This window comes from Gymnoscopelus braueri (genome assembly GCF_963280865.1).
Source record: "Gymnoscopelus braueri genome assembly, chromosome: 15".
NCBI lineage: Eukaryota > Metazoa > Chordata > Actinopteri > Myctophiformes > Myctophidae > Gymnoscopelus > Gymnoscopelus braueri.
This window is the reverse complement of record NC_137620.1, coordinates 47,472,536-47,597,535: the sequence shown is the minus strand read 5'-3', so window position 1 is coordinate 47,597,535 and position 125,000 is coordinate 47,472,536. Positions and strand designations below refer to the sequence as shown.

The following is a 125,000-nucleotide window of genomic DNA, read 5'->3' as shown; positions in this document are numbered from 1 at the left end:
AGTTTCTTACGCTCTACTTCCTCTTCATAAACAAATAATAATATAAATATATAAAACAGTTTTAAATGGTATTTCCTCAGGGTTTTAATCCAGTTCCACGTTAAAATAAAAGTATAAATTTACCTGGCTGAGAAGTTCACAGTATCCTCAGGAAAAAAGGGTTTTATTCGCGTTATTTAATGATTCCTCTTCTCCGTGTTGACGTGTTGCTGTCAAACTGTAGTTCTGACGTTACATCCGGTCTGCTCCATTTATTACTGACTCTGACACGTTTAACTCCGCCCACTACCACGACCAATGAGATGTCTGAGTCTCTCTCTCTCTCTCTCTCTCTCTCTCTCTCTCTCTCTCTCTCTCTCTCTCTCTCTCTCTCTCTCTCTCTCTCTCTCTCTCTCTCTGTGTCTATCTCTCTTTCTTTCTTTCTTTCTTTCTTTCTTTCTTTCTTTCTTTCTTTCTTTCTTTCTTTCTTTCTCTATGTGTGTGTGTGTGTGTGTGTGTGTGTGTGTGTGTGTGTGTGTGTGTGTGTGTGTGTGTGTCTCTCTCTCTCTCTCTCTCTGTGTCTATCTCTCTTTCTTTCTTTCTTTCTTTCTTTCTTTCTTTCTTTCTTTCTTTCTTTCTCTATGTGTGTGTGTGTGTGTGTGTGTGTGTGTGTGTGTGTGTGTGTGTGTGTGTGTGTGTGTGTGTGTCTCTCTCTCTCTCTCTCTCTCTGTGTCTATCTCTCTTTCTTTCTTTCTTTCTTTCTTTCTTTCTTTCTTTCTTTCTTTCTTTCTTTCTTTCTTTCTCTATGTGTGTGTGTGTGTGTGTGTGTGTGTGTGTGTGTGTGTGTGTGTGTGTGTGTGTGTGTGTGTGTGTGTGTGTGTGTGTGTGTGTCTCTCTCTCTCTCTCTCTCTGTGTCTATCTCTCTTTCTTTCTTTCTTTCTTTCTTTCTTTCTTTCTTTCTTTCTTTCTTTCTTTCTTTCTTTCTCTATGTGTGTGTGTGTGTGTGTGTGTGTGTGTGTGTGTGTGTGTGTGTGTGTGTGTGTGTGTGTGTGTGTGTGTGTGTGTGTGTGTGTGTGTCTGTCTCTCTCTCTCTCTCTCTCTCTCTCTCTCTCTCTCTCTCTCTCTCTCTCTCTCTCTCTCTCTCTCTCCTCTCTCTCTCTCTCTCTCACACACACACACATTAAAGTGTAACACCTACTGTATCTCCTTAATAAGAAAACCTCCTATTTATGTCACAGAGCAAAATAAATAATACAAATAAAATACAAAAGGATGTTTGCATTTTGAATACAGTAAAGTTTAAGAAGTTTTAATAAATAAGACAGTAAATGACAGAATACAGAAGAATACGTTGTTGAAAGGAATGCAGTGTTATCACTATTTTATGTAAGAGTACAATATGCTGACACACCGACCACCAACAACACATGGTCAAAGTTCAGAAGAACATCATCATTCTATATCAGTTTGATAAAGACTTTATCTCATATCACCTTCATGCTTTTTAAGGTAGAATGGACCCAACACAATGCTGTTATAGACTATAGTGTCTGTCTGTGTACATTATCCAACAGTCTGGGGGTCCTTGAGGGGGTTCCCTTACAGCAGTGCTTCTCAAACCTTTTCATGTCAAGGACCCCCAAAATGTATACGTATTTGGCCGCGGACCCCCATCTCAAAATATGTTGTTCCAGGGACCCCCAGAAGCAAAGATTTGAGTTACAAATGTTCGCTCTAGAAATATATTCAAAGAACATGAAAAAAACATGATTTTTCAAAAATAGCAGATCTACAAGCTCATAGCTTTGTAGATCTGCTATTTTTGAATAGCCAAAGTATGAAATATGGTTAAAGTGGTTAAAACTATTATTAAGCTATATTACTTGTGCTGGGGACCCCCTGGTATCCCCCCAAGGACCCCTGGGGGTCCCCGGACCCCACTTTGAGAACCAATGCCTTACAGGTCTGAAAATGAGTGAAGTGGCCCTTTAGGGCAGGCTGGCTGGGGCCAATGGAGCGGGGTCTAATGAGACGAAGGCCCCGTGGCCTCATTTTGGGGGGTCTCTTGGTGTGTGTGGGCGGACATTGTGCGAACCCACGTGATCACAGGACGGCCAATGGCAGGATATCTGTCACCTTCACACTAGTTAAACAATTTACACTACCAGATGATTTTAAACAGCAGCATGTCATAAAAAAGGCTTGTTGTGATTAACCCATTTATATGTATGTTGTATTTATATAGCAACGTTAATAGTTTTTCATTTGTTTAACCCATTAAGACCTGGATCTGTGTCACTTTTTCATTTTCATTTGAGCTAAAAAGCATTATTTTACACTTTGGCTATTCAAAAATAGCAGATCTACAAGCTTGTAGCGCGGCACCGAGTGCCGTGCTACAAGCTTGTAGATCTGCTATTTTTCAAAACTTGTGAAAATGTGTGCAAATCTTTGAATATATATATTCTTTTAAAGCTAACATTTTTAACTGAAATCGTTGCTTCTGGGGGGTCCCTGGAACAACATACAACAACAGTCAAATTGAATGGACATCAGAATATGTAGCAGTAACCCTGGTCAACAAATCACAGGGTTAAAAATAGTCTCCTAAATAGAATCACAAACTGATCTTCCATCTTGTTGTTGATGTCAGTGGAGCAGTGAGTTCAGTGTAAAATTAGATTTAACCCCCCCCCCCCCCCCACCCCTGCTTTCCGTTGCCCAGAGCAGATGATAACTAAATATTGTAATCTGTGACGAGACAATAACTACATTGATCCTAGCTTCCCTATTCTGGATGGTGCGAGCATTCTGCTGAATGTACAAACTCACATTGCATAATTCAATTCATCAACAAGTGTTTTTTTAAAGCCAGCCTAAACCAGTTCATCCACAGCGTGGTGAGAACAGCTTAGACTGCATGTAGCAAAGATTGTACCTAACCTACAAACGTTGTTATTCAGTGTTGCGCAATGGACTCCTAGATCTACTATTTGCCCCCCCTGTGTCTACGTAGGTGGGGGGGGTAGCTCCTTGGTGGGGTACCAGCGGGGGTCCCCAGCTAAATGCGTTTATACAGAGTCGCAATCATTTCAACCACTTTAACCATATTTTATACTTTTGGCTATTCAAAAATAGCAGATCTACAAGCTCATAGCGCTGCACTCGGTGCCGTGCTACGAGCTTGTAGATCTGCTATTTTTGAAAAAAACGTGAAAACGTGTGCACATCTTTGAATATGTATATTCTTGTTCAACTCAAATGTTTGCTTCTGGGGGGTCCCTGGAACAACATATTTTGAGATGGGGGTCCGTGGCCAAATACATATCATTCTGGGGGTCCTTGAAGTTTGAGAACCAATGGTGTAGAGAAAAGGCTAGACTGCATGTATAGGAGTAGCAAAGATTGTACCTAACCTACAAACTTTCTTATTCAGTTGCGCAATGGACTTGTAGATCTGCTATTTGCCCCTCCCCCCCTGTGTCTACGTAGGTGGTGCACCTCTTTTCCTCTCCTGGCTGTACCCTGGGTTGGCTCCCATATAATGTCCGTTTGCTTGGCACTGCCTTCTCTCTCTGACTTTATCCGTGGGAGGTCCCTGTAGTTCTCAAACCTTTTCATGTCAAGGACCCCCAAAATGATATGTATTTGGCCGTGGACCCCCATCTCAAAATATTTTGGGGACCCCCAGAAGCAAAGATTTGAGTTTTTAAAAAATCGCTTTTGCTTAAAACAAAATCTCTATATATAAAGATTTGCACAAATGTTCAAGATTTGTTTTTAAATAGCAGATCTACAAGTTCATAGCGCGGCAAGAAGTGAGGCACTATGAGCTTGTAGATCTGCTGTAGACTCCATCCAGGGCCCTTATTTCCCTGTTGTGTTTGTGATCTGGTGGCTCTTATGTAATCTGTGATAAATCACCTTTTGTAAAGCCATCTACCCAACTGGACTGTGGTCAAATGTCACATGACCAGCGTCGCCACGGTTACACTGAGGCTTCTGGGAAATGAAACACATGAGATGTTTTTTAAACAGTGTGTCCACAATTAAAGGGTGTGTGTGTTATATAATGTGTTAAAATAAAGTGTAAAATCGCTCTATATTCCCATAGTAATCATTGCTTCTAGAGTGTGTGTTCAGTAACAGGTCAGTGTCCCTGTCAGTGTCTCTCCAGCTCTTTAATAAACAGAAGATACATGTTCTGGTCGGGATATTGTGTAAATATATTGAGAATTCTGTCAACAAATAAAAAGCCAGACTAAAATGTTAGTGAGGGATCTAGCGGAGAAGAGATCCAGTAGAACTAGAAGACAAGTCATTAAATGTTTGGCTGCGCTCGGGTGTTGCGCTCTGAAAATAGCAGATCTACAAGCTCACAACGTGTTGTGCTGCGACGCGTAGTGAGCTTGTAGATCTGCTATTTTCAGCATGCAGCCAAGTGTAAAATGAAAATCAGCCATTACGACACCATCAAGGCACCGCCAACATACATTTTAGTCGACTAAATCAACTGTAGATTTAGTCGACTATAACCTTATGATTTTTAGTCGCCTAAATCTAGACAAAAACTAAAACATTTCAGGTGACTAAAATATGACTTAAACTAAATGTAATTTGATTCAAAAGACTATGACTAAACCTAAATAAAAATGTGCTGTCAAAATCAACTCTACTATTAGCTTATCATGTTCTTTCATGATTAAAGGAACCATTTGGAGACCGTGTTGATTTGACCTGCTGGATAAACAGAAGCATTTTGATTGGACCAGGGAGAACAGCTGATTGACAGCTGATTGATTGACAGAGGAAGCATGCTGTTTGTCACAAAAGGAAATGATGACCTTTGACACCTTGCTGCCCCGGCAAAGATCACAGCTCAACAGTAGGAAGGAGGAGGAGTCACTCACTGCCATCGCTTTACCTTTTTCTCCTTTGTGCTTTGTATTTGTTGATGACATGTTTTATTGTGTTATTTCTTCAAGCTACATTGATGAATTGAATACATATACAGGACCACAATGGAAACAAGTTAGGGTTAGGGTTATCCTTTTAGCCGTAATGTCTGACTGTACCTCGTAATGTATACATTTATGACTAATTAAGTATTCAATCAATCAATAAAAAACAACAAAAGAAAACAGATAAAGTTTCCAATTCTGATCAAATGAGTGAATCATTCAACTTAATCTAATCTTAAAGGGATAGTTCACCCACATTTTTTTATTTTTTCTATCGACTAGTCACCCCATGGAGACTGACTGTGAATGTACTTTACACAACGCTGATATTATGTTTTACAAATCTAATCCGGTCTCTATACTTCCACATTCATGCTTCCAGCTGCAGGCCTGATGGATCATTCTGTGGTGCCTGAGATGTGAGGAACATTATGAGCAGATATGAGATTGTGATCCGTACGGAAATGAAAAGACTGGTGTGTGTGTGTGTGTGTGTGTGTGTGTGTGTGTGTGTGTGTGTGTGTGTGTGTGTGTGTGTGTGTGTGTGTGTGTGCGTGCGTGCGTGCACGTGTCCCTATTCTGAGTCTATAAACATTCTGTGAAAATAGCAGATCTACAAGCTCACAATGCGTCGCGTTGCGACGCATTGTGAGCTTGTGAGATTTTCTACAAGCTTGTGAGATTTTCCACAAGCGATGACATTGTAGATCTGCTATTTTCTACAAGCAATAGCCTTGTATATCTGCTATATGAGGACAGGACACGTGTTCCACACGTGAGCCTGTAGCAGACGGTAAACATAACTCTGTGTAACCTGATACTCCTCACGTCTGGTTGGTCTGAGCGTGTGTGTGTGTGTGAGTACAGTATATGAGACACTTACTGTACACGTGTATGCATAGACAGACAGACAGACAGACAGACAGACAGACAGACAGACAGACAGACAGACAGACAGACAGACAGTGGTGGAAAAGTACTAATAATCAAAATCTACAAAGTAACTAGTAACTAAAGTTTTCAAATAATTGTAGTGGAGTAAAAGTACAATATTTGCCTCTGAGATGTAGTGGAGTACTGAAAACCAGAAATAAAGTAAAAATACCTCAACATTTTACTGAAGTACAGTACTTGAGTAAATGTACTTAGTTGCTTTACACCACTGCAAGCAAGGATTGTGTTGTCTGAATGAACGGTATACAGACAGGCCAAACATAGAGGCTACACTGCTTTGGAAACCAGCCAAAACACATGCTTCAACACACATTCCTGTTTTTAGCAGTGCATGCGTGTGCGTGCGTGCACGTGTGTGTGTGTGTGTGTGTGTGTGTGTGTGTGTGTGTGTGTGTGTGTGTGTGTGTGTGTGTGTGTGTGTGTGTGTGTGTGTGTGTGTGCGTGTGCGTGTGCGTGTGTGCGTGTGATGTAGGACATTGCATACCATCATAGTCCCAGGAGAGTACATGTACTTGTTCACTACAGTATGATATTATTGTGCGTTGTCTTGCAGTAAAGATAATCTCCCCCCCAAAAGAAGCTAAAAGTCATCTGTCCTTGCCCCTGCGTTTTTTTATGGCTTTTTAATGAAATAATACTGACTTATTTATAGTTCTTCATACGACGGATGTCACAGGCCAAAAATAGCTGATCTACACGTACGTGGTGCGATGTGTCGTGACCAGGGCAGGAATTTCAGGGAGGCAACGAAGGCCATGGCCGTCGGTGCCCCTCAGTTTGGCCTTGTGGCCTCAAAAACAATTGCATGACCACTAGTGATGCACGGGCCGACCCGTAACCCGCAGGTCCCACCTCCACGGGTCCCACGGGGCGGGCGGACATGGGTTATAGATTAAGACGCAATTATCGCGGGGCGGGCTAAGCGGGTCAATCCATGGAAGAAAAAAACCCACCAAAACACACTTTCTCTCTCTCTCTCTTGCGCTCGTGCGCGCTCTCTCTCTCTCTCTCTCCCTCCCTCTGTCCTCTCTCTCTCTCTCTGGAAAGCAATTGAATGGACTTGCTTTGTGTGTGTGTTTTTTTTTGTTGGCGGGTTGAAGGACGGGCTGGGTCGTTGATTTATATTCATTTTTGTGGGACGGGTTGGGGCGGGTTGGGCTCCCGGGCGGGGCGGCTTATGAAAAAACCTGACCCGCGCATCACTAATGACCACATTGGCCTTAAAGGACGACTTCACCCATTTTCAACCTATCTTCATATAATAGGTCCTCACTAATACTCATGATATAATGTTAATTTTTTTTTTTATCAGTCTCAGAGGAGGGCTGTAGACAGTTCAGAAACCCGTCTACCAGTGACATCATCGGTGGGGAATCCAAGCTAATAGAAACGTCAGGCTTTGTATTCCTGGAAAGTTGCAATATAATAATAGATCCCATTGTTCTCGCCTTAATAAAAATCTGAATCAATTTTTTAAAGTCTTTTTGGAAAAAGAAATCCTGCCTAACGATGATGTCATTGGTAGACAGGTTTCTGGACTGTCCACAGCCTTCCTATGAGACACAGACAGAGTAGGAAAACATTGTATAATTTTATCATGAGCATTAGTGAGGACTTATTATATGAAGATAGGTTGAAAATGGGTGAAGTCGTCCTTTAAAGGTGAATTACGTTATTCTTATGTTTATTATGACGTTATGATATCCTAGGACGAGTGGTACAGTACAGAAATACCATAACGGGTCCACCACAGTTAAAAACACACGCCTCTATGGTTCTTGCTTTAAATCGCGTATTTTAATAGCTTTTTTTTTTTAAACGTTTTCTTTTCGCGAGAGATCTGATGTTTACAGTGACACAACACTATACAACGTGTTGCTCTTGAATGTCCCTCACCGTAAGCCGAGCTTTCACTACACTTCCGGTCAGGCGCCGGAAGCGTCGTGAAAGCTGGGCTTAGCGCGAGACATTTAGACTAAAAGAATAATAATATACTCAGGCAAAAAATATATACCCTGCCTGCCCTTTATGCCTTCTCTGTATTTCTACACAAGATGTTGACGTCTCAAAGCCATGACACATGGGTTCCACGTCATCTCGTGTACAGAATGTCCTCCATGACAGTGATGTGACACCCTGTATGTTTTGACCTCAGCGTTTCAGAGAAATAAACAGAAGACATGGGCAGTGGTGCAAAGTAACTAAGTACATTTAATTAAGTACTGTACTTAAGTACAATTTTGAGGTATTTGTACTTTACTTGAGTATTTCTAATTTCCAATACTTTTACTTCTACTCCACTACATCTCAGAGGCAAATATTGTACTTTTACTCCACTACAATTATTTGAAAACTTTAGTTACTATTACTTTGCAGATTTTGCAGAAATTATGATTATTATGAAATATATACATTAACCACTTCAGCCCTATGTTATTCCTAGGCTATCTGAAAATCTCACAACGTGTCGCGCTGCGACACGTTGTGAGCTTGTAGATCTGCTATTTTCAGATAGTTTAGTACATTTACTTTTGGTACTTTAAGTACATTTTGATACCAATACCTTTGTACTTTCACTCAAGAAAATGTTGAAGTCCGGACTTTTACTTGTAACAGAGTATTTCTATATTGCAGTATTGATACTTTTACTTAAGTAAAAAAATGTGAGTACTCCACCACTGCGCGTGGTTTCCACGTCATCTCGTGTACAGAATGTTCTCCATGACAGTGATGTGACTGTATGTATTGTATCCTGTATGTTTTGACCTCAGCGTTTCAGAGAAATAAACAGAAGACATGAGGCTATTTCTGTTCCACACTGTACAATATCTCTGATTTAATCAGAACGATGTGGATTCATTTAGAGATTGAAGATTACAGGCCATGTGTTTCCCTTCAGGCAGCATGAGGCTACAGTATACAGCTGACATGCAAATGAGACACGTTTTGCCACACATGCTGATATCAGATATGAACGTGTGTGTGTGAGTGTGAGTGTGAGTGTGAGTGTGAGTGTGAGTGTGAGTGTGTGTGTGTGTGTGTGTGTGTGTGTGTGTGTGTGTGTGTGTGTGTGTGTGTGTGTGTGTGTGTGTGCCCCTTGGGAATTGGGTCAACTGTAGGGTGTGAGTGTCTGATCCCCATAGGTTGGTCTACGTGTGTAAACTGGGAACACATCTCTGTGTCATTTTAAGATGTCATTTTAAGAGACACTTATTGTACACGTGCACATAGACACAGACAGGCAGGCAGACAGGCAGGCAGGCAGACAGACAGACAGACAGACAGACAGACAGACAGACAGACAGACAGACAGACAGACAGACAGACAGACAGACAGACAGACAGACAGACAGACAGACAGGCAGGCAGGCAGGCAGGCAGGCAGGCAGGCAGGCAGGCCAAATCTGATTTGCAGATTATCTACATTTGAGTTTTGAGTTTGAACCAGTGGTGTAAAGTTACTTTTAAAGTAAATGTACTCAAGTACCGTACTTAAGTGCACTTTTGAGGATTTTTTACTTCACTGGAGTATTTCCCATTTTCAGTACTTTTACTTCTACTCAACTACATCTTAGAGGCAAATATTTATACTTTTACTCCACTACAATTATTCGACAGCTTTAGTTACTAGTTACTTTGTAGATTTTGATTATTATTACAAAACACACCTTAACCACTTCAGCCCTATATATCACAATATATGTTACATACAGCTCACAATGCGTCGCGATGTAGATCTGCTATTTTCAAAATATTTCTATACATTTTGAACTTGTGAAGTGGGACATTCTGCACAATGAGTACTTGTACTTGTGGTACTTTAAGTATATTTTGGTGCCAATACTTTTGCACTTTTACTCAAGTAAAGTTTGATTGCCAGACTTTTTACTTGTAACAGAGAATTTCTACACTGCAGTATTGACACTTTTACTTAAGTAGAATGTCCCGTTTCACACAGGATTCTGTGTCATAATCTCTTCTCCAGAGTGACGTACACACAGTGTAGATGACAGGAACTCTAGACAGCTGATGACAGGGTCAAAGGTCACTTAAAGTAGGGCGCAGCGAGAACAATGAAGTTCCTCAAAGAAACTCTAGTAGCAGGTACACATCAAACCTAGCATCTATGAGAGAGAGAGAGAGAGAGAGAGAGAGAGAGAGAGAGAGAGAGAGAGAGAGAGAGAGAGAGAGAGAGAGAGAGAGAGACACACAGAGAGACAGAGAGACAGAAAGTTAGTGAGAGACAGAGAGAGAGCAATGGTAGAGAGGGATAGAGAGAGGGGGGAGGGTTCATTGCACAGTCGGTTCACAGAGGAAGCAGGAAGCAGGGTAAAGGTGACCTTTTTGTTTTTTACCACAACTCTACACCCAGACAGACCAAAAGGACCCCTTAGCTTAGATCATACATGGGCAACTGGCGGCCCGGGGGCCACATGCGGCCCCCACCTTCACTTAAAGCGGCCCCACAGGTTAATATCAGAATACTGATATATTATTGATTTCAGCTGTTATGATTCCAAACATGCAAACATGACCTGCTTTAATGACTTCAGTCTATATTAGTAGCTTAATGACTAGTATTAACATTCTATTGTCTTTTTTTATGTCCAATGTATTTGTATTTAAGTTTAAGTTAAAATAACTATAACTAAATGCATTTGAAATTAAATAAAAATGTTACTTTTCAGAATTCCAATTAAAAAATAGCAAAAATAGCCGATCTACAAGCTCAAAACGCGTCGCGATGCGACGCGTTTTGAGCTTGTAGATCGGCTATTTTTGCTACTTTTGTGTGGCATACTAGAATGACGATATACAGCATTAATTTATGAAAAAAGTTAAAATACAGAGGTGTCTGCATGCCCTCTGACAGTATAGGCAATGTGTTCCTCTGGAGTGAGTGTGTAAATATAGAGGCCCTCTACATCATCAAAGTTGCATCACCCCTGTCCTAGATGAGAGAGAGAGAGAGAGAGAGAGAGAGAGACAAAGCAGGGACCCCCCACGATACTGTATCAATATAGTGTTGCCTATTGCAGTGGTTCTCAAACTTTTCCATGTCAAGGACCCCCAACATGACATGTATTTGGCTGCAGTGCAGACCCCCCCATCTCAAAGATATTTTGGTGCCAGGGAATTTAAAAAAAATAGCAGATCTACAAGCTCAAAGCACGCGGCACTCGGTGCATGGATTCAAGTCTCCATGGGGTCACTAATCGATAGGAAAACATTTTTTTGGGGGGTGCACTATCCCTTTAAATGCATGATATGTCACTATGTGTTGAGAGTTTGGAGTTATTTCAGTTTTTTTCTTTTAAGTGACTATGGGCGTGGCCTCCGAGTGATGATGCAACTTTGATGGCTTCATAGGTTAGTTTGACAGCACTATCTATCATCAGTAGGCCTATTGTGTAAATTACATGTTTACATGTTAGGGAAAATATTATATTATATTTTCATCACAAAATATGATATTATTATCACAAAACATACATTACCCACTTCAGCCCTATTTATTTTTTGGCCATTTTAAAATAGCCGATCTACAAGCTCACAATGCGTCGCGATGCGACGCATTGTGAGCTTGTAGATCTGCTATTTTCAAAATATTTGTATACAGTACATTTTGAACTTGTGAAGTGGGACATTCTGCACAAGGAGTACTTGTACTTTTGGTACTTTAAGTTGTTGGTGCCAATACTTTTGTACTTTTACTCAAGTAAAGTTTGAAAATGAATCCGATTGGGATGTGTATGAACGCTTGTGAAATATTAATGCTCGACACGTAGACAAACTATGTCTCTATTGTGTGTTTATAATAAATACACAATGCTTCAGGGTCTGTGGGGACTTAGAAAAACCAACAACCATGAACACACACACACGCACTCACACACACACACACACACACACACACACACACACACACACACACACACACACACACACACACACACACACACACACACACACACACACACACACACACACACACACACACACACAGACTGTATAAACCCTTCTAGTGAAAGAACAAACACAGACCGCCTCAGACCGGTTTGGACCGGTACAGCTAGGGTACGAGTCTGCTTTCATCTCATTGTCTCCCATGGTTTATTTCATCTGCTCAGTTTCCTGCTAAAACGCTCTATAGTAGCAGCCTACTAGCCTACGCCTATAGGGCCCTTTCCCTATTAGAAATACTATAATAATAATAATAATAATAATAATAATAATAATAATAATAATAATAATAATAATAATAATAATAATAATAATAATAATAATAATAATAATAGAAGTAGTAGCCTACGCCCCAGGGCCCTTTCCTCATTAGAAATACTAGAAATCTACCATCAAATACATACACCTTTCATGTCACAAAATTATATGTGTTTGGCTGCGAACGCCCCAATCTGAAAATGTTTAGTGCCAGGGACCCCCTCCCTCCCAGAAGAGACGATTTGTGTACAAAAAAAGAAGAATTCTAAATTATTCAACACTTTCAAGATTTTTCAAAAATGTTCAAAAAATTGCAGATGTACAAGCTCACAGTGAGCTGTGAGCTTGTACAAGTTGAAGTCCCTCAAGTTTGTCCTTCTGTCCTTCTGGCTCATGGTCGCTCCACCGTGAGAAATGTTTGCTCTCAATCCAAACCTGACCCTCCCTCTCTCTCTCTCTTTCTCTGTCGCTCGCACACACTCGCGCACGCACGCACACACTCACACTCACACACACACACACACACACACACACACACACACAATAGGTTTCTCGGTATTGTGTGAATGCCAGGAGGAACTGAATGAATGAATGAATGAATGAATGAATGAATGAATGAATGGATGCTGCTCTGCTACCCTGACCTGTGCACAGAATGTTAAACACTGTAGCTCAATTCACACACACACACACACACACACACACACACACACACACACACACACACACACACACACACACACACACACACACACACACACACACACACACACACACACACACACACACACACACACACACACAGGTTTATGAGACACTTTTGTGAAAAAGGAAATTAAGCTCTCTTTCTCTTTTTTCTCTTTCTCTCTCTGTCTCTACTCTCTATCTCCCTCCCTCTCTCTCTCCACCCACTCTCCATGATGAATACTTCTACTTTTTGTACTTTAAGTATATTTTGATGCCAATACTTTGGTATTCTAAGCAAAAACGAAATAAGTACAGAGTACCTCTTCCCCTGCACTTCATGAAGACATTGGTAACTTACAATGAACTGTAGCGCCCTCTGGTGTATTCCCATGTTCATTGCAAGGCTAAAGCAGGCTTTTTTTCTCCTTCATGTATACAACCAGGCAAATAACATACAGTTAAAGCTGAAATGTCATTAAAACACTGAACATTTCAGTATGAACCAGTAGCTAATATCATGTTTTACCCATAGATGGTACGTTATATTCAAATAATCAATTTACCCAAAAATATAAGCCTGTGTAATAAAGTATGATTTTACAAATTTTTCCTCAAATGCTGGAAGAAATACTCTGATTTCTTTATCGTAGTACTTTTTATCAGAGTATTCCAAGTACTGCAGCTAAGAAGCTGCATTCCATAACAGTTAGAGTGTAGATGAAATGACAGCGTGGTTATAGACCAATCCACAGACGCGCTGCCTGTAGGCAGTGGTGGAAAAAGTACTCAAATGTTTTACTTAAGTAAAAGTATCAATACAGCGATACAGAAATAGGCTACTCTGTTACAAGTAAAAATTCCAGAATTCTAAATTGACTTGAGTAAAGGTACAGTAGCCTATTAGCATCAAAATGTAGGCTACTTAAAGTAGGCCTACCAAAAGTAAAAGTACTCATTATGCAGAATGTCCCATTTCAATTATTTCAAATGTATTAAAATATTTTGAAAATAGCAGATCTTCAAGTTCACATTGTGAGCTTGTAGATCGGCTATTTTCAAATAGCCAAAGTCCTATATTTAGGGACGAAGTGGTTAATGTATGTTTTGTAATAATAATAAAAATCTACAAAGTAACTAGTAACTAAAGTTCAAGCTCAGCTTGAGCTTGCATGCATTTGATGTAATACCTTGTGTTAACTTGTCCTTGTTTAGTCTACTGTAAATCGCTCTGGTTAAGAACGTCTGCTAAAAGCAGACGCTATTTTTGCTACATTTGTGTGACAGTATAACACATCATGGCATTAATTTACAGATTTTTTTTTTTATATTTAAAGTAGAAATATGGAGATCTGTAGTGTGCTACTTACAGTATAAGCAATAATAAAAGTAACACAATAGTTTTCTCACTCAACAGTAAACAAACCAACTTACAATATAAATGTATGCAAGGTATTTGCACATTTCTAAAGTTACAATTTATCATCGACATATCCTGATCGGCTGACCTAAACCATCGGCTTCACGGATTGGCCAAGCTTCACGATGGCGTTTGTTCAGCACTACCATAAAAACGTTAGATCGTGCCGTAAGTCTCGAAGTTCCTTTTACAGAGGAGCAGTAGCAGTTCTCCGTACGGTGCTTTCACGTGAAATGTTGCGGTGGGTCGAGCATCTAGAAGGAGGATCAAATATAGCTGTAAATGTGGTCGTTGCGGTCGGTCAGAAGGTGTACTCATTTGGATGGCTCGATAGAGAGGATCAGATTGAGGTGAAGGTCTTCAACACAGTGTCTCTGAGCTGGGTGACGTTGTCCCCAGTGACAACTGGAAGAGAAAGTACCCTTGAGCTTCCTTCCAAGCGTGATGGCCACACAGCTGTGCTGATAGAAGGTATAACCTACCTCTGGGGGGGACGCGGGTGCTGCAATGTGCTTTATGCATTTGATGTCGACACCCACAGGTGGTTCAGGCCCACGTTTTCTGGGACTGTTCCAGAGGGGAGGGCCGGCCACTCGGCCTGTGTCTTGGAGAAGGTCATGTATATCCATGGAGGATTCAGTTATCTGACTGGATTCTTTAATGACATGTACAAGTTGGACACCGCCACAATGGTCTGGTCTTTCATTAACGCCACAGGCACTCCGGGACTTGATTCATCGGGTCACTCTGCCACCGTCATCGGGACACAGATGTTTGTATTTGGTGGCCAAAGGGACCAGGGGATCTTCTACAACCACATCAGAGTGTTTGACACGGAGACCGACTGCTGGCTGAACACGCCTTCTACACAGCCTCTTCCAGAGAAACGCTGCGTTCATTCAGCCTTTGCCTACAGTGGAGAGCTGTACATATTTGGTGGCTTTGATCGGATCTGGAACTTACATATTGATCTGTGGAAACTTAATCCAGACACCTTCTCCTGGACGAAGGTTCGGCCCAAGGGGAAAGGCCTGAGTTCAAAATCTTATAGCACGTGCTGTTGCATGGTGGGAGATCGTATCATCTTTGTACGCTACTCATGCATATATACTGTAAATAATGCACTTTTCTATAATCTCTGTGCACCTGATGACTTGTACATCTTAGACTTAAGTCCTAGTCTGAAGACGTTATGTAAGCTAGCTGTTATTCAGTACGGTGTGGAGCGGTCTGAACTCCCACACCACATCAGGTGGGAATTAGGGCTTGGACAATAACCGCCAAACTGCGTTATGTTCTTTTGTTTTTCGATGCGGTAATAAAAGCTCACACTGTCACAGTCCAAGGGAACTTTCAGCTCACTTCGCACAATTCGGTTTTTTTAAGAGTGAGCTAACTATTAATGGCTGGCATAGAACAACACTCAGTGACACCAATCATGAAGTAAACGTCATCATAATAGAGTTTAGTTCAGAGGATGAGGACCACAGAAGAAGATGTGATTTTAAACATCAGTTTTCTCGGACAACATTAAAACAAATGTGTATTTCTGTTATAAAGTTATGGAATTCTCAAAGCAAGGAATTGAAGAGTCCTTGTACAACGATGTTTCAGTTTAAGAACGTGTTTGAACGGGAACATTTTATAAATTATGAATTGGATAGTATTTTTTTTCTTTTTTTTCTATCATTTTTTTAAATTTTGGCCCCCACTTTTTTTTTAATGAATCATGGTGATGTACTGTTTGGTAGACATTGGACGGATCATCTATTATTTGATGACTTTTAATTGTAGATAGGGGCGGGATGATTATAAAGTTTATAAAAAGTAAGTGAATGTAATCATATAAAACCATTTTGTAACCGTTGCACCTTGTGGACCAGCAGACAGCGTAGTGTTTCTGTCCAAAACTGTTACTTTTCAGGAAAATTAAAGCAGAAGCTTTTTTTCCCAATGAATCCAATGCAGGTATTATTCAGTCACAAGCTCCTGTTCATACTTTTCATTGGTTCAAAATATTCACAAAAAAACCCACAGACTTGAGCTCGTAGAGCTTGCATTTGATGTATTACCTTGTGTTGTCCTTGCTTAGCCTACTGTAAATCACTCTGGTTAAGAGCGTCTTCTAAATGCCTACATTGTAAATTGTAATTGTAAATTGTAATTGTAAATTGTAATTGTAAATTGTAATTGTAAATTGTAGCTCGGCTATTTTTGCTACATTTGTGTGACGTATAACAAATTACGGCATTACTTTACAGTGTAAATATGGAGATCTGTAGTGTGCTACTTATAAGCAATAATATAAGTAACGGAATAGTTTTCTCCCTCAACAGTAAACAAACCAACATACATTATGAGTGTAGACACAGTATTTGCACATTTCTAAAGTTACAATTTATTTACTTTTAAAACGTTTTCAATAACGAATTGGCCAAATTGTAAGAAATAGGCAAACATTGTGAAAATAGCTGATCTACAAGCTCACAACGCCTCGCTGGCGTTGTGGGGGGGGGGGGGTATTTGGACAGTATTTGGACAGGTGGGGGGGAGGGGGGCGTGGCCTGATAATAGTAGATGATCTGTCCAATGGCTGCCAACCAGTACGTCACATCACCATGATTCATCAAATAAAAAGGAAGGGGGAAAAAAAAATCTTTCCTCTCTCTCTCTCTCTCTCTCTCTCTCTCTCTCTCTCTCTCTCTCTCTCTCTCTCATTGCCCGGAACTTGTTCTATGCCAGTCATAAATTGTTGGCTTACTCATAAAAAATATATAATATGAATAATTGTCCCACTAGGACTGTGACAGTGTGAGCTTTTATTACCGCACCGGAACAAAAGGACATAACGCAGTTTGGCGGTTATTGTCCCAGCCCTAGTTCCCACCTGATGTGGTGTGGGAGTTCAGACCGCTCCACACCGTACTGAATAACTGCTAGCTTGCATAACGTCTTCAGACTAGGACTTAAGTCTAAGATGTACAAGTCATCAGGTGCCAGTGAACCGTAGAAAATGTGATTTGGAATTGTGTCACTGAGATATATGCATGAGTAGCGTACAAAGATGATACGATCTCCCACCATGCAACAGCACATGCTATAAGACTCAGAACTCAGGCCTTTCCCCTTGGGCCGAACCTTCGTCCAGGCGAAGGTGTCTAGATTGAATTTCCACAGATCAATATGTAAGTTGAAGATCTCATCATAGCCACCAAATACGTACAGCTCTCCATTGTAGGCAAAGGCTGAATGAACGCAGCGTTTCTCTGGAAGAGGCTGTGTAGAAGGCGTGTTCAGCCAGCAGTCGGTCTCCGTGTCAAACACTCTGATGTGGTTGTAGAAGATCCCCTGGTCCCTGTGGCCACCAAATACAAACATCTGTGTCCCCATGACGGTGGCAGAGTGACCCGATGAAACAAGTCCCGGAGTGCCTGTGGCGTTAATGAAAGACCAAACCATTGTGGCGGTGTCCAACTCGTACACGTCATTAATGAATCCAGTCAGATGACTGAATCCTCCATGGATATACATGACCTTCTCCAAGACACAGGCCGAGTGACCGGCCCTCACCTCTGGGACAGTCCCAGAGACCGTGGGCCTGAACCACCTGTGGGTGTCGACATCAAATGCATAAAGCATATTGCAGCGCCCACATAAAAGATAAAAAAAAAAGAGGTAGGTTATACCTTCTATCAGCACAGCTGTGTGGCCATTACGCTTGGATGGAGGCTCAAGGGTACTTTCTCTACCAGTTGTCACTGGGACAACGTCACCCAGCTCAGAGACACTGTGTTGAAGACCTTCACCTCAATCTGATCCTCTCTATCGAGCCATCCAAATGAGTACACCTTCTGACCGACCGCAACGACCACATTTACAGCTATATTTGATCCTCCTTCTAGATGCTCAACCCACCGCGACATTTCACTTAAAGCACCCTAAAAACAACTACTACTGCTCCTCTGTAAATAGAACGGAGACTTATGGCACGATCTAACGTTCATATGGTAGTGCTGAACAAACGCCATCGTGAAGCTTGGCCAATCCGTGAAGCCGATGGTTTAGGTCAGCCAATCAGGATATGTCGATGCCTGTTGATCTTCCTAAAATGGTCATTTTTAGTCCTTAGCAACCCAGTCCCAGTGTTGCCAGATTCTGTGAGAGAAACAAGCAACCAGGTCTAGGAAAACCAGCCCAAAAGAAGCGACTACGGGCCACATGAGCACTTTAACATATACATCAGCTATTTGAAAATAGCAGATCTACAAGCGATGCGACGTGTTGTACTTTTTGTACTTTAAATATATTTTGATGGCAGTACTTTTGTACTTTTGTACTTTTACTAAGTAACATTTTGAACCCAGGCCTTTTACTTGGGAACTTGGGTGCCTTTTACTTACAGAGTAAGTGAGAGTACAGAGTATTCTTATATTGTGGTATTGCTACTTTTACTTAAGTAATATCTCTCTCTCTCTCTCTCTCTCTCTCTCTCTCTCTCTCTCTCTCTCTCTCTCTCTCTCTCTCTCTCTCTCTCTCTATATATATATATATATATATATATATATATATATATATATAATCTCTCTCTCTCTCTCTCTCTCTCTCTCTCTCTCTCTCTCTCTCTCTCTCTCTCTATATATATATATATATATATATATATATATATATATATATATATATATATCTCTCTCTCTCTCTCTCTCTCTCTCTCTCTCTCTCTCTCTCTCTCTCTCTCTCTCTCTCTCTCTCTCTCTCTCTCTCTCTCTCTCTCTCTCTCTCTCTCTCTCTATATATATATATATATATACCACACATACATACATACATACATATACATTATACTTTATACATTATACACATATACATTCAGATCAACTAAAAGGTCTAATTCAGATCAAAATGGTTCTTGAAATTGAAATGATAAAGGTTGAGAATCACTGAACTAAACTATACTGGAACCCCATCTACACTGTACAATCCTCAGTGTTTATTTAACTCTGAGAGTCACAGACCTGGCTGTCCATTTGGCTTCAAAATGTAAGAAGGTGAATGAACTTATATAAATGATTGTCCTGGAAGAATATATGAGAATGTTTTCTTTCTTTGATCTTGTATGAAAATAATTACATAGATATTTTTTTTGATTATCTATCTATCAATCATTTATGTATTCATAAAAAAGTACATGCAATTGCATATGTTATTATTTATACACGAGACAATATGAGTTATTTCAAAACAAGTGAATTGTCATTGAGATACTGATATCAGCCACAAGGTGGCAGTAACGCACTGTCCCCACACTGCACCATGCCACAAGCATTGTTGCCAGGTCTACTTATTATAAGCGACTTTGGGCTTTTTTTTAATTTTTTTGCAAAGTTGCTTGTAAATATTGGTAGTCGATTATTTGGTCTTTATAATTCGTGCCAGGGAACCCCAGAGGACCCCCAGGGACCCCCATACCAGATTTGTGTTGTTTAAAAAAAAGAATGTCTTTAAATGTCTTGATGAATTGAATACACAGGACCACAATGGGAACAAGCCCTCAGATCTTTGTGTGTTATCCTTTTAACAATCATTGTATAATCCTACCTCTGTACTATTTGTAAACTGTTAATAAAGTATTCAATCAATCAATCAAAAATGTTTCAACAAATATTTACTTTTTTCCCCTCAAGATTGTGTTGCTGTTGAAAGCAGATCTACAAGCTGAGCTTGTAGATATGCTATTTTCAAATAGCCTATACGTATAACGGTTTAAATCAAAGTTATCATGATTGAGGCCTGAAATAATAATATAATAGTCATCTATTCTGGGCTTGTTTTCATAGACCTGGTTGCTTGGTTCTCTTGCAACATCTGGCACCACTCACTGGGCTCCTCCCTCGTACTTCCGGCAGCAGCGTCATGAAGTGAAGAAAAATTTTCTTTGTTTATTTTCTAAAAGAAAAGAAAAGGTTTAGATTCCTACTAATTCTGTAACAGTTTACAGGTTAGAACACAGCACACACACACACACACACACACACACACACACACACACACACACACACACACACACACACACACACACACACACACACACACACACACACACACACACACAGTGTGTGTTAACTAGTGTAACACATTTTAACTAGCGGTCCGGAGTCTTAGTTTAGCGTATTAGTCCGTATTATTCAATAGAAATTTGTTTTAGTCCCGTCTGTGTCTGATTCTGTCGGGAGTTCCCTGTATTCCTCAATGGGTGGCAGTGTGGGGCGCGTCTGGTGAAAGCCGGTACTACACTCAATATAAACAGGAAGTAAACGAGCGGGAAAAAATGGCGTTCGGCCGCAGACGGGATTCAAACCCATATCTATTGAATAATACGGACTAATACATTAAACTAAGACTCCGGACCGCTAGGTAACATGTGGGGCAACCGGGAGAGCACCCTTTTATATTTGTTTTGTACATGTACGGAGAAGTACGGGCTTTACTGGTGAAAGACCAGGACGCACTGGGGGGTGGGGCTAAGACCGTCGTAGATATAAACATGTCAAACTCCATACAATGCATCAACGATAGTCTCGATCTAAGGCTAGTGTGATTGATTGATTGATTGATTGATGTAGTTTATTTAGTAAGACATGAGAATAGTCTAATACTAAACTGGAACTCTCATTAAGCACTAAGCTTGTTTAAGATGAGAACCCCATGCACACAAATCATGATGAAATATAAGAGGCAGATAGATACACACACTACTATACAGAATGTCATACAATCAGCTTTCAGGTTACTGGTATGAAGAGAGAAATATATATATATATTATATATATATATATATACAAAAGAGGAAAATGAAGGAGGGGGGGGGGGTAGATTAAGACTTAGACAGGGGCCATTTTCGAATTGCAGCCTCCTGAAGGTGTATCTTTAGGGCAGTTTTGAAAGTGAGTAGGGTTTTACACTCCTTTACTCCTTTTGGTAGGGCATTCCACATTTTTGATGAATAGCATGAGAACGAGTTCATTCCCTTAGTTGAGCCAAATCTGGGTTGAACATGATTTGTAGAGCTGCCTCTGGTGTTATGATCATGGACTGCATTAACATTTTGGAAGTATTTTGACAAATACAGGGGGATCCCAATGTTGTGGTGTATCTTGAAGACCAGGCCCATAGCAAGTTGCTGTACTCTGTCCTCAGCCTGATCTCCAGAGATTACCGTAACATTGCACGGAACGAGTGCACTTCATTCCGTGGATAGCCGCCTCGGAACTCCCGAATTGCGTGCATATGTACGGCGAGTCCCACGGTGGGCGTAACCAGTCGCAACCCGGAAAAACCCGGAAGCAGAGCAGTCCCCACAAAAAAAATTACGATTCTGTGCCTATCGGTACATAACTCAAACGGCGCTGAGTAGGCACAGGCGAACGTCCCACCGTTCAGGACGGCAACTCGGTCGCCTTAGCTCCCTCGGTGGTCCTTCACGGGGTGACAGTTCACCTGTGACTGCGCGCCTCCGAAATGGTTTTGTCACAAAGGGAGCGCCGTACCATATGCACGCAATTCGGGAGTTCCGAGGCGGCTATCCACGGAATGAAGTGCACTCATTCCGTGCAATGTTACGGTAATCTCTGGAGATCGGGTTGCTGTCCTCAACCCTAAGCCATCCAATCCTAGCAAAATGAGCAGGGGTTAGATGGGTTATGTGATTGAGGCCAAGAAGTAGCCTTACAAGTTTGTTTTGGGATGTTTGGAGCCTTGTTTTTAAGGCCTTGGAGGTGTGATACCATGAAGTGCATGCATAATCATAATGACCTTGAATGAGGGCCCCTGCAAGAATTTTCAGAGTATTCTTACTGACTAGACGATCAATCCTCCACAAAAAGCGTGTTGTTTGGTTGACATTTTTGATCACTTTTTCTGCGTTTTTGTTACCAGAGAGGTTTGCCTCCAAGATGGAGCCCAGGTAGGTAATTTCATCCTTTCTTTTGATGACATCATCACCCACTTTGATTGTGAAACTCTCTACCTTGCTAAGGTTAGGACTGGACCCAAAGAGGATGGATTCAGTTTTACCCAGGTGTAATGAAAGTTTGTTGTCAGAGAGCCAGATGCAGATCTTGTTGAGTTCGGAGCTGAGAGTTTTCTCAACCTGCAGCCTGTCCCTGTCCGAGACTAGCAGGGCAGAGTCATCTGCGAACAGGAACAGTTTGCAGTCGCAGGCTGATGACATGTCATTCACATATATCAGGAACAGTAAAGGTCCTAGTATGCTTCCTTGTGGGACACCACAAGTCACAGGGAGGGGGGGGGACTGGGTGCCGTTTACTTCCATCACTTGCTCCCTCCCTTCCAGGTAGGATCTCATCCAGTTCACTGACGTATCATCAAAACCTATTGCTTTGAGCTTATTGATCATAATTGGGTGATTAACGGTGTCAAAGGCCTTCCGGAGGTCCAGCATGACCATGCCGCAATATTTGCCCTTGTCGACATCTTGTTTGATAGAGTCGTTCAAATAGAGAAGGCATGTGTCAGTGGAGTGGTTTGTTCTGAAGCCAGATTGGAATTTGTAGATTAGATTTTTTTCGGCAAGATACTTATCGACCTGTTCATAGACTATTTTTTCCCATGACTTTCGAGATGGAGCTAAGAATAGAAATAGGGCGGTAGTTGCCAGGGTCTAATTTGTTTCCTTTTTTGTACAGAGGGGTCACCCTTGCTTTTTTGAAATCGTTAAGGACCCGTCCCTGTATGATGGAGAGGTTTATTATGTGGGTAATGATTGGAGCAATGGAGGCGGCTGAGTCTTTTAGAAATTTGGCGGGGATATTGTCGAGGCCTGTGGCTTTGTGTTGATGAAGAGCATTCAATTTTTTAAACACCCCCTCTGTTTTCACAGGGGAGAGTTTAAAATCATCTTTGCGTACACTCTGTTTTTCGTAAAATGAGTCAACATACTCCTCACCATAGCACCCAGAGTGAGGGGGTAGGTCTCTGCTCGGACGCTGGCCGTGGAAGGAACCGTAGGTTGAAAACGGTGCTTCAGGGCCTCTGCTCCGGTAGAAACAGCTAGGCCTTGGTTCCGTGTCCTCAGCTACGCTGCGTCTCCCGGTTGATCGCCGTGTTACATCGGTGCAAGCGTCCTCGTCGACGGCTGCGGTGGAATCAACGTGGGTGTTTCGGGTGATCATCGGGGTTGATTCGCCTAGTTGAGTTCGTGGGGAGCCATCGGTGTTGTCGACATAGCTAGCGCTGGTAGCAACGTTAGCTCCAGTGATCTGGAAGTTCTTTGTTGCAGTTTGGCTTTGTTGTTCCCCGTTGCTGATGGCAACATTAGCCTCAGCTGCTAGCCTGTTAGCTTCAGCCGTAATCCGAGCGGATTGCCTTGTGGTTACTGGGCCAGGGTTTGTGGCAACGTCTCCGGAAAGTAGTAGTATTATGCAGAAACAAGTCTTGCGATTAAATCTACCATTCAGGGGTTTGTTTCTTCGCTTCGGGTTGGCTGTGAGGATCGAGTGGATCGCTGCAGTGCCGTAGCCAGGATGTTTCTTCTCGGATCCAGTGACTAGGTAGAAGTCACTGTGTGATTCCACCTTTTCTTTCTCGTACAATTCCTTATCCTTCTGGTGTACACTGCCCTGCCAAGGTAAAGTGCAGTAACTACGAAAAGAAAAATCACTGAAAAATGGGTTTAAAAGTGATTCAACTGGTCAGCCAAATGAGATATCGGCATATAAGTGATATTACACTAATTTTACATCTGTTCTTGAGGTAATTGTTTATCCCCCCAAATCACAAAGGCTAATTTGACCTTTGGGATACACAAATAAGTCGGTGTGTCCAAAAACGTAGTTACTGCTCTTTACCTTGGCAGGGCAGTACAGTCCATGCGGAGTTGAGGTAGGAATCCATAATCCACAGGATGAGAATAAGGAAAATGACGGGGGGACGCAGTTGGGTTCTCCTCAGAAAGACTAGCCTTTTTGTTTTGGTTTTCCTGGAGAGCTCGCGGGAGCTCGCGAGAGAGCGTTTTTCTATGCGACTGTTCATCTCGGCTGCCGGAAGCGGAAAACGTGTGTAGTTATTGTTACAGTTTAACACTAACAGTAACATTAAAACAATACAGTGTGTAGTTATTGTTACAGTTTAACACTAACAGTAACATTAAAACAATACAGTGTGTAGAGTTATTGTTACAGTTTGACACAAACTAAAGGGAACCTCCACTTATTTTCAATGTAAATCTCTATGTTCTGACTTCAGGACATCAATGCAGTGTGGCCAAAAAATACCCTGTGTTTCAACATGGTGTCAACATTGACATAAGGTGCTTTTTGCCTTGCTTCTTATTGAGCTGTTCAGTAACAGTGTTAAATAGCTCTATATTGTGATAGTAATCATTAGTATAGAGTGTTTGTTCAGTAACAGTGTTAAATAGCTCTATATTGTGATAGTAATCATTAGTATAGAGTGTTTGTTCAGTAACAGTGTTAAATAGGACAATGATAGTAATCATTGTCCTTCAGGGTCCATTTGGTTCCATTTGTACACTCAGAGTTACAGACCCTTAATAAGGAATACCATAATTGAACCCAATGTGTCAGATGATCACAACATGTTGACAGCTTGTAGATCTGTTGTTATTTCGTCACATTTGTCAACTCTATGGAGTGAGTTTGAGTTTATTTAGGATCCCCCTGTTACACCTGGCAACAGCTATTCTTCCTGGGGTCCACACCAGTGGGGGTATAAGGGGGTGTGTCCACATGTGTCAACCTCCCACTATAGAGCGTCGCAGTTCCCGCCCACTTCCTGTTTTTTTTGGTGCCGGAAGAAAAAACTCAATGCATTTTTCCATTGACATTTCCAAAAATATTTATATCTATTAATTTAAGCCTCGAATCAAGCCATCACGAGATGACATGAATCATGACCATAAAACGTTTTTTTCTGTGATTTTTTTTTATTTTATATTTAATTATATGATATACTATATTTAATAAATACCCTTTGTTTTGCCGTTTTCAACACAAAAAAAAATCACAGAATCAAACGTTTATGGTCATGATTCATGTCATGTCATGATGGCTTGATTCGAGGCTTAAATTAATAGATATAAATATTTTTGGAAATGTCAATGGAAAAATGCATTGAGTTTTTTCTTCCGGCACCAAAAAAAACAGGAAGTGGGCGGGAACTGCGACGCTCTATTGAGTATAAGGAGGCGTGTCCACATGTGTCAACCTCCCACTATGGAGTATAAGGGGGTGTGTCCACTGGGGCTTTGTTCACGGCCAAGGCGCTCGCCTAAAATCGCTTCCAAGCGTCCGAGTTGAAAATATTTTAACTCTAATTAAACTGAGAAAAGCGCCATAGGCTACTTGCAGTGCGAGGTAAATGCCCAGCGCCACACCACTCTGCTGGAGTTTTCTGGAATGCGGCGCTCCCATTATAAACAATTAAAAACAAAACCTAAATGTTAGGTTTAACACAGTTTAATGCAGTATATCTGTGTCAAAAACAAATCACCTTCATTGTAACTTAATAACTCAAAGTTACTTGTATTTAATAGCTGTGATAGGCTCTATGCACAGCAACCATATTGGCCTCTTACTTACTTCCTTCACAGGTGTTACCAATGATACTAATGAAGGCTCTGTTCCATTCTGGTTGTTACAGTGATGCAAATGAAGGCTCTGTTCCATTCTGGTGGTTACAATGATGCTAATAAAGGCTCTGTTCCATTCTGGTTGTTACAATGATGCTAATGAAGGCTCTGTTCCATTCTGGTGGTTACAATGCTGCTAATGAAGGCTCTGTTCCATTCTGGTGGTTACAATGTTGCTAATGAAGGCTCTGTTCCATTCTGGTCAAACAGTTGTGTTGACTCACTGGAAACACTCTGCTACACCAGTGGGACTCGAAGGTTAAAATGTAACTTAGCTATCATGTTATGTAGACAGATTATATTATATATTATATTATATACTTCATATTATATATTATATTATATACTATTTATTATATACTATGATATATATAGATATCATGTTATATAGACAGATGCCAGGTTAATTTGTAGATCTGGCATCCTAAAGTGTATAGTTTCAATGTTCAGATTATTGTTTTTTCTATATTATACTGTTTAGACCAGTGATTCTCAAAGTGGGGTCCAGGGACCCCTAGGGGTCCTTGAGGGAGTCCCAGGGGGTCCCCTGCTAAATGGTTGGTAACTCTGAGAGTGTACAAATGTAACAGGTCCATTTGGTTTCATTTGCACTCTCTGAAGAGTTATGGGGGTCCATGTCCTAATGCATAGTAAACTGGCGGTCCTTTAAATGATAAACTTTGAGAACCCCTGGTTTAGACTGATGATAGGTTCTTGGTTTACCTATGATCCTAGATTACTATTTCTATGCATTTGATGTATTACCTTGTGTTTTCCTTTATAGTGTTAATCACTCTGAAAGAGCGTTAGATAAATGGCTACATTGTAAATTGTAAATTGTTTACACTAAATGGAACAGATCCTTAATTAGTATTGGTAACACCTGCGAAGGAAGTAAGGAAGAGGGCCAATTTCTTTACAATACGGCTGCATTTGGTTCCATGTGTACACTCTCAGAGGTACAGACCCGTAAGGGTCCATTTGGTTCCATGTGTACACACTCAGAGTTACAGACCTGTAAGGGTCCATTTGGTTCCATGTGTACACACTCAGAGTTACAGACCTGTAAGGGTCCATTTGGTTCCATTTGTACACTCTCAGAGTTACAGACCTGTAAGGGTCCATTTGGTTCCATGTGTACACTCTCAGAGTTACAGACCTGTAAGGGTCCATTTGGTTCTATGTGTACACTCTCAGAGTTACAGACCCATAGGGGTCCATTTGGTTCTATTTGTACACTCAGAGTTACAGACCTGTAAGGGTCCATTTGGTTTCAAAATGGAATAAGAAGGTGAATGAAGTTTATAAATGATTGTCCTGGAAGAATATGTGAGAATGTTTTCTTTCTCTGATCTCCTCACTTTTAAATTTGACTTTATTTTCAAAACAATTTAATAAAAATAAATACATAGAAAAAGAAAGAAAAGTGAATTACAATTTACAATGTATTCATTTATCAGACGCTCTTTATCCAGAGTGACTTACAATAAACAAGGTAAACACCAGTGTTGGAAAAAGTACTGAAATGTTTTATTTAAGAAAAAGTATCAATACTGCAATGTAGAAATACTCTATTACAAGTAAAAGTCCGGAATTCAAAATTGACATGAGTAAACGTACAAAAGTATTCAAAATGTAGTTAAAGTACCTAAAGTAGAAAGTAGTCATTATGCACAATGTCCCATTTCATGTTTTCAAATGTATAGAAATCTTTTATCTTTTGAAAATAGCAGATCTACAATCTCACAATGTGTCGCATCACGACACATCGTGAGCTTGTAGACCCCCCCCCCCCGAACGGTTTACTGTATCTCTTTGTTTTTTCTTGTTTTTCTTACCTTTAAAATGTTCATATGATGTTCTGCATAGTAGTGTACATCTGTCTGTCTTTTAATGTCTCCATGAATTGCGTACGTGAGGATCCCATTTGAAACAAGCCATTGCGGCTTTCATGGGGCGATCGATCCATTTTGGTTGACCTTGTATTGTAAACTCTACTTCCATGTGCTTTTTCTCTGCAACCTTCTAAATCAAGTATTCAATAAATCAATCAATCAATCAATCATTCAAAAGCTGTTAGATCTCACTGTCAATTTCCCTATTTGACCAAAACAAGTACATTTAGATTTCCTATTGATAGTGTAGACTTCTAATGTCTGCAGGACTGTTCTTTCTTCAGCCATTTTTAACTGAGGATTTAAAGTACTGCACTCTTTGACATCAGTCAGCAGGTTCCACTGAACCATCAGTCTAACTGAACTTTGTAGATCTATATGTGATACAACAGTGCCCTCTAGTGGAGGATCTTGGTGACTTTGTGCCAGTATTGCAGTTTGTTATAAATTGTTTAAGACTGGAAGATTGTATACAGTAAACACAACATTACATATGAACGCATTTAACATTGTCAACAGTATAAAAAACATATACTTCTTAATAACATTACGGAATTAAGTTTTGGTAACACTTTATATGATGTAGGCTATTATAAGCATACTTATAATGCATTATATTTTACTCATAGCAAGTTTGATTGATTTATTTATTTGATAATGTTTTATATAGCAATAATCATAAAACATAAAGCATTTAATGACATAAGGTTAGATATTAATGCATTATAATCTGTCTGTATATTTATGGCCTGGTAAACCATCCCGGTCGCGTGAATTCGCATTATCATGTGTCTTCTGCAGACTGGTCTGGTCCTTAGCACTGGCGCTTAAGCGCCGGAGGGGAGGGGGGGGTCATACGGTCCTGAATGTCCCCCCACTATTTATCTATAGACTTGTCGATCTCGCCGACCGCTGATCTATTATTTTTTTTCCCCCGACCAGTGCTGGTCTAGCACCCCACCGTTCCCCATTGTGTTGTACAATCGTCGTCGTGTATTGGCTGCATGCTTGCCTCTCGCCACGATGACGATGATGATGATTAAACAATAACCAGCGGTTATGTGAAGCAGGATGTCGGCAGTGGTGGAAAAAGTACTCAAATTCTTTACTTAAGTAAAAGTACCAATACTGCAATATAAAAATACTCGTAAATACTAGTAAAAGTCCAGAATTAAAAATGTACTTGAGTAAAAGTACAAAAGTATTGGCATCAAAATGTACTTAAAGTACCAAAAGTAAAAGTACTAAACATTTGAAAGTAGCAGATCTACAAGCTCACATGCGACGCGTTGTGAGCTTGTAGATCGGCTATTTTCAAATAGGTATAAAATAGGGCTAAAGTGGTTAATGTACGTTTCATTATATCATAGTTTATATCTGAAAAGTAACTAGTTACTAAAGTTATCAAGTAAATGTAGTGGAGTAAGAGTACAATATTTGCCTCTGAGATGTAGTGGAGTAAAAGTAAAAGTATTGGAAATTGGAAATACTCAAGTAAAGTACAAATACCTCAAAATTGTACTTAAGTATAGTACTTAAGGAAATGTACTTCGTTACTTTCCACCACTGGATGTAGGTCATTCTGAATGGGAGTTAGGTGACATAATAATAGGCCATAAGTTAATGATGGTCATCATTTCTGGGGAGGGAACATCCAGGTGGCTGTAGCCTACTGTACCATATCACCAGACTATCAGAATATGAATAACCCAATAATAGTTTATCTAACATTACTGAAACATCGAGATATGGCATAAATATGAAATGTTTGCATGTGCACAAACCATTTAAATCAGTATCTCCTACATAAAGGAGATACTGTCGTGGCTGTCTGTATTGAAGTTTTAAAAAAGGCTCTGTCGGCAGCCAAGGAATCTTACAATGTTACTTCCCCAGACCCTTCCTCCAGCACCATATCCTTCAGGACTGAATACAAGATCTTCCTTCTCACACATCAGTGCAACTACTGCAAATCCCCCCCCCCCCCCCCCCTCAAATAACTCCTCGCTTCAAAACCCTCCATTCGAAGCCTCTGCTCTTCCAACACCAACCTTCTCCTTTTCCCCAACACCAAGCTCCGTATCATGGGCGACCGGGCCTTCTGCTATACAGCCCCATGTTTGTGGAATGGGAGCACCACAGTCCACTGATGCTTTTAAAAATGTACTAAAAAACAACTTTTTAACAAAGCGTTTTAAAAAAAAATCCTGAGCCTTTGTTTTTTTACCTAGTTTGAATTTGACCCTTTAGTCTACCCTAGCCTAGTTGGGTCCCATGTTGTTTGGTCGCCTATGCTGATTCTATGCCTAGCTTTTAACCCTGTAGCACTTTGAGATTCGCAAGAATGTAAAGTGTTATAAATAAAATGCAACATTATTATTATTTTTATTATTATGAATATTACCACCCCTCCCTCTTGTGCTCAGCCTTAACCAAGTACAGAGCCAAAGGTCAGGTTCACTATTTATCAGGGGTTTAAGTGGTTAAATGTCTGAAAATACACATAAACATGAATCCAACATATAAAATGTGTAAATAAACAAACACTGTCAAACAAGTCTATGAAGCTATCTATGAAAAAGTTTAATCTGCAATGCAATTTTGTACAATATGTAGTGGTGGTCCCAGCTTCATCACTCTCTCAGCTAAGGGGTTCTTGGGTTAGAACAAACTAAAATATTAACTTGATTGAAGGTAGGCCACACAACTTAAAAGCTCAGTGGATGATTTATTTAGAAGTAAAATACAGCAGAATAATGTACTTTAATGTAAGACCCAAACAACCAGTAGGACATGAATTATAGGATACAATCAATACCCACTATTAGGCCAAGGTCAATTAAAAGGATATTTGACTTGAAAAACACTTCTGGGGGTCATTTAAAAAAATAAAAAAATAAGTCTCCTTAGGGGGAGACATTTCTGGTGATAGGCTTGATTTTTTTTTTACAGGGGCCAGTTCAGAATTGCAGCCCAATTGTAAGTGCTCTTTTAGAGTCGCAGTCACTTTCAGTCACAAGCTGATGTCATGTCGTTTACATATTAGGAACAGTAAAGGCCCTAGTATGCTTCCTTGCTGAACACCACATCTCACTGGGAGGGGGGGGGGGGGTGGGGTTCCGTTCACCTCCACCACCTGTTCTCTATTTTAAAAATATCCCATAATGTCAATGTGAAACATATCCCACAATGTCAATGTAAAAATATTAGGGCTGGGACTCGATAAAAAAAATTAATCTAATTAATTAGAGGCTTTGTAATTAATTAATCACAATTAATCGCATTTTAATCGCATATCAATATTTGACCTGAGAACAGTGAAAAGCAATTTTTTCAAATGGATTTTGACGTCTTTAAGTACATGTACTCAAGAACTGTACTTAAGTACAATTTTGAGGTATTTGCACTTGACTCTCGAGTATTTCCAATTTCTAATACTTCTACTCCAGTAACTCCACTATATCTCAGAGGCAAATATTTTACTTTTACTTGATTATTATTATTATAAAACATACAGTAACCATGTGAAAATAGCAGATCTACAAGCGCAAGGCATTGTGAGCTTGTAGATCTGCTATTTTCCACCACTGCAGCCATCATTCAGTGGCTGCAGAACCACGTCGCAGCAGTGAGAACCACGTCGTTCTCACTTCTCAGACGGACCGATAATACCAGTGCACCGGTGCGCTGGTATTAGCGGTCCGTCTGAAACTCGTCCAGTGAGAAACGTTGCGCCGTGAAAAAATAGGTGCTATTAAAATGCGTTATTTTTTTTTACTCGATAATTTTTCTGTAATTAATTAATCAAAATTGATCGAAGTCCCGGCCCTAAAAAATATCCCACAGTATGAACATAAAAATATCACACAGTATCAATGTACAAATATCCCATAATATAAATGTAAAAATATCACACAATATCAATGTAATATCACACAGTATCAATGTAAAAATATCACACACTATAAATGTAAAAATATCCCACAGTATCAATGTAAAAATATCCCACAGTATCAATGTAAAAATATCCCACAGTATCAATGTAAAAATATCCCACAGTATAAATGTAAAAATATCCCACAGTATCAATGTAAAAATATCCCACAGTATAAATGTAAAAATATCACACAGTATCAATGTAAAAATATCACACAGTATCAATGTAAAAATATCACACAGTATCAATGTAAAAATATCCCACAGTATAAATGTAAAAATATCCCACACTATAAATGTAAAAATATCACACAGTATAAATGTAAAAATATCACACAGTATCAATGTAAAGATATCCCACAGTATCAATGTAAAAATATCCCACAGTATCAATGTAAAAATATCCTACAGTATCAATGTAAAAATATCACACAGTATCAATGTAAAAATAATCCCATAACATAAATGTAAAAATATCACACAATATCAATATTAAAAATCAATAGTATTACCCCCCGTGGCATTTGGGTGATTAGACCCTGACGCGAAAGCGAGGGGGTCTTTATCACCAAAACCCTGATAAAACTAAATTCCATTTAGACCATGATAGACTCATTAAAACCCATATCTCTGGTTCTGGTGACTGATTTTACTTTTTTCATTTATTTTATATTTATTTTGAGAATGAAAAAACGCTGCCCTCTCACACATTAGAATGACAATATCAGTCACCAATCAAGGACTGTGTTTTCAATGAATCTATCATGGTTAAAATGGAGTTTGAAGTTACAATGGGTTTCTATAGGAAGGGGGCGTGACTGATAAAATGAATATGAAATATCTAAATACTGAATCAAGCAACTTAAACTGTGTAGGGTGAAACACAAAGGCCAGAGTAGACCTTAAAATCACCCCAAATATGTTTGAAAGTGAAACTTCCCTTTGAGCTGTCTATACACTGTTAAAAAGTGTCTTAGACATGTAAAATTATCTAACATGTTTACAATGCTATTATTAAAACTTATATAGCCTTATTAACACATGATAAGGTTAATAAACAGCCAGATATTTGAGTGTGTGCTGGTATTCAGATGGTACTACTCTATTTGATGTGTGTGCTAGTATTCAGACGGTACTACTCTATTTGATGTGTGTGCTGGTATTCATATGGTACTACTCTATTTGATGTGTGTGCTGGTATTCAGGCGGTACTATTCTATTTGATGTGTGTGCTGGTATTCAGACGGTACAACTCTCTATTTGATGTGTGCGCTGGTATTCAGGCGGTACTACTCTATTTGTTGTGCGTGCTGGTATTCAGGCGGTACTATTCTATTAAATGTGTGTGCTGGTATTCAAATGGTACTACTCTATTTGATGTGTGTGCTGGTATTCAGGCGGTAGGCCTACTACTCTTTTTGATATGTGTGCTGGTATTCAGGCGGTACTACTATTTGATGTGTGTGCTGGTATTCAGGCGGTACTACTCTATTTAATGTGTGTGCTGGTAATCAGACGGTACTACTCTATTTAAGTAGTTTGAATCAGCTGTGTGGAGGGAGATCTTGTATAGGCATACTAATAATATGACTATTTTTGATTTCTGTCAGGATGTGTTCCCACATTATTATTGACTAACTGACAACAGGACGTGATGCCCATAATTCACGCACTCTCGTTCCCCCAGTAATCTCCCTAGGAAACGTGTGGATAGAAGAGGCCTGCACAGCTTTTTTTTTTAAAGTACAGTACTCGAGTAAATGTACTTAGTTACTGTCCAGCACTGCCCCCGCCCACATACGGCATCTGGGCTAACGGCGGGGCTTCAGTTTGATCTGGTCCTGATTCCTGGACTGGTAGACTGAGACTGGTCTTTCTCTCAGGGTTTGGGGACTTTACAACATCTGCTGTTGTAAACATGTCCTTCAGAGAGGTCCTCGAGTTCCAGTCTTGTTCTTTGGCAAACTTGTAAACTCCTCCAAACAGATCAGGAAACATCTCCAACAGGTCAATGTGAGCTTCATCCTCATCACTGTGAACACAAAGCAGTGATCACTGAAGAGACACACATATGGGTTTTAAAATGTGCTAAAGCCACAGTAGCATTTCGGTGATATCAGGCTACATTTCACTTAATTGTTAGAGCTTGACTCGGCATGTAAATATGACATAAATGCATTATTGTGTAAGTGAAATCGATGTCCCGGTCCGCCGAGAGTTTGCCAGGAGTTAGCCAAATATGTCTACTAGTTAATAGCAGCATTTTTTTCATTTCCTTTTTTAATATGAATAAGAACTTTAGTGTCAACTTTCTAATAACTGTTCCAGCCTGAGGGCTGGATGGATGGCGCAATGGCATATATGTAGGTACTAGCCTATACTAGCTTGTAGATTTGCCAAGTTTTGCCATTTTCTTAAAACTGTGAAGTCTTTACTCAAAGACACCCCTGAATGCACTAAAGAAAGTACCCAAGAACTTCAAGTTTCAAACTCTTCTCTTGGAGCCATGACCTAAACCTAACAGTAAGTCAGCCTTTTTTAATTTATTGTGCCGTTTTTGCAATTTACACAGACATACTTTGACTAGGAGGATGGTCAGATCCACCTGCAACTCATACAAGACCTTAACGGTGAAATGTTATCACAGGCGTGAATTTACATTGACTGTGGTCGCCATGGCGACTCATCACATTCCCGGACATATTCAAGACCTAAATGCAGCATGTTGCACTGGTAGGAAACATGTCAACAATGATGGTAAAACTAGAAAAATCACTTTACAACAGGCTGGGTTATTTTCTTTGATTGATGAATGTTCTACTATACATGCACACTAATGTATCATTGTCTTATTTGACTATGTTTTATATTCATTCATATTTGACGTATTTATAAATGTATGGGTGTGTTTGTTCTTTGTGTTGTTTTTAAGTGTAATTCAGCTTACTAGTGCTGATGGAGATTACGTATGAAGCGCAGCAATCCAAATGAGTTCTCAGAGTACTGCTTCTTTTTATCCAACTTCTGAAGCAACTCCTGTGGGAACTGGAAAAACAAACAACTTAAAGATCTAATGCACTTGGGAACATAAAGATGGATATGAGCATGACATTATTCTATAGTTAGCACATTTCATATACACAGTTACTTAAAGGCATTAAATAGGGTCTTAAAGATGTATAAAGGACATAAGGAATAAAATAGAGAAAAGAACAAAAGCTCATAAAGCAATAGTAGTTTTATTGTTCCTCATACTATTAGTAATAAACTGACCTTGTGTTTCCATGTGTTGATCTGTCCCTGCTCATCAGTGTTGGGATTGTTACTAAAACAAAAAGTAATGTATTACTCAATATATAACACTTTTCAAAGTAATATTACTACTGTAATTATTACTCCCTGCCAAACGTTTGCGTTACATAGGTTAAATGTGTACCCTCATCTGAGTTCAATGAATACTATCTTTTAGCCTGTCATTTCGCTTTGCAGATTGCTGGTTCTAGAGAAGATGTGTGTGTGTGTGTGTGTGTGTGTGTGTGTGTGTGTGTGTGTGTGTGTGTGTGTGTGTGTGTGTGTGTGTGTGTGTGTGTGTGTGTGTGTGTGTGTGTGCGCGCTCAAATTACAGGATACAGAAGGCAGGTCCTAGAACGAATCACACTGATTAATTCTGAATAGAAACAAGCTTTCCACAGGTAGCCTACTGCAGAGCAACAATATCAAAAAAATTGGCCTATACTGGAAGTTGAGCAGAAGAAAGCATTTAAGTAGATGAACTATGTCTCTTCATGTAGATACTGTATCTGGACAGCTAAACATGATGAAATGTCTAATTAAAAACGATCTGCAAACGAGTTGAGTTTGCGGTGTCAGAATGCTGCTGTCAATGATGTGGAATGGAGCTCGAAAAGATTATTTTGTTTTTATGGACTTCAAATAAGATGAGACCCTGCAACTATGTATTCACAGCAGGGAAAGTCCTGAACTTCTCAGCCCCTGACGTTGTTGTTTTCAATGGCATGTGTTTACGATGTGCTGGAAACACTTCCACCATGGTGTGTCAAAGTAACAAGTATCTTTAAGAGTAACTGTAATATTATTACTCAAAACTTAATAGTAATTAATTATATTATTTGTTACTGGATAAAGTGATAATAAATATAGTAATACATTACTTTTACCTCGTTACCGCCGAAACTGTCTCAACATAATGGTCTAATGTTCTGATGAGGTCCCCGTCAGCATTTCGATAGTTCTCAACTTCCTTTAGATTTCCAATCCTTCTCAAGTAGTCTACTTTCCTGGGGAAAATAAATACATAAACAAACAAAAAAACGAATAAATAAAATGATAATTCTGAATTAGGCCAAAATATATTAAGCTATACAAAATATATTAAACCTTACCATTGGGATAAACATTGATTTAGATGAGCTGAAATAGAGAGAATAATGAAAAAATATGTGCAATGTTTTATTTTACCTCTCGTTTGACCAAAAGAATGGATGAACCAGGCATTCCTCCACTGTAGGTCTTTTGTTTGGGTCTTCATTGATCATCCACTCAATGAGATCCTTGGCAACCACATCCTGAACATGGTCCAGGTTGTACTCTCCTTTCAAAATGTTGTTTTCACACTTCTTTTGGCCTTTGCCAAATGGATGCTCGCCCCCAGACAGGATGTAATATATCAACATCCCAGCCACCTTAAATGTGCATGAGAATGAGTAAGAACATTGTTATGCTGTTGTCATTAATTAAATTGTTCTCATGCAGAATAATAAAACAAAAAAAACAACAACAACAACCTGGATATCAGTGCTTTTTTTATGTGGGATAACGGGGTCACCACCATCATCCTCCTCCAAAATCTTCAAAATCTCGTTGGCCTTCCAGCAGGAGGTTCCTGCAACTCTTGTATGTAGCGTTGTTCTTCCTTGGGGAAGTCGTCGGCTTATTCCAAAATCTGCCAATCTTGCTTTGTTTTGAATATCTGTAAGGCAAATTGTGTGTGTGTGTGTGTGTGTGTGTGTGTGTGTGTGTGTGTGTGTGTGTGTGTGTGTGTGTGTGTGTGTGTGTGTGTATATATATATATATATATATATATATATATATATATATATATATATATATAGTGGATGAAATTAATAAATGGTTTTAAATTACAAAACAATTTATCAGCTGCTAGTTTTAGTTATCTTCAGTAGCTTACCAATCAAGACATTCTGTGGCTTGATATCACGGTGGAGAATTGGAGGATCCTGCTGATGGAGTATCTTTAAGCCGGTGAGAACCTGTTTTGCAATCTCCTGTTTAGAAAGACGGCCTACAAGATATCCTTTGTTGATGTATTCTTCCAGGGTGTATTCACATAACTGAAGAGCAAGGTAACCAAAGTTCTCATCCTCTGTAAAGTCCACATATCGAACAATGGAATGATCATCAAGCTGTGGAAGACGTAAAAAGTCTTTCTCGTTCTTCAGTGCTTTATAGTTGAATTTAGTCATTCTCTTCACTGCAACTTCAGTGTCATCATCTCTTAACCCCAAGAAGACCTGAGTTCCATCCATTCCATTTGCTATGAGGAATTCCTCAACTTTACCACACACAAGACTCCTAACTTGGGTAACGCTACAGTCATCAGCGTTTGCAAGCTTCTCTAACTGTTGCCTCCATCTTTTACTGACTGGAAGCCATTGTCGTGGTTTTTGTGATCCTGGTGGCTCTGTAATGGTAGTCATGGAGTCATCATCAAAAGGCAATCATCACACACACACACACACACACACACACACACACACACACACACACACACACACAGACACACACAGACAGACACAGACACAGACACAGACACACACAGACACAGACACACACACACACACACACACACACACACACACACACACACACACACACACACACACACACACACACACACACACACACACACACACACACACACACTCACTAGCAATTGAACTGTGCTCCAGCATCTAATAATAAGCCCTATTCGGACTGGATTAGTATTATCTAGGGGCCTCAGGTGATTTGTAATAATTACGGGGGGACGTCTGTTTTTTAATCCCGTGCGAATCGACCATGTCGGTGATTTGTGAAGTAATTATTACAGGCCAAATAACCTACCATATTTCAGCAAACACAGTGGTTCTATGATCATTTTAGTCCAGTGCGAATCGACATCTCGATAATTTGGGGTGTAATTGACCTCTTTTTACCTTTTAACCTTTTTTTTAAACAAACAAGTAAGTTGTTTTGAGCTGCTGGTGTGTCTGTGTCCTGCAGACAGCTGCAGATCTGTGGAGCGGCGCATTTAGCGGCAGAGTAGGCTACAAGGTTGTCAGTCATATGCACAAAAAGAACAGATTTACAAGCTATCAATGCTCTGCGATGGTACAGCCGAACAGGATGTTAGCTTGTAGATCTGTTATTTTTAAGCATGCGCCACCGCAAAGTTATGACGTACATGCAGGTCTCAGCCTCTCAAACGAAGCAAAACTGAGCACATTTCAATCTGTAAGGCCAAAGCTCATTTGAAACAAATATAAATAGTATATATATATGTAATCTTTTTTATTCCAGGCTTTATATGAAAGCCATTTATGTTTACTATTGGAATCTTACAGGTGCTCCCAAATAATTAATTATGCTGCGTAAAAATTCAGACAACATTAAATAGCACATAGGCCTGCCCTACCTCACTCATCATCAGGACTTTGTTGTGTTATCCTTTTAGCTCAAATGTCTGACTGTACCTCGTGCTGTTTACATTTCTGTCTAAGTAGGCCTAGTCTATTCAATCAATCTACATGGACATTAGCCCGTTTGGAACCATAGCTCCGATAGCGGAGGGAGAGGTTACGATCTGAGCTATATTATATTATATTAAAACCGTCTTTGTTTTGGTCAGTAGCGAAAGTGTATTTTACATTTTTATTAAAGACTAGAGGCTGTGCAGCCTGCGCTACCGCGGGTGTGAGGGGAAAGGATCAAAAGTAGCCTACCATAGCCTTAAGGAGAACTCCTTCTAACTCTATGGACCAGAGTTATGGTCATCCTTAAACCCACAGTAGACCCAAACAGTCTCACAGCCACACTGACGGTGGTGATTGTGTTGCGCTTCATGATTTAAGTTCATGTTAGCCTTTTTTCAAAATAATTCTGAATTTGGCATTGTGTGTGTGTGTGTGTGTGTGTGTGTGTGTGTGTGTGTGTGTGTGTGTGTGTGTGTGTGTGTGTGTGTGTGTGTGTGTGTGTGTGTGTGTGTGTGTGTGTGTGTGTGTGTGTGTGTGTTGCTGCCGGTGCTGCGTGCCTCTGCGACATTGATCATTTGTTTAATTGGCTTGTTGGACTCTCAATCAGAGTGAATAAATACTTTAATATTAAATAAATACTGTAAACGTTAACTCAGAGAGTGTACAAATGAATGGTCTCTTCTGTTATAAGGATCATGGATAATGTCCGTAATTTCAAGTATAACACAGACTTTGCTTATCCAGTGCGAATGCACCAAAATAAAACACAGACGTCGGTATTTCTGATTTCTGAATTACCAGAGGTCCCTAGATAATACTAATCCAGTGCGTACACGCAGTGGACTAGCCTCAGTAATCAACAGATTGCCATATTACCGTGTCAACAGAAGGTTAATAAAAGTGTGTGTCTTCCTGACAAACGTAGCTTGCAGGAACGCAATTTATTCCATTCAAACACTCTTCAGACTGGTTAACCATAGTGGCAACACAAATTTTGATATATGTTTGTTCTAGTGTATCTATTTTGATGTCTTAGCTTTACAGAAAGTACAGCATTATGGCATGCACCCCCGCCCCCCCCCTCCACACTCTTGGACGCTACACTATTTAGGCTAATTTAGTAAAATAATTAGCTTTGCAAGGATATTCTTATTAAAAATAACTCGTATTTTAACAATAAATGTATAGATTTACCTAATTTGCATACAACATCTGCAATATCTCATCTTTGTTTTAAATGATCTTTAAACATGTCACATCTGATAACAATTTATCAGAGCTCTCGGCTCTACTCATAGACAAGGAATTCCACTGCCCTGCGAGGGCTCCAACTGTAGTAAAAATAAACAAAACCACTTCGCTACTCACCAAATAACCTCGCGTCACCAGTCTTTCCACCTCGGAGGAAAGCCTGGTATGCGTTACTAAAGACCTGTGTGATCCGGTCTAGGCCACGTCACTGAAAAAATCAAATAAAATATCTTTCCGGATTGTCGCGATCCGGTTTTGCGGTTCCTCAATCCCTATTTAAATGGAATAGAATTTCCCCGTGGAATAATACAGACACTAAATAGTCTACCCGGAAGTACACTCACATTTATATTTAAAAAATAAGCGAAACTACGTCGCATCAAGGATTTTATTAGGACGGACATATTTTGGGGTGAAGTATTTCCGGATTGTCGCGATCCGGTCACCTGATGACGCGCCTGGTGACGTAGGGCTATACTTCCGCTCCCGACCGGATCATAGACCCGAAAAGCTTTGCTTCCCAGGCTACTCACCAAAACAAAGGCTATTTTGTGTTGTTGAAAGTCTATTCTCGGAGGTGGGAGGATCTGAAATTACCATTGACCAGATCCGTAGAGGGCGCAGTGGAGTAAATAAAAACAATTTCCGTCTTGCGGACATATTTTATTTTCTGCCCAAAAAGTGTATTTAACAGAGAAGGTGGGGTGCTGAGAGGCTTCCCACCTCCGAGAATAGACTTCAACAACACAAAATAGCCTTTGTTTTGGTGAGTAGCGAAGTGGTTTTGTACATTTTTTACTACAGTTGGAGCCCTCGCAGGGCAGTGGAATTCCTTGTCTATGAGCAGAGCCGAGCGCCTGGCAGGGCGTTAGAGAGAACTCACTAACACTCTGGACCAGGGCTAGCCTGCTGCAGCTAGCCTAATAAACACTGTCCCAATATACAGTTGTACACAATTATAACATCCCATCCCATATGGATTTAAAACATTATTAATCCACTGTATTCAGCAACACACCATGACATCCGAGTAGGCTATGAAAACGTTTGTTTATCGGGTAATCTGTAGTTGTGACACAGCTCCAGGAGTTGTTCATTCGGATGGGTTCTTTGCAGAGATAACGCCACGGTGTGTGTCTGCTGTCAGGGTCCACTCTCTGATGTTCTTTTACTGGAATGGCGTTCCGGACCGTTGCGGCCCACTTTCACCCCAGTTACGTGCGGTCATTACGTGTTTAAACATGATCAACTGGTCTCACTGAGTAATTGAGTCATCTAAACTAATGTGCAATTAATTTATGCCCGGTCACACGATGCGTGTCGCAGATGCGATGCGTTATGTTAATATAACAAGTTTGTTCATTGAACATAGTCTATCCACCATTTAACACCAGAGAGAGAGAGAGAGAGAGAGAGAGAGAGGGAGAGGGCAGCTCAGCTGCAGAAATCGCCACACTGTGGCTGAACGGCCACACTACATGTTGAAATAAAACAACACATTTCAATGGAGCGGTGCTGAGAATCTGGAGGCGTTAACTGGGAGAGGTACCGTTCGACGTCTAGGGCCATCCACGCCGTCCAGGGGCAGCTTTTTGAAGCTTGCGCAAGAATGAATAGTGCACCACTATATATCAAATGTAGATATGAAAAATAAATAAGTTAAATACTTACTAGTTTGCCTCTGCTTTTTCCAGCAGAAATATGTCACTACAATGATGATCACTGTGGGCACAATCCCTGCAATCACTCCTGCGGTGACACTCTCTGAAACACAGTAAGTCATAACACAACTGATGTCAACATTATAAAATGAAATGAATCAAATCAACAGCTGTGTTAAAATGGTTCCATCCACTGTCCTGTGATCCAAAGCTGACATATTTAATTCCTGTCTCCATTATCCGCCCTGGGTCTTACATGCTACAGTATAGGTCACTCTGCATAAAAGTAACAAGTTAATGTATCATTACTTCTTCCAGTAACAAGTAATATAACCAATTAATGTTTTGAATAATAATATTACCGTTACATGATAATATTACTGTTACATTTTCCCCAAAGTAACTCGTTACAATGTCCACAAGCCTTGATAGAATTACGGGTCGAAACTTATTGTGTGATTTGCATGTTGTTGTTATATTGATAACAGTAATTCTGCGTTGCAGCGACCGAGTGACGAGCTATAAGCCTTCAAGCAACAGCTATGTGCAGTTCTGGACACCAGTCTAACTCCTCCTCCCTTCCCAAGGAATAAGAGTTACATTGTTACAATACCTTGTTTAAAGTCCATAAAACGAATTCATGTGAATGAGACTGTTCTACTGTATCTCTGCACTAACAACATTATGTGTTCTGTGTCAATATTCAAACGTACAATGCAGTCAGTTCTTCATGCAGAAAGATATTCTACTATTGGCTCCACAGCACACAAACCACATTCACACAAATCTTTGGGTTCCAAAAAAGATGAATCAAACATTCAACCTAGCATATTTTCGTGCCACAATGATGGAGACAAAAACACTGACAAAACACTGATGTTGGCCTACAAAGCAACCAAAGGTATGGCACCCCCGTATCTTCAAAGCCTGATCCAACCCTACCCCTCCCGCTCACTCAGATCAGCTAACACAGGGAAGCTGTCAGAACCTTCGCTAAAACATCCGGGACGCTCCACACGTCCCAGACTCTTCTCCCTTCTGGCTCCAAAACTATGGAATGAACTCCCCATAGCAATGAATTAAAATGCAGACTTACTCCCAATCTTCTGCCGTACCTGTGCTACAGTCACAGCGCCACCCCATGTTCACACAAACCCAAAGAACACATTTGACATTTTCACCCATTTGGCTCCAACAATGTGCTTCTAACATCACAAAGTTAGGATCAGCTAAACTTTAGAAGCACCGTTTAATTGATTAAAATGAAAACATTCCAAAGTTTCCAAATATCTTAACACAGTGAAAGTATCCATAAAGATGCATGGTAGGCCAACACTGGGGATTAATCTAAGGTCAGGGTTTAAACTGTAGTGTCCTGAATGTCCTGTAGTGGCCCTCATACAGTATGACAGAGGTGTTTACAGAGATTCCTCAAGGTGATAGATAGATGGATAGACAGACAGATACATAAAAATAGTCATGACATAGAGGACTAATGAAAACAATATTGTCATGTTCTTTTATTGTAGTTTTTCCATCCATGTTTTGAACAGTAAATCTTACCAACACGGAGATAGATCTTTTTGCTGCCTTTGAAACTGATGGGGTCCAGGCCTCGAACAGAACACTGGTACGTTCCCTCATCTGAGATCTGCACTCTGGACAGCTTCAGTGAGATGTTACCATGAGACAACCGATCGTCAAACAGGGACGTCCTCTGTTTGTAGGACGGGTTCAGTTCTTCAGAATTCACACGTCCATCTTGGAGAAGGTACACGGATGATGGCTCCAGGTCAGGTCTGGTCCACTCCACCGTCTCATTCTCCATGTTGAGATGTGGTTCAATGTGACAAGGAAGGATGACATCATCTCCCACTTTGGCCATCACAGGCTGAGATGACCCAATCACCTGCGGTTCTTAAAAAACAAAACAAAAATGATTTAGTGTAGAGATATTAGTGTATCGTTTATTTATTATTTACATAGATGTGTTGTTCACTTATCAACATACTGTGTAACATAATGTTAACTCATTCACTGCCAGAGCAAATAAATAAATGAATCACCCACTGCCAGCGATTTTTAATTTTCGAAATAGTCACAAATTAGTTATCTCCAGTATGATCGAACATGTAGGTTATACGTACGTCTATCAAATGTGGTTTTATTGAAAGACAATGAAAGGCTAGAGCTTAGAAAGCAAAAGTTGGGTGTATTGTTTCCATGTTAAATCCCCGCAGTGCGGCTGCTGCGAAAGGAGCTGTGTTGCCAGAAGTTGCGAGAGGGATAAGCAACCAGGTCTATGAAAACAATCCCAAAAGAAGCGACTATAATAGGCTACATGAGCACTTCAAACCTATATATGTCGGCCATTAAACAATGTGCATATTATGTTGGCTATGTCAGGGACCCGGATGTTTTGCGACCCATATGCAGAACTCAACATTAAAGTAGACTCAGGAAACCAAGGTGGACAGTTTAACAACAACTTTACTGAAATAATAATAAAGTAAACATAGGTACACCTCACAGGGCGAATACATTACAAGGTGAAACCACGGGGACCTGGAAACTTAAATAGTCTCTGAGGATCGTTAGCCAACTAGGCACAGCTGCCACCCGCAGCTGAGTCCACTCTAGGCAATCAGAGACCAAGAGGAGCAGGGAGGGGCTGGGGCCAGACCCAGGACGTGACAGTACCCCCCCTTTTAGGGACGGATTCTAGACGTCCCAAGACAGGGACAGGGGGTACCGAACAGGGCCACAGACCCCAGGGGTGGAGGTCCTCGGGGGGGGGGGAAGTAGCTGCCAGGGCTCTGGCACTAAGTGGAGCAGAGGGCACAAGCAGCCGGGGAAGGTGCCGACCGGACCACCAACACCGCTCGCCAATACCTCTGGACGACGTAGGTGCGGCACGCCGGCCGGCCCGAAGACCTTGGCAGCGCTGATAGGACGCCAACCCCAAGTTCACATCCGTGGCATATGAATCTTCGGAGTGACGCTGGGCGAAATCCCCTCTGGCATAGGAACCGCAGGTTGGCCACCCGGGTCACTCAGACGGGCCCCAAGGCCAGAACGTCACATGGGAGTAGGGAGTAGGACCTCCGGGGAGAAAGCAGGCACTGGGCAGCGATGAGTCCACAACGTCAGAACGCGCAGCTCAACCGGGGATTACTCTCCAACTGGAACCCGCCTCCAGCGACGAACCATAAAGCCATTATGGAAACAAACGATCCGGCCGGCAGGCGACGTCTCGTCGTCGCTGGACCCCGGGAGAACTCAGACCCCACTCGTAGGAGATGCGACGCCGGAACAGCGGCGGAACCGCGACATCAGCTGGGCAGCAGGGCACCCGGAAAACGGCCCACCAGGCAGGGCCCCCTGGCGTCGACACTTGTCGACACCCATCAGACGGCCACAGTGACGTCTCGTGTAGCTGGCCACGGAGAAGGCGACACATCCAGGAGCAGGAACAGAGAACTCGAGGCCACAAGGTGGGGAAAGGAAACTGTCTCGAACAGAGGCTCTCTCTGGCTGGGAGTTCCGCCGGGTCCAGAATGGCTGGTTCATTCTGTCAGGGACCCGGATGTTTTGCGACCCATATGCAGAACTCAACATTAAAGTAGACTCAGGAAACCAAGGTGGACAGTTTAACAACAACTTTACTGAAATAATAATAATGTAAACATAGGTACACCTCACAGGGCGAATACATTACAAGGTGAAACCACGGGGACCTGGAAACTAGGAACCTGAACACTACATAATGAACCAGCACAGAGCAAAGTCACAGACAGTCTTAAATAGTCTCTGAGGATCGTTAGCCAACTAGGCACAGCTGCCACCCGCAGCTGAGTCCACTCTAGGCAATCAGAGACCAAGAGGAGCAGGGAGGGGCTGGGGCCAGACCCAGGACGTGACAGGCTATTTGAAAATAGCCAACTACAAGCTCACAACCGTTCTACCATTATTTACAAGCAACTTTACAGAAAAAACATGTAACGCCCAAACCACACCTATGCATAATGTAACGGGTAGTGCAGGTGTTTTGCAGGTAAGGCAGGTGTCCTAAAATAGCAACTTTTGCGGGGGAACGCCCCTTGCGCAGTCCTAAATCCCAAATTAGTGGGTTTAGCCAGTCTGGCCCTTTATAGAGCCCTAAATGTCTTACCGTACCTCCGTGCTGTTTACATCTTTGATTTATAAAGAATTCAATTGAATAAGCCTTAATGTGCCCCCCAGCAGGCATAGAACATATGCAGCTTCCTGTTACACAACAGACTGATAGAACATCTGCAGCTTCCTGTTACACAACAGACTGATAGAACATCTGCAGCTTCCTGTTACACAACAGACTGATAGAACATCTGCAGCTTCCTGTTACACAACAGACTGATAGAACATCTGCAGCTTCCTGTTACACAACAGACTGATAGAACATCTGCAGCTTCCTGTTACACAACAGACTGATAGAACATCTGCAGCTTCCTGTTACATAACAGACTGATAGAACATCTGCAGCTTCCTGTTACATAACAGACTGATAGAACATCTGCAGCTTCCAGATTGAAGAATCAATTCATGTCATTGGCCTTCTCCCTGTTCCCTGTCGCTGCAGCACTAGCTGAACCATACCCAGTAATCTTCCTGACCCCCCCACCAGTTCTCAGGTTCTGCTCTATAGATGTCTCTAGCTTTGGCTAGTTTCACCTCCTCGTTCACAGCCCTAACCCCATCCTCATCCCATTATTAGAGAAACATTGAAAAAGGAATTGTTAAAGAGTGAAGGAAATGTTCATTACCTGATTAATATAATGTTTTGAATAATAATATTACCGTTAATTGTGGGCTCGCTGCAGCAGCAGCGAGCCCACTATAGCTGTTGTCACTATTTCTTTCTCTCCCAAGTATGGCACCTAACTACTCCTACATACTTTCACTTAGAAACTCCATTCAAACTGTAAAAAATCCAGCTTACTGTGGACATCTATGCTTGTACTTTTCTTTTTGAAATAATTTGTAGTTTTTGAAATAATTAACTTTAAGCACCCAATGCATTTCCAATGGGTTTTGCTAGTGGGGAGAGAGAAGGACAGAGGAGAAATGCCCCGTGTTTTCACTGTGGCCAAATTTTTTACACACCAAGTGCGCATGGCTCTGCTCTCCGATTTAATCCAAAGATCTAAGCTGTGTGATGTATACATTTTTAGTTAAGACCATTAATATAAACCCATGCACCTACACACTCTAGCAATCAGTGCAGCTGCTGCTACCTAATCTGTCAGTCATTGGCTGTCAGGCAGTGGTGCTGCAAAGTAACTATGTATATTTACTCAAGTACTATGCAAATGCTAACCGTGCAGTTTAATTTTGAGGTCCCTCAGTAGTCCTACAGTCCCCCTAGTAGGACTGTAGCCTACTAATCCTTGTACTAAAATATTACTGAGGTTAGGGTTAGGGGTTAGGGTTAGGTTTAGGTATAGTTTTACTGAGGTTAGGTTTAGGTATAGTTTTACTGAGGTTAGGGTTAGGGGTTAGGTTTAGGCATAGGAAACTGCCACCGGCATCCCGCCGCTCCCCAGCCGACCGCCCGCTGCTCCACCGCCGGCATCTCCACGGCAGCTTCCACTGCCGGAAAAGGCACTTGCTGTCCCTCCTCACCGGTCACCTCAGCCAACCTACTGTAGCTGTTTTCACTCTCCAAAGTACAGTAGCTCGCGCCAACCATAAAAATGTATACAAAAAGAAGAAATGCATTTGTTTATTTCAGGCTAGGGTTCAAGTCTGGACCTCATGCTCACTGAGGACCAGCTGACGTCACTGGGGTCTCAACTAATTGAGATATAGCCATTTTAAGCTCCAGGCAGCCATCGTGGACGGCATCTTGAAAAGGACGCCTTTCCGGAAGTCCGATTGTCCTAGATTAATAGTAAGCTATTATTAGTATGCTAATTTAGCAATAACTTACAACTAGAGCTTGTAGCAGTTTGTCCGAGCTAATCTCACAAACCGTTGGGCCGATCAGCAACACATTTCTTGTGCACATTGCCAGTAGGCAACAGTATCTCCACTATTTGTTTTCCCACATATGTTTTACACTTTTTGAAATATCTGTAATTAGATTTAACATGTAATTATTTCCACAAATGTGTTACACTATGCAAATGATCTCAATAAATATGCTCCAAATTACATTTAGAGGATGCACAGATTAGTGTTTACTGAGGTTCCTCAAGGTGTTAAAGAGAGATGATAGAGAGTGATGTTCATTACCTGGTTTAACGCTGTGTGTCTCAACAGTGTGGTTGATGTGTGGTAGGTGAACTCTACAGGTCACATGCTCTGTTAGAGCCACTGTCACAGTCCTCTGTACAACATAACAGTGATCTGAAGATTTCTCTGTCACTGAGGATCCAGCATTGATGTTGTTTCCATCACTGTCCAGCCAAAACATCTCAGGTTCAGGAAACCAGCACCCAGAATAACATCTCCAAGATAAGTGATCAGCTTTTATTCCAGTTAAAGAGATCACTGGCTGAGACACAGACCCTGCAAAACACAAATAAACAGATTATCAATCAATCTTTTTAATTATTCAGTCAGTCAGTCAGTCAGTCAGTCAGTCAGTCAATCAGTAATGTTTTGCTCGTTACAAAAAAATACACATTTTCAAAACTACTTACATTGCTCCTTATATTACGTTTCCTTTTTCCTCAAAATTCTGACCTTGCATGTTGCACCACCAGTTGTTTATGTGTCTGCAGCCTACACTACTCATTATGGTCAACACCTCCCTACTGTAACTAACATGACCTGAGAAATAAAAGTCATGCTATAAAGGTTAATTATGTTTTTCCATCCATGTTTTGAACAGTAAATCTTACCAACAAGAAGCTGAATCAAACTGCTGTTAGCCAGGATCGGAATAGAACACCTGTATGTCCCCTCATCTGAGAACTTCACCCTGGACAGCTTCAGTGAGATGTTACCATGAGACAACACTTCATCAAACAGGGACGTCCTCTGTTTGTACGACGGGTTCAGTTCTTCAGCCGTGTCACGTCCATCTTGGAGGACATGTAAAAACTCAGGGTTCAGGTCAGGTCTGGTCCACTCCATCGTCCCACTCTTCACGTTGACAGGAGGTTCAATGTGACAAGGAAGGATGACATCATCTCCCACCATGGCCATCACAGGCTGAGATGAACCAATCACCTGATGTCCTTGAAACAAAACAAAATGGGTTCAATGAAGTGATATGAATGTGTCATGTTTATTGTTTATTTAAACAGATGTATCCTGTACCATAGTATATACTCCTGGGGGACTCTGTCAACTAGGTATATAGGGTTTAAGTGGTTCCACTAAAACCATATGTATTTAGTTAGTTGACCGAAGTCCCCAGGACTCTATGCTAAGCCCCTACTCTTTTTGCTGTACACTAAATATTAAAAGAGGTGATCTACATGCTCACAACGCACAACAGCACAATACATTATTCCCCTGCCATTGCACTTAAACACTAAAGGCCTTATTATGGGGTGAACATTCAGTGGAAATAGCCGATCTACAAGATCACAATGCATTGGCTATTTACACTGAATTTTCACCCCATAATAGGGACTCTAGGGTTCAAGTCTGGACCTCATGCTCACTGAGGACCAGCTGACGGCACTGGGGTCTCAACTAATTGAGATGTAACCATTCTACCGCCTTTCCGGAAGTCCGATTTTCCTAGATTAATAATAAACTATTATTAGCATGCTAATTTAGCAATAACTTACAAGTAGAGCTTGTAGCAGTTTGTCCGAGTTAATCTTACAAACCATTGAGCCGATCAGAAACACATTTATTGTGCACATTGCCAGTAGGTCACAGTTGTATCTCCACTATTTCCCCCCACGTTTTACACTTTTTGAAATATCTGTAATTGGATTTATCATGTAATTATTTACACAAATGTGTTACACTATGCAAATGATCTAATTAAATATGTTCCAAATTACATTTAGAGGATGCACAGATTAGTGTTTACTAAGGTTCCTCAAGGTGTTAAAGAGAGATGATAGAGAGTGATGTTCATTACCTGGTTTAACACTGTGTGTCTCAACAGTGTGGTTGATGTGTGGTAGGTGAACTCTACAGGTCACATGCTCTGTTAGAGCCACTGTCACAGTCCTCTGGACAACATAACAGTGATCTGAAGGTTTCTCTGTAACTGAGGATCCAGCATTGATGTTGTTTCCATCACTGTCCAGCCAAGACATCTCAGGTTCAGGAAACCAGCACCCAGAATCACATCTCCAAGATAAGTGATCAGCTTTTATTCCAGTTAAAGAGATCAATGGCTGAGACGCAGACCCTGTTCAAACACAAATGAAGAGATTATCAATCAATCTATTTGATTAGTCAGTCAGTCAGTCAGTCAGTCAGTCAATCAGCAATGTTTTGCTCGTTACAAAACAAATACACATTTTAAAAACTACTTACATTGCTCATTATATTACGTTTCCTTTTTCCTCAAAATTCTGACTTTGCATGATGCACCACCAGTTTTTTATGTGTCTGCAGCCTACACTACTCATCATGGTCAACACCTCCCTACTGTAACTAACATGACCTGAGAAATAAAAGTCATGCTATAAAGGTTAATTATGTTTTTCCATCCATGTTTTGAACAGTAAATCTTACCAACAAGAAGCTGAATCAAACTGCTGTTAGCCAGGATCGGAACAGAACACCTGTATGTCCCCTCATCTGAGAACTTCACACTGGACAGCTTCAGTGAGATGTTACCATGAGAAAACTCTTCATCAAACAGGAACGTCCTCTGTTTGTACGACGGGTTCAGTTCTTCAGCCGTGTCACGTCCATCTTGGAGGAGATGCACAAACTCAGGGTTCAGGTCAGGTCTGGTCCACTCCATCGTCCCACTCTTCACGTTGACAGGAGGTTCAATGTGACAAGGAAGGATGACATCATCTCCCACCATGGCCATAACAGGCTGAGATGAACCAATCACCTGATGTCCTTGAAACAAAACAAAATGGGTTCAATGAAGTGATATTATGTGTCATGTTTATTGTTTATTTAAACAGATATATCCTGTGCCATAGTATATACTCCTGGGGGACTCTGTCAACTAGGTATATAGGGTTTAAGTGGCTCCACTAAAACCATATATACTAGTTAGTTGACCGAAGTCCCCAGGACTCTATACTAAGCCCCTACTCTTTTTGCTGTACACTAAATATTAAAAGAGGTGATCTACAAGCTCACAACACACAACACCACAATACATTATTCCCCTGCCATTGCACTTAAACCCTAAAGGCCTTATTATGGGGTGAACATTCAGTGGAAATAGCCGATCTACAAGATCACAATGCATTGGCTATTTACACTGAATGTTCAGTCCATAATAGGGACTCTAGGGTTCAAGTCTGGACCTCATGCTCACTGAGGACCAGCTGACGGCACTGGGGTCTCAACTAATTGAGATGTAACCATTTTACCGCCTTTCCGGAAGTCCGATTTTCCTAGATGAATAATAAAGGGTTAGGGTTTCTTAACTATTAGTTATACTATTTTATTATGATCCAGTAGCACAAGTTACTTTAAATTCCATGAACAGATTTGTCATTGATAAATATAATGTTATGCTGCTGAACTGAATTCAAACCATCAACAATTCAACATCAATTTAGGATGATTTGTATATGAAATGATTATTTAAAAGTGTTACTGTCCCACTTATATGTCCTTAATGGTTTATTATTATTAATATATTATCAGGAACCCCCACACTACCACAACAAAGTTAAAATTACTAACATAGCAGCTTAATGAAAACTATTTAGTCATTCTCTTTTATTGTTGTTTTTCATCCATGTTTTGAACAGTAAATCTTACCAAGACGGAGCTGGATCTCACTGTAGCTTTTCAGGTCTGGAACAATACACCTGTATGCTCCCTGATCTGAGAGCTTCACCCTGGTCAGCTTCAGTGAGATGTTACCATGAGACAACTGCTCAGGAAACAGAGACGTCCTCTGTCTGTATGACGGGTTCAGACGCTCAGAAACCACACGTCCATCATAGAGAACGTATGATGACCCCCCCAGGTAAGGTCTGTACCACACCACCGTCCTCTTCTCCATGTTGACAGGAGGTTCAATGTGACAAGGAAGGATGACATCATCTCCCACCATGGCCATCACAGGCTGAGATGAACCAATCAGTCGTCCTTAAAACAAAACAAAATGGATTTAGTGTAGAGATATTAATGTGTAATGTTTAATTTATATTCAGATAGATGTGTGTAGATAGTGTGTGTGTGTGTGTGTGTGTGTGTGTGTGTGTGTGTGTGTGTGTGTGTGTGTGTGTGTGTGTGTGTGTGTGTGTGTGTGTGTGTGTGTGTGTGTGTGTGTGTGTGTGTGTGTGTGTGTGTGCGTGCGTGCGTGCGTGCGTGCGTGCGTGCGTGTGTGTGTGTAATATGTTGTGTTATTGTGTATAAATACAGGGTGGTGTACCACTATACACTATTAACCCATTCTATCCGGGAACCCATCTGTGTCACTTTAGATTTATTTGGCTATTAAAAAATTGCAGATCTACAAGCTCATAGCGAGGCACTCTTGTAGATCTGTTATTTAAATAAAAAAAACTATGATGAAAACATGAATATATTTACAACTGAAATCTTTGCCTCTGGGGGGTCCCTGGAACAACATATTTTTTAGATGGGGGTCCGCGGCCAAATACATATCCTTTTAGGGGTCCTTGACATGAAAAAGTTTGAGAACCACTGATTATAGCAACATAAGCTTTTTAATTTTTTTTATCGTTAGGATATAGAAGACATTTGTAGAATCCAGCAGAAGCAAAGATTTGAAAAATATATACTGTATATATTCAAAGATTTGCACAAAAATGATTTAAAAAAAAATAGCAGATCTACAAGCTTTAGTGTAGAGATATTAATGTTTAATCTATATTCAGATAAATGTGTGTGTGTGTTAAATATGTTGTGTTATTGTGCACCGCACAGAGTGCTATGAGCTCGTAGATCTGCTATTTTTTAAGAAACTATCGTGAAGATGTTTGCAAATCTTTGAATATAGTTAAATTTTTAACTCAAATCTTTGCCTCCGGGGGGTCCCTGGAACAACATATTTTTGAGATGGGGGTCCGCGGCCAAATACATATAATTTTGGGGGTCCTTGACGTGTTTGAGAACCACAGATTATTTAAAAAATAAAAAAAACTGTTAGTATTTAGAAGACATTTGTAGAATGTCCCAGAAGCAAGATTTGAGTTAAAAATGTTCACTTTAAAGGTATCATGACATTCATTTTCACTTTTTTTATTTTCAATGTTTTATTTGGGGTTTTATGACCTCAATTACACCCAAAAAAACTGAACTTAGAACATTCAGTGGATTTTCTGTGGTCTGGGGTTTTCTGAATAATTAGGCTGAAAAGTAATCTGAGCTTGGCCCTTCGACAGTGAGGTCACAGTCGATTAATCCCGCCCACTCTCCTCCTCGCCCCTCCCCTCCCCTATCCTTTCCTTTGGGGGGGGCGGAGCAGAGGCGATGATTGACAGGCAAAATCCCTCACCAGCGACACCCGCAGGCAAAGATTTCTTTTTTCATTGCAGTTGAAAAGGCTTTAGAAATGTGAGAGAAAAACACCTGCCATGGATCACTGGAATGGAATTTTCACTTAAAACTTTTTGTACACTTTTGAAGGACCAGGGCAAAGACTTTGAATGTGGTGTAAAAGTGAATGTCATTAAACCTTTAAAATATATGTGTCCGCTACTGGTGAAAGCTGCCACATGTCGCCAGCTGAGAAAGACTAGAAAATCGCGAATTAAATTAGATTTTTTTTGTTGTTTTTTGTTTTTTTTTCATATTAACACAGTTCGAATGTTGAAGAAGGTTTGTATTCTATCAGAAAGCCGTTTTATAGTAATTAAATGGTTGCAATTAGATTGTGAACATGCCTCTGTTTGTAAGAGAGTTTCTGTGTGTATTTTGGGGTTTGGACATTCATGTCCAGCATTTGCATATCCTAGAGGTTTCGATTTACCTGGCTATAGGCATTGTTCTCCAGTTTCACGCACCAGAGTACCGTAGCAGCGTTTCATTAATGTTGCTACAGTATCCTTGTTTATTCATTCATTTTTACAGTAATGTTACACTGCGCAGAAATCCAAAATAGCCGACCTACAAGCTCACAAGGCGTTGTGTTGTGAGCTTGTAGATCTGCTATTTTCATGAAACCTGTTTTGTGTATATGTCGGACTTTGGCGTTGATTTTAGCGTCAGTTTTGATGCTATCTCGGAATGGTTTGCATCATTTTAATCACAAGGCCCGTACCTTTAAAATTGTATATAGATTGACTATGTAGACACACACACTAGTGTAGACGTGTTTGTTTGTCTGAAAAAAATGCAAAGAAAGGCTTGTTTTGCCGCTGCGGCCGTGTGTTCCACAGCACCACCCACACGTCGCCAACTAGTGTTGCTATGTATGCTTATTATAAGCGACCTCGTTTTCTGTAAAGTTGCTTGAAAATATCGGTAGCTGCTTTTTATTTGTTGTGAGCCGCTCGACGTTTGTTTGCATGGAAGTATTCCACTGAAGATGTGCACAAAACAACGTGTAGCTACTAGCTAGGCTTGATAGCCTCGTTAGCTCGTAACTGCAACCTGGTGTTTGCACTTTATTCATTTACAGCCCATACATCTACACAAACGTTCAGATTTCAAATATAAAGTGCTTATCTCATGGCCACGGGTGTTATAATTATATGTACGAGCCCTCATAAGTACCCGTATCTTCCGTATCGTTCAATAAAAAGCATTTTAATCCGATCAGTGGCCATTGTCTCCGTTTTTTTTCAACTACGCGGCCGTATCGGTTTGGGCGTGTATTGCAGTCTGATACATTATAACTCTATGAGAAAATGGCCGCCGGTCGGATTAAAATGTTTTTTTATTGAAGAATACGAAAGATACGGGTACTTAGACCCACCCGAAGTAAATTGTAACATCCGTGGCCATGGGTTAAGCACTTTATATTTGAAATCTGAACGTTTATGTAGACGTACAGGCTGTAAATGAACAAAGTGCAAACACCAGGTTGCAGTTCAACAAAGACGTCACGACAACGTGTAGCTGTAGCTGCTTATTTGGGCTTGCTTTCAAGATTCTTTTTGAAAATAGCTGATTTAATAGGGCTCAAGTGGTGAAACTGGTCGTTTCTTTTGGGCTTGTTTTCATAGACCTCGTAGCTTGTTTCTCTCACAGAACAACACCAGCACTGGATTTTATCAATACATTTACTTACATCGGCTATTTGCAAATTGCCGATCTACAAGCATGCATTGTGAGCTTGTAGATCTGCTATTTTCAAATAAATATTTTATTAAATCTATTATGATGATGATTTTTTAATATGCCTATTTTTTACAACACAAATCCTCTATGGGGGTCCCTGGCACTAAATAGAGTGGACAGCTGACTGAAAGGTGTCAATGGGGGAGTGATTAGAGGAGTGGCTAGGCTGAATAAATTACCCATTGTTCACGCCCATTACCTGGAGCTGAGAGGTGCTCGAAGTGACAATTCTTTAGAAGGGATTATCTCAGTTTGCACTATTATAGATAACCAGATTCAAATTCAATTCAATTCAATTCAATTCAATTTTATTAAAGTGTCAAATCACAACAAGTTGTCTCAAGACACTTTACATGTAGAGAAGAGACCCGACATCCCACCCTGAGCAAGCAATTTTGCGACAGTGGCAACGAATAACTCCCTCTTAACTGGAAGAAACGTCAGGCAGATGAGCACATCTTCTTCAAATATGTTCAGATTTCAATGAATGATACATCATATGAAAGCTTATATTCAAAAATGAAAAATGCCAACTTGCGGCATAAAGCATTGTACCCAGTCACATTTAAATAATATTCATGTATGCAAAAATAAAATTTTGTGTAGGGATACAAATTGCAAGGTGGAGGAGCATAGGCAAGCTCTATGTCTTATGTATGATAACATTATGGGTGCTCTGCACGAAAGCGGTAAACCTTACCACAAACATAAAAATAGCAAAACCTACAACATCAGACCTGGTTGGAATGAGGTTGTAGCCGAGCATCATGTGGAAGCCTGTGGAGCCTTTAAGGCCTGGGACAGGGCAGGCAGACCTAGACAAGGGCAGCTGCTTGAGCATAAGAAGCTCACCAATGCCAGGTTTAAGTATGCTGTTCGCTACATACAGAAAAAAATAACAAAACATGAGGGCTGACTCCATGGCAAAGAAGCTGTTGAGTAATAATGGTGTTGATTTTTGGAAAGAAGTCAGAGTTCTAAACAACTGCAAAGCACCCTTACCGTGTACTGTAGGTGGAGCTTCAGGTGCAAACAACATAGCTGAGGTATGGCGCCTGCATTATAGTGCTCTGTTTAACTGTATCAACAGTGAGCCATATAAGGCAGACGACATCATGAGTGATGACCCCATGGTTATCACAGCACAGGAGGTGTATAATGCCGTACACAAGCTAACTAACGACAAAGCAAGTGGTCTTGATGGTATTGATGCTGAGCATTTGAAATATGCCAGTGTGAGAACATATCCTCTCCTCGCATTATGTTTTACTGATTTTATGGTTCATGATATGCTTCCTGATTCTATGCTTTCTGTTCTATTAGTACCTGTTATTAAGGACAAGACTGGAAAAAAATAGCAGTCTAGATAATTACAGACCCATAGCATTGGCTAGTATAGTATCTAAAGTGATGGAAATGATCCTGTTGGACAAAATATATGAGTACATTCACTCCAGAGATAATCAGTTTGGTTTTAAACCCAAGCATCACACTGACCTCTGCATTCATGCGCTAAAGGAAATGGTAGATAAATATAGAGGGCAAAACTCATCAGTCCTTATGTCCTTTATTGATGCGTCACAAGCTTTTGATCACATCAATCACTATAAGCTTTTTAATAAGTTAAGCCAAAGAGGGGTGCCTGGGAGCATAGTTAGGATTTTAGCCTATTGGTATGCCAACCAGACTATGAAAGTTAAGTGGGGAAATAGTTCATCTCTACCTTTTCGAGTCACTAATGGGGTCAGGCAGGGGGAAATTTTGTCCCCTATTCTTTTTAATTTATATATGTCTAAGCAGTTAAATGCCTGTAATTGGTTTTATGCTGGGTGATAGTGAATCATTTGATGTATGCGGATGACCTGGTGGTACTGAGCCAAAGTAGCGCTGGTCTCCAGCAGCTTCTCAACACATGCACTGTGTATGGCATTGAAAATGATATAATGTATAATGCCAGTAAGAGTGTTACTTTAATCTGTAGAACTAAAGAGGACAAGGGTCAAGTATATCCTGATTTTAAACTGTCTATTAATGTTCTCAATGTCTGTAGTAAGGTCAAGTATCTCAGCCATTTTATTACAGAACACATGACAGACGATGATGATATTCACAGACAGTGCCGCAGGATGTATGCGCAGGCAAACATCCTCTTACGTAAATTCAGCATGTGCTCTGAAGCAGGGCTGGATTAGCCATTGGGCCATCCCCCTTCCTGGCCTAAACAGTTGCAAATGTATTGAGCCGGGAGGTGGGGTCTCACCTTTCAGGGCTGACACACCCATACATGTACCTTCTTTAGATCTCACTGCTATAAAGATAGACTGAAATGTAACTAACTGTGTGTGTCACTCAGAGGCCGAGGGGCCGATGGGGGAGCTGAGGCTCCATAGGAAAGCTGTTTGTACTCTGTTGTACTATGAAATAAATTGGACGCAAGTAACCTCACTGACTGGAGTGATGCCTCAAATCCATTCTTCAACCATTCATACACATCTCTGGAACATCAAACTAACTACAATATGGCGTTGTTGGCAACTACAAAAGCAGTAGAACCTTTAACAAAACATAGTGAAGTCAGTGGTTCAGATACCACAATGAGCGTTGTGCCTGTCACAGACATGCGCAGAGCAAGTTCTGTCAGGGAACTCAGTGCAGTGAGGATGGCCTACTATTGGACCACATCAGCTCCACCTACACATCCACTCATCCACTTACACTCATCTCATTCTCAGACCGCTCTATTTAAGCTGGAAGGTTGCACTTCTCATTCTGTTGTTTTGCTGCACACACACTGTTGCTGCTGCTGCGCTGCTGTTCATTGCTGTTGCTAAAATTGCTGCTCACCCTCCACCACCCCATGCTACCACCTGTTGTTTGGATCTGCTGTTTATGTACGGGGGATTCTGAGTCCCTATGGTTGGAAAATGCGCTTTATCAGAGTACCTAAAAGCAGATCCAATTCATCGCCAAACCATAATAAATATATTGCTAATTTCATGTGTAATCAAGTGATCAAGACCGATACGTTAAATTTTTCATATTCCATCCTGATTGGCGAATTCCAAACATTGCTGGCCCTGTGCGCCGAGGAGCTGTGCATTGAGGCATTATGGCCAGTATTGGCCAGTATTATGAAGTGTTTAGTTACTATTAATTATTATTAATTATTAATTATTAATTATTACTTATTAATTATTACTTGTTAATTATCACGTATTAATTATTACTTATTAATTATTACTTATTAATTATTACTTATTAATTATTACTTATTAATTATTAATTATGTATCAATTAATCATTAATTTATATGGCTTTATATCATTACATTTACATGTATGTAGACGTTTGTGTGGTAATTACAACACTGCTGTGTTTTACATAAAACTATACATGATGAAACATAATGAAGAATTAACCTATAAGAACTACACTACCTCAAACTACAGGCAAACATGTCAGTAGCTACAATTAGTAGCTACTGTATATAAATACATTGAAACAGTGTTAATTACAATAGCATAAAACACATTATTTATAATCATTTTTTAATATATTTTTATTAGCTTTTATTTTCCATTTTAAAATACAAGACATACATGACCACATACACAACAGAAGACACAACAAAACAAAGCAAAAAGGAGACACAAACAACCACCATACACCACTATTAACCCATTCAATCCGGGAACGCATCTGTGTCACTTTAGATTTCTTTGGCTATTCAAAAATAGCAGATCTACAAGCTCATATGAGCTTGTAGATCTGATATTAAAAAAAAAGAGCTATTGTGAAAATGTGTGCACATCTTTGAATATATTTACATTTTTAACTCAAATCTTTGCCTCTGTGGGGTCCCTTGAATAACATATGTTTGAGATGGGGGTCCACGACCAAATACATATCATTTTGGGGGTCCTTGACATGAAAAAGTTTGAGAACCACTGATTATACCAACACACTATATTAGGATTTATAGAAGACATTTGTAGACTCCCCCAGAAGCAAAGATTTGAAATATATATATATATATTCAAAGATTTGCACAAGTTTTCATGATTAAAATAAAAAAAAAGCAGATCTACAAGCTCATAGCGCGGCACTCGGTGCCGCGCTATGAGCTTGTAGATCTGCTATTTTTGAATAGCCGAAAGTATAAAATAATGGTTATAGCTAAACATCTAAAATGACACAGTATGCGTTCCCGGTCTTAAAGGGGTAGTTCAACCAAAAAAAGAGGCAAGCTTTGGGCAGGAATAAAAAGCGTGTGTATGCACACACACACACACACACACACACACACACACACACACACACACACACACACACACACACACACACACACACACACACACACACACACACACAATGTATATACCATATTCACCTCTTACAATAAACTGTATCAGTCCTCACTTCCCTGTCTGTAACAGTGTAAATAACTTTTATATTTAGTAAATTTGTCATATTTAACTTTATCGTCTTACCTGTTACAGATGTTACAGATGTTACAGATGTGGTGAACCAGCTGCTCCAAGTTAGCAGGAAAATGAGTAAATAAATCCTCATGGTTGATTTTACACAAACTGTGAATTAGAAGTAAAAACAAGAGAGCGAGTGAGACGTATGATTTCTGCTGCTTCACTTCTGACTGAAGGACACATGAACTTTGATCTACCATGTAGAGCTGTGTTTACAACCTTTTGTCTGCCAGGGCACACCTTTTATAGTGGTGTAAAGTAACTAAGTACATTTACTCAAGTATTGTAAGTAAAATGTTGAGATATTTTTTACTTTACTGGAGTATTCCCAATTTTCAGTGCTTTTACTTCTACTCCACTGCATCATCTCAGAGGCAAATATTGTACTTTTACTCCACTACTATTATTTGACAGCTTTAGTTACTAGTTACTTTGTAGATTTAGATTATTATCATAAAACATACATTAACCACTTCAGCCCTATATACATTTCAGCCATTTGAAATTAGCCGATCTACAAGCTCACAATGCGTCACGATGCGACGCATTGTGAGCTTGTAGATCTGCTATTTTAAAAAGATTTGTATACATTTTGAACTTGTGAGATGGGACATTCACCCGTAGAGGTTTTTAGGGTGGATTTAAACCTTTCAATGGTGGAGCTGGATTTAATGTGCAGTGGTAAATTGTTCCAGAGTGTGGGCGCAATAGCAGAGAAAGCCCGGTCACCTTTAGTTCTAAGGTTTGTTGGGGGAATGTCGAGGGGCATTTGGGAAGATGACCTAAGAACTCTGAGGGTAGGAGGTGCAGAAAGTAGGTCAGAGATGTACTGTGGCGCGAGGCCATTTAAGGCTTTAAAAACAAAAAGTAAAAATTTAAAATCAATGCGATATTTCACTGGTAACCAGTGCAGTTGGGCCAGAACCGGGGTAATGTGCTTTCGCATCCTAGTTCCAGTCAGGAGTCTAGCAGCAGAGTTTTGGACCATCTGCAGACGGGAGAGAGTAGACTGAGCCAGCCCATGGTATAACGAGTTACAATAGTCCAACCGAGAGGTAATAAAAGCGTGGATGACTGTTTCCAGGTCCCTGTGAGTTAAAATGGGCTTCAATTTGGAGATTTTACCAGACGACTAGATTTAAGAACAATGGACATACCGGGCACGCACACACACACACAAGCACGCACGCACGCACACACGCACGCACGCACGCACGGACGCGCGCACACACACACACACACACACACACACACACACACACACACACACACACACACACACACACACACACACACATACACAGGCAAGCACGCACGCACGCACACACGCATGCACACACGCATGCACACACGCATGCACACACGCGCACACACACACACACATACACACACACAAGCACGCACACGCGCACGCATGCACGTGTAGCAGGATGGGCGTTGGTTCCCACTCTACCCACGGCCCATCGTCCGCCCACTCATCAGTGGGCTGATTGGCAACAGTATTAAAGCAACACACCTCCAAACACAGTTAGCTGTCTGTCTCTCCACACTGGTCTATGATCCGTCCAGGCTGGCCTGTTGGGCTCGCCTGTGATCTCATCGCGCATCAGCGCAGGTATGTCTCTCCATCTTGCTGTTTATGCACTTTGCTTTATGCTGTGTGGTACATGGTCGTGAAGTTGACCATGCCCGTTTGTTGCCCTTTGTAGCCCCGGTGTGTCTACCATCCTATTGGCATTTCGCTCCGGGTGTGTGGTGTGGTTTCAAGCTGCACAAAGGGTATGTTGGTGGTCCTCCTTCTCTAATATAAGTATAATAAGTATAATAAGTTGATTTAATGTCAGGTGGGCACTATAATAACCGTGGCCTTTATTACAGTTTACTCCTACCGGTGCCCGCCGCTGCAAACGGGCCATTGTGGCTTCCGCCTTTCTGTCTCTCTCTGCTCCTGTCTTAATGAATGTTAGTATCATAAATGGTAGAATGACACGGCCGTTTGTTGTTTCAGGCTCCTCGATAACACTGCTGCTTTGCGGGTTGTGGTTTCCCCGCACCCATTAAGAACAATCCTACATCAACGCACCACTCTGAGATACCTCCCGTTTCTAAACGAGTAACTGTGGCTCAACCGGACCTTATACCCTTATATGGGTTAAGGCACTCTCCACCTGTCGCCTCGGTCCTCCAGCTCACAGACAGCCTTGTGGTTTATTCCTTTCGTTTATTTTGTTGTTATTGTTTGTTTATTGTTATTTCTTATTTGGTATTAGTTTATTTGGTTATTATTGCTTATTTAGTTATTGTTTATGTATTATTTTGGATTATCTACTTGGTTATTGTTTTTGTGAGACTATTAGGCCTACAGATTATCCTTCCTAATATTGTAACCGTTAGTTTAATCTATTTCCACGGCACATCCTAACCTTATTTTCCGTCTTAAAGGCCTGTTGCTGGGGACCCCTTGGTGTGTGGGAGCAGGTGACGGCCGCCCAGTTGGGTTAGGGTAATCCCCCCCCCGCCTTTGCTGTGCTTTTAGTGTGAAATCATTTAATTCTGTTTACTGTGCCATATTGGGGTGCCCCTTCTCTGGGTCGGTCGGCCTGCTCATCCTCCCCCTTACTCCCCGGCACTGGCCCTACAGGCAAATAGGTTTGATTATTAAGTGCATCGTTAAATTGTTTTTAGTTATTGAATGCCATGCTCTTTTATTATTGAGGTTAAAATAAATAAAGCTTTTTGTACTTTGTATAAACACCGTTTCTGCCTTTATACTTTATTGTGCAAACGAACTTGTGTGAGGAGCAATATATGTTCAGGTGGTTGGTTTACATTATAAATATTTCCTGGGGTGCAACTCCCTAGGTGGCGTAGTTGGCTATATATATATATATATATATATATGAATTCATACCGCCCTGCTACACACGCAAGCATGCACGCACAGTCGCACACACACACGTTTAAAAAAAAAAAATGAAACTTATTATAAATATGAAATAAACTATACATATACCATCCCAGACGTTAAATTCCGGCTTTTGGGACCGCTCTCACCCTTCCTCCCACAGGCACAAAGCTGTTCACACCTCGAGACCCCCCGCACTGGCCTGCAGACCGTCATTGTTCAAGTTAATGGGTGATTTGCATTTCACTGTCAGCCTGGCCAAGGGACTTCTCTGTTCTCTCCTTTAGGCCAATACTAATAATGAAATAAAAAGTATAACTGTGTTGTTCCCGTAAATCTAACCTCTAAATGCTGTATTTCTCAGCAGTGCGCAGAATGTTTATAGTGTAGCAGAGAGAGAGAGAGAACAGGCTGCGAGCAGCCTCTCGCTGTTGCCATGTCTGCTTATTATAAGCAACTTTGGGCTTGTTTTTCACGTCATTCAATGAAGACACGTTGTGAGCTATCTATCTGTAAGGACAGACATCTCGTTATATTCATGGCTTGATTTCTCCCATTCCAGAAGTTTACAAATATAAATAAATTGTTAAATTAAGAGCCTATTATTATTATTATAATTATATATATATCATTAAATTATAATGGTAATAATTTTATTTCACTGTGTTGCTGCTTCTGTTACTTTTACTTTACTGGAGTATTTACAATTGTCTATACTTTTAACTTCTACTCCACTACATCTCAGAGGCAAATATTGTGCTTTTACTCATTACTCCACTACAATTATTTGAAAACTTTAGTTAGTAGTTACTTTGCAGATATAAAAAAAAATAGTTTTTTTAGCTCCCGTTTTAGGATTAAACCCCCCCCCCCCGTTGACAAAACGGTGGGCCGGTTCGGAAAATCCCAGAGCTGAATTTTGGTCCCAGCACGCCCCTGGTTATAAAACATACATTAACCACTTTAGCCCAATTTTATACTTAGGCTATTTGAAAATAGCCAATCTACAATCTCAAAGTGCTACAATAGGCAGTTGCATAAAAAGAAACATCACACCATTAAAAACATCTGTACACGGTCTACTAAACTGGAACTAAACTACATAAAGCACTAAGCTTGTTTAAAATGAGATCCCCACATACACAAATCATGATGACATATAGGAGACAGACAGAAATACACACTACTGCTTCATGCCTCACTGTTTTCTCAGGGCACACACTCAGACAGACACAACGCATGCAGTAACATAGACCTGACTGCTTATTTCTCTCACAAGATTTGGCAATTAATTTTTCACTCTCACTCTCACTGAGAAGCGGCGAAAAAAGATCTGATCTACAAGCATAGGGCTCGTCAGGCAGCGACTGTTTTATGTTTGTAGATCAGATATTTAGCGCAGGAGTAGAGCAGGAATGAGCACATTTGTGGAACATAGCGATGTGTTCACTTGTTGCGCTGACATAGGGAGGAGGAGAGGAGACGCTTACATTAACTCAAGAGTTTAATGTAAGCTACAGATCACGCAGTTTTATACGCTTTTTTTTTTTACATACATGATCTGCAGTGAAGTATCACAAGTTAGTGAAGTTACACATGCACGTTCCCAAGCCTATATTAGGCTATAATGTTCTGCCTGCATGTAGTCTGACAATATATGTGAGCTGGTATGTTAATAGGTAGGCTATTTAAAAGACAATGGAATCCCCCGCTGTGCCCCGAAGCACAGGGGAGAAAGTGTCGGGATAGTCTGAAGCCAGAGGGGAGACACTGACCAATGGAATAGCAGGAAACGAACGGTCTTTGAGATCGGAACTCAGGCTGCGTCTGGGGTGGGCTGACGGCCGTCGCGCGAGTGTTAAAGGACTATATTTCAGTATTTCTTTAGGTAAATTACATTCTGACTCTGTGGTGATGTAGGAGAGACACCTGGTTCATACCTCAGCAGATGTGATGAAGATGAGAGTGAGCATTGTCAAGTTATAGGCTTTTCTTTGTCACCTTTGCCCTATTTGGACTGGCCTTCTTCAGAGGTCGGGGTAGGTCTAAAGAATAGCCAAGAAAAAAACACATTTTGCCCCAAAATAAAATTTCACAACAATCCAATTCATGAATGGGAGACCCTAAAGATAAGAAGAAAAACATGGTTGTGTTTTGTTCTAACTCGGGGAGGGCTATCTCAACAACTAAAGTCTTTTTTGACGACTGACTACCGGACTAAGCAGGGGTCATCATCAATACGTCCGTACACAGACAAACGTGGCAAAGACTTTTCCTTGTCCGCGGCTAATTTGAGATTTTCTTTTTTACACACCATTATAATGTTCTTATTTTGACCATAAGACCTGATTACTGAATGTCAAGTCTCCAGGTTTTCTTCAGAATATGTATGACACTAATTTACTACGTCACTATGTATGGCACATTAGGAGCCCACTAGTACTACTAGTACTAGTGGTTCTCAAATGTTTTATTTGCAAGGACCCCCTTAACTCTGAGAGTGTACAAATGGAACCAAATGGACCTGTATGGTCCATTTGGTTCCATTTGTACAGACCTGTTATGGACCTGTTATGGTCATTCAGGGCTAGCTCTTTATGTGTTTCTGGTAATATCATTGTCCACTGATTTTGTATGTCCGTGACAAATTTTGACAAAAATGTCCACCACAAGCCAGCATGACGATGACTCCTGGATGTGTGCTATATAAACAAACGTTAGGCAGTAGACTAAACAAATCACTAGGTGTCACTGTTGCGCTCTCTATTCCCTTTGAGATTTCAGCAATAAACACTGTTGTCTGGCAGCCAAGGAATCTTACAAACAATGTTACCTCCCCAGACCCTCCCTCCAGCACCATCTCCTTCAGGAATGAAACAAGATCTCCCTTCTCACACATCAATGCATCTACGGCAATGCCCCCCCCCCCCCCCCCACCTCAAATAACTCCTCGCCCCAAAACCCGCCATTCGAAGCCTCCGCTCTTCCAATACCAATATTCTCCTTGTCCCCAACACTAACCTCCATACCATAGGCGACCGGGCCTTCTGCTACACAGGGAATGTCCTCCCCGAACACCTGAGAGCACCACAGTCCACTGATGTTTTTAAAAATGGACCAAAAACCTACCTTTTAACAACACGTTTTCTTAATTTGTCTAAACATAGTTTCTTAAACCTAGTTTTAATTTGACCCCTTTAGTTTACTCTAGCCTAGTTGGGTCCCATGTAATTGTTTGGTTGTCTATGCTGTTTTTATGCCTAGCTTTTAACCCTGTAGCACTTTCGCAAGAATGTAAAGTATGTTATAGATAAAATGCATTATTATTATTATTCTCCTCTCCTCCTCCTCCCTCTATCCCTGGAGGCTGCAGCTTGTCACTCCAACCCACCCCTCCTTCTTGTGCTCAGCCTAAACCACATAGAGAGCCAAAGGTCAGGTTCACTATGTATCAGGGGTTTAAGTGGTTAAATGTTTGGAAATACACATTAACATGAATCCAAGATATTAATTGAAAATAACATGCGTAAACACACAAACATAAACGCTGATGATTTTGCTGTCAAACAAGTCTATGAAGCTATCTATGAAAAAAAAAGATCTGCAACACAATTGTGTACATTATGTAGTGGGGTCCCTGCTTCATCTCTCTCTCGGCTAAGGGGTCCTTGGTTTAGAACAAACTAAATGCTGTGCTTGATTGAAGGGAGGGAGGCCACACAACTTAAATGCAAAGTGGATGATTAATTTAGAAGGAAAATACAGCAGAATAATGTACTTTAATGTAAGACCCAAACAACCAGTAGGACATAAACTATATGTAACAGGGAGACCTGTCTCCATTCAGGCTTCTGTGTCCACGCCCCAATTACACAGGTGTAGGTAGTCACTGATTAATCCGTCCCCTATAAAGCCTGGTGCTCATGCGCTCATTCTAGTTTGGCTCTCTGTAATGCACTGGCTTGTCTGAGCGAGGTAGGAAATGGAGTGTGGTTCTGCTTTTAACCTATTGTTTAGACCATGGTATTTATGGTTAATGGTCCTTGATTGATTGATTGATTGATTGAAAATGTTATTAGGCAAAAGAATGTAAAACAACACAGTTACATTTATAATGCTTTTGTCTAAAAGGTCCGGCCAAAAAAGTCCTTGCGGACTTGTTTCCGTTGGGGTCCTTGAGTTAATTTCATAGACATATATAGTAGCAACCAAACAGTTCAAATATCAACATGAAAATACAGATAATACAGAAAAAATACCACTATGTACAAAAAAAGCATTTAAAAAAATATATGTACAAAAAAAAAGGGGGGGGGGGAAGCATGGAAAAAAAAAATTATATACAAAAAAAGCATGAGGAAATACAAAATATGTACAAAAAGGAGGGGGGGGGGGGGGGGGGCGTCTGTCTACAGGGGGGGGGGGGGGGCGTCTGTCTACAGGGAAACTGGTACTAGCTCCTCTTTCGGCCTCAAGAAAGATGGGTTTTTAGGGCTGTTTTGAATGACCCCAGCGAACTGCATTTTTTGAGGGATGGGGTTAGACTATTCCATTCCTTGGTGGCTGTGCTATAGAAGGAGAATTTGCCCATGTTTGTTTTATGGGTGGGTGGTACTATGTTCTGTTAAATGACTGTAATGTTCCTCGGGCGCCCTCCTCTCTTCCTCAGTGTTGAGGATCAGAGCAGAGGCCAAGAGGCTGTGTGTAGGGCCCAAACATTACATTACATTACATTACATTACAGTCATTTAGCAGACGCTTTCATCCAAAGTGACTTACAATAAGTGCATTCAACATAGGTAGGGAACAAAACTACTAATCACCAGTCCAGAAGTATTTAGTGCATTTTCTGCTAAAACAAGCAACTAAGAGTATACCTAGAGCTAAGGTAAAAGTGCAATATATCAGCTACCTACTGTCTTAAACAGATGAGACAAATAGCAAAATCAAATGAGCAAGAGCTAAAACAAATAAGTGTATCGAATAAACAAGATCCAATAAAACAATAATTATAATGCCTGGTGGGGGCTAACTGTTGTCTTTTGTTTTATAGGCGCTCCTTAGCTCCATTGCTACCTTTGTCCCTTTTTGTTAGTTATTTCTTATGTATTGTATTTTACTTTTGCATTGATAATCCAACTGCTTGTTTATATATATATATATATATATATATATATAATTGCCATTTCTTATACCCCACTAGTTGGAGGCGACCGCAGTCGCACTGTGGGGGAGAACTTCTGCTAACCACTGCTGTGTGTGTGTGTGTGTGTGTGTGTGTGTGTGTGTGTGTGTGTGTGTGTGTGTGTGTGTGTGTGTGTGTGTGTGTGTGTGTGTGTGTGTGTGTGTGTGTGTGTGTGTGTGTGTGTGTGTGTGTGTGTGTGTGTGTGCACCTAACCCACCAATAGTGTTGTGTTTAAGTGTGTTTTTAGTGTTGAAGTGTTTGAACCCTCACTCCGCTGTCTCTCCTCCCCCCCCACAGTCTGACTGTGGTTTCATTTGTGTATTTTATTATAGTGCTTTCTACTCTTTTAAACATTAAATTGTGATTTAATTGTGATTAACTTGTCTAATTAAAGTATGATGTCATCCTGTGACATTTAAAATAAATGTACTTGGTTATCTTGAGAAGCACGTCTCTGCTCCCGTCTTTTACAAACGAGGGGTCCTTGGTTTAGAACAAACTAAATAGTGTACTTGATTGAAGGGAGGGAGGCCACACAACTTAAATGCACAGTGGATGATTTATTTAGAAGGAAAATACAGCAGAATAATGTACTTTAATGTAAGACCCAAACAACCAGTAGGACATGAACTATAGGATACAATCAACACAATACTATTAGGCCAAGTACTTGATATGTCACTTCAAAACACTTCTGGGGTCATTTTAATGTCTAATCTGGCTTTTGTGTTTCACCCCAGACCAGTATAAGGTTCTAAATTCAATATTTAACATGTATTTAATAAAACAAAAACATAATACATAAATTGTTTATTAAAAAGTATTTGAAAAAACATGGCATTAGGACAATATCAGTCACCGGAATGGTTAAAATGGAGTTTGAAGTTACAATGGTTTATATGGGAAGGGGAGTGTCATGAATATTACAATTAATGTCAAATATCTAAATACTGAATCAAGCAACTTAAACTGTGTGGGGTGAAACACTAAAGCCGGAGAATACGTTAAAATGACTCCAGACGTGTTTTAAAGTGAAATACCCCTTTAAGTCTCATTATTTTATTTTTTTATGATTTGTACTTTATTTTCTTTTGTAGACAAACATACAGAGAAATCACTTTCAGCAATGATGCAAGCATTTTTTAGACAAGACATACAATAAACATCACAAGAACATTCTTATTCAAATAACGACATTACTGACCATTATAACGAGACAAGACATACTATACATCGTGGGCGGCCATAGCTGAGTGGTTAGTGAGCCCGCCTAGGGAACCAGAGGCCCTGGTTGCCCCAGGTTCGATTCCAGGCTATCCCAGCATATGCGCCGATGATATGAAATTTGTCCCTGAGCAAGACTCTTAACCCCAATTGCTCACAGGTTCTCATTGGAAACAAGACCGCAAGGACTTTCATGAACGACCTGTTAAAAAGGAAAGGAATTATCTACACATAATACCTTTAAGTCTCATTATAAAAGAAAGGCAAGAAAGGCTTCACTACTTGTTGGATAGAAGGTGTTTTATCTGCACCTGAAAAGCATTCTTTTCTACACTTCCTCCTGTGTTCAACTGAGTACACCAGTGGTTCTCACACTTCTTCATGTCAAAGACCCCAAAACTAATATGCTTTAGGCCCCCATCTGAAGATACACATGAGTTGTGTTGATAAAACCATTCAGAAATATGAATATCTACAAGCTCAAACTACTAGTGCAAAAAGGGCAAGTGAAGCTAGTGTTCCGTTATGCAGAGTGTCAGCATTATTTGGTGTCAGCCCTGGTACCATTTACAAACTTAGGACCAAGTTCTGTGAGACTGGTGAAGTCAACAAGGAAGACAACAACCCAAGACCCCTTGCTTCACTGAGGAACATAGATTTACAGGCAAGATTTGCACAACGGTACCAAAGACAGATGTCAGAAGTTGCAGGGCCCATGCTCAGGTGCCAGTCACACACCTGTGACCGGCACACATCTGCCTGCAAATGGTACCAAGGCTGACATCAAATATTGCGTAATCTGTGTAACAGAACACCACTTGCCCTATTGCACAGGCCTTATCCTGAAGCGACAAACGTGGCATCTTTCCATGGGGCCAGTGTTGCTGCTTGGAGCATCAACACAAACTCAACAAAGTTGCAGAACCCATGTTCAGGTGCCAGTCACTCTCCTGTGACTACTGGCACACACACCTCTCAGCAGGTGTGTGTGCTGGCAGCTATTATCTGCACCAATCTTGACACAAACACAGTTCAGGGGTCTGCCATGACAATATCACACCAGGGGCCACATCAGGGGCCACATCAGGGGCCCAAAGACACACTGTTGCTTCAATCCACACCAAACACTTTTCAGGGGTCTACCATGAGAATAGTCACACCATGGGCCTGTTTCACTGCACTTTAAAGATGAGCTTTTTTTTCTCTCTGTATAATGACAATACATTTGGATCCCATAATATCAATGTAAAAATATCCCATTATATGAATGTAAAAAAGAAAATCCCACTATATCAATACAAAATATTCCATAATATCGATATAAAATATCCTATAATAACAATTTAAAAAGTATCCCATTATATAAATGTAAAAATATCCCATTATATGAATGTAAAAAAGAAAATCCCATTATATCAATACAAAATATTCCATATCAATATAAAATATCCCATAATAACACAAACAAAGAAATCCCACAGTATGAATGTAAAAGTATTCCACAATATCAAAGTAAATGTATCCCACAATATCAATGTAAAAGTATCCCACAATATCAATGTAAAAGTATCCCACAATATCAAAGTAAATGTATCCCACAATATCAATGTAAAAGTATCCCACAATATCAATGTAAAAAAATCCCATAATATCAATGTCTTACCCCCCATGGTGGCACTTGGGTGATTAGACCCCGATGCGAAAGCGGAGGGGTCTTTATCACTCTGAAAAAAACCCTGCTAAAACTAAATTCCATTTAGACCACGATAGACTCATTAAAACCCATATCACTGGATCTGGTGACTGATTTGACATTTTTTCATTTATTTGATATTTATTTTGAAAACAAAAAACAAAAACAAAAAACACTGCCCTCTCACACATTAGAAGGACAATATCAGTCACCAGAACCAAGGATGTGTGTTTTCAATTAATCTATCATGGTTAAAATGGAGTTTGAAGTTGCAATGGGTTTGTATAGGAAGGGGGCGTGACTGACAATGAATATCAAATATCTAAATACTGAATCAAGCAATTTAAAAACTGTCTGGGGTGAAACACAAAAGCCAGAGTAGACTTTAAAATTACCCCAAATATAAGTAAGTGAAAGTGGACACAACATTAGGCAGCACAGATTGATGTGAGCAGGTGCTCTGAGTCTTTGATTAGACAGATTGATATGAGCAGGTGTTCTGAGTCTTTGATTAGACAGCGCTCTGTTATTGAGTTCAACAGTCATTATTCACAAATAACAGACCACTGAATTTGGTGATTGACCAATCAGAATCGAACATTCAACCAAGCCGTGTAATACACTTAGTTACTGTCCATCACTGCCCCCACTCACAGACATCAGCTAGACTACAGTGGGATTACAGTTATGAGTCTATTGGACTCATGGATCACGAGTCACAGTTATGAGTCTATTGGACTTATGAATCACGAGTCACAGTTATGAGTCTATTGAACTCATCAATTTACAATTTAGGCATTTAGCAGACGCTCTTAATCCAGAGTGATTTACAGTAAGCAAGGAAAACACGAGGTAATACATCAAATGCATAGACATAGTAATCTAGGACCTTAGGTAAAACCTATCCTCAGTGTAAAGAGTAAAATATAAAGCCAAATCGATAATCTATACATTGAAACTATACACACTATAGGATGCCAGGTCTACAAATGACCTGGCATCTGTCTACATAACATATTATCTGAATGACATTTTAGCCGTTGCATAATCCTGCAAGGTCGTCAAGGCTAGGGGGCAAGTACTACGAGCTAAAGTGGAGTCTGAAGAGGTGAGTCTGAAGAGGTGAGTCGTCAGATTACGGCGAAAGATTGGGAGTGAGTCTGCAGTTCTAACTGCAATGGGGAGTTTGTTCCACAGTTTGGTGGCCAGAAGGGAGAAGAGACATGGACGTGTGGAGCGTTGTCCTGGATGTTTTAGGGAAGGTTCTGACAGCTTCCCTGTGTTAGCTGATCTGAGTGAGTGGGAGGGGTTGTAGGGTTGGATAAGGCTTTGAATATATGGGGGTGTCATACCTTTGGTTGCTTTGTAGGCCAACATCAGAGTTTGTACTCTGTGCGGGCAGTAACTGGGAGCAGTAACTGGGAGCCTCATGAATCATGAGTCACAGTTATGAGTCTATTGGATGGATCACCTTCAAGTCACTGTGAGTCATTGGGTCCTGATTCCTGGACTGGTAGACTGAGACTGGTCTTTCTCTCAGGGTTTGGGGACTTTACATCATCTGCTATTGTAAACATGTCCTTCAGGGAGGGCCTTGAGTTCCAGTCTTGTTTTTTGGCAAACTTGTAAACTCCTCCAAACAGATCAGGAAACATCTCCAACAGGTCAATGTGATAGCGGGCTTCATCCTCAGCACTGTGAACACAAAGCAGTGGTCACTGAAGACATCTGATTTGTAACACACTCACTCACTCACTCACTCACTCACTCACACACACACACACACACACACACACACACACACACACACACACACACACACACACACACACACACACACACACACACACACACACACACACACACACACACACACACACACACACACACACACACACATTCATCCAAGATCTAAGACCGGATTGAATAGACAGGAATGTTTTTCAATATAAAAACGTAATGCATTTATGTTTCTTTGTCCTGTGCCCCATCAGTACAGTTTTCCCAACTTCCCATCACATAAAGTAAAACTATGACTTTCTACATTATATTACTTTATAGAGGCCTTAGTTGTTCAGTTAATTGGGGCCCAATCACTGCACCAGTGTGAAGCACTATTGAAATGCAAGGAATTCTTATTTTTAGCACAAATGAATCACACTTTTTTCGCGCAACTTTGCACACTCATCACAAGTGGCAAAATTACATAATGTCTCAAAAAGGGGCGTGGCCGTATGGCTCAAAATGTCTATGACTGTCACAAAGTCTGTCTTGGAGCCATGACCAACAGGAAGTCAGCCTTTTTGAATTTATTGTGGCATTTTAGTGAATTTTATGCCATTTACACGGGTCATACTTTAACAAACTCGTCCTAGGAGGATGGTCAGATCCACCTCAAACTCACTGAGCGTACATGAAAGACCTTAACGATGAAAAGTTATCGAAAACGTGAGTTTTCATCTGACAGTGAGGCCATGGCAAAGCGTCAAACATCCATGTTTCACCACCAAACAGGAAGTACTTTGTAACCTGACTGACAGTTTCACATAGATGTATCAAATTCAGTACACACGTATCACGACCAAGCCCCCAGAAGCCAGAGGTTGCATTGAAGCGCATTGAACATGCTGGCCATTCATTCAGGTACTGCAGCTTAAAACGGCCTGGGGCCATTGTCACAAACGAGAGAAAACGGTTTCGACCAATGGGCTCGACTCACAAGCTTGCACACGGAGGTGACACAAAACACGTCAATTCCGGTGCCCTCTCTGTTATTTTTAACTTTATGATCACAACCTAGACCAAAAAGGAAGTCAGTGAATTTATTGTGGAGTTTTAGTGATTTTTTTGCCATTTATATGGTTTGTACATAAACAAACTCCTCCAGGATGGTCAGATCCACCTCAAACTCGCTCAGCATACATAAAAGAGACATATTCAAGACATATTGCATCATGTCACACTGGTAGTAAACATGTCAGCAATGATGGTAAAACTAGGAATGGAAAAATCTAGAAATGGAAAATCAAAAACAGGCTGGATTGTTTTCTTTGATAAATTAATATTCTACTGTACATGCACGTTAATGTATCATTGTCTTATTTTACTACCTTTTATATTAATTCATATGTGACTTATTTATAAATGTATGGGTGTGTTTGTTCTTTGTGTTGTTTTTAAATGTAATTCAGCTTACTAGTGCTGATGGAGATTACGTATGAAGCGCAGCAATCCAAATGAGTTCTCAGGGTAGGACTTCTTCTTGCCATCCAACTTCTGGAGCAACTCCTGTGGGAACTGGAAAAACAAACAACTTAAAGATCTAATTCACTTATAAAGATGGATATGAGCATGACATTATTCTGTAGTTACCTTAGCAAAACAAGGTTACGTGTAGCACATTTCATATACACAGTTACTTAAATGCATTAAATAGGGTCTTAAAGATAAATAAAGGACAGAAGGAATACAATGAGAAAAGAACAAAAGTTCAAAATGTATTTGTGTTTTTATTGTTCCTCACACTATTAGTAAAAAAAAGAAGAAAAGATGACCTTGCGTTTCCATGTTTTGATCTGCCACTGCTCAGCATCAGTGTTGGGCTTGTTGCTTTAAAAAAACAAAGCAATGTATTACATATTAATCATTGCACTTTTCAAAAGTAATATTATCACTTGAAAAAGTGATACTATTATAGTAATACATTATTTTTACCTTGTTACTGCCCCAAACTGTTCAACATAATGGTCTAATGCTCCGATGAGGTCCTTGTCAGCATTTCGACAGTTCTCCACTTCCTTTTGATTTCCAATCCTTCTCAAGTAGTCTACTTTCCTGTGGAAAAAAATAAAAAAAAATAAGCATTAGGCTAAAATATATATACCTTACCATTGGGAACAAACCTGATTTAGATGAGCTGAAATAATATCAGAGAATTAATGAATAATGTGTGCAATGTAAAATATTCTATCTTACCTCTCGTTTGACCAAAATAAGGGATGATCCAAACATTCCTCAGCTGTAGGTCTTTTGTTTGGGTTTTCATTGATCATCCACTCAATGAGATCCTTGGCAACCGCATCCTGAACATGGTCCAGGTTGTAGTTTCCTTTCAAAATGTTGCCTTCACACCAAGTGCTTTTGCCAAATGGGTGGTGTCCTCCAGACAGGATGTAATATATCAACATCCCAGCCACCTTAAGAATGAGCATAAGAATGAGTAAGAACATGTTTATGCTGTTGTCATTCATTAAATTGATGCAGAATTAAAAAAACAACAACCTGCATATCAGTGCTTGTTTTATGTGGGATCATGGGGTCACCGTCATCATCATCCTCCTCCCCATCATCACCCTCGTCCAAAATCTCCTTGGCCTTCCAGCAGGGTGTTCCTCTAGCTCTTGTATGTAGGGTTGTCTCTCCTTGGGGAAATTGTCGGCTTATTCCAAAATCTGCCAATCTTGCTTTGTTTTGAATATCTGTAAGGCAAATTGTATTTATCTGTGTGTGACCATTAAAACCATGTAATGGGCAAACCTCCCACCGTTTATTTTATGTCAACTCCATAAGATGGCATATCTGACGGAGTTGACATCTGACGGAATTGACAAAATGCTATGTTTTTTTCATTCCACAGCACAGTCGTAGTGAGTTGACACATTTTTTTCCAAAGTTGCTTAGGTTGTAATTAATGCTAATAGAATTGCACTTTTCCCCCCACTTTTTTCCAAAATCTGACGGAGTTGACATGTTATAGTTGGGACCAAAGGGATTTTAAAGACTTAGCAAGCGGCATGCACACTTAAAATGTCTTCGAAATTTTGTTTCTAGTTTGATATGTTTTGGTAGGACATGATTTGTCCCAATTATCAAGAATATGTACATTTATGTAATAAATGATTATAAACTACAAAAAAAAATCATCAGCTAAACAATTAATTTATATGTCTTCTGTAGCTTACCAATCAAGACATTCTGTGGCTTGATATCACGGTGGAGAATTGGAGGATTCTGCTGATGGAGTATCTTTAAGCCGGTGAGAACCTGTTTTGCAAGCTCCTGTTCAGAAAGACGGCCTCCAGGAAATGCCTTTCTTTTCTTGATGTAATCTTTGTTATATTCTTCCAGGGTGTATTCACATAACTCAAGAACAAGGTAACCAAAGTTCTCATCCTCTGTAAAGTCCACATATCGTACAATCGAAGGATCACCAAGCTCTGGAAGACGTAAAAAGCCTTTCTCGTTCTTTAGCACATGATAGTTGGATTTAGTCATTCTCTTCACTGCGACTTCAGTGCCGTCATCTCTTAACCCCAAGAAGACCTCAGTTCCATTACTTCCATTTGCGATACGGAATTCATCATCTTTACCAAACACAAGACTCCCAACTTTGGTAACGTTACAGTCATCAGCGTTTGCAAGCTTCTCTAACTGTGGCCTCCATCTTTTACTGATTTGATGCCATGCTTGTGGTTTTGGTGATCCTAGTGGCTCTGAAAGGTAGTCATGGAGACATCATCATGAGGTTGGCTTGTAATATACTCACATATACTCTCTCTCACACACACACACACACACACACACACACACACACACACACACACACACACACACACACACACACACACACACACACACACACACACACACACACACACACACACACACACACGCAATGGAACTCTGCTCCAGCATCTAAGTGCATCATAGGTAGTTGATTAATGTGATCAAAGTTTGAAGCAGTGTTGAACTTTGGCAGAAGCCTGGGTTGTATACCAGCTAGCATGATGTAATCATATTATTATCATCTTTATCTCTTAATCAAACTTTTGAGGGTTGTAGGGCTGGGCGATACGACAAAAACTATTATCACTATTTTTTTTCGAGATTGATTGATTGAATACTTATTTAGTCAAAGATGTAAGCAGCACAGAAGTACAGTAACACTTAAAGCTAAAAGGATAACACAAAATAGTCCTGGGGACTTGTTTCCATTGTGGTCCTATGTATTCAATTCATCAACATAGCATTAAATATTAACACAGATATTATTATATTATCATTGTCACACGCCCCAGGAGTGTGGCACACGCCCACACACACGCCCGCACGCACGCACACACACACACACACACACACACACACACACACACACACACACACACACACACACACACACACACACACACACACACACACACACACACACACACACACACACACAGTGTGGAGGCACTAATCTCTATCATTATAGATTCATACAGTAGATGGATGATAGGCTACATCAAATGTAGATGTGAAAAATAAACTTGTTCAATACTTACTAGTTTGCTTCTGCTTTTTCCAAGAGAAATATCCCAGTATTATTGATGTCACCACAATGATGATCACTGCAGTGATCACAATCCCTACAATCCCACTTACAGGCCCTGAAACACAGTGAGTCATAACACAACTGTTACAATACATGCCAGGAATCTCTGTACGTACGTACGAACAAGCGGGCCTAAAAACAATTGCCCGGCCTGACAAAAGTTCAGCCCAAAAGAATATTTGACAAACTGGACGGAGAACCGGCACGATAGACCAACATTTTTATGAACAGCAGCAGCAGCCGTTTTCTCTTCAATAAATATTGGCTTGAAGAACAATTCTACCTTTTCACAACAAGCAGTTGTGCTCATTCTGTTTTTCAAAGTGAACGTCCCACTCGGCAGTTATCGACTGGATTTAACATATTAATTTGGATTGGAATGCGCGATGCCTCTGATGTGAGGACTTGGAGGTGCGCTGATTATTTACTCTGTCAAAGGACGTAATATTAACGTTTACTTTATGCTGTTGGATTCATTCAACATATGCTTCATATACAATGTTGCTGGCTGCCATCTAATTAGGCTAATATCAAAACAAGCGGCTTAAGGGGGAAATGATCAATCGATCACTTTGCAACTCCAAGTAATTTTCTTTCATTTTCGTTTATGAACAAAGGCTCATATCTGAAATCGTATACTTGACATACAGACACATGATATCCACACGGCAGTAGAAAATATTTAGCCTCCCGAAAGACTGTTGAGAAGGCTAACAGTCTTCTCAACAGTCTTTCGGGAGGCTAAATGTTTTCTAGAGAAGGCTGTTACAGTAGCTTTATGATTTAGCCTACTGTAGCTCCAATACGGTCTCATCAGAGTCTGTCTGTCTGGCACACTGACAGCAGCTGCTCTTCAGTTGCTCCTGGGTCCTAGTGTCCTAGGCTCATAATATAAAAGGCTATTAGGCTGTGCTACTTTTATAAATGTAGAGCCCGAGCCCGGCCCGAAGCCTGACAACTATGTGAAAATTTGGCATTTGGCAAATTTGGCAAAAATTTTAGATGTAACCATTTTACCGCCTTTCCGGAAGTCCGATTTTCCTAGATGAATTATTAGTATGCTAATTTAGCAATAACTTACAAGTAGAGCTTGAAGCAGTTTGTCCGAGCTAATCTTACAAACCATTGAGCCGATCAGAAACACATTTCTTGTGCACATTGCCAGTAGGTCACAGTTGTGTCCCCACTATTTTTCCCCACGCTTTACACTTTTTATAATATCTGTAATTGGATTTATCATGTAATTATTTCCACAAATGTGTTACACTATGCAAATGATCTAATTAAATATGCTCCAAATTCAATTTAGAGGATGCACAGATTAGTGTTTACTGAGGTTCCTCAAGGTGTTAAAGAGAGATGAAAGAGAGTGATGTTCATTACCTGGTTTAACACTGTGTGTCTCAACAGTGTGGTTGATGTGTGGTAGGTGAACTCTACAGGTCACATGCTCTGTTAGAGCCACTGTCACAGTCCTCTGGACAACATAACAGTGATCTGAAGAGTTCTCTTTCACTAAGGGTTCAGCATTGATGTTGTTTCCATCACTGTCCAGCCAAGAGACCTGAGGTTCAGGAAACCAGCACCCAGAAACACATCTCCAAGATAAGAGATTACCTTGTATTCCAATTAAAGAGATCACTGGCTGAGACACAGACCCTGCAAAAATACATAGAGATTATCAATCAAACTATTTGATTAGTCAGTCAGTCAACAATGTTTGTCTCCTTACAAAAAATACATCTTTTAGAAAGTTAAATTGCTCATTATATTTCTTTTCCCTTTTCCTCAAAATTCTGACCTTTCATGTTGCACCACCTTTTTTTTTCTTTTTCTGCAGCCTACACTACTTACCGTGGTAAACACCTCCCTAACTAACCTGAGAAATATAAGTCATGCTATAAAGGTTAATTAGGTTTTTCCGTCTATGTTTTGAACAGTAATTCTTACCAACAAGAAGCTGAATCAAACTGCTGCTGCCCAGGGTTGGAACAGAACACCTGTATGTTCCCTCATCTGAGAACTTCACACTGGTCAGCTTCAGTGAGATGTTACCATGAGACAACTCATCATCAAACAGGAACGTCCTCTGTTTGTATGACGGGTTCAGTTCTTCAGCCGTGTCACGTCCATCTTGGAGGAGATGCACAAACTCAGGGTTCAGGTCAGGTCTGGTCCACTCCATCCTTCCACTCTCCACGTTGACAGGAGGTTCTATGTGACAAGGAAGGATGACATCATCTCCCACTTTGGCCATCACTGGCTGAGGAGACCCGATCACCTGAAGTCCTTAAAACAAAACAATATGGATTTAATGTAGTGATATAAATGTGTAGTGCTTAATGTTTATTTTAATAGATGTATCCTGTACCATAGTATATACTCCTAAGGAACTCTGTCAACAAAGAATAAAGGGTTTAAGTGGTAACATACTTAGTTGACCGTAGTCCCCAGGCTCACAATGCACAACAACACAACACATTATTCCCTGCCATTGCACTTAAACCCTAAAGGCCCTATTATGGGGTGAACATTCAGTGGAAATAGACGATCTACAAGATCACAATGTTGGCTAATTACAACCCATAATAGGGACGCTAGGGTTCAAGTCTGGACCTCATGCTCACTGAGGACCAGCTGACGGCACTGAGGTCTCAACTAATTGAGATATAGCCATTTTAAGCTCCCGGCAGCCATCGTGGACGCCATGTTGAAAATTACGCCTTTCCGTAAATCAGATTTTCCTAGATTATTAGTATGCAAATTGAGCAATAATTTACAACTACAGCTTGTGCATATTGCCAGTAGGTCACAGTTGTATCTCCACTATTTTTTTCTAAGTTTTACACTTTTTTAAATATCTAACTGATAAGTACATTAGAAACAACCAGGGGCGCAGACATGGGTGGGCCTGGGTGGGCCGTGGCCCACCCACATAGAAAGCTGGCCCACCCAATCGATTTAGCAAAAAATATATAATTTTGGATTTTTTTTTTTTTTTTTTTTTTATAATTCATTTTTTGATTTAAAAAATCGGTAAAATCAGGCAAAAATAAGAATTAAATAACATAACCCTAACCCAACCCTAACCCTAAAATCAAAATAAAGTAACACAAAAGCGCCAAAGAACGCCCAATAACCACAAATCTTCGCGCGTGCCCACCCGCTCCTGCTTAGGCCCAGCCTATACTAGCGTTCTGGCTGCGCCACTGGAAACAACTGTTTATGAGACCTTTAGTTTCCAAAACGTATTGTAGTCATATCAATGATTCCCACTAGGGATGTCTGATATCCAATATTCTGATATCCAATATTCTGATATCGTCCAACTCCTAATTTCCGAAACCAATATCAACCGATACCGATATATGTGAGCTTTTTCGCCAAAAGTCAACTAATTGTCAGGTAACAACATCACATATCTAATACAATACTATTGCAATTATATCAATATAATATCTAATACATTGAATATAATACAGTGATATTGTTGGGTTTTCAATGAAGTGAGTCCCGGGACTCACTGATGGTCATTTGAATGAGTCCCACTAATCTTAGATTAGATGTTGGCCTATTGTTCTTCTTCAAAAACCGATACCGATATTATATGCTAATATCGGCCGATAATATTGGGAGGCCGATAATATCAGACATCCCTAATTCCCACACATCACGGTTTCATAGGGGGTAAGGTTTGTTTTGAGTGAAGTTGTATCACACCAAAATATACACGAGAGACACACAGGAAGACATCACATGGCCCCTGGACTATTGTCATGTTAATAAATAAGCGTGTGAGTCCAACTGTACTTTATGAGGTGTTTCTCACATGTGACGCTGTCTGTCACTCTGCTACACCACTGACATCATCACACGTCGACTCTGTAGTCTTTCTACCACTAACACAATCACACGACCACTGACAGCTATTAAGTCAGTGGTCGGTTAAGGTCAATACCGACTACAACTGCTACAAATGTACATGTTTTCCTTTGGTGAAAATCTTTTGCGAATACAATAAAATAGGATATATTAGAATAAAAGTAAGAAAGAGGATATTTACTCATGATGCAACCCCCCCCCCCACCCCCCCAAAAAAAACAGTGTTTTAATTTAAAGTGTAGTGTCTGTCCCTCTTCTATCCATGTCTTCACTGAGACATGACATATCAAACATCTCCAGACAAGAACACTTTAAAATCACATCTTCACTGAGTTTCATTTGTTCACTTCCAAAGACCATTGGATAATACGTTTGGAATGTCTATGATTATTTAGCAATAACTTAAAACTACAGCTTGTAGCAGTTTGTCCTAGCTGATCTCACAAACCGCTGGGCCGATCAGCAACACATTTCTTGTACATATTGCCAGTAGGTCACAGTTGTATCTCCACTATTTTAATGTGTTAAAATATGCAAATTATCTAATTAAATATGCTCAAATTACATTTAGAGGATGCACAGATTAGTGTTTACTGAGGTTCCTCAAGGTGTTAAAGAGAGATGATAGAGACTGAGGGATGTTCATTACCTGGTTTAACACTGTGTGTCTCAACAGTGTGGTTGATGTGTGGTAGGTGAACTCTACAGGTCACATGCTCTGTTAGAGCCACTGTCACAGTCCTCTGGACAACATAACAGTGATCTGAAGAGTTCTCTTTCACTAAGGGTTCAGCATTGATGTTGTTTCCATCACTGTCCAGCCAAGAGACCTGAGGTTCAGGAAACCAGCACCCAGAAACACATCTCCAAGATAAGAGATTACCTTGTATTCCAATTAAAGAGATCACTGGCTGAGACACAGACCCTGCAAAAATACATAGAGATTATCAATCAAACTATTTGATTAGTCAGTCAGTCAACAATGTTTGTCTCCTTACAAAAAATACATCTTTTAGAAAGTTAAATTGCTCATTATATTTCTTTTCCCTTTTCCTCAAAATTCTGACCTTTCATGTTGCACCACCTTTTTTTTTCTTTTTCTGCAGCCTACACTACTTACCGTGGTAAACACCTCCCTAACTAACCTGAGAAATATAAGTCATGCTATAAAGGTTAATTAGGTTTTTCCGTCTATGTTTTGAACAGTAATTCTTACCAACAAGAAGCTGAATCAAACTGCTGCTGCCCAGGGTTGGAACAGAACACCTGTATGTTCCCTCATCTGAGAACTTCACACTGGTCAGCTTCAGTGAGATGTTACCATGAGACAACTCATCATCAAACAGGAACGTCCTCTGTTTGTATGACGGGTTCAGTTCTTCAGCCGTGTCACGTCCATCTTGGAGGAGATGCACAAACTCAGGGTTCAGGTCAGGTCTGGTCCACTCCATCCTTCCACTCTCCACGTTGACAGGAGGTTCTATGTGACAAGGAAGGATGACATCATCTCCCACTTTGGCCATCACTGGCTGAGGAGACCCGATCACCTGAAGTCCTTAAAACAAAACAATATGGATTTAATGTAGTGATATAAATGTGTAGTGCTTAATGTTTATTTTAATAGATGTATCCTGTACCATAGTATATACTCCTAAGGAACTCTGTCAACAAAGAATAAAGGGTTTAAGTGGTAACATACTTAGTTGACCGTAGTCCCCAGGCTCACAATGCACAACAACACAACACATTATTCCCTGCCATTGCACTTAAACCCTAAAGGCCCTATTATGGGGTGAACATTCAGTGGAAATAGACGATCTACAAGATCACAATGTTGGCTAATTACAACCCATAATAGGGACGCTAGGGTTCAAGTCTGGACCTCATGCTCACTGAGGACCAGCTGACGGCACTGAGGTCTCAACTAATTGAGATATAGCCATTTTAAGCTCCCGGCAGCCATCGTGGACGCCATGTTGAAAATTACGCCTTTCCGTAAATCAGATTTTCCTAGATTATTAGTATGCAAATTGAGCAATAATTTACAACTACAGCTTGTGCATATTGCCAGTAGGTCACAGTTGTATCTCCACTATTTTTTTCTAAGTTTTACACTTTTTTAAATATCTAACTGATAAGTACATTAGAAACAACCAGGGGCGCAGACATGGATGGGCCTGGGTGGGCCGTGGCCCACCCACATAGAAAGCTGGCCCACCCAATCGATTTAGCAAAAAATATATAATTTTGGATTTTTTTATTTTTTTTTATTTTATAATTCATTTTTTGATTTAAAAAATCGGTAAAATCAGGCAAAAATAAGAATTAAATAACATAACCCTAACCCAACCCTAACCCTAAAATCAAAATAAAGTAACACAAAAGCGCCAAAGAACGCCCAATAACCACAAATCTTCGCGCGTGCCCACCCGCTCCTGCTTAGGCCCAGCCTATACTAGCGTTCTGGCTGCGCCACTGGAAACAACTGTTTATGAGACCTTTAGTTTCCAAAACGTATTGTAGTCATATCAATGATTCCCACTAGGGATGTCTGATATCCAATATTCTGATATCCAATATTCTGATATCGTCCAACTCCTAATTTCCGAAACCAATATCAACCGATACCGATATATGTGAGCTTTTTCGCCAAAAGTCAACTAATTGTCAGGTAACAACATCACATATCTAATACAATACTATTGCAATTATATCAATATAATATCTAATACATTGAATATAATACAGTGATATTGTTGGGTTTTCAATGAAGTGAGTCCCGGGACTCACTGATGGTCATTTGAATGAGTCCCACTAATCTTAGATTAGATGTTGGCCTATTGTTCTTCTTCAAAAACCGATACCGATATTATATGCTAATATCGGCCGATAATATTGGGAGGCCGATAATATCAGACATCCCTAATTCCCACACATCACGGTTTCATAGGGGGTAAGGTTTGTTTTGAGTGAAGTTGTATCACACCAAAATATACACGAGAGACACACAGGAAGACATCACATGGCCCCTGGACTATTGTCATGTTAATAAATAAGCGTGTGAGTCCAACTGTACTTTATGAGGTGTTTCTCACATGTGACGCTGTCTGTCACTCTGCTACACCACTGACATCATCACACGTCGACTCTGTAGTCTTTCTACCACTAACACAATCACACGACCACTGACAGCTATTAAGTCAGTGGTCGGTTAAGGTCAATACCGACTACAACTGCTACAAATGTACATGTTTTCCTTTGGTGAAAATCTTTTGCGAATACAATAAAATAGGATATATTAGAATAAAAGTAAGAAAGAGGATATTTACTCATGATGCAACCCCCCCCCCCACCCCCCCAAAAAAAACAGTGTTTTAATTTAAAGTGTAGTGTCTGTCCCTCTTCTATCCATGTCTTCACTGAGACATGACATATCAAACATCTCCAGACAAGAACACTTTAAAATCACATCTTCACTGAGTTTCATTTGTTCACTTCCAAAGACCATTGGATAATACGTTTGGAATGTCTATGATTATTTAGCAATAACTTAAAACTACAGCTTGTAGCAGTTTGTCCTAGCTGATCTCACAAACCGCTGGGCCGATCAGCAACACATTTCTTGTACATATTGCCAGTAGGTCACAGTTGTATCTCCACTATTTTAATGTGTTAAAATATGCAAATTATCTAATTAAATATGCTCAAATTACATTTAGAGGATGCACAGATTAGTGTTTACTGAGGTTCCTCAAGGTGTTAAAGAGAGATGATAGAGACTGAGGGATGTTCATTACCTGGTTTAACACTGTGTGTCTCAACAGTGTGGTTGAAGTGTGGTAGGTGAACTCTACAGGTCACATGCTCTGTTAGAGTCACTGTCACAGTCCTCTGGACAACATAACAGTGATCTGAAGGTTTCTCTGTCACTGAGGGTTCAGCATTGATGTTGTTTCCATCACTGTCCAGCCAAGACATCTCAGGTTCAGGAAACCAGCACCCAGAATCACATCTCCATGATAAGAGATCACCCTTTATTCCAGTTAAAGACATCACTGGCTGAGACACAGACCCTACAAAAACACAAAGAGATTATCAATTAAACTATTTGATTATCAGACAGACAGACAGACAGACAGACAGACAGCAATGTTGGGCAAGTAATGTACTACATTGTGTATGTGCATTCTCTTCTAAAACAAGCAACTAAGAGTACACCTAGTGCTAAGGTAAAAGTGAAATATATCAGCTACCTACTTTCTTAAACAGATGAGACAAATAGGAAAATCAAATGAGCAAGAGCTAAAACAAATTAGTGTATCGAATAAACAAGATCCAATAAAACAATAAAACAAGAGCTCGTACAACTAGTTCACAACAAATAGGCAAGGCGAAGAGTAAAGGTCCTTACACACCGGCGAATGTGGCGAATATACGCAAAATTCGGACTCGTTCCGAATAATTAAAAGACGCTTTTTCGCTTCGCTTTTCCGCTTTTTCGCGCCATGTACGCTTGCATTGACTTTATAAGGTTTTAAAAAAAAGCGTATTATTCGCACGAAAAAATCGCCTTCAGGGTAGTGTTTCCTGAAGAGGTGGGTTTTCAGCTTGCGGCGATGTCCTGACATCAGTGGGGAGTTCATTCCACCACTGTGGGGCCAGAACAGAAAAAAGCTGTGACCGTGTAGATCGTTCAGAAGGACCACTGAGCGACGAGTTAACCAGTCGCCCCGAGGCGGCAGACCGAAGTAGTCGGGCAGGGGTGTAAGCATTGTGTGGGAGAACTTAGGGCGGTTGAACACCAGACGAGCCACAGCTTTCTGAACAAGCTCCAGAGGTCTGATGGCAGACGCCGGGGCACCAGCAAGGAGGGAGTTGCAGTAGATACGTTTTTAACTTCATCCTATGCCCTTTTCGAACACCCCAGAGTACATGCATTTGTTTTCATATTTTTATATTTCTTATTTTAAGTGTATTATGTTTATTTTGTGTTTTTCTTTTTGTCTTTTAACAATGTTCGAAATAAACAATCAATGTCCATCTGTCTGTCTGTCTGTCTGTCTGTCTGTCTGTCTGTCTGTCTGTCTGTGTTCCTTTTATGCCATATCGGGCATATCGATTTTGACCGGCGGTTCTGGAGAACCAGTTTTTCATACTTAGAGGTTCAGGCCGCAACGTGGCCCTCACATCTAGAGTTCGGGTTCGACGCTATGCGGCCCTCACACCTACACTCACACATCTCACATCTATGTTGCACCGCCGATCCAACTGATATGCCCATTATGGAGACCTCTGTATCTGTCAGTCCTTGTCTCTTTTATTCCCATATTTGGAGATCCCTGATGTCATCAGTATATGGCCATATTTGGGCATGTCCCCTTTTGTGCCCATATATAGAGCTGACTGATTCTTTTTCACCATGAGGACAAATTGGGGTTAGACAACACACCCCATATTTAGGCGTAGCTGCATTGGGGACTCCTTATATGGTTAGCTGAGTCATGGTGACATGAGCGTGACGTCAGAGGTCCGCCCGCTGGCCGGCTGGTACTCCCTTTAAGTCAGAGTGAAATGGCATTTTCGGTCATTTTTATTTTCAGTCTGAAAAGGTAGCCTGTATGTTTGTGAACCAATCAGAAGGTCCCATCCCTTTGGGCTATGGGAAGGCATTAGCCTGCAAAGGCCTGCAAATCACGCAGCCTGAAGGAGTAAAAGAGGATCAGCGTGAAGAATGTTTATGTTACTATGCTGCTTATTTCTCACCTCCAGTGTTTTCAGATACATATTTTATGTACTGTTTGAGTTTAAAACGAGTAATACACCATCTGGCCGTCATCTTGAGTTGGATAAAGAACGTAGCAGCCCAGTGTCTCTCTAATTAAAATCAGGTGCGAGTGGAAGAACGTGAGCTATGAGAATCAAACGGGTGAATGAAATCAAAATGCATTTATATTCATAAAGGTCTATCTATGTCATCATGCAGTACGTTTGTGTTACAGGGAGTTAATAAAAAATCTAATTTAGGGACTTTTGATATAAAAATACACCCCAAAAAAAGATAATTGTTATCTATTGATAGATATGTCCTCATTATGACCGCGGGTATGCTCTAAAAGTGTAATTTAACTACGTCTTTAAGCCAATTTGAATATAGGATATTATTTATAGATAATAACATAATACCTGCACATTTTATATTCGATATTAGTTATATCTATATATATACAAGTAAGACGCGCGAACGCGGGAAGAGAACGCAAAAAAAATTAAATAAATATGAAAAAAAAAAGATTTAAAAAAAAGTAACCAATAAAAAAAAAATACAAAAATACAAAAACAATCTGCGTTAAAAGGAGCGTCTTAGAAAAACACAAATTCACTAAAAAAAAACTTTGAATGTTTTTGAACAATTCAACAAAGTGTTTGAAGTGCCTGTTTCACCCACTTCCGGGGGGCGGAGCCAAAATCCGAGCCCGAAATATTTGTTCGTAGACCCCCACTTAGGGGGGGTACAAAAAGTTTCGGAGCGATTCGGGCACTTTTCATTTAACATGGGGTTTCAATGGGGAGTTTTTAGGAGCCTTCTCCGGGGCGTGGCTTCCGGGGGAAGGGGCGGGCTTAAACGCAACCTTGACAGGTGTGTTCAGTTTTCAAAGACCTTTCATTTGATGTATGGTACGTCTAAATTGGACATTTACTTATCTCAGAGGAGCTGCAGGCAGGCAGTGCACACAGACACACACACACACACACACTCACAAGCCGAGCACGGTTTCATAGTAAGCTCCACTTGCGCCTTCGGCGCGCCTCCTTCCGCTGCGTTCGCAATTACATTGCTATCTTGCCCACACACGTTTGGGAAAGCCCATAGCGGATTCTAAAACAACCCACTGTGCCAAATGTGTTTGGTAGAGCGTGCCTGCCAGAAATGACAAAAGCGAACTTATTAATCTTAATTAAAAAGTGCAAACTAACAGCTTCACAAAAACAATGTTGGTGTAATTAGGAACTTTGACAGGGAATCTATATTTTATATACACAAATTAAGAATTAAGTAAAAAGAAAGAATTATGTTGCTGTATTTCCTGTTTTTTTGTGGTCTGTCGGCTCTAGTCTCCCGTTCACAGCTGCTGCTAGTTTTTTCGAAAACACGTTAAACACGTCATTGGCACGTTGCGCCATAGCGGATAACGTTAATGGCACTCAATGAGTAACCACTACATACATTTCGGCTGTGACGCATTGTGAGCTTGTACATCTGCTATTTTCAAAAGATTTGAATACATTGTATACATTTGAAAACTTGTGAAACAGGACATTCTGCATAATGAGTACTTTCTGCTTTTGGTACTTTAGGTACAGTACATTTTGATACAATACTTTTGTACTTTTACTGAAGTATTTTTTATAATAGTATAATTCCGGACTTTTACTTGTAACAGAGTATTTCTACATTGCAGAATTGATACTTATACTTAAGTACACTTGAGTACTTTTATTACCACATATTGTATCAACATAATGTTATTAAGATGTTATTTAGACCAGTGGTTCTCCAACGGTCTCTTACGCCCTTATTTAGTCATTTTCTTTTATTGTTGTTTTTCATCCATGTTTTGAACAGTAAATCTTACCAACATGGAGCTGGATCTCACTGTAGCTGCCCAGGTGTGGAACATAACACTTGTATGTTCGCTGATCTGAGAGCTTCACCCTGGTCAGCTTCAGTGAGATGTTACCATGAGACAACTGCTCAGGAAACAGAGACGTCCTCTGTTCAGATAGATGTGTGTTTTTAACAAAACAAACTGGCATGGTTCTACAATATCCCTCACAGTTACAACAAAGCGTTACTCTCCAGGCAACGTTCACATATACATGTGCATGAAGCTTGAGTGTTTTAGTTTGTTATTTGTTTGTTTATTGTTTTTGAATTATTATGTCGGTTCATCATTTGTCAAATGAAATGCTAGTGTCCTGTAAGTCCATTTAAATGGATAGAAATCTCAAAACAAGAGTCAATAGCAACAGCAGAATAAGCTGTTTGTCATTGGCAGTGAAGATTTGTCACATTTGTCATGGGTTCAACCCACATACTCAGCTGTCTATATGTTCTATATGTCTGTCTATATGTTCTATAATGTATGTCTATATGTTCTATATGTCTGTCTATATGTTCTATATGTCTGTTTATATGTTCTATATGTCTGTCTATATGTTCTATATGTCTGTCTATATGTTCTATATGTCTGTCTATATGTTCTATAATGTATGTCTATATGTTCTATATGTCTGTCTATATGTTCTATATGTCTGTCTATATGTTCTTCTATATGTCTGTTTATATGTTCTATAATGTATGTCTATATGTTCTATATGTCTGTCTATATGTTCTATATGTCTGTTTATATGTTCTATATGTCTGTCTATATGTTCTATATGTCTGTCTATATGTTCTATATGTCTGTCTATATGTTCTATAATGTATGTCTATATGTTCTATATGTCTGTCTATATGTTCTATATGTCTGTCTATATGTTCTTCTATATGTCTGTTTATATGTTCTATAATGTATGTCTATATGTTCTATATGTCTGTCTATATGTTCTATATGTCTGTTTATATGTTCTATATGTCTGTCTATATGTTCTATATGTCTGTCTATATGTTCTATATGTCTGTCTATATGTTCTATAATGTATGTCTATATGTTCTATATGTATGTCTATATGTTCTATATGTCTGTCTATATGTTCTATAATGTATGTCTATATGTTCTATATGTCTGTCTATATGTTCTATATGTCTGTTTATATGTTCTATATGTCTGTCTATATGTTCTATATGTCTGTCTATATGTTCTATATGTCTGTCTATATGTTCTATAATGTATGTCTATATGTTCTATATGTATGTCTATATGTTCTATATGTCTGTCTATATGTTCTATATGTCTGTTTATATGTTCTATATGTCTGTCTATATGTTCTATATGTCTGTCTATATGTTCTATATGTCTGTTTATATGTTCTATTTGTCTGTCTATATGATCTATATGTCTGTCTATATGTTCTATATGTCTGTCTATATGTTCTATATGTCTGTCTATATGTTCTATATGTCTGTCTATATGTTCTATATGTCTGTCTATATGTTCTATATGTCTGTTTATATGTTCTATATGTCTGTCTATATGTTCTATATGTCTGTCTATATGTTCTATATGTCTGTTTATATGTTCTATATGTCTGTCTATATGTTCTTTATGTCTGTCTATATGTTCTATATGTCTGTTTATATGTTCTATATGTCTGTCTATATGTTCTATATGTCTGTCTATATGTTCTATATGTCTGTCTATATGTTCTATATGTCTGTTTATATGTTCTATATGTCTGTTTATATGTTCTATATGTCTGTCTATATGTTCTATATGTCTGTCTATATGTTCTATATGTCTGTCTATATGTTCTATATGTCTGTCTATATGTTCTATATGTCTGTCTATATGTTCTATAATGTATGTCTATATGTTCTATATGTCTGTCTATATGTTCTATATGTCTGTTTATATGTTCTATATGTCTGTCTATATGTTCTATATGTCTGTCTATATGTTCTATATGTCTGTCTATATGTTCTATAATGTATGTCTATATGTTCTATATGTCTGTCTATATGTTCTATATGTCTGTCTATATGTTCTATATGTCTGTTTATATGTTCTATATGTCTGTCTATATGTTCTATATGTCTGTCTATATGTTCTATATGTCTGTTTATATGTTCTATTTGTCTGTCTATATGTTCTATATGTCTGTCTATATGTTCTATATGTCTGTCTATATGTTCTATATGTCTGTCTATATGTTCTATATGTCTGTCTATATGTTCTATATGTCTGTCTATATGTTCTACATGTCTGTTTATATGTTCTATTTGTCTGTCTATATGTTCTATATGTCTGTCTATATGTTCTATATGTCTGTCTATATGTTCTATATGTCTGTCTATATGTTCTATATGTCTGTCTATATGTTCTATATGTCTGTCTATATGTTCTATATGTCTGTCTATATGTTCTACATGTCTGTTTATATGTTCTATTTGTCTGTCTATATGTTCTATATGTCTGTCTATATGTTTTATATGTCTGTCTATATGTTCTATATGTCTGTCTATATGTTCTATATGTCTGTTTATATGTTTATATGTTCAACCCACATACTCAGCTGTCTATATGTTCTATATGTCTGTCTATATGTTCTATATGTCTGTCTATATGTTCTATATGTCTGTCTATATGTTCTATATGTCTGTCTATATGTTCTATATGTTCAACCCACATACTCAGCTGTCTATATGTTCTATATGTCTGTCTATATGTTCTATATGTCTGTCTATATGTTCTATATGTCTGTCTATATGTTCTATATGTCTGTCTATATGTTCTATATGTCTGTCTATATGTTCTATATGTCTGTCTATATGTTCTATATGTCTGTCTATATGTTCTACATGTCTGTTTATATGTTCTATTTGTCTGTCTATATGTTCTATATGTCTGTCTATATGTTTTATATGTCTGTCTATATGTTCTATATGTCTGTCTATATGTTCTATATGTCTGTTTATATGTTTATATGTTCAACCCACATACTCAGCTGTCTATATGTTCTATATGTCTGTCTATATGTTCTATATGTCTGTCTATATGTTCTATATGTCTGTCTATATGTTCTATATGTCTGTCTATATGTTCTATATGTTCAACCCACATACTCAGCTGTCTATATGTTCTATATGTCTGTCTATATGTTCTATATGTCTGTCTATATGTTCTATATGTCTGTCTATATGTTCTATATGTCTGTCTATATGTTCTATATGTTCAACCCACATACTCAGCTGTCTATATATTCTATATGTTCAACCCACATACTCAGCTGTCTATATGTTCTATATGTTCAACCCACATACTCAGCTGTCTATATGTTCTATATGTCTGTCTATATGTTCTATATGTCTGTCTATATGTTCTATATGTTCAACCCACATACTCAGCTGTCTGAAGTCTCCATTTAAGAGGTAAGTAAACAGGCTTTCCAACAGTATAAAGGTTATTGCCAAGAAGCATTGTTACAATAGAGAAATAATCTACCAAACACAATTTTGTGTGTGTGTGTGTGTGTGTGTGTGTGTGTGTGTGTGTGTGTGTGTGTGTGTGTGTGTGTGTGTGTGTGTGTGTGTGTATATAAAAAATCTGCCTTTGCCTATTTCACATTCTGTTAACGTGGTCCTGGTTGGAAGTAGAATAAAAAGTGTCAGTAATTAATCTGGGAAACAAAACGGTACCCCATTTCTTGACTGTTTTTCCATTGTTCCATAGAGAGTGTGTAATGATGCAGTCCCATGCTCTCCAGTCAGCCCTGAGAATTTCCACAGCCACTCTGACCTGAAAGGTGCCATCTCCATTTGGACAGACTCCAGATGTCCACACCCCATCACGCTCATCCACCACTTGGCCTTTTCTCCGGATGTTAACCACACAGACTTGTTTGGGATAAAATCCCGTCGCCAGGCAAACGAGATTCACTGTTGCAGACGTTTTTCCCTTTGTCGTGAAGACGAAAACATCTGTATGATCTAAATAAAAAACAAATCAGAAATATATCAAAATTGCACGACTGACTAAGAATATTTGGTAAGACTTAATATTAAGGTCGGGTCTATAATGAGTTGTAATCACATTTATAATGCATTATAATGCACTTATAACAATAAGGCATTATAACAGTTGTTAAAAATGTTTATAATTATGCATAACAACTTATAACAAGGCAGGTGTCTGAACTGTTCACAACCCTCCTCTGAGACACACAAAAATTGTACCATATTATAATGAGCATTAGTGAGGACCAATTATATGAAAATGGGTGAAATGCTCCTTTAAGCTGTGTTTCTGCTCAGCAACAGACACAGCCTGCAGTTTCAGTGCAGTTTCAGCTTGGGGAAATGGATAAAAAAAAGAAGTGTGAATAACGTTAAATGTTAAACTAGAAAAAGTGCAAATATTTGCCAATATGAAAAATCTGACAGATCCGTCTTGATCACTTGACTAATGTGTTAATGTTTGATATTTTTTTAGGAGTAATATAATTAAATGTTTTGCAAAAATCGGCCTCCTGTTGGCGCTATAATAGGGCAATGTTAAAAGAATGGCATTTGTTCCTCAACGTAGTGAGAATCTGCGTGCAAAATTTCGCAATCGGATACTGCATTCATGATTTGCGGCATCTTGTTCAAAAAGGGCCACTCCTGCAAAATGTGTACCGATTTGCGTGATCTGTAGGAGTACTGTCAACATTCTTTTTTTGCAAAAATCGGCCTCCTGGTGGCGCTATAAGAGGCCCATGTGAAAGATTTTGGGCAGAGGTTCTGCTCTGGCATCCAGGGAGTGTGTGTGCAAAGTTTCCTTACGCTTAAGCCAACGGTGCCGGAGATTAGCTGTACACAGACGGGGACACACACGGACGGACGGACACACGGACGGACAGGGTGCAAAACATAGTCTCCCAATGAATACTTACCACTTTTCATTAATTCTGCTTGCCCGTAGTCAACAAATCTACTCAGCCATGAGACACACTCCCTCTCCAGGTAGGCTTGGGTGTAGTCGTTCAGCATCTTGACCAGATCCCACTTCATCTTGGTGGGAATTGCAAGGGCAACTGGGGCGATCCAGAGCTTATTGGCAACATCAAAGGACAGGTAGTCGTCACCATCATAGCCGTATTCATGAATGCCGCTGATGAACTTTAATGATGTGTCACCTTGTCTCTCAGCCTTACAGCCGACCCTCCACTGAAGAACGTGTAAACCTGTACAAGATAAGAGACATCGTACCAGAGGAAACAAGTTCAGCACACAAAGCAGTGGAAAAAAAGGAAAATAAATAATATAATAATAATGTGACTGTTTTACTGTTTTTATTTTATTTTACAGGGAACAGTCTGGCAGGTAGCTGGATGAAAGATGTGTGTTGTTTCACACTATACTTCTACTGCGTAAGATTCAGAAAACGTTGTATGCAGTGCTTACAGGATTGATGCAATAAGTGACTTTAACAGTGATTAACACTGTGTCAACTCCATTACTCACTCAATTAAAAGACTTATAACTCAAATGCACAGTATATAAGAACTGATTGGATGTCTAACCGCTATCGTTGTGTCTACTTCGATCCCTGAGGATCCCCAGGTTGACTTTGAACCACTGCTCCTTGCTCTGGCGTGACTGGGTGCCTTTATACCAGTAGTCCTTGTCCAGCCTCTCTTCCATCCATGGCTGCTTGGGGACCTTTTTCTTAATCATGCTGTCATAGTAGTCAATCATTCTGCCGTCCAGCAGACCCATAGCTGTGAACTCATGGATCCCTGGTAGGTTGACAGGCTTGGAAAAAGCTGTGTAGATGTAGGTGAGTGAATGGGTCTCTGGAAGACAAAATACACATAATTATTAAACTTAATTTCTACAGGTTAGGTTGACTGTGAATATGCATACTCTTTTGCAGTAACACGTTTCCCTAACATGTAACTTATCAAGCATTCCCAATGCCATCATGTCCAAAGACAATATGTAAGGACACATCTAATGTGCTATTATATAACAATATGGTAAGCACACATCTAAACATGTTCCCTTTTATTTGTCACTATAGCAGTGATACTGTTACAGTACAGTCTATTTAGTCATCACGGGCACCAGTGATCAATCCTATTTTATCAACATACTGAAGCTAGTGTATAAAATAACGTATTTTTCAGGGATATTTAACACTCATACATGTTTGGGGTCATTTTAATCATGTCTACTCTGGCTTTTGTGAGCCCCCCAGACAGTTTTGAAGTTGCTTGATTCAGTATTTAGATATTTGATATTCATTTTATCAGACACGCCCCCTTCCTATACAAACCCATAGTAACTTCAAACTCCATTTTAACCATGATAGATTCATTGAAAACACCCGTCCTTGGTTCTGGTGACTGATATTATCCTTCTTACAGTATACGTGAGGGGGCGTGTTTTTTCAATTACCTTTTTCATCATTAAAAAAAAAAAAAGAAAGAAAAAAAAGTAATTGAAAAAACACGGCTCCCTCATGCATTAGAAGGATCAATGTCACCAAAACCAAGGACGGGTGTTTTCAATGAATCTATCATGGTTAAAATGGAGTTTGAAGTTACAATGGGAAGGGGGGGTGTCTGATTAAATTAATATAAAATATCTAAATACTGAATCAAGCTACTTCAAAACTGTAGTAGCTTACAGTCAGCCTATGAGCCGGGCATTGAAGTTCCAGCCAAAACTGGAACTGGAAGTTTGGTGAAATACATTGAAGTCTATGGCAGCCGGCTGGACCAGCTTGTGAACAAACACTATTTCTGAACGATTGTGTCCTTTGTCAGTTAATCGGTTCAGGAATATAAAATAAGTCATACCACTGTTTTTTTTTTTTCAATCTTTTGTTTTTTATGTGCATGTATCGTTTCTGGCAGTGTTGCCAGATTTTGAGAGAGAAATAAGCAACCAGGTCTAGGAAAACAAGCCCAAAAGAAGCAACTAGGGCACTAGGCCATTATGAGCACTTTAAACATTTATACTGTATACATTAAACATAGCCGATCTACAAGCTCACAACGTGTCGCATATGAGCTTGTAGATCTGCAATTTCTTTTTTAAATCTTGAAATAAAATGTGGAATAGTTGAAGATTTTTGAAACATTCTAACAACACAAATGTGGAACGGGGCGCCATGGCACAAAACATTTTCAGATGGGGGTTAGGGACAAATACATATTAATTTGGGGGTCCATGCCATAAAAATAATTGAGAACCACTGGTTAAAATAATTATAAAATTGTGAAGCAAGCCCAAATAATCAACTACACTTTAGAAACAAGCCCAAAAAAAGCATCCCGCAACTACCAATATTTACAAGCAACTTCATAGAGAAATAAGCCCAAAGTCACTTATAATAAGCGGACATGGCAACAATGGTTTATGGCTCTGCAGTATCGTGTACTTTGTGCTCTTTATATAGCTCAATAAACAGTACAGTGTACACATCGAAAAGCAACACAGCAGATAACAATGTGTGGTATGTCTTCTTTTATTTTCCAGAAGCGATTACTTTACAAAGGTCTCAGTCGTTCAGAAATATATTTTGTTCATGAGCTGATGAACAAACTGGTTTTCTGGTGACCACTGGTTTTCTAAAACCAGTGGTCACTAACCTTGGTGTCAAATTGGACAGCGATTTTAAGTTTGACAAACAGATTAACTCTGTTGTTAAATCCAGTTTTTATCACCTGAGGCTCTTAGCCAAAGTCAAGTCTGCTGTAACCCTCTCTGACTTTGAACGTCTTATCCATGCTTTTATCTCAACCCGACTCGACTACTGTAATGCACTTTATGTTAGCCAAGCCTGCTTGTCACGACTACAGTTAGTCCAAAACGCGGCCGCTCACCTCTTAACAGGGGCACGGAAATATGATCACATCTCCCCTATTCTTGCCTCCCTACACTGGCTCCCTGTTCGTTACAGGATTCAGTTTAAGACTTTAATGTTTGTCTTTAAGTCTTTAAATGGGCTGGCACCATTGTACATATCTGAAAGTAGACCAAATATCCTTGTTCTCTTTTTACTTCACCAAGAAGACTAAATAAGTAAACACTATTCATGTGTCCATCAAACGTAAGGCGACGGAACATGTATTGCCAGACACAATTAATTGGTCTATAACAGCGTAAAAAAGACAATAAAACACGTTATTGTATCTGTAATAAAAAGACAATAAAACACGCTATTGTATCTGTAATGACAACTTTATATAGGCTACTCACCAACTCCAGTCACCACAGAGTAAAACCACACAAAAAGAAACACAAAAAGGCAGGTTGTAGACTGAGCCATACTGTAAAACGTATGTTATTTCTTAAGAGAATTAAAGAAAAGAGGTTGGTGGTAAGGATGACCTTCTATGACCCTCCCTCCAGCGTCGCCATTGACTAAAGTTGCTTAACTCTGTGCTACACCTGTCCTGCAGGTGGAGTCCACTTGTCTGGTAACTTTGTCCAGACTGGGATCAATTGGATCCGCTTTTCAGATCCTGTCTAGAGCGGAAACGGAAATGATCTGAGTGAATGCACGTATTTGTGTGTGTGTGAATTACCGGATATAGTAGGCGGGCTCTGAACAGGATCAGAGTACAGCAGTAAATAGAAACCACGGGTTTCCACCAGTGTTGCCATGTCGGCTTATTACAGTATAAGCGACTTTGGGCTTCTTTTTCTGTAAAGAAAATAAACAACTACACTTTGATTCTGAAGTGTAGTTGTTTATTTAGGTTTGTTTCTAAAGTATAGTTGATTATTTAGGCTTGCTTCCACATTTGTAATTATTATTTAAACCAGTGGTTCTCAAACATTTTCATGAAAATGTTTTGTGCATGCACTCATGCAGGGATAATGATGCGTTGTGTGCTTGTAGATCGGCTATTTTCATATATTTTAGTTGCTTCTTTTGGGCTTGTTTTCCTAGACCTGTTTGCTTATTTCTCTCACAGAATATGGCAACACTGACTCTCCTGCAGTAAACCTGGTGACGTGAGGTGAGATGAGGTGTTTTCTTGCCTTGTGAATTTTTATCCAATCAATCAAGGCTATCAGGTTGTCAGGCAGAATTACACCCAAAGACGTTCCATAAACCACTGGTTCTGACATTTTTTTCATGTCAAGGACCCCCCGGCCCCAGTAGATTTTTATTTGACCGCGGACCCCCATTTAAAAATGTTTTGGTGCCAGGGACCCCCAGAAGAGAAGATTTGTGTACAAAAAAAAAGTTAAATATTTTTCAAATATTTTCAAAAATAGCAGATATACAAGCTCACAGCGTGTAACTTTGTGCCGCGCTGTGAGCTACATCTGCTATATGGATAAAGTGGTTAAAATAATTGTAACTACTTTTCATGGGGACCCCCGAAACCCCCCCCCCCAAAAAAAAAAATGGGGGGGGGGGGGTTTAAATTTGGAAATCGAGTTTTTTTTGTTGGGAGTTTCACACATGAGTTTGGTTTGGATTTCCTGAGAGTTGGAAATGGAGCAGCATTTTGGCTCCAGAGAGCAGATTATCAGGTAAGTGTTGGGACTTGGGTGTTACAGGGGTAGGTTGGGGTAGTTTTTTTTAGGAACAAATCCCTGAGAGACTGGAGCCGAAAGGGTATCAGTTTTTTTCCTTCTTTAATATACCCTTAGTGTGGTGTTGTGTAGCGGCAGATTCTGAGGGTCACAATAGGTGGCTGGAGGGGAGAAATCCTCATGCTCAGTGGCCGACCGTAGGATTGATCTAGGTACTGTAGGTAGTAGGCCTGACCTCGACTAGTCGACTGGTTAGTCGCGGGGGGTCCGAGTCGACTAAGTGTCTCTTAGTCGACTCTTTTTTTTTTTTAAGGGCCAAAAATGTTTTAAATAGTTTTTTGGCCAAGTCTACACCTGCAACCACACGTAACTTCCACTTTATTCTTCTTATTCCTCGTCTTTGTATTGGTATTGTTTGTGTTGGAGCGCCTCAGTGCGGCTGCAGAGTTCATGTGCAACCTTTTCCAGAGAGAGATAGAGACACTAGAAACTCTGCTGGAGACAAAACAAACTGTGTAGACTTGGCCCTTTGAAATAAAATGTATTTTGGCAAAAAAAAAAAAAAAAAACATTTATTTTTATTTTTATTTTTATTTTTATTAGTCGACTAGTGTCAGTCGACTATTGGCAATTAGTCGCCAATTAGAGTCGACTAAACAAATCCTTAGTCGGGGACAGGCCTAGTAGGTAGATAGGACAAATTAGGTAGATTAGGGTGCGATTTGTTCCACTTGGTTAAACCGTCCAAGATTTTGTTAAATCTCCAGCAGTGGAGCTGTTGGACCTGTGTACCAAGGAACAGTTACTGTTGATAGCCGCTCAATATGAAATTCCAGTGACAGAAAAGCTCAAGGCACCAATCAAGGCCAGTCTAATGAGAGGTTTAGTGGCGAAGGGGATCCTTCAGCAGGTTGAGGAGGAAGTTGAGAAGCGAGATGATGAGGAAGATGAGGCTAAGGAGGAAGGTGTCTTAGGTTTTAAGCAGCAAAGGGAGCTTTTAGTTTTGAAGCAGCAACATTTGTTGGAGTTGGAAAAAAATTAACGAAGAACTGAGATTACCAGGTTAGAGTTGGAGTACAAGAAATTAGAGTTTATCCAACAGGGCAAATTGTCAGCAGCTTCACTGAGCACTGGCAAAGGGTCAGCTAAGGCTTGTGCACATGGTTCATCTTTTGGCACTAATCTGAAGCTACTTCCAGAGTTTAATGAGAAGGATCCGGATACCTTCTTTTTATTATTTGAGAGGGTAGCAGATGCAAGAAATTGGCCAAATGAAGATTGTGCTGTAATGTTACAGTGTGTACTGACCGGTAAAGCACAGGAAGCATTTGCTGCTTTGAGTCCTATTGATTGTAGGAATTATGAGAAGGTGAAATCTGCAGTGCTTAAAATATATGAGCTTGTGCCAGAGGCATATAGACAGCGGTTCCGTAGCTGGAGGAAACGTGATGGTCAGTCTCATGTTGAGTTTGTGCGAGATTTAACTACGCAGTTTTCTCGTTGGTGTTCATCGTCAGAGGTCAATACATTTGAAGAACTGTTTAACCTGGTGGTATTGGAGCAATTCAAAAACACTGTACCTTCTAATGTTGCCACATACATAACTGAGAACAAGGTAAAGACTCCAGGTGAGGCAGCAGTCTTGGGTGACGAGTACATGTTGGTTCACAAAAGCAACTTCAGTGGTCAGAGCACACACAAAGGTATACGATACATTTTCTCACGTAACAAGTGGTTCTGAGTTCCATGGCCACAAGGCTGACCATGGAGTGACACCAAGCATGCAGGACAACTCAGTTGGTGTATGTCATTACTGCAAAGGTAATGGACATTGGAAAAATGAATGTCCAGTTCTCAGATCTAAAGAAAATGTCTCCACCTCACAGATTAGACCTCCTGCATTGGCCAATTCACTTAGGCCAGTTGCATTTCCTCAGCAGAGTACGCTCTTGCAGCCGTGGATGGATGGGTATCTACCTTTCATCTCGGAGGGGTTCTTAGCGGTCAAAGGAAGCAAGAAAAGAGTGCCAGTAAAGGTACTGCGAGACTGTAGTACACTTGATTCATTTGTGAGGGCCTCTGTGTTGCCTTTTTCGTGTGAAACAGACACGGGAGAGACTATTTTAATTCAAGGAATGGGAATGGGTGTTTTTCCAGTTCCAGTTCATAAAATGTCTCTCGTTTCAGATTTGTTGAGTGGAGAAGTTCACATGGGGGTGCGGCCAGAGTTGCCAGTTGAAGGTGTCGACATCATTCTTGGTAACGATCTCTGTGGAGAGCGAGTGTGGGCAGATCAGGTACCAAATATGATCACTCGAAAATGGCCTGGGTCAGTTCGGAAAAAACAAACAAGTTAAAACAAAGCGACAGGTGACAAATCCATGTTACTCAAGTCAAACTGTTAGTAAAGGGGGAAATGGGGGAACTGTCAATGCTTCTCTTTGTACAGCCAGAGTGGCTAGGTCCTTTCCAACAACCAGAAGAGGGTGCAACTTCAGAGTTCTCCTTACAAGGTTGGTTGAACAGTTCTCAATGCTTGACAGATCACAATACACTGACATCCGTTCATCAGAGGCTGATGAGATGGGCTTTTTTGCAGACACAGTTTGAATATTTGCCATACCAAAAGTGTTTGAAAACGTGATCGTAGGTATCCATAGGTATTGAGCATACAGGGGCACATTTTGTTATTTTGGTAAGCTTTACTTATGGAAATTTGTAGTTGTGGGCTGTATGGGCATTGTTATATATGGTGGCTATTTCGGAAAATGTGTTTGTTGTTGGTATTGGTCATTATTATTTTTGTTTTGTAGATAATGTGGTGGAACCCCATTCTTAAGGAGGGGGGTGTGACGGCCCTGCCCCTCTGCCTCACTGTTGGCCAGCCGGCAGCCTTGGTGATTGCCAGAGTGGAGCAGGCCGTCAGGCCAACTTGCTACACCTGGGCAGAGTATAAGGTCCTCTCCTTGGAACCTTGGGAATGCACTTAAAGTACCAAAAGTAAAAAAAATACTCATTATGCAGAATGCCATATTTCATAACTTTTCAAATGAATAAAATGTATTAAAAAATCTTTTGAAAATAGACGATCTACAAGCTCACAACGCGTCGCGACGCATTTTGAGCTTGTAGATCAGCTATGTTCAAACGGCCGAAAAGTATATAGGGCTGAAGTGGTTAATGTATGTTTTGTAATAATAATCAAAATCTACAAAGTAACTAGTAACACGATTTTCAAATAATTGTAGTGGAGTAAAAGTACAATATTTGCCTCTGAGATGTAGTGGAGTAGAAGTAAAAGTACTGAAAATTGGAAATACTTCAGTAGCCTACAGTAAAGAATACCTCAAAATTTTAATTAAGTATGTGTACTTAATAGAGATGCGCGGATGGCCTCTGACGTCACCCGAATCCGCATGTACAAATTAATTATCCGGCCGTTATCCAACCGCAATAATTATATTATCCAATTTAAATATCCGCATCCGCACCAACCGTTTTTCCCGTATGTCAAAATATTATTATTTTCTGGTATTCCCCGTTAGTTTTAGTATTAGTTGTGCGATGCGATCACAAAATGCATTGGTTTAGCCTATGGAATGTCGGTGCGTCTTTTTTCTTTTTTTTTAAACCGGTGCTGCTCCGCTGCGCTGAACACATACAGAGGCTGCTCTAAACCTTTATTATCAAATAGGATTCTATAAGCGCAGCAAGGCATTAACAGCTTAATTTCACTGACTGTATTTTTGATTGAATTGATTGAATATTTTATTAGGCAAAAATGTAAAACAGCACAGTTACATTTAAAATACTTTGTCTAACAGGTCCGTTCATAAAAGTCCTTGCGGACTTGTTTCCAATGAGGGCCTTGGTATTCAATTCATAGGCATATATAGTGGCACCACAGTTCAAATATCATTACAAAATAAACAGCAAAAAAATAATAATAATAACACTATGTACAACAAAAAATAAAATAAAAAAGAGGGGAAAAAGAATATGTACAAGAACAGGGGGGGGGGGGGGTCTGCTGTCTAACGGGAAAATGGTACTACCTCCTCTTTTGGCCTCCTGAAAGGTGATTTTTTTTAAGGCTCTTTTAAATGAGCCCAGCGAACTGCATTTTTTGAGGGATGGAGTTAGACTATTCCAATCCTGGGTGGCAGTGCTGTAGAAGGAGAATTTGCCCATGTTTGATTTATGGGTGGGTGGTACCAAATTGTTGTTAACGCTCCCTCTGGTATTGTGACTGTGGGTGTCGCTAACCTTTTGGAGGTATTTACTCAGATATGCGGGAATAGGGGGCATATCGGGCAAATTTGCATTTACAATTTTGAAGGCCAGTCCCATTTTTAGTTGTTTAACCCTGTCTTCCACCCTGAGCCAGCCTAGGCTGGCAAAATGGGTGGGAGAAAGGTGGGTCATGGGCCCCAATCCGAGGAGTAGCCGAATCAGTTTGTTTTGGGAGGTTTGAAGCTTAGTCTTCAGTGACACTGAGGTGTTGGAGTACCAGGAGGTGCAAGCATAGTCAAAAAGTGGTTGAATCAGGGCCCCAGAGAGGGTCCTGAGGGCCTGAGGGTTGACAAAAGAGGAAACTCTGCCCATAAATTTGGTTCTCTGGTTTACTCTTTTGATCACCTTTGTAGCCATGCTTTCACCTGTCAGGTATTTGTCAAGAACACAACCCAAATAGGTAATCTCTTCTTTGCTAGAGATAATTGTGTCATCGACTTTGACCTTGAAATCATTTACATCCATCTGTCTGAGGGAATGTTTGGTCCCAAAGAGAATGGATTCAGTTTTCCCAAGGTGTAGTGACAGTTTGTTATCGGTAAGCCAAGTACGGATTTTTGAGAGTTCGGAGCTGAGCGCCTCCTCAACTTGCAACTTGTCCTCTCCCGAGATCAGGAGTGCCGAGTCATCAGCGAACAGGAACAATTTGCAGTTACAGGCAGCATTCATGTCGTTAATGTATAGAAGAAACAGTAACGGCCCTAGAATGCTGCCCTGAGGAACCCCACAGCTCACCGGGAGGGATGAGGACATGGTTCCGTTGATGTCAACCACTTGTTCTCTTCCCTCCAGGTAAGATCTCATCCAGTTTAGTGATGTGCAGTCAAAACCAATCGCCCTCAGCTTATCAAGTAAAATTGAATGGTTTACAGTGTTGAACGCTTTTTGGAGGTCCAACATGACCATGCCGCAGTATTTGCCCGCGTCTACCTCACGTTTGATGTAGTCGGTCAGATACAGTAGGCATGTGTCAGTGGAATGGGAGGTTCTGAAGCCCGATTGGAATTCAAACAACAGTTTATGCTCGCTGAGGTAGCTGTTGATTTGTTCTTGAATTAATCGCTCTACAACCTTTGAGATGGAACAAAGGATGGAAACAGGCCTATAGTTGCCAGGTTCTAATTTGCTTCCTTTTTTATGCAGAGGGATTACTCTTGCCCACTTGAAATCCTGTGGGACGTGACACTGGCTGATGGATAGGTTTGTGATTTGGGCTACTATGGGGGCAATAGCAGTAGAGTAGTAGCGAGTAGTTTTTTCTGCACATCATCAGCATTTACTGGTTTGAATGAAAAGGAGTCTTTTTTAGCCCCTAGTTTAACATAGTGAGCATGGATGTGGTCAGAGCCGTACAACCATGAATGCTGAGGAAGTTTGCTTACCAACTGGGTTGCAATGGTGGTAAAAAAGCTGTTAAAACAGTTCGCTACCGCTTGCTTGTCGGTAGTCTGCCCCAACGCTCCTGATTTCGTGTATAGAGGGGCGGGTGTATAGAGCCGGCGAGAGATTGCGGCTGATCCCATTGGTTCACCGATCTGTCCGTCAACCCCCGCCCCGTTAACACAACATTACGAGCGACGCCCACTGCACTCTGGTTGGTTGGGAAATGAAACACTTCCTCATACCCAGTACAGGCTATGGTTGGGCCAGGCTTTTATTTTTTAGCAAAACTAAGCAATAAAAGCCTGGAGATCGAGGCTAGCTTGTCGGTAATGAGCACGCCACTTGAAATAATGCAGATGTTTGTAGTTTTGGTTTGAATTTTGTTGTTGCAGCCCAATTTCTGTAGCGCTTCCCACAGCTTTTGTGGGTGGCTTTTGTTTGCCTCAATGCTTTCATTTAAGAAATTCTTTTTGGCAGTTTTGACCAATTTGTTTACTACATTTCGTTGATTTATGCATCTTTCAAGTAGTTGCACATCTTTGCATTTCCTGAACTCAGAGTACATTTTGTTTCTGAGTTTGATGGCATTTAGGATGTCTCCATTCATCCAGGGTTGTGTACGGGCTCTGACTCTCACCACCTTCTTGGGCGCTAGGCTATCAATAACAGACACGAAAGCAGTTTTGAAACCAGTCCAAGACTCTTCAGCCGAGGAGCCACCGAGTACATTTGACCAATCCACTTTCTCAAGAGCTGTTGTGAGAGCTTCTGATGAGTAAGTTTTCATAGCTCTGCAGCTGACCGTGCTATGACAATCAACTACAGATCTGTGAAGCTTACGCGTGCAGAAAATGATGTTATGGTCGCTTAGACTGCATTCAATGACCCCACTTAAAGGAATCCTCGACTGGTCTGATGTCAAAATGAGGTCAATGATGGTCTGAGAAGTGGGGCCTACCCTTGTGATATTTTTTATCATTTGGGTGAGGCTATGCATGTCACAGAATTTACTGAAAGATTTAAATATAGCGGCGTCTTTCCGGAGTACATCCGTATTGTAGTCGCCAATCAAAATCAATTCCGAATTTCCAATGATTGCCATGTGCTCCTCTAATAAATCATAAAACTCATTTTGACCTGGGGGCCTGTAGATTGCGCCAATTATCAGGGGTTTAGCGTGAGGATAGGTGATTTTTATCCAGACCGATTCCGTGGAGTTGTTCTCCAATTTTGGGTACACATTGAAAATGATGTCAGATCTCACATAAATGCATACCCCTCCTCCACAAAGAGTTCTGTCTTTCCTAATGACATTGTAGCCTATAATCTCAATTTCAGAATCGTCTACTGTGTCATCCAGTTTTGTCTCTGAAAAAGAGAGAACCCCTACCTTGCCATTTCCAAACATGGATCTTAGTTCAGACATCTTTGTGGGGTTTTTGAGGCTATTCACATTTAGGTGAATGATGTGTAGGCCTTTTTTGGAGAAAATCGTGTTCAGTCTGGAAAAAGTCAGGTTCCTTAAGCTGTTTTGTCCCTGTAGCTTCAAAGGTGGGTGGGGCAGGTGGAGGTGTGATCGGGGGAGGGGGGTGGGGGCTTTGTGTTTGCAGCAGGGCAGTGGGGGAGGGGGGTGGGGGAGGGGATGGACTTTTGGGGGAAATGGGAAACTCAGGGAGAAAATAATCTCTGTTTCCACGCCTATCCCACAGAGGAAAACCTTGTAGTTGACCTCCAGCGCCCGTTGGAAAAACAGGGAAAAGGACTCAGTTTCCCAGCATTCCTCTCGGTGGGACACTTTGTTGTTGTCCTGGTATCGACTGGTGGTGGTGGTGGTGGTGGTGGAGGAGGAGGGGGGGTGGGGGAGGGGTGAATCTGTTGTCCCGCGTCGACGCCATGCGGTGGTGCCAGGAGATAGGAAAAACAGTGGAAAAATCACCGTATTCCTGTGCTTCCCTCTGAGAAAAACCTTGCGTTTGTCTCGAGTCCATGTTGCGCATGAGGAAATCCTCTCGTTGACGATGTTGGTGGGGAAACCCCTGTGACGTCATCGGCCAGATTTCCTCTTGCAGTGGTGTTCTGTATGAGAACGTGGGTCCTGGAGCCAACAAAGACGTTAAACGGGACAAATAATCCATTCTTGTTTCTCCAGGGCTCTGCTGGGGTTCGTACTTATCAGGTGAGGTTGTCCGTTGCCAAACAAAGTTATTTGTCTGCATGTTGTGGACCGCCGGGCTCCGTCTAACGCTTCCTATACACATTCTACACTACTACATCTATCGCACTACTATATATGGCACTAATCAATGATACTGCTTCTCGTTCATTGACGAAGTCGGGCTTTGACAAAGTCGCCTCTTGCCTTTGTTCGCCTAGCCTTCGTTTGCTAGCCGCTGTATGAATTTAAACATTTTGCTTAGAAGAACACAGTAGACTAGAGCAGCCATGAACTAACAGTAGATCCAGGCCGATCGATGAATATCATGTTGCGCACTTTTCACAACCATTTCTATCGTATAGCCACATGAGATTATTATACTACACAGAAGTACTCCTGTTTTAAATAAACACATGTTTATTTATTCAAAGTGATTTAGTTCAATCAAAACGCAACAACAGACGTAGGCCTATGTCTAAACACAGGCTGGCATTTTTTTTTAAATGTAGGCCTACAGCTTCTCGTAAAACAGAATATTTTCCACAAATAACTTTGCCTAAAATAAACAATGAAACAACGTCATTCTGCCGTCCCAAGTAAACACAGACTGGCATATTCAAATAATATTTCTTCAAACAAATAATGTCACGGCACGGCATTGCAACTTCCCGAACACACAAGTGCCATGACTTTCATTAATTAAAGTGCCCAGCCGTTATGGCTTTTAAAACTATTATAATAGCCTAGCCTTCCTTAACACAGGCTGACAATACTGAAATAGGCTATCATCACTGTCACTGCAGCTTATCGAACACAATTTAACCTAGACTAGTAGGCTACAATTATCACACACAAAATAACGTTTGGCTGATGCCCAACATAAGTAATATAATAACAAAAATGACTATTATTCACCAAAGTAAAATAAAAATAAAATGTCCAATGTCACTGCAACTTCCCACACAAAACAAAATCCAGTGGCCAGCATTAACAAAATAATATGGACAAAATTGGGCATATAAAGTGCTCAGCGTTATAGCTTATGACGCATCTTAAAACCAAAACTGGTGCCTGTGCCTATAGTGGTCTATTTATTAACAGACATTGCCTTCTTCTTCGCACTGTGCAAAAATAAGATAGCATCCACTGTGCCTGGATTGAGACGATTACGCCTCGCTTCTATTATGCGCCCTGCTGCACTGAAACACCGTTCACTCGCAGCACTTGTTGCAGGAACGCAAAGGATTCTCTTAGCAAGCCGCTGCAGCTGAGGGAATGAGCGGCCTTGTTTCTCCCAGAAAGCAAGCAGGTTTTCATCTGACTCAGTCAGTTGAAATGTTGTGGAGCAGTATTCATCCACTTCATCTGTGTCTGTGGGGGTCTCGTCTTCACATTCGGAGAACAAGTCCACCTTCTGTTTTTTTGCAGACAGCGGACAGCAGACCTACAACAGGACAGGCTCATTAAGGCACTGTGCGTAATTACGCGTGAGGTACGGCAGCATGATTTAATCTATTTCAATCATACACACAGCAACATGATATGTTACACGCTTCCCAAAATAATAAAATATGTTAAATGTATTATTTACCTTGTTGTGCTGCTGCTGATGGCTCGCTGTCTGCCACTGGGCCCAGGGTTTCTCCTTCTCCTACATCCTCCTCGCTGTCGGTGACAGTGTCAGTACCACTAGGTTCACGCAGAAGGCCGCGCACTTGTCTCATCACCTCCTGTCTGTCCGCTGGAGGCAACATCTTCAGAGATTTAAATCTGGGAGACAGAAACGTGGCAACCTTGTGGGTGGTAGTCAGGATCATCTTCTCCTGAAGCAGGGTGGCTGCACGAGCACGGAGGAGGCCCATGTATGGTGGATCTCCAAACCTGGGCTTGCAGTGCTTCTTGAGCTTGAAAAACCAGAGTGTCACTGTGTGGATTGTCGGGTATTTCTCTCCTTCTAGATCGGTAATGGCAGCTCTGAAAACGGCGAGGAAGTCGATCAAGTGCTTCATTTGATCTTGGAAAACGCCCTCCATTCGATGCAGCTGATCCTTTTTTTCCATAAGCTTCCTGATATCACTGTACTGTTTCAAGACAGATTCAAACATGTTTATCTTGCTGTTCCAGCGAACTTCACATTCTTGCATCACAGTATTGGCTAAAGACGCAACAGCCCCCGATTTCTTCAGATATGTGACAAGACTTTTACACTTATCCAACATTTGCACTACATCTCTGATCGGTTCTGGTGCATTCTTCTCAGAGAATGTATGTCTCAACACTGTGTTAAGAATGTGAGCAGAGCACGGGAGCCACAGGTAATGTTTAAGTGCAGCCTTAACGTTAGGACCCGAGTCGATGACAAAAACTATTTTCTCTGCTGGTATGCCATAACCTGTCAACACAGTGTCGATTTGATCCCGGATATTATCGCCTGTTTTTTTTAGGTTAGGATCTAAATCAACCGTAGTCAAAATCCGACTCTCGAGGTGCCACTCCCCGTTGTTCTCATCCACATCCACATAGTGACATGTAAGGACCGTATAAGCCCGCTGATTAAACTCATCTGTCCACATATCTGTGGTCACTGCAAGTCCTCCGTCTTCCATCACTTTCTGGATGACTTCAGAGAGTTTCTCTTTATCTTTCGCAGCTTGATCCTTTGCCCTGTCACACACAGTTTGCCGGTGGGGTAAGATGGAACCCGCGTCAACAGCACCATATTTAGCTCCAATGTTGACAAGCGTCTGAGCCAACTGTGTGAATCCTGTGCCGCTGACAATGTCAAATGGCCGCATGTCCAAGCAACACAAGTCGACACAGTCATTGACCAACCTCGATTTAACATCTGGGGGTACAACTTTGCTGTCACGACGAACGAAGGATGCTAAGGTGTTTGTCTGGCTTTTCCCTTTAGCACACACATGATGCACCATGTTTGATGTGCCGGTTTTGTGGCTATCAAAAACATAGACCGTCTCGCAACTGTTGCAAACGACATATCCAGCACTCGAATCATCAGCATGAACCACTTCGCTGAACTTGTCCCATGCTAAACTTTTACTCCCTTCTTTCTTTTTTGTTTTTAATTCACCGCTTTTTAGTTTCTCTCGTACTGTGGCAAGTTTAGCTGCTGCTTTCTTTGCCTCCATTGTTTTAAAATGGAAGGACCCTTTCGATAAGCGTTGCCATGTCTGCTTATTATAAGCGACGTTGCTTCCTTGCTTTCAAAGCTGCTTATTTCTCTCGCAAAAACTAAACACTGGAAACGCTGGGCACAATGCGAGTCTAGTAGGTGGCTTGTGCCTGATGAAAAATCAAGTTACGTTACAAATGACACAAAATAACACACACTCACACAGACTCAAGCACACAGAGATTTAGCTATTTTATGGATAGATATATTAGATGTCATTAATTTATTTACCGCAATATTTCACCCGCGGTTTATCCGATATTAATTAATAATTATATTTGATTGACCCGAATCCACCCAAACCACGGTTTAGCTGCGGCAACCGCGGCTAAAACCGCGATCCGCGCATCTCTAGTACTTAAGTAAATGTACTATCAACACTTGTGACGTCACAATCATTACGTCTGTTGTGTCATGTCTTACTAAATAAAGTACATCAATTGTGATGTTGATTGACGGAGGTCATGTGATTTTTAAGCCACGCCCCCTTCTTGGATACACAGCACAGCCCCCGTGGCGCAATTGGTTAGCGCGTTCGGCTGTTAAGAGGTTAAAACACTTCTCTGTGACCTCTGACCTCTATGTCTTATAGATGTGATCAGTAACATAGACATATAAAGGTACTGTAGACGCCTCCTCTGGCTCTGAAGCGTCTGTATGGCGGACGCAGGGCCAAATTTCCGAGTGGTGACAGAAGAATTCTGTTTTAAGTAGCATGTGAGGGGTCAAACTAGGGTGTTTGTATGATTCTGAATCCATTGCAAGCATTTGTTTTGCACCAAAACCACTACTTGGGCTAAAAACGGCCATAGCCATCCTTGTCCAGGTATACTTTTTGTGTAAAAAGCCCATTGAGATTGGGCTGTTTTTAGCCCAAGGAGTGGTTTTGGTGCAAAACAAATGCTTGCAATGGATTCAGAATCATAAAAACACCATAGTTTGACCCCTCACATGCTACTTAAAACAGAATAATTTTTTTATTTTTTTTGCCCTGCATGGAAATGCAGGGAAATGGTGGGTACCCCAACTTTCAGCAGCTGTCAAAAATTCTCCTAGGGAAACTGCATTTCAGTCTTTGTGAGATGTGTTACTAGACACCTTTACAAACACATTGGTGAAGATTTTTTTTGGTAAGGAATTTATTCCAAGATTGGAAATCTTTCTGCTAATATCCCCTGACTATACATGCATGTCAAGTACTGGACTATGTGCAATTTTGAAATATATTATAACTGACTCCCACCCCTCAACCCCTATGCAACTCACGGTGCTGTTTTAAGATGTATATATATATTAAATAAAAATGTATGTATTTGTTGTAAATAAATTCAAAAGAAGTAGATTGACCAGCCTCCAATGTAATGCCTCAACTCCTACAATTCCAAGTGCTTGTCAGGGTAGGGGGTCCCCAGTTCAAATATGATTATTTTGGGGGTTTGATTGATTGATTGAATATTTTATTAGGCAAAAATGTAAAACAGCACAATTACATTTAAAATACTTTGTCTAAAAGGTCTGTTCAAAAAAGTCCTTGCGGTCTTGTTTCCATTGAGGTTATTCAATTCATAGTCCTATATAGTGGCACCAAGAGTTCAAATATCAACACAAAAAAAACAGGGGGAAAAAATAATATCACTATATTTATATGTGGATCTCCAGATCAAATATGATTATTTTGGTGGGTCCCCAGTTCATATATGATTATGATTTTTGTTGAGGGGTCCCCAGTTCAAATATGATTATTTTGGGGGGTCGCAGCCTGAAAAGGTTGAGAACCACTGGACTAGACTACATTTATGTCAGAAATAAAGACAGACCCACATGCTATAATGTTGTACACTATTGTGCATCATGTGCAGATACATTTATCAAACAATTTAAGGTAGCCAAAAAGCCATGTGGTATTTGTAGTTGTTGTTGTTGACAGTAACCTAAACATGCTGCTGCACTTAATTATATTGTAGTCAGGCCTGAATCATTCTGCACTTAACTGTACTTTTTTTAATGTTACAGAGACATATATAATACAGGTTGCTCATTGTTGGACAGCAAGCTGTCTGTGTTTGGTCCCCCTTTGTGTGTCAATGGGATGAGACGTGTAAAAGTTGACTTGCAAAAACCAGAAGTCATTAATGCCCTGGCCTATATTATAGTTTTTCCTGCATGTCGTTCTCAGTGTACAAACAGCCTTGCTTTTTCCTCATGTGCTTTAAATTATACCAATAATATGCATGTGTCATAATTCCTAGTTCGGATAGTTTATCATTGTGTGGTAGGGGGGCCTCGTCAATGACCCCAGAGGCATCCACGACCCTAAATCCGGCCCTGCTCATCAAAAATGCAGAGAAATCCAGAAAAGGGCGTTTTTCTAAATCAAATAACAAGGAAGCCTGTGTTTTTGCGATCACGTGATCTCCTGCTTCACTGGGAGTCAAATGGACTCATACATTAGCGAAGAGCGCCATCTAGCGTAAAACACCGAAAACACCAAAACACGTCAAACGTGTCCTTGGCAGTGAATGAGTTAAGAACGTTTCATGAATCTGACCCGACTCTTAGGAATTCACTTAGGAAGAAATTTAAGAAGAAAACTTACAATAGATTTTATACCTGGCCACACCATGGGCGTGGCCAGGTATAAGGTGAATACGTGGATTATAGCCATCATTTCATATTATTGGGAAAGCATCTGTGTTTTGATTCATTTAATACTTTATTAATAGTTCGCAAAAAAACAAGGCATGGTGGCACAGATTTATACAAAAGGTGCTAAAAGGATTAAACCCAGATAAGCCCTCCGAGCTTGTTTCCATGAAGGTCCTGTGTATTCAATTCATCAAGACATTAAAGACAAACAATAATACACAGCAATATGCAAAAAACATCATATATATACGAGTGGTAATAAGAAAGAAATATATGTACAGTAAACAGTTGGGGGTTGGGGGTCATTTCTGGTATGCTTATACATTTTACATTTAGGCCAGTTACAATGTGCAGCCGCCTGTAAGAGCTCTTTTAGAGGGTTTTGAAGGAGAGTAAGGAGTCACACTTTATTATGACTGTTGGTAGAGCATTCCACATTCTGGCGGCATAGCAGTAGAACAAATGTAACCCCTTGTTTGAGCCGAATCTGGGTTGAACGCAGATTATTATTTGGCCAATATAATGTAAGCAGACAGTTCTGATGACACCAAGCGATCTAGATTCTATGTTACAAACGAGACTGATTTGTTCTTTACAGCTGAGTTTCTCGTCTACTAAAATTCAGGCAACTTGTGATATCTCAATACCATTATTAATATATATATATCTTTTTTTTTTACATCTTTGCAATATTTGCTTCTATATCAGCAAAGAAAATTAAGTTAGACCCTTTTCCCACGTAATTGATTTGCTTGGAAACACTTGGAAATATGTTTCTGCATGTTGGCCTCAGATATGAGGCAATAATGATTAAATTGTTAGTTATTCGGGAGGCAACATTATGTTGAGATGAAAAGACGAAGAAAAAATGCTTGTATCTAAGGGGAGGGTGCTACAGAATTAATGAAATTGATTCTCGTTATATATTTACAATTTGCAGAACCATTTATTGCTTGATTAAAAGAAAAAAAAATGTCCGCATTAAAGCAGATGATTTTCATCATTACAAGTATTAAAAACCAAGTCCTTGAAATGACCCTGAGATGAATCCCCAGACATCATATTAACACATGTGTCGAGATCATGTTAAGGAAACAACATACTGTGACCAGATGCCAAAGGAGCACTTCACACATTTTCCTAGGGCTGACCCAAACAACTCGAATATTCGAAGCTTCGTTCGATGGCACATGCTTCGAACTTTTTTTTTTTAAATCGAGTAATTGGCCGTTTTTTAAATTTTTTATTTTTTTTTTACAGGAAGGGTGTCATAACTGAGGCACTAGTCTCGTTCATCGCAGAGGACATGAGACCAATAAACATTGTGGAAGGGAAGGGATTTAAACACTTAATAAAATCACTGGAGCCACTGTATACTTTGCCCAAGCGAGAGAATATCTCTCATGCTCTTTCTGCAAAACACAGTTACATTCGTGATCAGGTTAAAGGCGAAATTGATACGTGCTCTGCTGTCAGTTTCACAACTGATATGTGGACCAGTCTACACATGGAGGCATACATGACGGTGACAGCTCACATGATAAACAACGACTGGGAAATGAAAAACTACGTGTTGGAGACTAGGGCCATGGAGGAGGCTCACACGGGTGTAAACATTGCACAGAGACTTGGAGACGTAGCCGATGCTTACGCCATACCCGCAAAGAAGAGAGTTGCAGTTGTTTGCGACAATGCGTCCAATATGACTCTGTGTCTCAATACACTGAAAGCAGAGGCGGATTGGGGTGATGTCAGGGGGGTGCGCTGTGCGGGGCATACGCTCCAGCTGTGCATCAATGCCGCACTAAAACATCATGACCCTGTAAACCGAACCGTGGGATATGCTAGGAGACTCGTGTCCCACTTCAAAAAGAGTTCCAAAGCAACTACGGCGTTAAAGGCTAAACAGAGGTCACAGCCAGGCGAGACAGCAGTCGATCACAAATTAATTCAAGACGTCGCAACTCGCTGGAACTCGACGTATTCAATGCTCCAGCGTCTGTGCGAGCAACGGTGGCCAATCTCGGCTGTCCTTTCTGACGTCACTAAAAGAGAGGACCGAGCTCTGGACCTGACAACCGCCCAGTGGGCCATCGCAGAGGATACTGTAGCCATCTTGAAGCCCTTCCTCACTCTGACTGAGCTGTTGTCAAAGGAAGAAAATGTGTCCTTATCAGCAGTAGTACCAATGCTGATTAATCTAAAAAGAGAATATCTGACAGAGGAAGATGATGACAGCCCCGCCACAAAAGCTCTGAAAAGTAAACTGTCGGAGGAAATTAATAGGAGGTGGCGAATCTCAGACCCAACTGATGCTGCTGTCCTCTGCGCAGCCATGGACCCCCGCTACAAGAAGTTAAAGTGGCTGTCCGACTTGGGAAAGCAACAGGTCCACACAGAGGTGACACGTCTGGCTGAGCGCCTGGCTCTCCAGGCTGCCTTTTCTGAGAGTGACGGGGACGAAGAAATTGACGCGGCTTCACCAGCAAAGAGGGCTAAAACGGACCGAGATATCGTCATTGACCGACTCCTCTTGATGGACGATGAAGATGAACCCCACAGTGGCGGCACTGCAGAAGATGAACTGACTGACTTTTTAAGAGACAGATCCAAAGCGGAAACCGGCCCACTGAAATGGTGGAGGTTAAATCAGCACCGCTTTCCCAAGTTGGCAACTCTAGCAAAGCGTCTTCTCTGCATCCCTGCCACTTCAACCCCTTCGGAGCGCATCTTTTCGAAAGCGGGATTTATTGTTAACAAAACTAGAAGTTCCCTGTTGCCAAAAAATGTGGACACGTTGGTCTTTTTGGCACACAATCAAAAACGAGTTCAATCAAAAGCACAGCAGTGAGTAGTCAGACTCCTTATTTGTCCACCAGCCTTAACTTGCTTTTATTTAACTTCATTGTGTCTGTCTTTATTTTTGTAAAAATGTAGGCAACAGAAGCCTATTGATTGAGCCTCAAATGAAGGCATTATGTCTATAATTTATTTTATTTTATTTATTATAGAGCTATTTCGTTATTATAGAGTGCTTTCATAAAGCCTCGATCAAATGATGGCTTAGATGGAATATTTTTTGTTGTTGACATTGTTCTATTTTGTTTTAGACAGTAGGTAATTCATTCATTGTGCTTACTGCTTTCATAAAGCCTCGATCAAATGATGGCCTAGAGATGGAGGATTACATTTTTCGACACTGTTTTATTGTGTTTTAGTAGCTAATTATTTGTGTTTTACTGCTTTCATAAAGCCTCGATCAAATGATGGCTTTAGAGTTCATTTTTTGTTCAGTTAAGCGATGCCGTTCGTTATATGCTGATACTTGACAGTGTGTGCACTTTGCGGTAGCCAAACTTACAGTGTTAGGCCTACCCTTTTATTTTTTGTTTGTATATATGAAGGAACTAGAGGTAATGCCTGACTTAAAGTTCATGTTTATGTCGGAGCGGGTCGTACGTAATTAATTGTGCGTCACTGCTTTCATAACCTCAATTGACGCGGTTACACTGTGAAACATGTGTTTTTGTTTACTAAAAAGCAAAGAACTTGGTTTAGCTAACAACAATTAAAAAGTTTAAGAGCTGTGAAACTTTCGTACAGTAGCCTATGGTATATATGTTTTACCATGATGTGTTTGAAAAGACATTTGTATAAATAAAAGGTGCTTATTAAGTCCAGTTATGCGTTTGTCTCTCACTCGTCTCTTACTACCTGTAAATATAGCCTACTGCTAGTCTGCTACTATATTTATATGTTTGGGGTTAATCCAAAGACAAGTAGCATATCCAACCTAGCAATGCATGTACTAATGCATTAATTTAGCTGGCTGCAGACTGCAGAGATAGGGCAACAGCGCAGGCCAGCGCAGCCTCGCGCTCATGGCAGATTAGCGACCCGATTTTTATTTATTTTTTTACCCCCCCCCCCCCCCCCGGCCTCCGCCGATTATTCGAAGTTTGATCGTTTTTTTGCCAAAAAACTCGATTATGAAAATTACAATCGAAGGTCAGCCCTTCCTCAAGATTTAAAAAAACTCTTCCAGGGTGATCCTTGTGTTCCAGTCTTGGTCTTTGACAAATTTGTAGACACTCACGATGAGACCAGGAAACATCTCCATCAGGTCAATGTCAGCAGCAGCCTCAGCACTGTAAACACACAAAGCAGTGATCACTGCTTGACGGCATCAACATATTTGCCAATCTGATTAGCCTGATTAGCTGTTTCGATTTCAATGCCAGCTAACAAAACAACTACTTTTTTGTCGTATTGAGGGACGGCAGATATTGCATACTGTATATCTACTGTGAATTACAATAAATAATGTAAATGTTTGTATATTTTTGGATGTCATAGACGCTTTAAGTCAATTTAATATAAGATTGTACTTATAAATGAAGGGGAACAGATTGTGTTATGTTTAGTCAAAATCATCTTACTAGTGCTCATGGAGATTGCGTATGAAGCGCAGCAATCCAAACCCATCGTCACGGTAGGGAAACCTCTTCCTCTTTTTCACCATCTCCTCAAACTCCACAGGCAACTGGAAACAACACACAACTTAACCACTTGAACCCCAGCATCCCTATTCTGGGGGAACGTTCACAGAAAATATCCGTAAAAAAAACTCGTCTCCTGACCAGACCAAGACACAGGTGATTTAGTTACCTTGTTCTTCATTGTGTCTTTCCATGCATCAAACAGTCCCTCCTCAGCACACTGGTCCAGGACCGCCATGAGGTTCTGGTGGTCAGGGTTTTCAAAGTGCTTGTCGATTTCCTTTTCATTTGCAACCTTTTTCAGGAAATCAACTCTCCTGGAATGATTTACAAAACAAGAATATTGTACCAAAAACATTTACTCTTAAAACATGTTGGTAGAAAACTTAAAATGTTAACTGTTTATAACCTGGCATCCATTTTTGGCCACGACATTAGAGGTGAAAATTGTCCAAATATTGTGAAACTGAAATTAGCCAACCTTGTAGATCGGCTAATTTCACTATTGTTGAAACTGGGGCGTTAAAGGAGCACTTCAACCATTTTCAACCTTATCTTCATATAATTGGTCCTCACCTAATGCTCATTATAATATTATATCTTATCTTCATATAATTGGTCCTCACCTAATGCTCATTATAATATTATAATATACATTATAATGAGTACTTTTTGTATGTCCAGAAGAAGGGATGAACCAAGCATTCCTCAGCTGTAGGTCTTTCATCTGGGTCTTCATTGATCATCCTCTCGATGAGATCCTTGGCGACCACATCCTGAACATGGTGCAGGTTGTGCTTTCCATCCAGAATGTTGACATCACACCGAGGGCCTTCACCAAATGGATGATGTCCTCCAGAAAGGATGTAATATATCAACATCCCAGCCACCTTAAATGTGCATGAGAATGAGTAAGAACATTGTTATGCTTGTTGTCATTAATTAAATTGTTCTCATGCAGAATAAAAAAACAAACAAAAAAACAACAACAACCTGGATATCAGTGCTTGTTTTATGTGGGGGTTTAACAGGTCCACCAAAATTCTCCAAAATCTCCTTGGCCTTCCAGCAGGAGGTTCCTCCAACTCTTGTACGTAGGGTTGTTTGTCCTCGGGGAAGTCGTCGGCTTATTCCAAAATCTGCCAATCTTGCTTTGTTTTGAATATCTGTAAGGCAAATTTTGTGTGTGTGTGTGTGTGTGTGTGTGTGTGTGTGTGTGTGTGTGTGTGTGTGTGTGTGTGTGTGTGTGTGTGTGTGTATATATGAAATTAATAAATGGTTTTACATTTAAAAAATATATACCAGCTGCTAGTTTTATGTCTTCTGTAGCTTACCAATCAAGACATTCTGTGGCTTGATATCACGGTGGAGAATTGGAGGATTATGCTGATGGAGTATCTTTAAGCCGGTGAGAACCTGTTTTGCAAGCTCCTGTTCAGAAAGACGGCCTCCAGGAAATCCTTTGTTGATGTATTCTTCCAGGGTGTATTCACATAACTGAAGAGCAAGGTAACCAAAGGTCTCATCCTTTGTAAAGTCCACATATCGTACAATCAAAGGATGTTCAAGCTTTGGAAGACGTAAAAAGTCTGTCTCGTTCTTCAGCACTTTATAGTTGAATGTAGTCATTCTCTTCACTGCAACTTCAGTGCCGTCCTCTCTTAACCCCAAGAAGACCTCAGTTCCATCACTTCCATTTGCGATACGGAATTCATCATCTTTTCCAAACACAATACTCCCAACTTTGGTAATGTTACAGTCATCAGCGTTTGCAAGGTTCTCTAACTGTTGCCTCCATCTTTCACTGATTTGGAGCCATGTTCGTGGTTTTGGTGATGGACTAGGAATGCTGTCATCCAGCTGCTCATCCTCTCCTGACACTGGTGATCCTGGTGGCTCTGTAATGGTAGTCATGTTTGTACATATTTTGTATTTCCTATAATTTTTATTTTTCCATGCTTCCCCCCCCCTTTTTTTTGTACATATATTTTTTAAATGCTTTTTTTTTGTACATAGTGGTATTTTTTCTGTATTATCTGTATTTTCATGTTGATTTTTGAACTGTTTGGTTGCTACTATATATGTCTATGAAATTAACTCAAGGACCCCAACGGAAACAAGTCCGCAAGGACTTTTTTGGCCGGACCTTTTAGACAAAAGCATTATAAATGTAACTGTGCTGTTTTACATTCTTTTGCCTAATAAAAAAATCAATCAATCAATCAATGGAGACATCATCATGAAGTTGGCTTGTAATATACTGTGTGTATATATACACACACACACACACACACACACACACACACACACACACACACACACACACACACACACACACACACACACACACAGTGTGGAGGCACTATTCTCTATCATTATAGATTCATACAGTAGATGGATGATAGGCTATATCAAATGTAGATGTGAAAATAAACTTGTTCAATACTTACTAGTTTGCTTCTGCTTTTTCCAGTAGATATATACCAGTATTGATGTCACCACAATGATGATCACTGCGAGCACAATCACTCCACTCCCACTTACAGGCCCTGAAACACAGTGAGTCATAATAACACAACTGTTACAATACATGCAAGGAATCTCTGTACGTACGTACGAACAAGTGGGCCTAAAAACAATTGCCCGGCCTGACAGTTCAGCCCAAAAGAATATTTGACAAACTGGATGGAGAACCGGCACGATAGGCCAACATCCTTATGAACAGCAGCAGCCGTTTTCTCTTCAATAAATATTGGCTATTCATGAAGAACAATTATACCTTTTCACAACTAGTAGTTGTGCTCATTCTGTGACTTTCCCACTCTGCAGTTATCGACTGGATTTAACATATTTTGTTGGAGCCAAAATGCCTTTATATAATTTCAGTCAGACAACTCTTAGATTGGATTAGAATATATATTTATTAGCAATATATATTTAGCAAGCTTGAGCATGGTATAGAAACAAGAGGAAGCATAGTTTGGCGTCAGGCCTCTGAATCCATTCATTCCCTGTAAGGATAACATTTTAATGAATGTTACATGCCAATTAGCATTTACAGGGAATGAATTAAACCCCCAAGGGGATCTAGAAACAGAGCCTACAGGTGGATGCCGGGGAGGCGGGTGGGATGACTTTCATGGGCAGCAGCAGAGGGAGCAAGCAAGGGCAGCAGATCCGGCAGGATCTCGGCAGCAGAGCAGCAGCAGCAGCAGCGTCGCACGTCAGAGCAGCAGAAGAGCGCAACCAGACTGAACAGGTAGGCAGAGCATTACTTATAACTCACCGACCAGGAGAAGAGTGCATGTGACTTAGTCACCTGATCGGTTAGCCCAATCCCTTGAGTTGCCTGGCCTGAACTAGCTCCATAAACTGCGCCTCATTTCAGTCAGACAACTCTTAGATTGGATTAGAATATATATTTATTAGCAATATATATTTAGCAAGCTTGAGCATGGTATAGAAACAAGAGGAAGCATAGTTTGGCGTCAGGCCTCTGAATCCATTCATTCCCTGTAAGGATAACATTTTAATGAATGTTACATGCCAATTAGCATTTACAGGGAATGAATTAAACCCCCAAAACAGCAAGAACCCCCAAAACGGCTTGAGAGCACAGGGCCTGACGCCGGACCAACCATCTGTGAGAATGGTGGAGCTCCATAATTTAACATGATATAATGACTGAGTTCCTCATCATAATTTTTTTTTTTAAATTTAACTAAACAAATGCAGCATGCACCCATGTGTTCAGCGAGCCTGATGAATCCAGGTACCCGCTGATCCCTGAATTCAGGAGTCCTAGACGGTATCCTAATATGGCGTCCACGCTGTGCCGCACCAACTCGGATTCGAAGAGGACATTCTATATTTATTTCTTTTTCAAAGAAATCTGCTATATATATATACACATATATATATAATGTCATCCTATGATGAATGATAACTATTGTTTATCATCCATAATAAATAAAGTGTACTGACTATGTGTGTAAAGACGCGCTATCTTTACTTAACATCTGAATCAGTACCCAACGATACCTGAGCGGCAATTACTATAGACTGAGCTTGATATGATTAGCCTGACTGCATAGTCATAGAAAACCCAACATTTTTTTAGCGCTACCGTAGAAAACCCAACATTTTTTAACGCTGCCATAGAAAACCCAAATCTTTTTTAACGCTGCCATAGAAACCCAACATTTTTTAACGCTGCCATAGAAACCCAACATTTTTTAACGCTGCCATAGAACCCAACATTTTTTAACGCTGCCATAGAAAGCCCAACATTTTTTAGCGCTACCAAGGAAAGCCCAACATTTTTTAGCGCTATAAATAAACCAACATTTTTTAGCACCATGACATCACCACTAAACTAAATCCCCAGCAATCCACCCGAGTTGTAATTAAAGCGTCAATAATGCTCAAGCAGCATTTATTGAATTAGCGATAGAACAGTGAGAGCACTCATACTCATGAGCTTTTTGCCTGCAGAATGTCATCCTTATTAACCAATATCTACGTAAGCTCCTGAGGACCATCGCCCCATAGATTTAGAGAAGCAGAAGACAAGCAGCGCTGCAGGTGTAGCTACACCAATACGGAGGATGGAGAAAGCCCGCAGCTGAGCAGATCTCTCGCAGCTTTGCAGTGAACCAGTTCAAGTTTAGGCCTACAGATGGAGAGACAAACACAATGTTATTGCAATTCTGGATTAGCCCGGCCATCTTATGACCAATTTAACCAATTTTGGGTTCATGTTGCCATTTACCGTATAGCAACATGCATTTTATATATATATATTTTTTATTAACTATTTGAAGTTCCAGAACTTAGTCAGGATTTAGAAGGCGATTTTTTAAATCGCCTTGGTCTAAATGGGTTAAGCGCCATGTGGCAGCATGTTAGCAATTAGCATCATAGCAGTTGATGCAGAAAGAATATGGTATACAAGCTTAAATAATAGCTTGCAGAGCTTGACGCAGATTATTAGACATGTGAATAATATTAACTAACGCCGATATCCCTCTCCATCCATAGCCTAATAGATTTAGCACGAAATGCCATCTGTTGCAAGTCTGAATCGGCCCAACAGAGCCAGACGCCAGAGGGTTGGTAGAATTGATTTAGCAGAGTTTAGCAGCGAGGCTAGGCAGCTCAGTAGATGATGCAGCATAGGTGCCGAGAAGACATTGAGAAGCCCACATCTCAAGCAGCTCTCTCAACGCTACCTTGAGAGCCTTGTGCTGGCCCGCACAGTAGATGATGCAGCATAGTGCTGAGAACACTGAGAAGCCCACATCTCGAGCAGCTCTCTCACGCTGCCTTGAGAGCTCACAGAGCCGCCAAGAGCGTAGGTAGTTCAACCTGGAATCTAGAACCAGAAGCAGAATTATTCTTGCAATTACCATGGTAAGCCACCCTGGACGAGATGACGCCGTTATAGACCGCTGGGACAGGAATTTACTTCCTGAAGCCACTCACACATCCACAGTGAAAAGTGCGTGCTTCACTGTGGATGTGTGGGGACGCATGCTGCACGCCACTGCGCGAGTGTGGCCTCAAATCCTGACACAGTCAGTTGCACACCGCAAGCTGCTGGTTGCGCTGCAACACTCGTCACCAGTGATGAACACACCGTGATGTGGTGCCAAATATGCCGTGAGCATCCCAATCTGGCGGATAAAGCAGCGCCTTTTAACGGGGACAAAGACTTCCAGTCACCCAGCTTTTGATAAGCATGAGAAAAGCAAAGAGCCCATCAACATAGTGTAACTATTGATAACAGGAGCAGCCAGGATCGGAGTCCCTCTTTAACCGTCCTGCGAGATATTTCGCGGATTGGTGCGCACCAGCCAACATTGACAAATGACTGATATCTTGACTCTACTAAAGCCCCACCATCTATCCTGTTGCAATACTTTACTTCTGTAAGCTTGTTGCTCATAACATGACAACATCACTTGGCAACCAACTTTTCTATATACTGTACCATATACCTTCCACATGGAAGCAAGCATGCCATGATAGCTTGTGCTACCACAATCCAGAGCTATCCCCATAAGCAAGCCATGCTGAGTTAGCTTGTGCTACAATCAATTTGATAGCTTTACGCATGGGAAGTAAAACATGCTGTGTTTAGCTTGTGCTACCGACCATCCAAGCTTCCACATAGGAAGCAAAACAACTGAATTAGCTTGTGCTACGAACAATCCGAGCTCCCACGTGGGAAGCAAAACATGCTGTGCTAGCCTATGCTACGAACAATCCAGAGCTATCCACATAAGAAGCAACACATGCTGTGATAGCTTGTGCTAAACAATTCGCCTCCACATAGGCAAAACATGCTGTGCTAGCCTGTGCTACAACAATCTAATCTTCCACATAGAAGCAAACATGCTGAGCTAGCCTGTGCTACAAACAATCTAAAGCTTCCACATAAGCAAACATGCTGTGCTACGACAATCTAAAGCTTCTACAAGAAGCAAACTTACTGTGTTAGCCTGTGCTACAACGTCTCTACCATCTCTTATCCAAGTGTATGCAGCAAAATGAGAATCCCTTTAGCTCATCCTGATCCTTAACAAGTGTAATTTAGCAATACAAGAGCATAACAACGGTAGAAATGCAACCAATAACGTCTAATCTGCACTGCAAGTTCATTTGATTATTTCATCGTAATATGAAACGGCCTACTTTACCTCCACCACATATTAGAGCAATTGAACTGCTACATGATTTGACACTGACACTGTCACTGTTGAAGACACGAGGCCTGCAAACCTGACTTCCCCAGTATCCAAGGTGAACAGCACTCATCCCCATCGGCATTAGGCATCCCATCACCATGCATTAAGCCGGACATGGAAAAAGAAGCACAATGCAGAATATCAATAAATGCTGATAAATGACTTTGCGTGATATTGCTTTCAATTGCTAAATGTGAGGTAGATGAATGCAGTATTAATGAGGTAGTGGCCATAGCACTAGTAGTAACTTAGCATGTTCATGATCGGCACTTTTGCAGCAATTTTTAGTACTAGCAGCATTAGTCGATTATAGCAGTGGTAGCAATGTAGTCCACATCATTAGCATAATCATGATTAGCAGACATTTTGCCAGCAATTGCAGAATGAGTAGCATTAATGCAGTAGCCTAGGAATGCAGTCAATATAATTAGCATGATCATCATGATGGCACTAGTATGAGTAGCATGCATTGACTGCAGAAACAATGTCAGCAGTTTTAGCCTAATCATGATCAGCAGTCAGTTAGTAGCAGTTGAAGAACGACTAGCATAATCTGAACAGTAGAAGCATGCAGTGAGAGCTTTAGCATAATGGAGACCATCGTGTTGATGGCAGCAATCTAGTACAATTTAGTACAGCAACTTCAGCACTAACATGAACATTGAGATGATGGCAGCAATTTAGTGCTGCAACTTTAGCATCAACATGAACAGTGAGTTTTCCTACTCTGCAAATAGATGCCAGACAGCTACACGAGAGATAACTAATTTCAATGAATTCTAGCAGCATTAACATTTAAACTGCAGTGCAACTACTTCTTGAACACTACTCACAAGTTAGCTTCCCCTCTCTCCTTCGCATGGTTAGAGAAGTGTTCGGTCATCAACTATAAGCCTCAAACAACATCCGGTGGACGAGCTCTTCAGAATAAGAGTACCGTCTAAAGCCACTGAACTATCCATGAATACAATAACTATAAATTAAGCAAGATGCAGCCAACTGAGCATATCCGTGTTTTAACCAGTAGCCTACATAAAGATATTAATCTGAACATTAGAGCCAGAACAAGCAAAGCGACTCACAAAGTGACGCCATGCCCTCTCTCTCTATCTATCATGGCAGTAGCACTTACCAGCCATATCGCGCGCATCCGTTCCTCTGTGAACGATAGATCGGTGATGTCATCTTTTGAGAGAGAAGCAAGCAACTAGGTCTAGAACCCAATCTTGAGATAAAGTGAACTACTTTGGACAAATACACGCTAAACTGGGGACCATAACAGAACCCCGAGCCCATCGTTGCTACGATAAGGAAACAGAAACTTAAGCAACACTGTTGGTGAACTACCGTTACCCCAGTGCCATAAAGAGAGTTCTGACACTAGCGTCGACTCCCATTGTAAGAATGGAATGCGGAAGTGCTCCGTCTATCTCAATGAGGCAGGCAGTCCCAATGTTTGGAACTATACCCCAGGAGCCCGTTTGCGGCGGGATCAAGCGTGTCGTTACTCTATTTCTACACTTTCTAGTTGACCATACTGAGATCGATCAATGACGAACGCTACTGCTTTTGAGCTGAGCGTTTAGCAAGCGATTTTTAACTTAAGTAAAGAAAGTAATACCACGTTTTAGAACCAGTAGCACACAGCTGAGTAGCTATGATTAGCGCAGCATGGACAATGGCAGCACGCCAATAGCCATCAACCAAGGAACAATATGAGACTATTCATGGGCAGCAGCAGAGGGAGCAAGCAAGGGCAGCAGATCCGGCAGGATCTCGGCAGCAGAGCAGCAGCAGCAGCAGCGTCGCACGTCAGAGCAGCAGAAGAGCGCAACCAGACTGAACAGGTAGGCAGAGCATTACTTATAACTCACCGACCAGGAGAAGAGTGCATGTGACTTAGTCACCTGATCGGTTAGCCCAATCCCTTGAGTTGCCTGGCCTGAACTAGCTCCATAAACTGCGCCTCATGAATGATGTGGCTTGGTGATAATGACACTGAATCATCTTAAATCACAGTGGGTGGCCCTAATATCTACCTCATGTTGCAGAGGTGTGGCATTATTAGTAGCCATGGCAACCACCACAGGGGGTGGTTACCCATTTATACTGGTGGTGGGTGGTTGTGGCCAGGTGGCAATGGGGAAAAGCCACGCAGTTTTTGACCGTGTTGATGTGCCGTGCAGGTCGGCGTTCAGTGTTATTTGTTTAAGAGTTTTTGTTTATATTTTTGGTTTTGTAATGGTCAATAAATGGAATGAAATATCCAAATTTATACAAGCACTCTGGACATTGAATTCTTCAAGCACGCGTCTAACTCAGCTCAAC

The 125,000-nt window shown here is 40.5% G+C and overlaps 3 protein-coding genes and 1 long non-coding RNA gene across 4 annotated transcripts in view; all 4 read right to left on the bottom strand.

Moving 5' to 3' along the window:
• Positions 1 to 217, bottom strand: part of slc3a2a (solute carrier family 3 member 2a) — a 20,764-nt gene extending 20,547 nt beyond the window's left edge. The window contains exon 1 of the mRNA XM_080450645.1: positions 124 to 217. The gene's annotated coding sequence lies outside the window, so the exon portion shown is untranslated. The remainder of the gene's footprint in view (positions 1 to 123) is intronic.
• A 33,269-nt stretch (positions 218 to 33,486) lies between these two features.
• On the bottom strand, positions 33,487 to 96,568 carry LOC308101607 (uncharacterized protein; the record flags this gene model as incomplete). Its single annotated transcript, XM_080451027.1, has 12 exons — positions 96,462 to 96,568; positions 93,776 to 94,048; positions 93,146 to 93,436; positions 81,771 to 82,109; positions 78,623 to 78,961; positions 76,723 to 76,727; positions 74,581 to 74,673; positions 74,275 to 74,495; positions 74,014 to 74,133; positions 73,854 to 73,908; positions 73,496 to 73,596; positions 33,487 to 33,748 (listed from the first exon to the last, which is right to left on the bottom strand). The coding sequence occupies exons 1-12, from the start codon at positions 96,529 to 96,531 to the stop codon at positions 33,487 to 33,489; spliced, it is 2,169 nt and encodes a 722-aa protein (XP_080307153.1). The 5' UTR covers positions 96,532 to 96,568.
• On the bottom strand, positions 36,204 to 37,016 carry LOC308101272. Its single transcript, XR_013934527.1, has 3 exons — positions 36,926 to 37,016; positions 36,522 to 36,706; positions 36,204 to 36,419 (listed from the first exon to the last, which is right to left on the bottom strand). It is a non-coding gene; the product is annotated as an uncharacterized lncRNA (long non-coding RNA).
• An 18,883-nt stretch (positions 96,569 to 115,451) lies between the features above and the next one.
• LOC308101606 (uncharacterized protein) lies at positions 115,452 to 116,804 on the bottom strand (the record flags this gene model as incomplete). Its single annotated transcript, XM_080451026.1, has 4 exons — positions 115,452 to 115,572; positions 115,864 to 115,967; positions 116,093 to 116,240; positions 116,593 to 116,804. 4 exons carry the CDS (start codon positions 116,802 to 116,804, stop codon positions 115,452 to 115,454), a joined length of 585 nt encoding a protein of 194 aa, XP_080307152.1.
• Between the last annotated feature and the right edge of the window lie 8,196 nt (positions 116,805 to 125,000).